Source organism: Centruroides vittatus, unplaced genomic scaffold, assembly GCF_030686945.1.
Source record: "Centruroides vittatus isolate TY-2023 unplaced genomic scaffold, ASM3068694v2 scaffold_712, whole genome shotgun sequence".
Classification (NCBI taxonomy): Eukaryota; Metazoa; Arthropoda; class Arachnida; order Scorpiones; family Buthidae; genus Centruroides; species Centruroides vittatus.
The window spans coordinates 2,056,629-2,200,807 of record NW_027122715.1 but is presented as its reverse complement, the minus strand read 5'-3'; the positions used below and the strand labels follow the sequence as shown (position 1 = coordinate 2,200,807).

Below are 144,179 nucleotides of genomic sequence, written 5' to 3'. Positions count from 1 at the left end.
GTTTTTGCTAACTGCTAAAATTTTTTCAACCTTTAACAAATATATTTTCATAGAGATTACATACAGTACGTATGCAAAGTTTCATATCGATAGTAAGTTGAGAAGTGAGCGGAAATTGATTTACAAGAATTTATATGGACAGAGAAATAGACAAGAGACAACGTAAATTAGTAAAAATAAATAAGAAAATAACCAATTGCAATCCGGTGTTGAGATATCATCACAATACCGAACTGCAATTTTAATCATATTTTTATTAAATAAAATTTAATTAATTCAATTTTAAATATAAAATTTAATTTTATTAGTGTCTTTCTCGTGTACACCATATTTTTCAGTCATTTCGATTTTGATCGTATAGCATAATCTATAGGAAGGCTTTGTAGGTGTTATCACTTCACGTAAATGTTGGCTGTGATCACGCTAATGAAACACGACATTTCCAAATTAAGTTGTTTGTTCTCGTGTTGCACGTTAACAATTTACCAAATTGTGATAAATCATAACGATGTTCGAAATTTTATAGTTCAAAGGGTAACGCAAAAGAAGCTCGACCGTTATGACAAAATTAGGTTAAACAGAATGGAGTAAGCATTAAAAATGTCAACGAATTTTACCAGATACGAAGCAACCAACAATGAACTATTTTAAACTTAAAATGTCAGTTTCGTGACTGATAAATTCTTTATAAACATAAAATACTTAAATTTGTAACTTACCAATAAGATTCTGGTTTGCAATTAATCCGAAACCGCTCTGTTATATTCTGCGCTGTATTTATTCGCTCAAGTAGAGTTTCGTAACACAAATGGTTTGTCTGACAATATTCAAGTGCGCAGCAATAAGAAATCGATAAAATACCTTCGCTAAACATAAGAAATAAACAGAATTTTCTAAAATATGAAAACTTTTTAGTAAATAAATAGACACAAGGACACATATTATGTAATCTACTTATATAATATGAAAAATTTTGAAATCGGAAGACCAATCTATTATGAAACACAGGCTCCCTTAGGGTGTCCAGAGCCGTCTTCAGTAAAGCAAACTGCTAAATAAGAGATCTAATTAGTTTGGTAATGGGAACTATGAAGTGTTCTGAATCCTTGATCGTTGTGCCGAGTTAGCAAGTTAGAATAATGGTATGTGAAAATGGTGTATGACAACATTATCATAATTCTATAATTATGAAAACTTCGTTCTGACTGAAATGCAGCGACGGCTTGAACACTCACGTTATGTCATCAGGAGGCGCTAAATTAAGCGATTCATCACACTACATAAATAATCAATTCTTACCTTTGTTCTAAAACTTCTTTCATTATTATGATATGGTAAAAAGATTAATTTTGTGGGTAGTGCTGAGTTTCATTTAAAATTTGTAAATGCTAATAACAAACAAGCATCTTCATTAAGTCCTACCCTCTCGAGATATGATACATGACTCCCTTCTATTTCCCCATCCCCTGACTTTTAACCATTAAAATTTAACAGCATTAATGCCCCGTGTACACAAGTCACCATGCCAAACTTAGTTTCTTAATCATTACTCCGTAATGTGTATGTACACATATCCACGGAATTTTTTCCGCCGTTTTTTTTGCCATTTTTGGTTCTAGAAGGCTCAAAACGTGGAGATTTGTTTAGGAAAAAATTGAGGGTGAAATTTGACACAATTCCAATGTACAAATTGTGACAACGTCTCAATTCTGACCTACAATTTTGATTCATATTTTAAATTAAAAATATGCTTTTTGTATTCGGTTTCGATATTCGTGTATTCGTTTCGTTCTCAAGATTAACCTACAAACGACGGACAAGCAAACAGTGGATATTGTGAATATATCAGTGCAAATTGAAAATTACATCCGGATAATAATGGTTATTAACAATTACAGACAAGAATTGTGTTTAAATAACTTACATTTAACTTATGTTTTCAGTATGCATATCCGCATTCTTCTTTTCAGATCGATTTTTGTTTGTGGAACATTTAAACAAACGTGAAATTTATTTTCAATTTATTATGACCTTTATTCAAAATAGGCATTTGTAGAACGTAGAAATGCTCGGAAAGTTTGCCAACGCAGTAAATTCGTCTGCCGCCATTGAAAAATACAGATTCTGAAATCACAACTTTTTGACCTTGAGAACAGCTGTTGTGTACGTTCGCGAGACGTTTACAAGAACGCCTCAGGGCGAAGTCGGGTTTTAACAGCGTGTGTACTAGTTACCGCAAATACTCAAATATTTTACGAGATTTTCAATCATTTTTGCTATTTATATAGGAGAAAGCCGGAAAAACGGTCCATAACAAACATTTATATTCGCATGAAAAGTTAAATCATTAATCATTAATTATTAATAGTGACTAATTATTCATTAATGATAATGCATTCATAATTTATGTAGAAAATATCCTTGTAGAAATTGAAATCATAAAATCTCTCAACTAATTAGTTCCTAACTTTTTATTTTTAGTTATAGTACACCCAATATCAATTAACATTGGATATCTATCTATCTATCTCCTTCCCAGCACTGTTTAAATCAATTAACATTAGATAGTTGATGAAAATTAGAAGGCATGCAATACGAAATGACAATAAATTATAAATCTTACTGTCCATTACTGTTTTAGGCAATACCAGTGTTCACAAGTCTAGAAAATTGACCTAGATTTAGGGAATTTTATTTGCTTAGATTCTGAGAAATTTAAGCAATTTTTAAAAGCTATGTAATTCATATAGACTTCTATTAAAATTCATTCATAATCAATAAAATATTTTATGCTTTTCCTTGTGTGTGAGCTCTTTGATAGCCATTAATATCGATAACATTAAAACTCATTTAATTATTGCATCGAATGCAGTTATCGTGAATTTCTGGGCTTTAGTTGACTCTGTCATACGTTGTTGGATCAGCGTTAAAATGCCAAAAATCGCAATTTTGTTGGGATTTTGTCAAGATTTCCTGACACTACCTAGTAAAATTTAACACGGGCTATGACGCGATCTTATTTTATCATAAATTTTCCGATTTATGGGAGGAAACGTTTATGTCGTAAAAGTAGGTAAGACGACGGAGTCAGACCTTAAGTGTCTACGACACCAAAACATACTCAAGTTCTTAAATTTATTAATACTAATAACAAAATCCAGTATAATATACAGTACATAACGATTAAACCATTTTCTTAAACTTACTATTCGAATCTCCCTCAACTGAGTTTTCTCGCGTTATTTTATCCTAGTTGGCCCTAGTTATTTTATTTCAATCGTCTAATCATCGGGGACAATTTGGCTCACCCGAGGAGAGAAGCAACAAGGATATTTGTTGTTAAATCTATATCAAAATTAACATCTGTCCTCGTAAACGACAGCAACTTCCCTCAAAAACAAAAGTACTGTTGTGACTCCGTGGAACTCTGACGCAGCCATTACCCCGTAGTGTGTTCTAGGTTGCCATTCGTTTCGAAATAACGAAGGGCAAGCGAAAAGTTGCGGGTTTCTGTTATATATACAATTATAAGAATGTATGAAAATAAGCTAATACACGTAGGAATAACAGAAGTAACAAGCAGTTATCTATTGTGACAACGTTCCAATGTCTTGTCCCTTTACATCGTAGTTTTTCTGTTAACAGTAGAATTAAATTGGATGTTAGTTATCTATATAAATAGATTATCGGCATTCAGAGAGAAATAATTCGATTTCGGTGAAAACTGAAAGTTCGTATAGAGTTAATGGAGATCTTTTTATCGAAGCTTTTCATACCTGCTTTCGACTATTGTGTATATAATTTGGTATTTGAATAGAAATTGTGCAAAATAAATTGCTCGGTCCTAGATTCAACAACGCATCCGTTAGAACAAATTTTCGATTAATAATATATTTTTATGGTAAAAATTTAAAAAATGAGGACGTTGCCGATATTTCTGATCAAGAGCAACAAAAAAGCTGAGAAGACGACGGTACTTTGTAAAAATAAAACGCACTGGTTTAACTAAAATTAATATTAACGCGTAATACAGTACTTTTAATTGTGCTTGTTAATTAATTATTGATTGAAAATAAATTATCGACTGCTTTAATAAACGCATTTCCCTTAGTAATGAAAAAGAATAGTATACTTTTGCAAACTTTCAGAACCTAACCTCATGTTTTGTATTAGTCCTTTATTTCGTGTAGCACGGATTCGCCTAACACGGCACACTTTCGGAAAGTAACTATCGTGATATACGAGAGATAATAGTACTTACGAACAAAAATCCGACTCTGAATTTTTATTCTTCTATCTGAGTCAGATTGATGGAAGAAGACAGCGCAACACTGGCAATCTTCCCAGAGGAATGTGCCCTTTGAGAAGATTTTCCATGAGAAACTAGATCCTATTTGGTTGTTAGATACGTCAAGAAAAGTTTAAAAAACTTCACCACCCTGCCCGTTGGTCAGCCGCCAACCCGCGATCATCGAACAGTGTTCAGTGTTTTTAACCACTCTTCCTCTGGTAGACTTATTCCATCACATTCTAAATACAAGAACAATTATATATCTCAGTCAATAGATTGATTATATTTTCTCACGGTGATCATCCGATACTGTGAGCAAACTGTCTTCATACCAGTCTACATTTTCACAGAAATTTCTAGCATTTTAAATATCCACCATCAAATCATCATCATTGTTTTGTTTTGCTTGTGGTTACAACAAAAAAAGATAGCATAAGCACTGAAATAAGTTAAATCAGTGGTTTCCAACAAGAGTGCCTCAAAATATACTTCCGAACTGCACCATAACACTTCTTAGATGTACTATACTTATATTACTAAGGATGATAAGGCTTCCCTTGTATTTTTTAAAATATAAATACATATCGTGTGGTTATTTTTATATTTTAACGTACTTTAAATTACTTAAAAAATTAATATTTTATTATAAATTTCTATACATATGAAAACATTGATAAGATTGCTGTTGTATATTCGAATACAAATTCGTATATGCATATTCCCAATGGAAGCGCCAAATTTAAAAAGTAGAGAATATTTAATGTTATTTTTATGTACGTTTCTTTACAAAGCTATATTTAATTATAATTATTGTGGCGGCTTGTGATAGCCACGTATTTACTAATTTTTATTCATATAATATACAGGAAGCCATATATACCAGTCATTTTTTTCCAGTCATTTTTATTTTATTTCGTACAAAATTGTACATTTTCCCGGCCCCGCAACAAGTATTACCGGGAAAACTATACATGAATAGTAAAAACGAACAATATATTATAAAGAAAAGGAGTAGGGATATACAAGAGTGGACTCCATGCGAACTTACATGGTAAGAAAGTTTCAACTCGCGACAACTTTGCGCGTGAAGAGAACAGGATGTCAACAAGCGTCCCGAAGCATAGGGAGGTCACTACGCGACATATTTTACGCGTGGAGGATTTTCAACAGTTGTTGAAATACACGGCTGGTTTGTCGCGTGTTGCAAAGTATGTCGATGGTTGTCCAAAAGCCAGCCCTCACAATAAGATTAGTGGTGAGATGTAACCTGGAAGTATGCCTCTATAAATGATTCCCAAAACGTGGTTGTAGTAAACAGTCACAATACAACCCAATGCCAAGCAGAGTGGTGCTGATATTAATTGAAGATATTGCTATGCGTGACATAATTTATTTGTCTTGCTAGGTTTTTGAAAGCCTGGTAGATTTCTTTAGTAAGCCAAATATCAGATGGGGCACATGGCCAAGCAATCCCCTGTTCCTCGAGCAGGAGTTGTAGTTGTAGTCTTTCACGATCGAGTATCATACAGTAGAAGAGGTAATGGGTGGAACCATCTTCCGTGAAGCAAGTTGGGCACATGTTGCAAGTCCTGCCAGTAAATCTCGAGAGGTAGCTCGCGAATTTGCCATGATTCGTCAAGATTTGTGTCATGCAGTAGTCAGGGGTGTGCCACTTGTTACTGACAAAATTCTTCAGGTCTGGGATGAATTGGTACATAAGATGGTGGTTTTGTTGATCCCAAGTATCCTGCCACAGTTGTAATGTATCTTCCCACAGCATCCCGCGAAGTGTGCACTGACTGATCTTACTATATCAGATAGGAAGTGATACATTCATGGCAGCCTCTTTCGCTAGGTGGTCTGCCCTCTCATTGTCCACCATCCCCTGGTGGGCTCTTACCCAAGAGATGTTGAATTTGTTTGTAGAATTCCGTATGGAATTATGAATACGTTGAGCAAGAGAATGGAGTTTATTGTTCATAATTGTGTTGTAGGCTGAGAGGGAGTCAGTATGAATAGAGAGAAAGAATTGTTGTAATTGCTGTTTATGTGATAGATAGCCATGTTTATTGAGAACAGTTCAGCTTGAAGCACTGTGCAATCATTACTGAGTTTGTGGATTTGATGATAGGTCTCGGTGTTTTCAACGTAAATTACATAGCTGCACCCAGTCGAGTCATTAATTCGAGAACCATCAGTATAAACATTTATCTCAGTACTTAAAGTGTTGATAATGCAGAAGTTAGTAGTTTCAGGTGACGGCAGATCCTTGTAGGGAAAGGGCCACTCTATATCATTGTGGTTAACTGTACGCACAGAGGTCTGTATAGTTCCACCCCATTTAAGGTGATAATAACGCTCTCGCTGTTTAATGACAAGGTCCACAGGTGGTTTCCTCGCCACCACCTGAAGGCAGCGGTTGCTAGTGGTGCGAAATGCTTTTGTTATTAGAATGAGAGCGCGTCTTTGGGATGATACAAGCTTCCTGTTGATATGGACTTTGCGTGTGGCCCATCCCCAGGTACCACACACATAGGTAATAACTGGTAGGTATAGCCCATCGTAGATTGTCGACATCGCACCTGCAGAGAGGCCCCAGTCTCTCTTGGCCACCTGGGCGAAAGATTGCAGTACGAGGCCTGTTCGGCTTGCGATGTAGTCTACGTGAGCGTCCCAAGAAAAGCGGAAATCGAGAATCACGCCCAAATACTTCAAGGTTTTCTCCACTTTAATCGTTTTATCTTGCATTTTGAAATGAGGTGGACATAAATACAAGTTGGGTTGACCGGGTCGATTGAACACGATTGCCCTTGTCTTCTGAGGGTTGAAGCGCAACTTGTGCTTGTTACCCCAATTGTGGATAATTTGTAACAAGTTGCTAGCCTTGCTCTCGAGGTCAGCCCTGGACCTACCTCCCAAAAGCATAAAAACGTCGTCGGCGTAAACATAGCACCTGGTTTGGCCAAAATCTTCTCTGAGAAAAAGAGTCAAATGTGACGTTCCATAGTAGGGGTCCTGAGCCATATATACCATCATGTAAAGGTTGGCCAGGTCGAGGAGCATGTGCGATTGTCCGCTCGTCGTAAGGAGCGTAGCCCAGGAAAAACAATGATGGCGGACGAGGCTAAGGTTACAAATATTGGTGGCCAAAATAATTGTGGGTACCTAAGACTTTTTTAAAACTCTTTCTGCCCTGTGGGCACTAAGAGGACCTCTTTAACCGATCCCATTATGGATTCGGCCATAAGGCTCACAATGGGGCAGCCGGGTGGTGAGGGATGAGATCCGTTGTGGCTGTACGCTTTTATTTATGTATAGTTTTGTGGCTGTACGCCTTTATTTATGTATAGTTTTTAGTTTAATTTATATTCTATTTCTATAAATCTATCTTTTCCAATTTTCTTTGTCTCATTGTCTCGAACTTCCGAGAACTCGGACTTACTTGTAGCCCACCAGGAGGTAGGGGAAAACAATAGACGGCGACGAGCCTGGAGGGAAAAGGAACTTCCACTGGACATTCTTTGGCTGGACACGAACGAAGAAAGACGTGTGGCTGCGAACCTCGAGATTGAGAAATTGGCGAGCTCTGTGGAATAGGGCCAAAAGGAATAGATCGAGAAGAGAATCCGATCACTTGAAGAAAACGCTAAGAAACCGTCATTTAAGAGAGAGCATACGAGTATTATAAGTCGAGACAAGGATCTGCGTCCAACAACAGCCAAGAAATTGGGTACCCATCTATCCTATAATCCTTCTTACTTCCCTTTTTTCTTCTATCCCTTTCTATTAGTTTAAGTCCGATTAAATTTCGCGCGCGTTAGTTAAGTAGTATTGTCGGGCGGCATTTGTAACGGAACTGTACTACGCAGATTACGGTTAAGATACGAACACCGAGGAACAGAGGGAATCTATAAAGAATTTGTACCATTTATTTCCAATGCGAAATTAAATTTATTTTAATTGATCAACACGTGTACGTGTTTTTCTTTCGCGTCGTTCTTTTCACACATTCATATCCAAACGGACCATCTCCTGAAAATTTTCTGGGGATTTTTCGACCCGTCCGGATTCGATCCTGGGCCCCCAGAGTGGTAGGCTGCCACCTTGATCTCGCGGTTATCCGGCCGTCCGAGTACAAGGACTGGCACAAGTACGACCACAGCCTACAATAAGAACAGCCTAGTCATTTGCTCTGAACACGTGTGTCGATTCTTGAGGCGGTTTGCACATAGTCCTCACCAGGAGCGCTGATGACCAGACTATTCGATCAAGTAATCAATGCTAATCCTGTTGCAAAGATGTGCTTATGAGAGATTTAAAAAATTAAAATTTCGAAAATACTTTATATCAAGATACTGGTGAATTTTTAAAAGGTTTCCTTTAAAATGGTTCATTGCTCTATGCCATTTTGTACATCAAACAAATCGAAAAAAAGGTGGAACAAGTTTTTACGAATATTCCGTGGAAGAGAATTTACGTTGAAAATGGATAAAAGCTGTCAGCAGAAAAGGTAAGATATATTTAATACTCCATAATTAACCCTACGTGAGTCGAATTGGTCTCATATCCGGCGCGATCTTTAGTTAACATTTTTTAATATTAAATATTTTTTTAAAAATCTGAAAAAATTAATATTCCTCTAACTTCGTAACTCGATCAACATGATGTTAAAACTTTTTGCATAGCAACGCTTCCTTTTATTGAATTTCTCTGATATTTCAAAAACGGTAGAAAGACATTGCTAAAAATCACATGGGTGTATTTGAAAAGCGCTTAATTTCAGCTTTTTAAATACAAATAAAATTAAATACATATACTCTCCCTTAATGAGGACAAGTACGGTTTTTGCACGACCCCTAACTGCAATGAGATTAAAATGCAACTGCAATCTAGCCTAAACTTTTGTACAATTTATCTATTTATGCATACAAATTATTTATAGGTAGCTTATACAGTAAATCTATTAGTTATACTATCTATTTTTAAAATTTACAGATGAAAACAGTTCAAAACTTTGGAAGCCAAGTGACTGGTCAGTTGTCTGCAGTACGCACTTTCTGGAATCAGATTATAAACCAGGATTGAAAAAGAGAACTGTGAACGACACATATATTCGGGAGAATCGTAGACCACAAACTTCAAATAATAAACCTTTTTCACGAAAAATAATAAAAGTGTCACCTCTATAAACATGGGGTGGCCACAACTGGTACAGGCATGGTGAAAACTGGTGATTTTTGTACTATTTTTTAAAAATTTAAATTTTTGTTTATAAAATGTTAAAATTAATAAAAATTAATGTAATAAAGTAAAAGAGAACATGTTTTTGCATTATTTTTACTGTTTCGTTGCTTTAAAAAATGTAAAAATATAAAAATATTTTTTAAAGTTGAAAATTGTCTTAATGTGGCCAGAATAGGTACAGTACATCTACCCTATTAATTATGGCCGAGCGGTCAAAGTGGCAGCCTACCGCTCTGGGGGACCCGGGATCGAATCCGAACGGGTCGAAAAATCCCCAGGAATTTTTCGGGGGTGGTCCGTTTGGATATGTCGGGCCCCGTCCCTCACCACCCGGTCGCCCCATTGTGGGCCTGGCCGAACCCATAATGGGCCTACTAAAAGAGGCCCTCTTAGTGCCCACAGGGCGGAAAGAGTTAAAAAAAACCCCCTATTAATTATTATTGCATTAAACCGTCTAGATAATTATTGCTAACATGTCTATTGTTCTGCAGAAATCCGGGCAAAATCTTAATTAAAAAAATCAATAATTTGCTATATCCTGTTTGAATTACTGTTTTATTTTACGAACATATGACAGCATGTAGCTAGGATAACTTAATCAGTGTGTGTTGTTATGGTCCGTTGTGTGGCTCCATCTAGCGGGAGAAAATATTTTCTCTTGGACACAACTCCTCAATGGGATTTCCCCCATTTGACTAGGCTGTTCTTATTGTAGGCTGTGGTACAACGTACCAGTACATTAATACAGTATCATTCGAAAATTTTCCGGGAAAGAACATCAGACCCTTTTTATCAACCATCCCAGAATTTGCTAGAGCCGCCTATATTATAGTCATTCTAACTAAGCTCTCAATTTAAACACTAATCATTCACTAGTAAACATTGCACACAGAGGTGGATCTAGGTTATTCGGGGCCTAGGGCTTATTGAAGTCCAATGGGGCTCCATTTTTTTAGATTAAGAATCTTTACATTGATTACAATAAAACAAATAATACTATAAATTATTATTAACATTAACTACTTTTTACTATAAGTGCTCATTGTTAGTGAAAAGTATTAAAAATTTATAACAATAATTTCTGTAGGCCCTTGATACTTGGGAAGCCCAAGGCTTAAGCCCACATGCATGCAATGCCTTGGCTGCCGTTTTATCTATCTCACTGCTTATTATTAATATTTTTCTATATTTGTATCTGCTTAATGCTTTTAATAAATAAATTGAAGGCTTTAAAAGTGCTTAACATGGGCCTGTTGATTATGACGTGCAGTGCTGTACCAATTGTATTTGAGAATGTTATTCAATTACCTTAGAATTTCTTTAGTTATCTAATTGAAGTCATGTGATGTGTGCAATTATACTTATTTTGTAGTAGTAATTCTGATTGCTTTGGCATTAATGTGGTGATTTAGCACCGAAAGCATCCCCTTAGATAAACCAGACACCAAATAAAGTTTTGTTGAATTATGTTATGTATATAGCAAAACTTATGAATTAAAACAGACACAATCAATCATCACAATAGAATATTTTAATACACACTAGACAGTTCATAAAATTGTATACATTAAAATATTATTAAAACAGAAGTTAAAATTATTTATAAGAATATATTCAAACAAATCTTAAAATTTTCTTAACTTACAAATCTTTTTTAACTAGAACAATTTATATAATACTAATAAATAACTGTACATGTCAATTAATAATAATTAAATTTTTAAAATTTCAGTTATGAACACCAAGAGAATTAATATTGGAATAATAATAAAAAAATAGTTTTTAAAAGAAGAATTATATTGGAATGACATACTTGATCTTAGATTGTTGATTGTCACAGAAATACAAACATTAAAGAAAAAGTTTATATTTTTATTTAATAAATCTGCTGCCTTATAAGTTTTACATCACACTAAAGAATAAAAAATTCGAAGGCAATTTTTATTATTGTTTTATATTAAATATCATTGTGATTAAGAAATTACTCATCGTTATTCAATATATTTGTGCTTTATGACAATTTTAGATATGTTGCATTTAAAAATAGAATTTATCACAACTCTTGCATACACACCAGAATGAAAAATTGCTTATGTTTTCAAATATAGTGGCTAAGCAATCACACAAGATAGTTTTAATAGCAACCACACAGAACAGTTTTCATTTGAATTTCCAAATTTAATAAGTTAAACTGTTAACAACAATGAAATTAAGTTTTATTTTCAAACTTGTACCTTGTGGTCTTTATAGATGTTACAACAATTAGGATGCAGTATAGCATTTTTCTTTTAATTTTTTAAATTCTCCAGTTCAAAGACTGCTGTAATATTAAGAATTTAAATAATAATCAAAATATTTAATAAGTAATGTTTAGAAACGTAATGAGACATTTATTAGTTTAAATAAGTTTTTATATTTAATGCCTATGTTAATTAAACTTTATGAATAAAATAATCAGTAAGATATGAATAAACTAAAATGCTCAACAAAGTTATGGGATAATTCAATATGTAACAAAAGCAGATGTATGATCCATAAATTTTCCCCAAAAAATAATAAGTATGAAACTGTGATATGAAATACAACAAAAAAAAACACAAGAAATTCTCTATAAAAAATAGTTTAAGGAGCATATCATGATATTAACAAGAGGCATGTATGTAAAAACTGGAGTGTTCTTGTTGATACTTTAATTTTTATTGTAACTTATTTCGTACTTCGTCAATTAAAGATTGCTAATGTAAGATATATTTTCTAGCCTGAAGAAGAAATATTTTAATCCCAAAATGCATTTCAAATAAAAATTTCCTTTGCCAACTGAACTTTGTCTCCTGATTAAAAGAGACTCGGTTATAAGATAAACTTGGGTTTACTATTTGATAGTCTTAATCGGAACACCAGTAGGCTTCCTGTATTTATTAAAAATTTAATTTAAATTTATGTACTGCACACCTGCAAAGCAAAAGATTATCGATAATAAAAAACAATAAAACAATCTCTAATAGGTTGTGTAATCCCTGTGAACTGTTATAACCATAGCTTATCCATGCAGCATTGATAAAATGAAATAATTCAGTTCTAGTGATATTCTTATCCACTACTTATAATGCATTATCCCTCAATTTTGTTGACCAGTTTATATTTGTTAGATGTTTTCATAATTTAAAAATTTTTTCGTAATTCAAAAAGAAAATAATTTTATAAAAAATTTTCAGTATTATAAATACACACATTACTTCTATATCGGAAAGACTATAAATATCTTATATTTAAATTATAATTATAAATTTGTTTAAAAAATGCATATTTTAAAATGTTAAAATTTATAAATTCATCTATATATTTCTGATATACTTATAAATTTTCTTTATGAATCAAATATGAAAGATTTAACAATGAAATTAAAAGTTATTTAATAAATCACATATAAAATTATTTTAAATTTTCACATGAATTTTTATATTTAAAAAACTGAACTACATTAACCTTAAATAACTATACACAATAAATAACATACAATACAAGGCACTTCAGCATTCATAAAATTAAATTATTTTGAACTGGTAATAAGCACATCAAAGCCAAAATGCACAAAATGCGTTTATTTTATGCATGCAGAACATAAACTATTTACAATATAAAGTCTTTTAAATCAGATAACTAAACTATAGAATATTTCAAATGACACCACATTTGAATCTTAAAAAAAGGGGGCTGATCATGCAAAGCATTATTTTTTTTTATCAGTATACTTAGTACCGTTCCCAGTGCTGGGAATCTGACGGTGAAATGACTTGATTGGCAGTAAATGGAGTCCCACTAATTGCTGTCATATTTTTAGTAGGTTCTTGAATATGAACTGTTTTCAATTCAATATTAGAACTAGATTTCCAGCCAGCTGACTCTTCTAAATTTTCTTTTTGTTCTTGATCTTCCTGTTTTTAATAAAAATTTCAGAAATGAAATCAAAACTAATAATTTTATTTGTAAAACAAAATTTATCTAATTTACCAAAAATAATTAAATTCAATAAAATAGCATGTTTAATATATTTTCAAGCATTTAATTAATTATTTAGTACAAAAAATACACATAACAAATTTTACAAAATATAAAAAAAAATTGTATTGTAAATGGTTTAAAGTCTGATAATTCAACCCCTCGATGTGGGTTCCTGTCCGTGGTGAGGGGACCTCCCAGAGATGGTTTAGTATCTCTTCTTTACCATCCCTGGGATCTGAACGCCCACCCATGTGTTTGCCGTGCGTGGTGTCCCATATGCCGGAAAGGGGGATCCTGGTAGTTGAGGGGCAACATATCGTCCCCAACACACTGCTTTGGCCCCTGCTTCGGATAAACGGGAGGCTCAAATCAGGCTCCGTTTGAGTCAATCGGCTGGTCGTTGAGTCATTCTTGACCTCGGCTTGGAGTCAACCGATCGATGCAGACCGGGCGGACACGTCAGACAAGATGTGCTCTTCTCAACTGTATTGTGAGGGTATAGCTCCTGGGAAACCCTGCTGTGACGGTCTATGGGAATCTCCCATGTGACGGCATCCTATTGTTGGGCCCCATGGTGAGTGGGATCACTAGGAGCTGAATATAATTTCTTAAATATGGATTCCAAACACCCAAAACAAGCAGAGACGAAACAAATGACCAAAGAAAAGACCTCCAGACAGCCTGCTTACTTAATAGTGCATGCAACTGGAGAAAAACCTCTTGCTAAGTGTTCTCCTTTTTTGATTCAAAAGCTATTTGAATCAACCATTGGGCATTTAAAAAAAATCCAAAAATTGAGGTCAGGGGACCTACTAGTAGAAACAGCCTCTCCTCAACAAACAACAAAGCTTTTGACAATGACGACTCTTGGAGACATGGGAATATCGGTCACACCACATGGAAGTTTGAACTCATCATGTGGTGTGATATCTGAATTCGACTTAATGTTTGAAGATGAGTCAGACATTCAGATCGGCCTCTTGGACCAAGGTGTCACTTCTGTCCGACGCATTTCGATCCGTCGAGACAGCAAGTTGATACCCACAAAACATTTAATTCTCACATTCAACAACCCAACATTGCCATCCTCTGTTACAGCAGGATATCTGCGCTGTGCAGTTCGTCCGTATATTCCAAATTCGCTGCGTTGCTTTAAATGCCAGCAATTCGGACATTCCCAGATCTCTTGTCGAGGCAAAAGCTTATGTGCACAGTGTGGAACTGAAGGTCACGAGAGTACCGAATGTAAAAGTACCCCCTGCTGTGTGAACTGCAACTTTGGTCATTTGTTTCATCCTGCCTACTCCCGAAAATGCCCTGCTTGGCAGAGAGAGAAAGAGATCCAGCGAGTGAAAACCATTAACAACCTACCATATCCAGAGGCTCGGCGCATGGTCACTTCAAGTGCACCACTTAAACAGAAGACATTTGCAGCTGTTTTGAAATCCACAAAGACATGTGGAGTTCAAACAGATATTTCTGTTTCTCCAAAAGAATCTCTCACTCGCCATGCAAAATGTCTACTGATCCAATCAAAAGAAACATCAGAAAAGGAGAATACAAAACAAAAAATACCCCTACCTAAAACAGGGGTAATAACGAGAAACCTGGGTTCTAAGAACCCATTAAACAAACAGAGAGTGAAAGCAGCTCTCTCTAAATCTAAAAAATCAGAGGCTCAGTCTGTGAGCAAGTTCTCTGATATCTCTGATGAAGAGAATAATGTGGAGGTTACAAAACCAATGTCACCTCCAAAAGAGAGACCCCCTGTTAAATTAAAGAGGGATACCCATGCAAAGAATGTTGCCTCAAGCACATAATGGATTATAAAATAATCCAATGGAACTGTTCTGGTTTCCGCAACAACTTTTCTGACGTTAAACACTTGACATCATCTACCTCATCACTCTGCGTGACACTCCAGGAAACACATCTAAAACCTGGAGAAAAAATTTCTTTAAAAGGATTTCATCTCTATCATAAGGATGATGATAGCCACACCCGCACCAGTGGAGGTGTGGCTATACTGGTTTCAAACCACATCCCTTCCTTACCAGTACAAATAACAACAGTGCTGCAAGCTGTGGCAGTCAGCATTTCAATTGGCGTTACTGTCACAGTTTGTTCCATATACTTGCCACCAGATGTCAGAGTCAATGAGGACGAATTGGATGACTTGGTCAAACAGCTGCCAACTCCATTCCTTTTACTGGGTGATTTCAATGGCCACAATCCAATGTGGGCAGTCACGATATCAATCGTCGAGGCAGAGCCATTGAAAGATTCATAGGTAATCACCAACTATATTTATTTAATACTGGAGAAGTGACGTACTTCCACGCCCCAACAAGAACATTCACTGCCATTGATCTATCCTTAGCAACCCCAAATCTGTTTTCAGCGTTTACATGGGAGGTTGGATCTAATCCACTTTCCAGTGACCACTTCCCAATATTTTTAAAATATTGAGGCAGAGAAAGCTGTGAAACAGCCCGTCCACCACGCTGGAAATTTGAAACGGCAGATTGGCCTGCATTTTCCTCTTTGGCTAACATCACTGAGGAAATGGTCAATACTGCTGACATCGATGATGCAGTCGAAGTTGTCACTTCCAGTATTATTCGGGCAGCCAAAAAAACAATGGGGAAAATGTCAACCAGATATCCAAAACATCTGAAACCACGGTGGGATCACAGGAAAAGCATCAAAAGCAGTCTGGGATAAAATCCATATAATTAATGGGAAATATGCTTCTCATTCTCTGTCCATGTTGGAAAGTAATGGCACAATAATTAGTGATATAAAAGGTATTGCTGATTTGTTGGGTAAAACATTTTCGTTTTCTTCCAGCAATATTATGTATACAACAAATTTTCAGGCTTATAAAGTCCAAACTGAAAAAAAATATTTAAACTTCCACTCTCCATCTAATGAGGAATATAATGTGCCATTCAGCAGAATAGAACTATGTACAGCAATCTCTCGCTCGGGGAATACTGCTGTAGGCCCGGATAAAATCCATTACAGCATGATTAAAAATCTGTCAGACAATTCCCTTAGTAACCTTCTGAATCTGTTAAACAGAATGTGGACAGAACATATTTACCCTGACTCTTGGAGGCTATCAATTATTATTCCCATTCCCAAGCCAGGTAAAGACCGCAAGAATCCCTCTAATTATAAACCAATTTCTCTGACTAGTTGTCTCTGCAAACTTTTCGAGAGAATGGTAAACAGACGCCTGATGTTCCTCCTAGAGGAGAAGAACTACTTTTCACCACATCAGAGTGGATTTCATAGGAACAGAAGTACCACAGACAATCTAGTAAACCTTGAAACATCCATACGCGAAGTGTTTGTTAGGCGACAGCACTTAGTGTCTGTGTTTTTCGATATAGAGAAGGCCTATGATCGCTGCTGGCGATACGGGAATACTCCATGATCTGCACAAATTCAGATTGAGGGGTAATTTGCCAATCTTTATTAAAAACTTCTTGCAGAATCGAAGATTTCAAGTTAGGATTGGCAACACTTTATCTAGGCTTTTCACACAAGAAGAAGGTGTTCCTCAAGGTTGTATTTTGAGTGTGACTCTGTTCCTAATCAAAATTAATAGCATAGCTAAGTGTCTTCCTTCCAGTGTGAAACACTCTCTGTACGTGGATGACTTTCAGATCTCCTGTCAGTCTAGTAACATGAGTTTTATTGAAAGACAACTGCAAACCTCTTTAAATCAGATAGACAATTGGTCCAAGATCAATGGTTTTACTTTTAATGCAGAGAAGACCTTGTGCATCCACTTTTGCCGAAGGCGTGGTTTGCACCTGGACCCTGAAATTCACCTAAATGGGGTTAAAATCCCAATGGTTAACGAAGCGAAATTTTTGGGTGTCGTGTTTGACCATAAATTGACATTCTTGCCACACTTGTGCAATTTGAAGAGTAAATGTTTAAAAGCTCTAAACCTTTTAAAGGTATTATGCTGCTCATTCTAGGGAGCAGACAAATGTTCAATGCTCAGAATATATAGAGCCCTTGTTCGCTCTAAGCTTGATTATGGATGTATTGTGTATGGCTCTGCGCGAGAATCTACTCTTCGGATGCTGGATCCAATCCACCATCAAGCATTGCGTTTGTGCACTGGTGCATTTCGAACTTCTCCTGTTCAAAGTCTGTACGTAGATGCTTATGAGCCTCCACTATCTCTCAGGAGAGAACAGTTGTCTTTGTTCTATTACATTAAACAGAAATCTCTGGCTAAACCTTCAGTTTATTGTAGAGTATCAGATACTCAGCTGAAAAGATTATTTACAGCTCGCCCAAGTTGTGTCCCTACATTTGACATTAGAATGGAGAATGTAAGCAGCACGATTGATTTGGACACAAGCAACATTTCACAGGCCGAGGTCGATAATATATCACCTTGGTCAACTCCTGTGATTAATGTTGACTTTAGCTTAAAGCAGTTTCCTAAAGAATCCACCCCGGACTACATCTATAGGCAGCACTTTGCAGAAATTCAACACCACGACAGGAATTTAATTCCTATTTATACTGATGGATCGAAATCGGTTGATTACATTGGCTCAGCCTTCGTCTGCCAGGATGAGATCGTGGCAGAACAAATTGCATTGAATTCTTCCATCTTTACTGCAGAGTTGCAGGCTATTTATCTAGCCTTAAAATATGTAATTAGGAAAGGTCATTGTCGCTGTGTTATTTACACTGACTCAGTTAGTGCACTTCAGGCTTTGATCTCACATGAACCTAGTTCTCACTCTATAGTGATTAAAATTTGCAAACTGTTTTGCCATCTTATTGCGAGTAATATTTTTGTAAAATTCTGTTGGGTCCCAGGCCATGTAGGTATAAAAGGGAATGAAGCAGCTGACGCAGCTGCAAAGTCAGCAAGTCCTTCTCAGCATACAATGTTTATGGAAGGAGGTGACTTGAAGCTAGTCGTTAAAAAATGACTAGCAGAGAGATGGCAAAATGTGTGGAACAAACAAGTCCACAATAAACTTTACGAGATCAAACCTATAATAGAAAATTGGACACACAACAAACAGTACGATAGGAGATCTGAAGTCATTCTTACTCGTCTGAGGGTCGGACATATTCAGCTGACTCATCAATAACTTTTGAAGGGTGATGAGCAGCCAGTATGCCAGTATTGCAACTGTACTGTAAGTGTTAAACACATACTTTGCAACTGTGTTGCCTTTGACCAGAGTCGTAGACAGCATTTCAGAAATGCAAGTTTGAGAGAGATTTTGGGCCAGAGGCCAAATCTTGATAAGATACTGAACTTTTTGAAAGTTATAAATATTAATAGAGAGATTTAAATTAACTAATTTATTTATTCATTAATATACTTATATTTATCTTGTTGTTCTGTTTATTTGCACTTGTTTATGTTATATATATTTAGTTACGTATAATTTCACTATTTATCATGGCGCAGCATAGCCTATATGGCTCTTGTGCCAAAAAACTCGAACCAACCAACCTGATAATTCAAATTTTCAGTTCAATTAAATTTTATAGAAAAGATTGTCATTTATCCATAGTTATTAACATTATATTACATACATTAAATTTCAAATTGTAAACTTTTTGGCTAATTCAAACAAAAATCATTTGCACTACACATTATAACTAATGCCTACTATGTAAACATGAGAAAGTTGGCTTGATTAAACGGCCTAGTTGATCTTTCTAGCCATACACATCTTATTGTAAATCTTCCTGTTTTTAATCTCAATAGATTTTTCTTAAATGTTAACTATCATTGTCCTAGAGCTCAATTAACATTTTACAACATTTCTATTCAGTTTTAGTACACTTGATATGTTTGGATTGTTCATAATCATAAATCAAATTAGATTTTAAAACAATTCCTTTATATAATTTTAAAAATTATTTGTAATTCAATGCAAAAAATGATGTTATTCATTTTACCTATTATTAACAATGACATATTGATTACTGTATTTACTCTAATATAAGATGACTTGGCATATAGGACGAGGTGAGACTTTAAAAATCAAAATACAGAAAATTAGATTTATTAATACAATTCTAATTTTATTTTGTTTAATCACAAGTAAAATATCAAATGAACATAAATGCACACATTGTCCCACAAAAATTACTAGCATTTTAAAGTTTATGGAAAAATCTTGTAAAATTGACAACACAATTTGTTCACATAAAGCTGGACAATCGGAAACCAGTTTTTTTTTCTAATTCTTAACAGTCTAATCCACTCTCTGTCGATTACACTTATGAGTTTCTCCGAATTCTGATTTCTGAATAAACATCTGTTTTCACGTGAGAATGGACTAAAATTTATATTGTGCTCCCATGTGATTTTGGAATTTCAATCTGGAATTCAATTCAAAAGCTTTACTTTTCCAATTGCTATTCATCTTTATATACAAGAATGATTCAAACGACCCAGATAAAATACTTATGTTTTTAAATACAAGAGAGTAAGCATCTGGTTAAAAAATGCAAATACACAGTTCACAAAAATTATTTGCAAAAACGCAAAAAATCTTTTGCTTGCGCATATAGGATGACCTAGGAATTTGAAGCTGTGATAAATGAACAAAAACCTCGTCTTATATGCGAGTAAATACGATATTTTATAAACATTGATCCAGTCACCAAATGTATTTTTGAACTGTAAGCGAGGATTGAAAACATTGTTGATATCCCTTAAAGAAAGTCAAAAAGATTTGAAAAGCAAACCGATCCAGTCTTTGATTCTTAGCTTCTTTTTAAAAGTTATGATGTTCCTTAACTAATTTAAAAAGTTTAATATTTTTTTCATTTTTTTACAATTTACAAACTTTATGATATAATATATTATGTTTAATGTAAAATTAATTTTATTATAAAATATATATGTGAGGTTACAGACGAGGTCCGTAAATCACGAAATTCTTGCATTTAAATCATGACAATAGATTATATAGGAGAGAGAGAGAAAAAGAAAAAACTCTTGATCTAGACATCGCAACGCAAAATGTAAACAACGAGTATCGGAACACGTGCCAAAACACGTGTTAAAAACGATCCATCTATGTCAAACGGAAGAGTTGAACTCTGACGCGAAAGTCCATAAATAAATGGAATTATGACATAAAGACTCATAAATAGGTGAAAGTCTGACTCGAGTGCTCATAAATAGTCGATCTAAGAAAACAACTTCGGAAGGGGGGGACAGTTTAATAGATAGAAAACCATCGCGCTTGAATCGTAAAGGTTCTTAGATGACAGAAATTGCAATTAACAGACTAAATTATGAGTTCGAGTTATGTAAATCTGTCAACAGTCTCCGAACACAATGGTCAAAAAGACGCCAGATGGACACTCCGAATCGGATCTTTTCCATGACCCGGGTCGTCCCGAGTTTCGCCTAGAAACAAAGGGGAGACCAATCGGAAAACAGGAAAGGGGATGATGGGCCAATCGGAAATTAGAATAGCGAGCGAAGAACTATAAAAACCTGGGATCTCAAAGGTCAAGAGAGTCTCCTCCGCATCCAGCAAAGAGCCGTGATCTGTGTTGTGTTGTGTCACCGCCAACAACGTAGGACGCCTCAGCACCTTTGCGAGCAGCTGTCCAGCGATCTCATCTCGTCCGCCCTGAGGCTTCAACGGAAGGGAAATCCTCGCCTCTCGGAAGGACTGTAGAGAAGTGGACTGTCAATTGTGGATGTAAGTATATATGTTATCCAATAAAAGGGGTTCCTTATGTAAAATAAGGAACCCCGTTTATTGGAAGTCCCTCCGTGGGAGTACGAATGGTACGGAGGAAACGTCCCTCCGCGGTATCAGGGCAGGTGGGGAGCGAAGAGTGACGCTCCCGATTGGGTAGTCCCCACACGAAATGTGTCGGGCCCCTTTCAAATTAGTCAGTCAGGGCAGATACCCTTTTATCAGGCGCGATTCGGGCAATTTGAACCCGGAAGTAGCGGGCATTTTGCACCCTTTCCCTTTTATCCACCGCGTTATGGTCATGGTGGTACAGGAGGTGGCTTCGATACCGAACGAACGCCAACCAACGCGACCCCCTCTAGATTTTTAGCATTACCCGCACCAGAACATGGCTCATCAGAAAATAAGCAGCCACGAGAATTAGATAGAGTCACTTCGGTACAATTTCGAGAAAGAAATCATAATGTAGAACGAATACGAGAAGGCCCTGTTCCAACTCCATTCGCGGGAATAAACGAATCGAAAGGTAGAGACTTGCCTCCCTGTACGATGATTTGCGAGATCGAGGATAGGGAAGTACGGTTGACAATAGACACCGGCGCAGCCGTTACCCTAATATCTCGAACCCTTTTCCCCAACATAGAACTATTACCGCGAGCCGAAACGAGAACGGTAGAATTAGTTAGCGTTACCGGCCACGTCATAGAGACGATCGGGAAGTTTAGATTAAAATTCAGAATCGGACGATTAGTCTTTTATCATGATTGTTATTTGGTAAGACCCGAAATCACCGAGCCGAACGACGGAATTTTTGGTAGAGACATTATCGAACTATATGACGTCACAATTTCGGTTAGGAACGCGACACTTAGCTTTCCCTCAGGCGATATCGTGTCCTTTTGGGGTTTAGCTGAGTTAAAGGAAACTGCCGACCATCCTAGTTTAAAGAGATCTATCGGAAATTGTCAGAAGCAGATTGACGCAAATACACGTGCATCGGCAGGAAACGATTTAGATTTAACTTTAATTAGTGAAAACGAGAATAAAACTAGAAAAAACGCAGAAAAGAAAAAGATCAAACGCGCACAAAAAAATAAGCGAAAAATAGGGAAGAAGCCAAAACAAACAATCGTTAATAGCTTAGAGCAGGGAGAAGACAACTCTCCTAAGGAGGTGACGATAGCGGACGACTACGTCATTCCCCCGCGGTCTGAGGTCATTGTGGAGGGGAAGGTCCACTCTTCGGTGACTCATCAAGTGGGAGTGGTTGAACCAACAATCCCCGACAGTGAGGGAGTGTTTATTGCTTGTACGTTAGTCAAAATACAGAAGCATGGAAAAGTACCCGTTAGGATAATGAACGTAAAGACACAACCCGTTAAAATTAAAAAGGGGAGTAAAATAGGAACATTTCTTTTAGCAGAAGAAGAAACAAAGGAAGATGCAAAGCAGAATAAAACAACGCGATTAAATGAAACAGAGTTAACAAGAGCTCAATTTGCGAATTTATTCGATTTTAGCGAAGTAGGAGAGGATAAGCTGACCCCTTTGTTAGATTTATTATACAGATACAGACAAGTATTCGCGAAAGACGATTACGATCTAGGCTATTGTGATTTAGTAGAGCACAAAATAGACACTGGAAACAGCCCCCCTATTTGTCGTGCCCCATACCGAATTCCATACGCGCAACGGGAAATAATGGATGAGATAGTGGAAAATATGATCAAAAATGGCGTAGTTGAACCGTCCAGCTCCCCCTGGTCGGCACCTGCGTTATTAGTCGCTAAAAAGCCCCAAGGTTACAGATTAGTGGTGGATTATAGACAATTAAATAAACTTACCAAGGTAGACCCATACCCGTTGCCCCATATCCAGGAGTCATTGAGTTTGCTGGGAAAATCGCGATACTTTTCCTCCATGGATACTTTAAGCGGATTTTGGCAGTTGCCTTTGAGCCCCGAATCGAAAGAAAAGACGGGGTTTAGTACTCCCTCGGGGCACTACCAATACAATCGGATGCCAATGGGCGTTACCTGTGCCCCAGCGACATTCCAAAGATGTGCGGATTTAATATTAAGCGGTCTGAAGAACAAAATTTGCCTCGTCTACATGGACGACATTTTGATATTTAGTCCAGACTTCGAAACTCACTTAGAACGGATGGAAATTGTCCTTCGGCGCCTGGCAAAGGCAGGTCTGAAGTTGAAGCCCCGAAAATGCCAGCTGCTGAGGCAGCGAATAAAGTTTTTAGGGCACGAAGTGTCGGAAGATGGTATCCGACCCGACCCGTCTAAGATCGAGTGCGTTAGAAATTTCCCCCAACCTCAGAACGAGCGAGATGTTAGAGCATTCCTGGGACTGACAGGGTACTATAGACGTCACATTTCGCAATATGCAAAAATTTCAAAGCCCCTTTCGGACTTACTTAAGAACGATGTAAAGTTCCGCTGGGCCGAGGAACACAAATCCGCGTTCGAAAAATTAAAGGAAATTTTGATAACTGCACCCCTGTTAAGATCCCCAGATTTTAGCCGTCCTTTTGTGTTAGCAACAGATGCCTCAAACACCGCGATAGGCGCTGTGTTATCACAGGAAGATGAACGGGGAGAACTCCCAGTGGCATATGCTAGCAGACTGTTAAAGGCCTCGGAAAGAAATTACAGTACCACAGAAAAGGAATGCTTGGCCGTGATTTGGTCAATTAAACATTTCAGACCTTATCTTTATGGAAGGAAATTTACAATTATTACAGATCATAGACCTCTTAGATGGCTCATCAACGTTAAGGACGAAAGTTCGAGACTTAGTCGTTGGAATTTAGCACTACAAGAATACCAATTTGAGATAATTCACAAACCAGGAAAAGCCCATACAAATGCAGACGCGTTAAGCCGAATGCCCGTAGCAAAGATCTGCGAAATGCAACCCATATACAGTAAAATGCAAATAAAAGAACAACAGAGGAAGGATCCCTTTTGTAAACAGGTCAGGCAACAATTAACGGGAAACCCATCCTCACAGGAAACAAACCTAGATGCTGCAAATTTTTATTTGGATGCAGATCAAACCCTTTATCATAGGAAAACGATCCCGGAAAGGAATGAGACTTGGGATAGATTAGTAATTCCCCAAATAATGATAGAATACATTTTAAAATTATTTCACGACATTCCTAGTTCAGGACATTTAGGTGCTAAAAAGATGCGGAAGAAATTACAAAAACAGTTTTACTGGCCCGAAATGAACAAACATATCACGCATTACCGTGACAGTTGTCAGGAATGCGCGATGAGGAGAAGGCCCCTGCATGGTCATCAAGCACCTTTGCAGACGTTTCCTAAAATATCGAGACTTTTTGAGCGTACTGCATTAGACATTCAGGGTCCACTCCCTACTACTTATAACGGAAACAAATACCTATTGGTTTTTGTCGACCACTTTTCTAGATGGGCAGAAGCGATCCCTTTGCCCGACGTTACCGCTAAAACCGTGGCAAAGGCGTTCGTAACACAAATTATTCTAAAGCATTCGGTCCCAAAACAGTTACTTACCGATAGAGGATCCAACTTTGTGTCCAAGGTAATGAAGGAAGTCTGCGAATTGTTGCACGTGGAAAGGCTCCTTACGACAGCGTACCATCCCCAATGTAATGGAATGGTCGAGCGCCTTAATAAAACCCTAATAGATATCCTGACTCATTACGTCGACGCGGATCAGCGCAATTGGGATGAAATGATCCCCTATGCTCTTTTCGCATACAATACTACTACGCATTCGAGTACGAATGAAACCCCCTTCTTCCTTTTGTATGGACGCGATCCGACTTACCCCTTTGACATCGTTACCGAGCCCAATAGACCCCAACATGACGTAAGCGAAAATTATGCGAGCGAACTAAGAGCGAGACTAGCTTTAGCTCATAAAATAGCCCAAGAACACGCGGAAAAAGCCGCGAACGATAGGAACTCCTATCATCAGCGTAAGCATAAGCCGTACAAATTTGCCATAGGTGATAGAGTCTTCGTCAATGAAGTAGCTATCCCAGTAGGATTAAAACGAAAATTAGCCCCGCGATGGCACGGTCCCTATAGAATAATTGCTGAAACAAGTCCTGTAGATTTTATAGTCCAGCACGTTCATTCCGGGAAACGATTACACACACACGCCAATCGAATGAAGCCTGCAATCGCTAGGATGGAATTCGCACCGCCCGATGCAGGAGGAAAGAATACGGACGTAACAGACTCAGATGCAATTCCCCTAACCGCAGAACAACCACAAGTGGAGCCCGTTGACCCCTGGGATGAAATCGTCTTAGAGTCACTTCAGCAGAGTCCGTTAGGCGCAACGGACGCCGCGAGAGGAACAGAGATCGACCGACCCGTGACTACTCCACAACCCTCACACAGATATGCTCTTCGAAGTCAAGGACCTGTGAGCGATTATCCCTGGGTTCTTCCCAAATCCTCGGGAAAAACGCAGACAAACGGGGTGATAGTGCGGGACGCGGATGTCACCGAAACTCCTGGGCAGAATGAGGGCCACCCGCGGCTGCCGCCTCCTACTCCGATCGGATTGTTTGTTAATTGTAAATGGTAGTCTCTCTTTTCCGCCAAAGAGAGGTTATCATATCCAAGTGGAGAGAGGTCGATTGTAAAATACATGCGCGCCTATAAATTGTCGCGAGTCCGTAAATAGTAGTAATGTGAGCTCCCTTTTTGGTAGATAACGATGGGAAATTTCGTAACAATCTGTTTGTCCATGCTGATAAGCTGCCTTGCCTATGAAGTATCAACCATCGTACCCGCATTGACCAAGGGAATCATATTTCTACATCAAGGAAATTTTCTTATGACAACGAGTCAATGGACTATCGCCTTAGAAATATCATTCGATGAATACGACGATTATCTTCGCGATTTGCACCGTCATTTAGCCGCTCTAACTCCCGTTGTCAAAAAGGGAGTGCAGAAAAGGGATGATCCCATGAGACCCCTATGGACATTAGCCGACGTGGAACTAACGAACCTAAATCATTCTCTCGCCGACTTCGAGGCTGAATATAAAGAGTTAAAGTCCACAGTGACAATAAATGGTTCTCCCCGAGCGAAACGAGGATTAATCAACGTTGGAGGTAAAATTTTAAAATTTCTTTTTGGAACGGCCACATCAGAAGAAGTAGAAGCCATAAATAATCGGATAGACGGTTTATCCGAAGATCAGCAGAAGATCCTACATATCTTAGAAGCTCAGACAACCGTCATAAATCAAACCCTTCAAGCGGTTAAGGACAACCGGAAGTATATCGACATGATGATTCGACGACAGGACTATTTAGATCGAGAACTCCAGATGTTCAGCTACTCGTTTGTCGTCAGTACGGCGCTTCGATACGCCGAGAACGCGGTAATGGAATTCCGAATCGGTGTCTCGAATCTACGACAAGCTATCGAAATGTTGGAAAACCATCGACTCAGCTCTTACTTTCTGTCAAGGTCACACTTGTTAGAGACGCTAGAGGAGGTAAACAAACACCTACCCGGAGGAATCTCGTTGATAGAAACGTTGAACGAGGATAACGTCTTCAAATATTACCAGTGGATCACCACTACAGCCGTAGCACTTCCATCTACATTAAGGATTTTCGCAAAATTTCCGTTAGTCACTCCAGAAGGATATTTTGATTTGTATGAAGTAGTGAAATTTCCTGCATATTTCCCTGTCTCTAGAACATTCGCCTATTACCAAGTCGATTTTCCGTATATAGCCCTATCAAGAGACCGACAGCTTTATATGTTATTGGAGGCGCACGACTTACAGAAGTGTAGAACCGGATTAACGACGACTTGCGCACCGGAAGTTGCAGTTTGGAAGCTCCCGTATCAAGCATGTGAATACGCCTTGTTTATGGCGGATGAGCCAACTGTCAATAAATTGTGTAAGAGAAAGGTTACCGTTTACCCCAAACCAATGTTTCGTCGTATCGACGAGGAAGGGACTTGGATATACTCCACCCCCTCGCCTTTAAATCTAGTTATCGAATGCAACCAAATAAGCAGCTCGATGCAACCACAGGTCAAAATGATCAAGTTAAACAACACAGGAATTTTTAAATTGCCAATGGCTTGCGTCGGCCACGTACCCGGTATACGTCTTACGTCTCACTTTCAAGCACGGACCACATTCAAGGTTACCCTTCGAAACCATTATGTAATACCCGCAATAACGGATGTCCTCAATCTTACGGAGGTTGGGATCCTACGAGAATACATCCAGGAAAACGTTACCGCAAGCATAACTAGTGAACGCGGTTGGTCATTAGAATTTTCTGGACGACTACTTCGGGACATAAGTCAGGAAATAAGATCGATAAAGACTGACACCAACGCTTTGAAACCTTCTAACGTATGGACTTCTCCATTCTCCACATGGAATCTGTCACTCATAGTCCCTGTTGTAAGCATTGTAGCTATTCTCGCGATCGTTTGGAGCTGTCGCAAACTATCCAACTGTGTAAGGAGACGAAGACCGGTAATCACATATCCCCCTCTCCGTCAAGAAAACAGAGCGGAATCCGCTCCCCGAGAAATGATCGAGTTGATGCCAGTGGCCGTGGAGACGAGTCCACCTTCGAGGACTCTAGATGAGTTAAAAAATGAGCGGTCGATGTTAATGAGACCCAAACGGGAAGAGTCCGTCGCTTTTCCCGTTGGAGTCGAAACAATTCCTACTCAAATGAGGCGTTTGTAAAATCGCGAGGAAGGACCCGTACCTCCTTAGCGATAATTTTGTGTACAGTTTCACCAGAGAAGAACTAAGACTCAACTATCTTTCTTTTCCTTTATTTAGAAACCACCATGGAAGAATCAACGGCTACTACTCCTACTGAAACGGCGAACACCATGCGAGGACCCGCTCAACGTCCCCTTTTGGATCCCGCACTGGTCGCCCTATTCGAGTGTCCTGTGTGTTACGAACACATGTCGCCTCCGATGTATCAGTGTCCGGCGGGTCATATGATTTGTTCTAGATGCAAGGAGCTAGTACAATGGTGTCCGACTTGCCGTGGGGAAATGGGTAACCATCGAAATCTTGCCTTGGAGAAATTGGCCGAAATCGTGGCTCTACCCTGTAAGTATAGGGACAACGGGTGTACTGAATCCCATATCCTAAGAGAGCGAGAGGCTCACGAAAGAGGATGCTCTTTCAAAACATGTTCATGTCCTACTATGGACGATTTCTGTCCATGGGAAGGGAGCCACCAACAGGTAGTCCCTCATTTAATGGAAGGTCATTCTCTCTCACTCCACCTAAATCATGAGTCTGCGCGAATGCTGATTGTTGGACTAGATTCAATTCAGCCGTTAACTTGGCTCACACGGCTACACTGTTACCAACGAGACTTTCTTATCCAAATTATAAAAACCGAGAACATACAAAATGCCTACCTCCTTTATGTAGTTGTCAGAAACGTCGGAACTCGACAAGACGCGAAAAATTTTAAAGGGAAAATCGAGATTAGAGGAAAGGGCAGACTCGTGGTGTGGGAATCGATCCCGAGAAGTATAACGAGTGATGTCAAAAAAATCACCGGGTCAGGCGATTGCCTAATCCGGCACTCCAGAATGTTAGAAAGAATGCTCGAAAATTTGACCCTGTCGATCACGGTGACTATCCAGCCTGGGAGAAACTGGAGCCCAGCGGAAGGGACAGAGCAGGACGGAGAATAGTAATAGCCCAAATCGGTCAAAAATTCTTCTAGGAATGTTGTGAATGCGGGTATACCTGTCAGAGTAAACGCGGCGAAACTATGGGTCGCTCACATACACCATAAATTCTTGAAGTAGAGTGTGAACTTTTGCTTACTAAATTTCACCTTTCTTTATGTCTTGCCAGACAAACCGATGGCGGAGTCCACTGAACTCAGGGATCTGGATGACGCCGATCTCAAAGAAATATTTTTCCCAAGCTTCTGCCGAGAGGACCCAAAACATAAGGTGGACGAACGTGCTCTTCGACACGCCATCAGACGGGTTCGAGGGGCGGCAACACCCCGATACCCAGAAATAATCATTCTCCCTCAGAAGGCAGAGGTCTCCAATAAATTACAAGCGGAGGTGGATGAAGTCAACGGGCTCGCCGAAATACGAGCGATCCAAAACCAGAGGAGGTCAGGGTTGCAATCGACTACGGTCAGGCCGAACGGGAATCCAAGCAGCGGCTCAGATCCCCCAGAGGTAATCTCCCGAAACACTAACTGACTTCGACCATCCCCGCCAGTTGGAACAGAGATCAATGCACCTCGATCCCGACTGGGTGTGGGCTGGGGACAAGAAATCCTGGAGGTCATGCAGCGCTGTCAAAGACTATACCGAGAACAAAACGAATGCGGACGAGCGCGAAATGGGAACCGCCGACTGTAGGAAGGACCAGCCCCTGAAGCTCAAGGAAAAAAAAATAAGCCAATAAAGAATCAAAAATGTCAAAAGGGAAGAAAAAATCTTCGTATATTGTCCCAAGGTCTTATTTTCTATACTCACATATATATATCACCTAATAACCCCAACATTTATATTCTATGATAATCCACTTAATTTTATATTATATCCTATGATAATCTACATAATATTTCTATTTATATTTATTTATACATATATATGTACTCAAATAAACATGTATTTATTCTAATCGTTCCTTTTCTAATAAACTCATCACTTTACTCGCAAACGTGCATGGCCGCATAAAATTTTGTATTAAGTAAAGTTGGTCATAAAAATTTTGTGAATTGTTTCGTCCATATTTATGCGGGAGAGTAAGAAAAAATGTCGCGTTTCGCCCCTGCAAATGTAAACTTCCAACATTACCTGGAAGGTTGCCGGGGAGGAATGTCTGTCAACCAAATTCATTCTCCCGCATGTCTTGTTAATTGTCGGTCAATAATAATTGTACAAATTAGACGTTGTTTTGTTAAGGGTAAAGTAATGCGGTTGTCACTTCCAGTAAGACGAAGGTGTGGACTGACAGCTTCCCAAGCTACCAGCTAAAATGTTGCTAGTCCGAGCAACATTTTAAAAAGGCAGAGAGCTCTGTGAGGTTACAGACGAGGTCCGTAAATCACGAAATTCTTGCATTTAAATCATAACAATAGATTATATAGAAAAGAGAGAGAGAGAAAAAGAAAAAACTCTTGATCTAGATATCGCAACGCAAAATGTAAACAAGTGTCGGAACACGTGCCAAAACACGTGTTAAAAACGATCCATCTATGTCAAACGAAAGAGTTGAACTCTGACGTGAAAGTCCATAAATAAATGGAATTATGACATAAAGACTCATAAATAGGTGAAAGTCTGACTCGAGTGCTCATAAATAGTCGATCTAAGAAGACAACTTCGGAAGGGGGGGACAGTTTAATAGATAGAAAACCATCGCACTTGAATCGTAAAGGTTCTTAGATGACAGAAATCGCAATTAACAGACTAAATTATGAGTTCGAGTTATGTAAATCTGTCAACAGTCTCCGAACACAATGGTCAAAAAGACGCCAGATGGACACTCCGAATCGGACCTTTTCCATGACCCGGGTCGTCCCGAGTTTCGCCTAGAAACAAAGGGGAGACCAATCGGAAAACGGGAAAGGGGATGATGGGCCAATCGGAAATTAGAATAGCGAGCGAAGAACTATAAAAACCTGGGATCTCGAAGGTCAAGAGTCTCCTCCGCATCCAGCAAAGAGCCGTGATCTGTGTTGTGTTGTGTCGCCGCCAACAACGTAGGACGCCTCAGCACCTCTGCGAGCAGCTGTCCAGCGATCTCATCTCGTCCACCCCGGGGCTTTGACGGAAGGGAAATCCTCGCCTCTCCGAAAGACTGTGGAGAAGTGGACTGTCAATTGTGGATGTAAGCATATATGTTATCCAATAAACGGGGTTCCTTATGTAAAACACTTGTCATCATTTGCCTCCTCCGCCACACCAACATGCAAACGTCCCTTAGGTTCATTCTGACACAGGATTAACTTATCCCCACCAGTCGGCAATCTTACATATATATATTCAATGTCATGATTATCCATCTTCCTATAACTCCTTTCAGTCACAGAACTGCTATTTCAGCAATTGCAGTTTTATCAATTATACAATTTTTGGAATATAATATTGGTTAATAATCCCTCAATTGATGGATGTCTGATGTTAATTGATAAACTATTGAAAATTATTTAATTAAAAGCTCATTAATAAATTATTAAATACTTCTTATCTAAAGACAATAAAATATGAAAAATTATTAAATATTGAAAAAACATTTTAAAATATTTTACCTCTTCAATCATTCTTTTATATTCCTGTAATTCATAATAATATTTTGGGGAAGTGATTCCGAAAAAATATGCAAGATGTTCTCCTAAATAATCACAAACTATAAAAAAAGTTATGTTAATTTCCACTAATTTAAAAATCCATATACAATAATTTTAAAATAAAGAAAAATATTGCAAACTTTTCAAAAATAAGATCATAAAAATGAGAAATTCATTTCTTATATATGTATAAATTCTTATTCTATATACAAATGAAACAATTGGAAAATATCAAATTACATTTTATTATATGAAAACATAATAAAATTTAATATACTGAAGTAAATCATTTTTAAAAAAATTAATTTTAATCAAAATATTATAATTATATTATAGATGATCCTAACTTTTATTTTTATAATATTCTAAACAGATAGTTCAAATAGTTTCTTTGATAACTGTAATAATCTTAATATACAAATTTATTATTATTTTTGTTAGTTCTTAATATAAAGGGCAAGTTTTTTTATCTTGAAACAAAGAAATAACTTAATTGGATCTCATTATTTTGGGAAAAAGATATAGACAAAAGTTGTAGGGTTTCAAAGGGCCAATCAATTGGTGACGTTGGATGTGGCCTTGATCTTCAAGGTCATTTTAGGGTCAAGTCTGTTTTTTTTTTCAATGGGAACACACATTTTTGACCCCGGCAATGGAAAGAGCGGGAAATTTCACAACTGAATATACCTTTGACCTTATGGTCTAGGTCAAAGGTTTAAATTATAAGCTGTTTCTAATGGGAAACCATACTTTTTATTACAGGGAGGTAAAAGTTACATTTTTTCATGACCTCATTACTTTGACCTTTAAAAGCATTCACTACTTTTAGCACTACCCAGGAGTAATGATGTGGACGTAGTAGTTTCCTGCTCCCTTTGAGGTGCTTATTTTCAGTGAGTCCCCTTGCCTCTCACTATCGCAGTGCTTGTTTTCGGTGAGTCACTTTACTTCTCACCATTGCTTGAGATGTTGGTTTCGGGGGAAAATTTTATAACAAATGTTCAAAATGATGCCCTTCCACTTTGATGCATTTGTTGAACCACGCTTAAAATTAACATGCTTGAGATGACCTTCAGAGGTCAAATTCGGGGTACTCGAGGTCATGGCTGATTGTGAAATTTCCTGCTCTTTCCATGTAAATGTAACTTTTACCTCCCTGCCTATTCCAGTAATAAAAAGTATGTTTTCCCATTAGAAACAGCTTATAATTTAAACCTTAAAATAATCTTGACCTTTGACCTAGACCAGGTCTGGCCAACCCACGATCCATCATGTTAAATTGTGTGGCCCGCTAAGCGATATTATATATCTATCACAACTTTTGTTTCCCGTTATGTGTATACCAAAACAATTAAATAAATGAAAATTTGCATGTGTCATTGTTATAATGCGCAAGTGCGAGTATGAACTCTTAGTATAACAATGAAATCTTATTCATTTTGTATTTGTTTTACTTTTTTAATAGCCTGTTTGCCTAAATTGTGGCCCATCGTAATGTCATGTGTGATCAAAGTGGCCCGCAAAACAATTTGGGTTGGCCAGGCCTGACCTAGACCGTAAGGTCAAAGTTATATTCGGTTGTGAAATTTCTCGCTCTTTCCATTGCCAGGGTCAAGAATGTGTTCCCATTTTGAAAAGACTTGACCCTCAAACGATCTTGAAGGTCAAGGTCACATCCAAGGTCACCAATTGATTGGCCCTTCGAAACCCTACATCTTTTGTCTATACCTTTTTCCCAAAATAATGAGATCCAATTAAGTTATTTCATTGTCTCAAGATAAAATACTCACACTATATATATTTTTAAATATAAAAAAATTGAAATTTCTGATGTCCTAGAATATACCTATTTCACATTTTATAAACTATAAAATATGATGTGTAAATTTAAACAGTTAAATAATTGCCTCAAAATAATTTTAAAAACATTACAGTAACTTTATTACAATATACAAAGACTAGCCAAAGCACTTGACATTATTCACAGAACTGCATTGAAGATGCTGTAATTGGACAATATTTTGTTATGGAAAGATAATGGTGTAACGTATAATGCATATAGTCTCTGATAAAAGTTTTAAGAATATTCATATATACAACTGAAACCAAAATTGTTAATCTCAAACATCGATACAGTCACCAAACGTATTTTTGGACTCTAAACAAAGATTGAGAGCATTGTTGATGTCCTACAAAGAAATTCAAAAAGATCTGAGAAGCAAAATGATCCAGTCTTTAGATTCTTAGCTTTTTTTAAGTTATGATGCTCCTCAACTACAGCAGAGCGTCGTTTATCCGAAAGCTTTCCAGTCGACTGTGTCATGCTGAATCGAACTTTTTTAATACTAGATTAGCTTCTAAAGTATAATTTTTTTGTTTTTATATTTTTCAATATATTTATTTTGTTTGTACAAAATAAAGAAATAATTTTTAACAATACAATAGCCTTGATTATTATTATAAAAATTTTCGTTAGGCTTAAAATTGACGAAAATCAACACAAAGTGATGCAACGGAGAAAAATTTCAACATCGCATAGGTTAATATATTTTTTTGTACATAATCGGTTATCCGAAAAATCAGTTATACCAACAACCCCAGTCCCCAATTGATTAGGATAAACGACGCTCTACTGTAGTTTGAAAAAGTTTTAATATTTTTTCATTTTTTTACAATTTACAAACTTTTTGTTATATAATTTTTCAAACTATTATCTAGACAGACTATTGATTCAGGGCAGGAGTTTAAGTCTAATTTCAGGCCAATCATTTTGTATAGAATTTTCTAAATTATTAATATTTAATTAAATTCAAAATTAATTTTTTATTATTAATCTTTACACACATTATTGTATAAAGATTAATACTTAAAAATTAATTAAAGCCACAGAGGTGGTTAAAGTCACATTATTGGCTTTAACCACCTCTATCTAGAACAAATTTAGAAGTTCAATTAATTAAAAACTACGTTAAATATAGCCTGAGTAACAATCCAATATTTTCAGTTTAATTCAAGACAATAAACAAATAGTAAATTCATTGGAATAGAGGTAATCAAAGACAATCAAAAAATGGAATGAATTAATCCATGCTCTATTTTTCACATATTATAAAATATGTCAGGTTTGTTTAATCTTTGTAAAAAATAAATTGACATTTTAAGGATTAAGATTTTCTTATTTGGGAAAAAATAAAATATATTCATGTATGGAGCCTAAAGCCTTTATAATACATACTTCATGACAGTCTTTACCATCCAAGAACTGGATGGCGAAAACTGTACATGTGAAAACCAATCTCACACAGTCATGTGGAAATACAGTTCATAAATATACATTGAATTATAAACATATTTAGAAAATTGTATATTAAATTGATAAATGTATATCTTAAATTATCAAATAACAATAAAGAAATAAAAATCAATTAACTAATGTTCTTAAATTTACCAGCAAGAGTCCTGCTTCCAAGCCACCATGTTAAATACCAAAGATAGGGAAACCATGGTAATGTTTTCTATATACAAAAAAAAATTTATGATTACATAAATCTTTTTACACAATTATTAATTTATACAATTAATTTTAATATCCATTATTTAAAATATATTAAATATATACATAGTGTTAAGTTTAATTATTAATAAATCCACAACCAACCTTTCTCCCATATCTAGCTCTTAATGGCTTTTCTTTATCCAAAAAAAGGGAGAGTTATATATAAGAAGAAAACTGCAAATGTTTAAGATATGAACCTGTCTTTGTGTTTTAGAAGACGTTTAAGATATAAATGAATAAAATCTTGATGGTTATCACATTCCATGTTAATATTCATCTGTTCAGGTGGCACTGCACTCAAGTACTCATGCTGGCATTCACATGCTCGGCTTTCTTATGCTCTGTATACAACTTGCATCATTCAGCATTAGTCAATTTAGGTTTTTCTAATTCCTTTTGAATTTTCCTTTCCACTGATATACATTTCTTACATTTCTGTTTATATTTCCTTTGCAATTTCTTTGACATTATAAAATTTTTCTTCAATTCAGTACACTTATCTGCTTATAACTTTATTTTATTTTATCAATTATTATTGCTAAATAATATTGTAGATCCTATTATTCTCTACAAATCAATACTAATTTCAACATCCTATTTCTTTGCAATTCAAGTTACCCTGCCCAAAACTTATATTGGGCTCCCATGTACTTTTGGAATGCAATTCAAAAGCTTCACTTTTCCTATTGCTATTCATCTTTACTCCTGACAATACACAAGAACAATTCAAATGACCCAGATAAAACACTTTTGTTTTTAAACACCAGAAGGTAAGAATCCAGTAAAAAATGTGAATACACAGTTTACAAAAATTATACAAAAACGAAAAGAATCCTTTGCTCACGTGTATAGGATGACCTAGGTTTTTGAAGCAGTGAAAAATGGATAAAAACCTCATCTTATATGCGAGTAAATACGGTATTTTCACAGACATTCACAGAGATAGAATTTCTTTATTGTTATATTAAATGTTTGAATTAGTAAACAAGAATTAACTCTAAAATTCTTTAGAAGTATAACAATTTTGTAAAATGTACATTCATTTATTTCTAAAGTGATATGAATCGCAAACACAGGTAAAATTGCTTTCATTTATTTTTTAAATATAATTTATCAAAATTTATTGAACAAGTTTCTCAATTTATCCCAAGAATATGATCAAAAAAATATAAACATTTCACATGTGTATTGATGTGTCTTTGCATTATTTATTTTAATAAGTAGCATTCATAAATTTCAAATAAGTCTAAACTATAGTATTTTCCTGAAAAAGACTGGACCAAATGTGCTGGATCTTAATATGTATCACACCATCATTGTAACTAAACAACAAAACTATGACAGTAGTAAGCAATAAAATAGAACAGAATGAAAACTTCAAAAATTAAGCATAATGTCATGTGATGTTTGAATTTTTGAAGTTTTTATTCTGTTCTATTTTATTGCTTACTGCTGTTGTAGCTTTTTGTTTAGTTTCAATGTGGATGTTTTTTGTTTTTTTTTAAAATCTCAAATTTCTTGCAAAAATATCAGAAATTTCAAAAAGAGTATAACAGTTTTAACATATCTTATAATTTTCTAATATATCTTCTAAATATATTATGTTTTCCATTATAAAACAGCTTTATGTTCATTCTTTATAATGATCATGAACTATTTTCCTTCACATATGTAATGTTCCATTCTTATTCGGGTAAGACTATAAAATAAATTATTTAAAGGAAGTTTGATATTTCAAGCTGTTTTTAGTAAATATTAAGGTGAAGAACCTGAAGATGACTTTTTAAAAAGGCTGAAAGTACTTATTAAATTAAACATTGGTGCTGATTAGTAAAGGTTTCTATTATTTTATTCATAAATTTCAATTTCTTAATCATTTTTTAAAAATTTTAGCTCTCTTTAGCTCTACAACCAAAAATAATATTAAATCAAAACATTTTAATAAAAAAAATTGTTAGTTCTGAATTAATCTCATCACATTTGATATCATGAATCACTTCATTATGTCAGAATTTCTAAATACTTTTGTCAAAATTCAAACATTTCCAAGTTACTCTTGCAAACGAATAAAGCTTCTGCTTTAATAAATAAACATACACATTGCAACTCTAATACTTTCAAGTTTTACAACTTATCTTTAGTAATCAACACAATAACACATTAAATCACTGAGAAAGTATTTGTTATCTCAACGAATGTTTTCAACCTGCTCCACAGGTCATCATCAGGTTTTGAAATTCTGGAACATTGAAAACCATTCCTTATCTCATAGAACATATAAGAACATATTTAAATTACAAAGATGTTCAAATACATCATTATTCAAATTCAAAAATCTATGTATAATATAATATTTGTATATGACTTACAGTAACAAAACAATAAAAGAAAATGATAAATAAAAGCCATGAGAAAACACAAAAAAAAAAAATAAAAACAAATAAAATAAATGACAAAAGTAAATTCACAATATCAGTTTCACATTGAATGGGCATTGTGAATTAGATTCTAATGAATTTCTCTCGATGATGTTTCTACCCATGGCATGGAAACAAATACTTTTGTACACAATTCTTAATTCAAATAGATTCAATTTATGAAATTCAAGTTGGTAGGGTTTTATTATACATGTATTTGTTACTAAAAATATATTAACTGAAATGAATAAGGAAAAACAGTTTAATCACAGAAAGAAAAAACAGAAAAACCATAATGCAATGATGTCATCAATAATCAGATTTACACTTTCACTCCATTAGTCAAACAGTCCAAGTTTTATTTTCTCATTGAAAAATAAAAATATTAACCATAGAAAAATATCCTCTTATAAAGGTAAATAGCATGTGTTTAATTAACTACAAAATAAATACAGTCAAACCTGTTTTTATGCGCTCTTTTTTTAATGCGAATTTTTAATTTGTGCAGGTTTTTTTGTGCGATTTTTTATTTGTGCGGTATAGTTGGCGACTAGTCTAGTGCGATTCGTCATGTCTCACGTTGACTTATTATAGCTAAATAAATTTATTATAGCATAAATGCACTTATTATAGTAATATTATTGCATGAATATGCGAAAAATGAAATAATTTACTTTTTAAGTCAACAAAACACCACCTGGACAAAAATATGTAAAACAGACGATAGACCAGACGATGCAGTCAAGTGCTGACATCTGTTGTCAATAAATTCTATTTCATACGGTTTTGAGTTATTTTCTATGTGAGACTTTTTTTATGCGGTCCCTGTTGACCGCATAAAAAAAATATTTTTTTAATTGTGTTGCGAAAACTATTTTTTACAGCCATTCGTGAAGTTTCGTGCGATTTTTTTAATGCGTTTTTTTTAATGCGGTCCCTATCCACCGCATAAAATCAGGTTTGACTGTATAAGTACTAAGTGTTAAACAATTTGAATGTAGCAATGTTCTTCGTGTAAATTCAACATTTTTACCCCTCAAGATGAGTTATAAATCTCAACAGTTGCATACATGTTTATTTATTAGAAGCTCCAATAAAACAGAATGTTTGTTTATTTGATATTATTCATTTTTTATTTTCTTATAACATTTACAATTGCATAAATGAAATTTTTTTAGTACTTGTAGCTTATCCTCCCATGTGTTGCACATTACTATCCATTTTCACATATCTGTCACACTCTCGTGCCATTTAAGAAATAACAAACAAATTTGAATGGGTGACAGAACGAAATAACTAAATTTTGCACAAATGAAAGATTAAATTTGTTTCAATAATATTTAAAAATATTTCTTTGTTTATGAAATCAGAATAACTATTTTTTTTTTTTTTTAAATCAGATTTACCATAAAGTATTTAATATTACATATTAATGTATACATTAGTCTTCACTTTGAAAATTTGCATTGATGGGACAGTTTGTGGAAAATGGATTATTCATTCAATTTTTGGAATTTGTCTACATCTAAAGTTCATGTTGTTCATACTCTAAAGGCATATTAATTTTACAAGCTTTTTTGAAAAATGAAGTTATATTTAGAGAGAAAAAATCTAAAATGTGGGTATAACAAAATGAATGTAGGCACGACGTGTACAGACAAATAAATGGAAATGATATAAATTCAACCTGATATAAAGTTAAAAAAAAAGCATAATATTCAATGTAGGACATAGAGGAAAGCACTAAATTGGTATATTGCCGAATTTGACTGGAGATCATTTCAAATGGAAAGTAAGTTACATGAATAACTGAAAACAATTGGATAAAAAGTGTTCATTCTACTAAACCAAAATTTAGAGACAAATGTAAGTCAAATTTATTATACTTTAACATCAAACAAGTATTGAGAATTAAAAAAATTTACATGCTGTAGTAATAATAAATTTAAATATATCATACTTTATTTACTTAATTATTAAAATGTTTATTTGGTTAATATAAAAAACAAGTAGCTCACAAAATTGACAACATTTAAAATTCTATTTTTGGACTGCAATGTGGTGCAACACACAGAATGATAACCCCCAAAGTACCAAAATGTTTGACACAAAAAAAAATAATTAGTCACTTAACTGGATTTATAAGCGGCTTTTGATCTTTAATAGAATCAAATTCATCATCGTCATCACTGCTGTATTCTTCTAATTGTCCATCGCTAAAATGAAGAATTCTTTTAGGAATTTTTCTTCGTTTCTCTCCGAGAGAAACCTCCGTAAAATTATTTGATCTTGTCATAGATGATATCTAAATAATGTAAGAAGCTTTGTATTTAATACAATGTTCATTGTAAATACATTTCTGCTGATAATACAGTGATAAACCTTCAAAAAGTATAAAATTTCGTCTAATAATGGTACTTTTCCATTAATTTGGTGCCAGTCATTTTTACTACTAATTTTAGCAAATCTATATTTTATTTTGTAGTTCACACATGTTTAATATTACAATGAATATGTTTGTACACATGTTTATACACATGTGTATAAACATATTCATTGTAATATTAAACATGTGTATAAACAATGATGTACAAATGTGTACATATATTTTTTTTAATTAGAATAAGGACACTACTACTATGGAAGTATAACACTAAGAATACATAAACCAAAATACACAATACAAAGTAAACATAAAATTAGTATTCAGCTTTTAGTGAAAGCTAAAATGTAAAACTAAAAATTAGAAATTATAGTTTTTTTTTCATATTTCTTGTACATAATTGTAAAAAGCATCAAACAATGGCTTCTGAACAAGCTTATTGAGTGGACCAGCTGAAACAAAGCATAAGGATTTCTAATTTCAGAATAAGTCTGTCTTGATCGTAAATTGGACAATGATAATCATATGGTCGATGGTGTCTAGATATTCTGTACAGCAAAAGCAAAAGGCAGTTTCTGGCTTTTGCGGTTATACATCGCCAGGTAGCTTCTGAAATTACTATGCTCAGTAAGTAGCTGAGAAGTAGCAAACATTAAGTCTCTAAGTGGTGATGAGAACCTGCATTCAACACTAGAAAAATGAAGTGTTGTTATTCTACCAGTTTTACTGCTCAACCAATGTTGATTCCACTTTTGCATAGCATTGTCATCAATATAATTTTTAAGGCTGCTTTGCGAGAGAGGGATGCAAGTATAGTCCAAGTCAGTGTCCGTTGCAGCTGACTTAGCCTCAAAGTCAGCTGTTTCATTTCCTAGTATGCTAGTATGGCTAGGAACAAATATAAAAGTTATCTTGTTTACAAGATTTTTTATATGGTGCTGGATATATGTGATTTTATTGCTATTGTGGTTAATGTTACCTATGGTAGCGAACATGACAGCTTGTCTCTGAAACAGTGGGGATGCATGTTCTAACCTAACCTAACCTATTCTAATAAATTACCCCTATTCTAATAATTTGGTTCTTAATAATTATGGTAATTTATTAGACTAGGTTAGGTTAGGTTAGGTTAGAACGTGCATCCCCACTGTTTCAGAGACGAGCCGCCACGTTCGCTACCATAGGTAACATTAACCGCTATTGCAATTGGGATTTAATAGCACTTTTAGGCATAACATGTGTATAAGCAATGCTATACCAGCATATGCATAAACATATTCATTGTAATTATTAATATTCATTATTGTGGCCGTCAGCCATGTTATTGCATATTTGTATATTTTGTTTTGAATAAATATTAGTCTTCCTTCCTGTTTCTTTGTTCTGAATTCCTTCTAGAACCTTCTTTTCTAACCCTTTTGGGTAGGATTACCAATTCCACAAAAATAAGTAGAACAAAAGAGGGAGGATGGCCCCGGGGCCAAAAGGAACAGGAAAAGAGTCAGTCTGGGCAGTGGCACAGCGAGGAGGGTCCCCCATGTCCCGGGTGCCAATCGCAGAGGGGTGCCCAAATTGTCTCCAAAACAAACTACATGTGTTTCTGGAGAAGGAAGAGGGGCACCAATAAAGTATCATGCCCCAGGCGCCAGTTATGTTCGCTACACCAATGAGTCTGGGTGAGGATCCCGAAGAAGTAGGCAGAAAAAAGGTAGTCCTCCAGATCGCAAGAAGAACGATTAGAGGCTGCAAGGTGTCAAGGGATCAAAGAGGACAGACTACGGACAGAAAACTGTTAGGAAAACGACAAAGCCAGATATAGACAAAAGGTCTACAATAAAGAAAAAGGGTCACAAATCAAAGGAGAGATCCAGAGTGGTATCCAACGTAAGAGCACGTCAAACGAAAACCCCTGGTATTTCTATTCCTTTCCTTATCCTTTCCCATCCCTCCTATTTTCTCCATTTTCTGTAACTATAAGCTAGTTATAAGTTAGTTTGGCCCATGTTTGATTGTTGCGCATATGAAAATTAACCATTTGAGTATCTCTCATTACGAACATCACATTGTAATTGAATTGAATGGCGCCCAGTTAATGGAAAAGTGCCCTAATAATTAACAATGAAGAGAAATAAATGGTATTTTAATATTACATGATCTTAGCATTAAATATTCACTGCGTATATTTTTATAATTTAAATATACTTATTTTAAATCTTACTTCGGAATCAAATTCTGTCGCTTGCAATTTAACTTCTTCGGGTGAAGCTTCTATGTAATCGTTTGTCATTTTAAAATTAAACTCAAATAAGACAATCCCGGAATGTTTGTTTACTACTAATGATCTTCAATGGCGAAAACCGAACATCCAAGCGTAGTGTTACCAATTCAAATTTAGCTTTCGATTTCTTCGAACTTCTTATGGTCCTAAATTCTGAAAAATTTACTAATAAAATTCATAAAAATCTTCCAATATTAATAATTTAATCAATTTTTATTTTTTATTGCTCAACGTCATGTTTTCGACTGTTGAGGGAAAAAAATCGAAACGTTTCAAAGTTATGAATGTTAAAAAAGAAGCTGGAAATTTGAAATTTTCAAATATTTTTTTGTGGGAATAGACTAACATAAATTTCTATTAAATCTATTTACTGTATATTCACATTTGATGGTCGAGCGGCCAAAGTGGCGGCCCACCGCTCTGCGGAACTCGGGCTCGAATCCGGACGGGTCCGGATTCGAGCCCGAGTTCGGATTCGATTACTGTATTATTTTTAACATACTCGAGTTTGTAGCAAAATTCGATGCATTCCAGTGGCGCAGCGTGGGTGTCAGACGCCCCGGGCAGAAGAAAATTTTGCCGCTCCCCCTTATTTAGGTATCTCAATTTAAAAGACTAAAATATACAGTAATTCTAAAGAACTTTTCGGCAAGAACAATCATCATTATTGTGTATTGCACATGTTACAAATAAAAAAATCATGTATATATGTTTTACAACATAATAATCACATTTATTACAAAAATTTTTACAAGATATTATTATTATTTATTGTGAAATTTTGCCGCCCCCTAAAAGTGCCGCCCGGGGCGGGCCGTTCCTGCCGCCCCCACTACGCTACGCCACTGATGCATTCCAATCCATAAAAAATACGTGATATAAATTGAAAATTAAAAAGAAATCGGATTCAGATTGGTTAGATCAGTTTTCCCATGATAACACATTTGATTTGCATATTAAAGGGAAACGTGAATTTGTAGTTTAAAAAATAAATAAATAAAATAACAACGATTTCAATTGTAGATCTACATGTTCCAGTGTTCAATTGTAGATCTACATGTACAGTACATGTGAGGAAATGTGAGAGGAACTACTCTCTCGTGGTGGTGAGTGCAATGTATTCATAAGCATGAACAAGATTTACAAAGGCTGAATATAGTTCTTTGTGTTTAAAGAGGTCTAGCTGTTGGCATGGCCAGGAAATGTTGAGTTTTGCTGCAGTGAGCTCGATTTCAAGTCTTTCTTTTTGTAGACAGATACATCTGTAAAGATAATGATCGGGGCCATCCACCTCCTTACAGATGGCACAAAGAGGATTCCGTTTTCCCGTAAACCGGTTTAGATAGCAGGAGAACCTCCCGTGACCGGTAATAAACTGCGTGAGTAGAGAATTGTTGTTAATCCAGGTATAGCTGCGGTGCTCGATGATGTTGGGAATGAAGTGGCAGGTTTGGTTGCTATGATTGAATTGCCAGGAGTTTTGCCAGTGGTGAAGAACATCATTATACAGAAGACTAATGATTTTGTGGTGGCTGATTTTGTTGTAAATGGGCTGCAGCGCACTGTTGTTAGCGGCTGCCTTCGCCAGCTGGTCTGCTCTCTTATTTCCAGCGGTACCTTGATGCCCGCGGACCCAGCTGATGCTGTAACTGTTGGATGAGTTATGGGTGAGATTTTTGATCGCAACAGTGAGAGGATGAAGCTGCCTGCTGTTGATCAGGTTAATGGCAGACTGGGAATCAGTGAGGATGGCAATCTGTTTATTAGTGGAGTTCTGTTCAGACCAGCTTATTGCCATATGAATGGCCTTAAGTTCAGTCTGAAAAACACTGCAAAGATTATCAAGCCTGTACATTTGGTGATGGATCTCGTATTTTTCTTGGAGTACAACGAAGGCGCAGCCAATGTTTCCATTAATTCCTGAGCCGTCCGTGTAGATTTCCAAGTCAGGGTTGGTAGGCATGTCAGTGCTGATGTAGTTGTGGATGTACAGGGGAGTAAGGTCGGTGACTGGTTCATTCTCTCATAATTAGCGGCAGGAATGTTGCATGTGGTAGTACAAATATCATGACCGGTTTTGAGCTTCCAAAGCTCATGCCTGGTTAGGATAATGTTGGTGATAGGCGGTTTACGAGTAATGATTTGTAGACTCCTGTTGGGCGTGGTTCTGTAGGCCCCAGAGATAAGGATCAAGGCTTTACGTTGAGACGATATTAATTTCCTGCTTGGGTGTACCTTTTTGGCAGCCCAGCCCCAGCTGCCACTTGTATAGGTAATGATGGGAATAAAAATATGTTCGTAAATGATGCTAACAGCATCAAATTTTAGGCCCCATTTCTTGAGTGCAACTTGAGAAAATGCTTGGAAAATCATGTTGGTCTTGTTAGTTATATGTTTTATATGTTCGTCTCAGTTCAAGCGGTGGTCAAGCCAGACGCCGAGATACTTGATTGTTTTTTTCCACTCTGATGGACTGATTATTCATTCGGATTGTTGGTGTGCGGAGGTAGAGGTTCGGTTGTCCAAGCTTATTGAAAACAACACAGGTGGTCTTAGCAGGATTAAAGTTAAGCTTATGCCCAAAGCCTCAGTTATGGATTTTATCGAGTGTTTCCTTGCCTCTTTTCTCCAGCATTGCCCGGGAATTGCCGCTGATCAAAATGAGGACATCATCTGCATAGGCAGTAATGGTGTCATGGCCAACGCCGGATGGCCGAGCGGTCAAGGTGACAGCCTACCGCTCTGGGGACCCGGGTTCGAATCCGAACGGGTCGAGAAATCCCCAGGAATTTTTTGGGGGGTGGTCCGTTCGGATATGTCGGGCCCCGTCTCTCACCACCCGGTCGCCCAATTGTGGGCCTGGCCAAACCCATAATGGGCCTACTATAAGAGGCCCTCTTAGTGCCCACAGGGCGGAAAGAGTTTTAAAAAAGTGGTGTCATGGCCAAAGTCCTCTGTTAGAAAGGAATTGAAGGTGAGATTCCACAGGAGTGGTCTGCAGACCGACCCCTGTGGGCACCCACGGACGATGTTTCTTTCCACGTGAGCAATAATATACAAGATGAATTGATAAATTTGATGGAAAATGTAATTTTAAGCAAAATTGTCGAAATAACAAAAATCGCTAAATATTTTTCGATAATCGCCGATTGTACCCCAGACGTAAGTCACATTGAACAGCTCTCATTAACAATAAGAGTTGTCGCTTTTAATTCCATTCAAAAAAAATTTGAAATCAAATAATTTTTATTGGTTTTTTGAAGCTTGTGATTCAACTGGAGAGGGTTTGACAGAACTTGTTATGACACATTTGGAAAAGTTAGGTTTTCAGTTAAAGTGGCTTAGAGGACAAGGCTGTGACAACGGAGTTAATATGAAAAGAGTAAGAAAGGGTGTACAAAATACAATACTTGAAAAATATCCAAGGGCGTTTTATGTGCCCTGCGCATGTCATTCTTTAAACCTAGTTATGAATGATGCAGCGTCTTCTACAGAAACAACAACTTTTTTTCTATTGTACAAGAACGTTACACTTTTTTCCTGGTTCTACAAAGCGTTGGGAAGTACTTAAAAAATATGTTTCACAATTAACTTTAAAATCATTGAGTGCTACTAGGTCGTCAAGCAGAATAGATGTGTTAAAACCTTTACGATTTTAACTTTGCGAAATCTATGATGCATTATTCCAAATAATAGAAGACGTCAACAGAAATGCAGAAACTAAAGTTAAAGCAAGAAAGTTAGCAAAAAAATATAAAAAATTGCAAGTTTATATGCGGTGTAATTCTCTGGCACGATATTTTATTTGAAATAAATTCAGTCTCGAAGCTATTGCAATCTGTAACTATAAATTTGTCAGATTGTGTAAGGATGTTATCAGAAACCATACAAAAAGTGACACAAAAGTTATAGACAATCTGGATACAATCGGATTGAAATTGCTGCTAATGAGATTGCAGAGAAGTTCGAATGCAGTACAGAATTTCCTGCCGAAACTGGAGCCAGAAGGAAAACAGCATCAATTTCACTATGAAGAAGCTGTCGATGAACCCTTAACAGAAGAGAGTAAATTTAAAATAAACTTCTTCAATTATATTCTGGACCCTTATATTCTATTACCCTTAATTCTCTGAATGAACGATTCACGCTTCTGGAAACCCATAGCAAAAATTTTCAGTTTTTATATGACATTTTAAAACACAAGGATTTAGATGAGAAAACTCTAGAAAATTATTGTACCAGTCTCCATCAATACTTTCGGTCGAAAATGAATCAGATATAAATGCAAATGATCTTCAAAAAGAATTACGTGATATATTTCGAATGCTACCATATTCTATGAAACCTTTGGATGTTTTAAATAATTTGTGCCAAAATAACTTAATCACTTTGTATCCAAATACTATTGTAGCTCTGAGAATTTTGTTAACACTCCTTGTCTATGTAGCTAGTGGGGAAAGAAGTTTATCCAAATTAAGATTAATAAAACAGTACTTAAGAAGTTCAATAAGCCAAAAAAAACTTAGAAATCTATCATTAATTTCTATTGAATCTACATTGACTACCACTTTAGATTACACATCCCTAATTAACGAATTTCTTAAAGTCAGAAGGATAAAACTGAAGTAGATTGTTGTAGTTGGTTGATACTTAATATCATTATTTTAAAGTAGTTTATATTTTTAAAATAAAAATAGTATTCGTACAATTTGTGCAGTTTTTTTAAATCACAATCGAAGGTTATTTTAAAGAAAAACATTTAAGATGGCGGCATTTCGAAGACTTGCATCACACTGAGAAAATCTACGGCACGGCCCTAGGGACGGGGCACGACGTATCCGGAACAGACCACCCATAAAAACTTCCAGGGGTCCGCCATCTACTTCAATCCTGGATCCCTCGGAGAGGCAGGCTTAGGCTTTACTGCCATGGCTATTCATCTGGCAGAAAAATATTTCGCAAAAAAGAAGTTGCGAACTTCCTTTTTGCGAAATATTTTTTCGCCAACTTCCTTTCTGCTTCAACCAACTTTCTTTCTTTCTTTCGACCGGCCATTCGACCATTTCTACCGACGCGATGCTTTGGTAGAATGGGTATTTTCAACAATGTGTGAGGTTTCCGACTGGGGGCCGACTATGTCAAGAGGGTCGAGCGGTCGCGAAGGGTCGTATGTGGGCGATCGGCACTGAGACAGACTCTACGGTTACAAGAAACCGTTTATTTGACACGAAAGAAGCTTACAAGATTTCCGCGATCTTGGAAGTTCTAGGTCGGCAGCAGTCTCTGGGTCTTCCTCTCCTTTCGAATATAGTCTCATTTTGAAGGAGTGTCCCTAGGTCGCGAATGGCCAGTTCCCTCGACGACTCCTCGACTCCAGGACGATGCGGTCGACTTCCGTTGATGGAAAGATGTCGATTCGAGGTCGGGAGACGGAGACGAAGATGGGCACCAGACTCACACACAACAATAGATCCGTCACTTGGAACTTTCGGGAGAAGAAGCCCTCTTTCCTTTCCTTTCCTTTCGCTTGTTTGATATAGAGGAAGAAGCCCTCGCGTCCTTGAATTCTCAGGTTTTATCTGTTTTCCTCCGATTCCGCTTTCCAATTGGTCTCTTCTCGTCACCTGATGACAATTCGAAACCTTTCGGGGGTGCGGGAGAGGTCAAAATCGAAGTTGAATTCGATTCCCACTCGGAGATAGACGATCTACGTTTCCCCATTGTTCTATTGTTTAAAAGTTCGCGTCGTTTTCTTTAAGAAAAACTATTTCTACCTTCTATTTTTTTTCCTCTAAAAAAATAATCTTTTTCTAAAAAGAAATGATTTTAACGCGAATTTCAGTGAGGTTCGGACCTATCCAGAGCCTCACAAATATCTTTCACAGCAAGAAACGGACTAAGTAATCAAACAGTTATTTTTAGAGGTTTTTTTTCCTAAAAGTTATAGGCGTAGTCGACGACCTGATGGAGGAGCTGTTAGGATGCTGAGGGACTCGGGATGGCGTCCGAACGAGTCGAAAAATTCCCAGGAAATTTTTTGAGAGTGATTCGTCCTGATATATCGGGTTTCGTTTCTTATCACCCAGCCGCCCAATGTGGGCTTGGTTGAACCCATAATGGGCCTTTTTTAAAACTCTTTTCGCCCTGTGGGCACTAAGAGGGCCTCTTTTAGTAGGCCCATTATGAGTTCGGCCAGGCCCACAATGGGGCGACCGGGTGATGAGGGACGGGACCCGACATATCCGAACAGACCACCCCCGAAAAATTCCTGGGGATTTCAATCCCGTTCGGATTCGATCCCGGGTCCCCCAGAGCGGTAGGCTGCCACCTTGACCGCTCGGCCATCCGGCCGTCACCCATAATAGACTTTTTTTTTTTTTTTTTTTTTTTTTTAACTCTTTCCGCCCTGTGGGCACTAAGAGGGCCTCTTTTAGTAGGCCCATTATGGGTTCGGCCAGGCCCACAATGGGGCGACCGGGTGGTGAGGGACGGGGCCCGACATATCCGAACGGACCACCCCCCCGAAAAATTCCTGGGGATTATTCGACCCGTTCGGATTCGATCCCGGGTCCCCCAGAGCGGTAGGCTGCCACCTTTACCGCTCGGCCATCCGGCCGTCACCCATAATAGACTGGCTGAGAATACTGTACAAAAAAAAATTCTTGTATCTGCAGTTCCGTTTACGTAAAAATATCGTAAATAAATTTATTTAGAATAAGCAAACATCTGTGGAAGGTTTTAAAAGTAATCAGCAATACTTAATTTTAAATCTTATTATTAAAATTAGTATATAAATTACATTTGAAGAAAAAGTGCACCAGAGGTCACTGTTAATTGGAACATGACGTGTCGGAAAGTAAACATGGAGTTTCGCGAGAGAAGTGCGAATAAGTTATTTATAAAATTATTAATATTTTGTATGTATACACATTTCGTTGCAACTGCAAAATTATTATGTGCAGACACAGAATGCAAAGGCAAGTCTTATGAAGGGTTATATACATAAAGATATTTTAATATTTGTAATATTGTTTGAAATATGTAAGTAATATATAACGTGCAGACATTTATATTGAATTATTGAAGGTTAATTCAGTTCAAAAAACCTTTATAGGAATATGCCAATACATATTTATAACAATCTTTCTATCCAACAAATTGAATTATATACAATACACTGACGATATTGAATTAAATACAATAAAAAACTAGAATTTGGTGCATATATTTGTTAAATGTAACATCTGTCCGTTGAAAATAATTGAAAATTCTCTCTCTCTCTCTCCTCAACCAATGGTTGGTGGGCAAAGATGGATGTGTACAGTATTATAGCTTCTCTCATTGCTTAGCTAGCTGTTTTATCTGTTAGTAAGGCCTATTCCGTAATAACTTCTTGAGACATTTCACTCTAGGTCTTCTACGTTCCCTTTTGCCCTCTATCTTTCCTTTTGATAAAACATTGTCCTTTCCATGTGTCAAATTAGGTGGCCAATCGTGTCTCTTCTCTGTTACTTCTTTTAAAACATCCTCGTTCCTCTTTCTCGCCATCCACGACGCTTGCATCATCCTTCGTCTCAAAGGCTTCCGGTTTTCTTTTCTCTGCCGTTCGGAGTGTCTGTGTTTCCAAACTATATAATGCCGAAAGCGCGATACGCTTAAATTTAAATTTAGTAAATTGCATTATTGTTGCTCATAGATTATTTGCATTATTTCAAAATTTTAAGACACTTTCAGAAAATTCGAATAAAAATGCACACATTTAATGCATGGTTTAGTTTAAAATAAATTTCATTACATTATAAGCATTACAAATATGCTTTAGATAAGTAGGAGAAAGACAATGGTTTGACAAAATAATTTTGCTGATTTTACTATATACATCTTACTGTACATCATTTCTTTTTTAATCTACAATGAAAGTTTTTCTTGAATATCAATTGTCATTGTTTTATAGTTCTAATATCATTTTATAACATTTTCACTCAGTTTTAATCAACTTAGAAAAGTACATTTAAATTTTGTTTTTGATCAATTTGGTTAATGTTACCTTAGATAGCCAAGATGACGGCTCGTCTCAAATTCCAGCACAGAAACAGTGGGATGCACGTTCTAACCTAACCTAACCTATTCTAATAAATTACCATAATTATTAGCAACCAAACTATTAGAATAGGTTAGGTTAGAATGTGCGTCCCACTGTTTTCTTGCTGGAATTAGAGATGAGCCTCCATCTTGGCTACCTACGGTAACATTAACCATTGATTTTTATGATTGAATAAATATGATATTTTTTCCTTTGTATATTTGTAAAAAGTTGTGTTGTGTCCTAAATGTTTATCTTTTCTTTAGACATTCTTGGTAACTTGAATATTGGGTAATTTGAATTTTTTTCTAGATTTTTTCAAATTTTCATTACATGTAGATGCAAAAGAGTATTTATAAGCAGAGAGTCATAAAATTATGCTCTGTATTTTTGATATTAATATGAACTGACTTGAGATAAACACATACAGCATAAACCTTTACCATCATGCTTGAAATTAACATATTTTTACTAACATTTTCATTCGTTTATAACACATCTTCGAAGATAGGGTAATTTAAACATATTTTTTTAAGTTTAATTACATATTTAGTTTAAAAATAATTTTAAACTAAATACGTAATTTATTCAGGAAATAATTTAAATTCGTTTTGTAACGCATACAAAAAATAATTTTAAACTAAATATGTAATTTGTTCAAGAAATAATTTTAAATTGAATTTGTAAGTTGTTTGTAAATGCTTGTTCAATTTTAATGTGTCTGCTTTGTTCTGCATTATATACCTGAAGATGTCTGTTATAAATGGATGAGAACATTAGTAAAAATATCTTAATTTTAAGTATGCTGGTGTAGATATCTTGTATATGTTTATTATATCCCAGTATTGGAAAGTTATTGACTGATTCGAGATTATATATGGATTAAAAAGTCTAAATAATATACTTTTATAGGATTTAGATTGCAGATATATAGGTATATATTGTTTTACAATCGTTAATTAGAGAAAATAAAATAAATTATTAAAATTTAATAAATAAATTTTTTGTTAGTGTTACTTATGGTTCCAAGATGGCGGCTCATTTGATTGCAGCAAGGAAACAGTGGGACACACGTTCTAACCTAACCTAACCTAACCTATTCTAATAATTTTGTTGGTAATAATTATGGTAATTTATTAGAATAGATTAGGTTAGGTTAGAACGTGTGTCCCCACTGTTTCCCTTCTTCTATTTGCTGGAATCAGAGATGGGCTGCCATCTTGGAACCATAGGTAACATTAACCAATTTTTTTTATTCATATATTCCCCATATAACATAGCAGTTAGGTTCTGAAAAAGTGCCATGTTATGTGAATCTGTGCTACACAAAACAAAGGGTTAGGTTTCAAAAGTTAGCAAAAGGATACTAATTTTTCTCAGAATTAAAAGATATTAATTGTTTCTTCACTGCTAAACACTGTTAAATGAGGATGTTTTCTTTTTGGAAAAATATCATCATCATCATCTGAGCTTTCCTCTTGAACTTAATCTGAAATATCAGCAACATCTCAATTTTTCTGTACTGTTTTTCATAAAATTTGATATTTTCATTTGCCTGCATTTGCCTAAAAGATATATTTTATTTTATTATTTTATTTAGTAACTTTTAATTTAATATATAAAAACAAAACACAGTGACAATCTTTCGGGTTCATTTAGAGCACTATCACTAATAGCAGCAATATCTGGTTTATAGGAAAGATAGAATAGGAAGCCAGAATGAAGAAGAAGAATTATATAATCAGTTATTAAAGAAAACTGGGTGAAAAGCACAAAACAGTTTTTAAAGTATTCAATATTCTAGAATTTATGTGCAAATATGAGATAATACTCATTCTTGTTTGGATTAAAACACATCAAATGACAGTGTTTACACTTAAAAATTGTGACATTTTGTACAGGAATGTCTCCAATTTTCAAACTGTGTTTCTAACAGTACAAAATCATGATGTAGGAATGTCATGTTGTACAGGGTGTTTCACAATGTTTTGACGATTTCAAAGTTGAATAACTCGCGTTAAAATTGAGATACAGCGACAGTGACACCCTCTATTAGTAGTGTGGACTGTCAACTTCCATCTCCTATAGGTTACTACATAGTGTCATGGCACACTGGTCGAAGCAACATCGTGCGTTTGTGGTAGAATACTATTTTCGCATCAGCAAATCTGTCATGTGCATGCAACGTGAATTCCGTAAACATTTTAAGATTCAGCTGCAATATCTAATTCCTGCTTGTGGAACAATATTGAATTCGGTAATAAACTTCTGTGCAACTGCCAGTGCATCATTGAAGTTCTCTGTGAAGCTTTTGGCAACTGCATAATTTCCAAACACAATCATTTCGAATGGCCACCTCACTCAACTGATTTAACCCTGCCAGACTTTTACCTATGGGTTATTTGAAGGCGAGTGTGTACTCCGACTGGCCAAGAAGCTTAGAACAATTAATAGATTGAATTTGAGATGAAATTTCCAGAATTCCTCCAGCAGTTACAAAAAATGTGTTCAAAAGCTGGGTGAAACGCCTCGAGTCTTGTGTAGCCACGAATGGTCGTCATTTGTCCGATGTAGTATTTCATAAGTAAAATTGAATAAATTTTGTACCTTGTGTAAAATTTTCAACTTTTTTTTGTGATTAGTTTGTGAGTTATTCAACTTTGAAATCGCCAAAACATTGTGAAACACCCTGTACAAAACTATGACTTAATTTTAAATTAACATCACAGCCATTATCACTGCTAAATATCTAATACTGAAACAGTTATATATGAAAAAAAAAGTTTTTTTAAATGAATAGGTTAGAATTATTATTCAAATGTTAATGTTTATAGCAATATTTTGTCTACCAGACACTATTGGAACTCTGAAAGGACTGTAGACTATTCCTACACAAACAAAAATTCAAGTGAAGCTATAAATTCAAAAGTTATTCTTATTCTTCTTGATAGATTCTGTTCTCCAAAGTTTTATTCTATCTCATTAGGCCTCAGTCATATCAAAAAAGAGAGATACAGTAGTTTGTGTGGAATCATATCTGGTCATATCTGGCTTTCTAGTTCATATACTGTTCATATGTATAAAATATGAAATTCTAACAATTGATATTACTCTTATTCATCAAATTATTTGTTACTATAAATTTGATACAAATATAACATGTCAGCAATATTATTTGGCATTGTATAATCATGTTTATTTGCCATTTAGATCTACTATTCTACGCTGTATGGGTCTAGCTCTCATTATACAATAGCTATACCTTGTGGAATGTTTATAGTCTTTTTTACAGTGTATTATTTTAAACATAATTTTTAACATTTATAAATACATAAATTTTACAAGATTATAATATAATAATGATTTATAAAGGATATACAGCAGTCTCTCTAATCTGTCATATATCAGATCAATGGATCTCGGATTACTGGATTTTGTACATATGTATGTACTGTACAGTAAAAATTACACTTGGTTAACTGGTTAATCATCATATTAATCACAATTATAAACGTTTGCCAACTACAAGTGCAACAAATAAATAGCAACTGACAATACACATGTATATTTGTTTCTCTCTGTTATGTACGTTGACAAGTAATAACACCAAAATTTCATATGCTCCACTTGCAGTGTCAGATTATTTGACATATTGGACTGGTAAGTGACAGACTAGAGAAACTAGAGTCTGCAACCTAATTTATTTTATTTTTTTTTATGCATGAAAACCTAGAATTTTCATGATCTTTACTAAATCAATATATTTATTTTTATCTATCTGTTAACTATTTTGTTATTCAAATGTGTATTTCTTAGTTGTGAAATTTTTCTGTCATTATATATAAACAACAAATGATTATTCAACATCTTAACTTTTTAGTAAGATTGATAGTTGATAATTCATTGACATTAATGAAATATTATTACAACTTAGTAGAAATACAAAATATCTACAGTTTTTCTATGCATTTAAGAATTTAATACATTGCATTTTAGAAATAATGACATTAATATGAGTTTATTAGAATATATATTTTATAATTCAAAAAACAATATAAGTTTGTTAATACATTATTTAAATTGTATGTTACAGGAATAATTGCAGAAGGTAGAACAGTAAATATGTATCCTAGTCCAAGGCCTGAAATCTTATCATTATCACCTAACAAGAATTTAAAAATTTATGGAAGATTAATAGATGATGAAAAGTACTATTTAACAGCGGTAATGATATTGGAAAATGATCTTCATAGAAATTTATTAAATTAAACTGTATAATTTACTTTTCAGGTTTCAATACATCAATTTAAATCATTTTTACAATAAAAAATTTTTTCTCAAGCATTCAAAGGAAGTTTTTACAAAACTGTTTTTTAATGCTTGAAATATCCAATGAATTGATTTTAAAAAAAACTTGATTCTAATTAAGATAAATTGGTCTCAATTATTTCAACTCTACTTTTTAAACAGGGTTTTTTTCACATTCTTTCTGTGTTGGTTCCTTGCTTACAATTCTATGAATATTACTACAATAGTAAAATTCTATATACGTCACAGAAACACTAATAATGTGTATTTTGAAAATTTAAATTAAGATTATTTGTTTAAATTGATTATTTAAATCTCAAACAATTCATATTATATACATCAGGAGTGGCCAACTTTTGTGCACATAAGATCTACTTTTTATCGTAAAAACGTGTCGCGATCGACTTGTTGTCATAGGCATAGTCTAAGTGGGGAGGGGGAAGTGTGAAATACATACTATGTTTATACATAGTTTCAGTACGAAGTGCACTCACTGCTTATGAGTCGAGTCATAACTGCATGCATACAGTTGTGTTCGGTTACAAATATAATACATTAAGTCAAGACATTGCTAGCAATCGACCAAAATTGGCTTGGCGATCGACCGGTCGATTGCGATCGACTTGTTGGCCACCCCTGATATACATAATATAGAAATAAGAATAACTTATTTGTGCTTTACTCACAGGTGTACATAGTGAACATTTATAAAAAATAATAATATGCAGAAAAAAAATATCTATGAGAAAACAGCTCTTGGGCAATAATATAGTAACTGAGCTGGAGTTAATGAAGAAGCATAAGCTTGTTTTTCCAGAGATTGCAATACTTGATGAAATGTAAGAATGAGTCCAAGAATAACTTCTACAGTAATAGTTCATGTAGACAGAGGAATGTAGATTGAAGGCAAATCATCTCTAGATTCAGATGTAGACATAAGAATAAATTGGACAATTGTAAAGTACATGCTTGACAGTTTCAATTTGTCTTGTGTCACATAAGCAAAAGGTATGTGTGCCATGTTTTATAACACTAGGTATACCTTCAGAAGTTTCCATGGCTGGTCAAAATTTGTGATGGAAAAGCAGAAAGAGTTTAAAAGTGACTGTAGATGTTTGCAAATAGAAAGGTCACTTTCACTTTTTAGATGTTTTCCAACAGAGATGCTTATGACAAATCCTAAAGATATTACAATATTTAGGTCATATCACCAATGAAGAGGTCCTCCGAAGGAGTGAGATGTGTAAACTTCATAACATTGTCGCCTATAGAAGAGTCTGATTAGCTGTCCACGTTTTTCGTATACAGAATAATAGGATTCCTAAGATAGCCATGAAATGGGTTCCCCCTGCCGCCAAACAATCACATGGACACCCCAGGAATACTTGGTGTAGAACTTTTCTCCAAGATCTGAAGATGTTCAATGTGACATGGAAAGAAGCTGAAGCCCTCACCCAGGATCGAAATCGATGGATGATAATTGCTGCTCAGTATGCTATTTAGCATTGGAGGAACTACTACTACTATTTTTAGATATGAGGAGGAGATGGTCCCATTTGTCTAGAAGGTGGAGATTTATAATGTTATTCAGAGCATTTTTCACATAAGATTGTACTGTACATTGATGGGTAAGCAAAGATCTGAGACAGCCTGTTTGGCAGCAGTGTGTACTATTTCATTCCCCACAATGTCTCTGACCTGGGACTTGAAAGAAATATATATTATTAGGGACTGCACTCAACATGTTTTGCTGACTATGTATTTTTTGTGTTGAGGTTAAGAAGAGATGACAGGACAGATATAGAGTCACTGAAAATGTTTATTGTCCTGATTTTGTTTTCTAGATTCAGAGCCCATTTAACATCTGTATATACAGCAGCAATTTCAGTGTCATAAATGGTAAACTGTAGATCTTGATGAAACATCAAAGTGTATTTTGGGATGAACTTTAAAGGGATGTAAGATGTAAATACTCATTTTGATGCCACCAGCTGATTTTGAACTATCAATATGGATGCTGATATCAGGATCAGCTTGTGATGCAGATGAATCCAGAGTCATAGAAGGAAAAGTAAGAGCAAGGTTAGGGTCATCCATCATAATAGATAGATATAGGAATACAAATTAAGTGCTGTACTCCACAAATGATGCTCATGTTCTGGATTGATTGTATTACTCCTTACATAATAATTCAGCACATTGTTTTAGATTACTAGTGAATAGAGCAGCTACAGAAATTTTATAGCATTTGATGAAAAAATAAATATGAATTGAGATTTTTAATCCATATAAATTATATTTGTTCATTTTACCCATGTTGTTAAATTATAAATTTTCACCATATGAATTCATATCAATAAAGAGAAATTGAGAAATTAGTTATTTTTCAAAATTAAAGAAAAATAAAGAATTATATGCTTTATTACTGTAGTATTAAATAGATGAATAAAATATTTTGAAAAAGAATGATTTGATTCATTCCACAAATATTTTTAATGCACATGTGAAGTTAGTAGATTTTGTGTAAAAAGCAGATTTATATTTATTATAAAAAATGATTTATTTTTTTGAAATTAAAAATAATCATTAATATCATAATGATAAAGATCTATAAAATTTAATTTTGTGCTAAGACATAAAATTTTATAATACAGTATATTGTATATTGTGTTACGTTTTATTGATCATTAGAATAAAAATTGTTGAAAATCAAAGATGGGAGTTAGACAATAACCAAACATCTTTATCGTTGCCGAGAAAGTTTATTTAAAACAAACGTTTTCCACCTATTCCGTAGGCCATCGTCAGGTTGAAAACGGACAAATAGCTTCCAATTGTCCGTTTTCAACCTGACGATGGCCTACAGAATAGGTGGAAAATGTTTGTTTTAAATAAACTTTCTCGGCAACGATAAAGGTGTTTGGTTATTGTATAATCTTTTGCTGAGCACGTTCTATTTGATGTGAGTTAATATTATGAATTTTATTATTATTATTTAATAGTATGTGTTAAGTATTAGTAATAATATGTATGAGTTAATATTACAAACTGTTTTTCTGCCCCTTTGATTTTTAGAATTGATAGATTTAAATAATTGTAATAAATAAATAAAAACACTGCTTATTTCAGCAAGCCAAGACTTTTTATTAAGCATTATTATTATTTTATATTGAAGTGCCAAAAACTGGGATAGTCAAATCTTTCAGACACTTTAAGCAGAATTCCCTTTCTAATAACTGTTTTTGTTTGTATGCAAAGTATACATAACATAATAACAGACATTTGTGCAAGTATAAAGAGTGATTGTGCAGAGAGAATGACAAGTTATCATGATTTAGAGAATTTCAGTATGGTATGATAGCAAGTGCTTGTGAAATGGATCATAGCTTTTCAGATATACAAAGTTTGGATTTTCAAGTTCAACCATTTCAAGGGTATACCTTGAATACAAGAATTCTGGTAAAAAATAATCAATATTGAACTAATAGAATAGCACTGAATTTTGAGTGTAAAATAATATGAATCAATGAACAGTAATATATGAATTAATAACTATTTACCAAGTTCAGCATTAATTTCAGATTTATTATATGATGACTGTTAAATATTGTATGATTTTTATATTATCATTGAAGTTTTAGTCATACTTCATAAATAATTTTGCTTATTACTACATTGGGTATATATTATAAATGAAACTAAATAAGTTTATATGTATGCATTTTTTTAATTATTAAATTTTTTTAGTTCTTATAGTATAGTACTGTGATTCTTTATATCTTACTCTGAAGATGAAATATTGTATTCCTGTAACATGACTATTTATTAATTTGTTAGTAACAAGTTTTTATTACTTTTTTGAAAAGATCTATAAATTTCAAATGCAAATATGTTTGAAACAGCCATTTTTTAATGTTTAAGTTCTAATAAAATTTTATTTAGAATTTAAATATTGTATTTCCAATATCTTGTTTAATTGCTCTTAGTAATTAAATTATAAAGTAGTTCTTATATTTAATTTCTTTATAAAATATATATAAAATGTACATTAAATTGCTGATATTAATAATTAAAACATACTTTATGAATATAGTTAATTACAGATATCGTATTATATCAATTGCTTTAAATTGTAAAAATTAACTTAACTTTTAACTGACGCATTACAATTTTTGATCCGTAAGATACTAGTTCAAAAAATTTTGCAGAATTTGAAGTAGTCTGTCCTGACTGTTGTCAATAAAGTGTGGCATTTATGTAAGAGAATTTTGATTACAACAGAGAAAAATTTACCTTTTTTTTTTTTTTTAATCATTCAATATTAAACAATTACCATTTTCTTTTCATATTTTTAAGAGCAATAAATTCGTTATTTTATTAATTAATTTGACTAAATTGATCTATGATGATTATTTTAAAATATTTTTCATAAAATTTAACTTATTAACAGTTACTGTTCTGATAAACTGATTTTACTTTTCTCATTTTATTTACATAGAATATTTATATAGACTTGCTATTATTATTCAAAATTTTAAGATTAAAATAATCAAAGACAGAAAGTTTTAATAATAAAATTATATCCATATATCTTCTTTATCATAAGAAAAGGATTTATCTGAAAAATATATTCTTTTAATTTAATTTTTGAAGAAATTATTTTTATAAATTGTGTCATCATTTAGTTTTCTAGAATAGATAAATAGATCATTATGATTGAAATGCTTCATTGTGAAACAAACTAAATAAATAAAAATAGTTATAATCAATTAATTTGTTTGATAAAAATTATCTTTGGGATTTATCAATTAACAGGACTTATTATACTGGATTTATGGATGCAGAAATTAAGTCCTGTTAATTGATAAAGTACAGTAGACAACATAAGTTTAAATTAAGATAAAGGACACAAAGGCATGATAATTAATCATCTCTGGGAGTTTAATTGTGAACAAATAAATGAAGAAATTTAAAGAAAAAAATTATTTGTGATTTATGTTGAGAGAAATGAAATTAAATAATAAAAACAGTATTTTCTCTCTGAAGTTTATAAAATGAAAAAGTTAACTCACATTACATATTATATTATCATAAAGTTTACACTAAATAGACCAATGAAAAATTATATTAAAATATAATATCTATATATATATAAAATTACATGTCCTGACTGACTGACTAATTGATTCATCATCGCCCAGAGCAAACTGCTGAACCTAAAGAGGTGAAATTTGGTACACAGTTAGGATATGTCACGAGAATGCACGCTAATTTTTGGAAATTTTCCTGTGGGAGGGAGAGGTAGAAGATTAAGGCTTAACCTGAAGACTGGTTTCTACTGTACTATTTTAGATGCAATTTTTTGTTTTTGGTAGTAATAACTTAATTTCCAAGCATACAATATTTACCAAATCATCCAAATCATTTGCCCGAGCAATGCCGGGCTCATTTGCTAGTTATATTATATATATTGTACTAAACTTTAGAAAGAGAACTTAATTTTAAAAAAATATATAGTGTATTATTTTTATGGACATGTTTTAATAAATGGGATTATTGCAAAATTAATTAAAATACATCATTTCAGATACTTTAATAATGTTATGATGAAAAGTACAAGTAATTGGTGAGACAACTAACTGTAGTACTAAATTTTCCAGTCATTAAATTATTAAGGCAGATTATTAAGTATTTAATTTGTTTACTTATGAAATTAAATTTATAATATTTATCAATAACATAATTTTTGGTTTTACTGTTTCTACTTTATGGGCACTAAGAAGGTCTTTTAATCATATCGGTTGTGAATTTAGCCAGGTCTGTAATGGAGGCAGCCAGGTGGCAAGGAATGTGACTTAGTGTTTTTGGGACAAGACTACTCATGAAAAATTCCTAGGCATTCCTTCCCTGATTTTATCCTTACCTCCAGAATGACTGGCTGATAACTTTTACTATTTCAGCCAACACAAATTTTTATGAAATAGTTTTAAAATGTCTGATCCTAAATATTGCAGTTAAAAGATTAAAAATCAGAAGTATTGGATTATGTTATTAAAAACCTAGAATTTTTTAAAACAATTTGTATAAACATACTTCTTAGTAAGTATCAATCTTTAGGAATTGTGTGTTTAAAATCTATTCTAAATTTTTTTCCTCCCTCTAAATATTTCTAAAATTAATTACTTAAATTTAGTGTAAATAACAACTGTACCTACTCCAGTAATCCAGTTATTTAAATTATTACTTGTCCAGCCAAAATATAGCATGCACAAAGAATCTAATATTAATATTTGATTCTTTATGCATGCTATTACTATTTAACATATATAAATTATATTAGTATCTACTTTTATTGCAGCTAATTCTAGATATTTACATTTGCATGAAAGTATCTGTTTTTATCTTGAAAGAAAATTTATTGATAATTCTAAACAGTTAATTATTGATGGATTAATTTTATCTTGATTTATTTATACTATATAATTTTAATAATTAATTTATGTACTATTTTTAAAAAGTTCTTTGAAAATTTTTCAAATAATTTTAGAAATTTTGCTATTACATTATATTTATAAAATGTTATTTTACTGTGTACTAATGTAAATTTCATTATATCAGATTGGTGGAAGGAGAGGTTTTGCACCAACAAGATTTATAGAAGAAACAAAAATACTAAACAGAAACTTGGTTGAAGTTCCTTCAGAGGTTTAAGTTTATTTATTTAAAAATTGTTTTGTTTATATACAGTAGAGCGTCAATTATCCCGAACACCGATCAACCGAAACGTTGGTTAACTGAAAGCGTTCCAGTCGGACTGTGTCGGGACGTGTGTCATGCTAAATCGAACGTTTTTGATACTAGATTAACTTCTAAAGTATAATTTTTTTTTGTTTTTATATTTTTCAATATATTTATTTTGTTTGTACGAAATAAAGAAATAATTTTTAATGATATAATAACCACGATTATTATTATAAAAAGTTTTGTAAGGCTTAACTTTGACAAAAATTCAATGCGAAGCGACACGCAACGGAGAAAAATTTTAACATGAGGTATATTAATATACTATTATTGGGATATACTAATATACTAATGTAGTATATTAATAATGTATTTTTTTGTACATAATCAGTTATCCGAAAAATCAATTTTCCGAACAACTCCAGTACCCAATTGATTCGGATAATCGATGCTCTGCTGTAGTTATTATAAAAATATATTTTATAAATGAAATAATTATTATTTATAAGGTTTCTATTTAGAAAGTAACATAGCTTTTATCTTCAATGTGATCTTTATTTTAATCTTTTTGAAACCATATTAATGTAGCTGACTATATATATAGATATTCTGTCTTTTATAACAGATAGAAGATAAAGATAAATCTAAAAATAATAATAAATTTTAAATGTTAAATTTAACAACTATTATTTCATTCTATTATCATTTTTTTCAGAAATTTGGTTGGAAAACAATTTCAAATAAAGCAAAAGATAAGTATGAAACAATTCCAGAAGAAAAAACACCAATTTCATCTGATCCTAAAAACGATGATATTGTATTACAAGGATCTACTGTGAGTAGTAGTACATTATTTTCAAAAAGTAATATTCCTGATGATGCATTATCGAAAAGTCCAGAAGCTACAGCAAAAGAAGAAGAAAATTTTAAAGAATCATTATCAGATGAAACAATTACTGTCGAGGGTATGTGTGTGTGTAATTCATAAAATACATTTTAAATAATCTTTTTTTACTTCAAATTTTATATAACTTTAAAAAATTCTAATGTATTAATAATTCATTATATTTTTTTTATGGATAAATATAATGCTGCTTTCTTGCATGACACACTAAATGAAATTTATGTAGTTACGAATTTATCAATTTTTTAAGTTTAATGCAATCTTGATACTTATAAAAACATATCAAAACTATAATTGTCATTTCTTTTTTAAATTTCTTTTGTAATAATAAAAGTTCACAAAACTTGGTGCTATCTTTATAAATAAATAAATCCACTTCTGCTTATTTAAAGAAGTCCAACTTTTTTTTTCTTTTTATTAAAAGAAGTATTTTCAGTAAAAATCTGACCATCCTCAGCTTAAAGTAAGTTAATAAATAGTTTAATGACAGCTTACAAGCTGACAACATGGTGCAACATCAGAACAGAACACTCAATATGCTGCAACATGCAGAGGTACAAAGGAAAAGTGCTAGAATATTAAACAAAATAATTTTATTTACTAGAATAAGTTAAATAATCTAATTGCAAGAAAAACTCAAGTCAGTTATTTCTAATTTGGATACATAACAGATATATAATATCTTCAAGTAATTGAAGTTAAATAATTAAGCTGAGTAAGAAATGTCAAAATGCTAATTTCAAGATTGTTTAGTTTTTTAATCAATCAACATAATTGTTTAAGTCACAACAAAATTTACACCTAAATGCTAATTCCAGCAGTAAATGAACAAGAAACGTTAATTCAAATTTAATTTGTATACTAGTACTTTTTATATATTAACAGGACCTGTTAATATATAAAAAGTACTAGTATACAAATTAAATTTAAATTAAGATAGAAAGGACACAAAGGCATAATAATTAAGAAACATTAATGTTTGAACGTTTTCGGCTTCTTTTAGAGGCCCTCCTCAGGAATGTACAAAAAACAGTTCTATCATTTGAAAATTCTTTCTTTAACTGTCGAATACAGCCATGTTCCAATGTTTTAAAATATTTAACAATGTACCGTACAATACAAAAATCGTTACATTTAAACAAAATTACTTGTTTATCTATTCCTATATTTGAATTCTTTCTTTTTTTATAAAATGCAAAAATAATATGTTTGTTTATATTTTAATATATGGATTTTTTTTAAATAGATTTAAATAGATACAGTATCGTCAATAATAAGATTTCAGAAATACAGAATGAAATACCAAGTAACTCGGAACAAAAGACAAGTACTTCAGACAACGGACCACAAATAAATAATGCTCATCAAGAACTAAATATACATTCATCGACAGTTGCTGGTAATGCAGAATCTTTTCATTCTCATATTTCGCCATCACCTAGTATTTCTGATCTTAATTCAGGTACAAACTCAGTAATAAATGCAAAACAAAATTTTGATTCAAATACGATAACAGAATCCTTAATTGTAGGCAGATCATTGTTGTCTACAAAAGAAGTTCAAGAAAGCTGTACACTGATAGAAGGAACTCATATTTGTGAAGAAAATCCTACATCGCCATCTGAATCAAATTCCATAAATGAACAAACACCATCTATTGTGGATGCATACAACTCTCCACATTTACATCCTTCCACACTTACTTCAGAATTAAGTACTATTTCTAACGACGCACAAACACCTCATTCATCTGATAGTCATATAATTGAAACTGAAATATCTGAAATGCATCCTTCTTTAAATAATCCAGTTTTATCATCAGATATTCTGGATCAAAGCAAACTAGTTCAGCAAGATTCAATTGAAAAAAATTTATATGCTACTCCTAGCATTTCTGTTGAAAACAAACAAGAATCAACTCTCATTGATAATGCAGTATCCAGTGTTTTTGTTGAAAACAAACAAGAGTCAACAGTAGCTAATGATCATAATTCACAAGAAATACTTGAAAGCAATAAAGAATCTGTTTCTTCTACTAATCTTGATGAAGTAAATATTGAAAAAGAAACAGAAGAAGTTTCTATTACTGATTCCAATGATATAAAAAATAAAATGGTATCAGATTCACTTAAACCTTCTGAAAATACTGATTCCAGCAATAATTTAGAATCTGATACACTTGTTAATACAAATTCAAAAAGTTTAGACATTGAAGATACGAATATCAATTTTGTAACTAATAATTCAAATAATCAATCTATCTTTTCAAAAGTTGTAACATTTGCTAAAAATGTTTTCTCCACAATTGGTAGTGAAAAACCTAAAAGTGAGCTGGATATGGATAATGAGGAAAATAATTTTGAAAATGAAAACAAACATGATATTGATGATACTGATAATGAAGAGGAGGAAGAAGAGGATGAGGATTTGGAGGAAGAAGAAAATTTAATTGATAATGGTGATGATGATGATGAAACTAATGAGAATATACAAGCATTAAATGATTTAAATATGTTAAAACCTGAAATAAAGCAAGTAGATGAAAATGGTATTAAAGAAATCAATCCTTCAGAAAATGCTATAGACAAAACAAATGAACAGATCAGATCTAATGTCGATATAAAAGAAATAAAAAGTGATGGTAAAGATATTCTTGCTGATGTTCATAAGACTAATTTAAATAGTAATTCTAATCAAGATAATGTATTTCAAAAAGATGAAGATGATACTGTGACTAACAAAGATTCAGTTTTACACAAAGAATCTATTGAAATAAGTCACGTTAAAAAAATTGAAAATTCTAAAACTGCACTTTCAGAAGAAATTAGTGATACAGCTACAATAGCAAATGTCAATGAAGATTCATCTAAAATAGCAACTAACATAAACAATGACTTGGAAAGTAATAAAAAATTGGAGCTTGATTCAAATATGAATAAAAAGACAATAGATGAAAAAAATATGAAAGAAATAAAAGAGAAAGATGTAAAAATTCATTCTAAACCTGAACTTGAACAGAATGTTACAAATGATGAAAATTTAATAGCTGATAAAAAAGAAATTAATAGTAAAATTATTGATTCTTTAGAAGAGCCTTCGATTCCTGCTAAAAACAATGATCTTTCTGACATAAAAGTAAATATTCCTGTTGAAAATAGTGAGTCAGCTTCAAATGAAGACCTAAATCAAAACATACCTGTTGAAACAGAAGATAAACAAAATATTATTATGAAAGAATCTACAGTGTCTGAATCTAAACCTTCGTTAGAATCTAGTTTGAATTTAAATGATGTAGACAATAAACTTGACTCTAAAATTTCTAATTCCGTTCCAAGTGATCAAGAAAATAGCAAATTATTGAAAGAAAGTGACGAAATAAAATTTCTTTCCAAAAATACGGATGATGAAAATTTAAATGATAAGTTCCAGGATACGGTATTTATCTCAGAATCACCACTTACTTCTAGTACAGAAATGATTGGCAACTCTGATGAATCTGCTTTAAACAAAGATATAAACTTTAATTTAGATGCAGGCAATGAATCTCAGGACCTGTTAGCAAAATCAATTGAATTATCAAATAACCCAAAAATTACAGATGATTATTCTTTAAAAAATGATTATAATCAGTTATCTGTAAAAGATGAAAGTATTCAGTCTGATACAAAAGAGCATTTGCATAATGTTGATATAGACATGAAAAAAAATATTGAAACAGTTAAAGACGAAATTTTACCTTATGATGAAGACGGCATGATAACTGCTTCAAGAATAGAAACAACAACTCGTTCAATTTTAAATTATAATGAAGAGGTTGATTATGAAAATGTAGAAGATGCAACACAAAGTGCCTTTGATGTTATAAATGAAGAAGCAAAAGAATATATTGGATTCCTTCCATTCTTCTTACAAGTTATTATTGACATGGTGAGTTGAAATGATTTATTAATTTTTTACTTACTGTTGTATTTTAAAATAAATATATAATTTTCTAATAAATAATTTTTTAAATTAATTTTTCAATATTTTTAAAAATTTTTGAATATGGAAGTAGATATATAGTAGATGAAGTTACCTTAATGATGATATGATACTTATAAATTTCATTTAAATAGTTGCTTTGTGGTTATTTTTAAAAGATTATTATTTCTTTTTCATGTTTCAATGGATTTTTATTTTTTCTATATTTTTAAAACATTGATGATGATAATGTCATTGCCTTTTAAGTTTGGTTTTGTAAAAAATATTAGAAATTAAAAACAGTGCTTTATTCTTATATTAATTTAACTTTTTGACAAGACTATGTCTCGTATCTAAAATCACACTGCTGTTAATGGCTGCACACCTTAGAGGTGTGAAGGAGTACAGTACATGTCATGAGTTGCAATTTGGCATACAGTATTTGGTGCCCAAATCACGCGCACATAAAATAAACCAGACTTGTAGGTAGTCATGGGACTGAGAACCGGGTCAAAATAAAATACAAAATGCTGAGACTGTTTCTACAAACAGGCACGAGTGCGAGATTTGCGCATGTGTTGCTCGTGCTCTCCAAGACACAGTCTCGTCCCAAGAATGGCTTTGCCATTTTACTTGTTTTTTTTTAATTTGAAATTATATGTAGATAAGATTTACAATTGTAATAATTTTGTTTTGTTAGTTACCTGGACAAATTCAGAAACAGTTTTCTGAGTGGGAAATTCAAGGCCTTTCTCCAAGAGTTACTGTTATTACCTTTATTACAGGTGTTTTAACAACATTTGTATGTATTTTTACTGTTTATATTCAAGTAAGTTATATTTCAAATTTTTAATTTTTTGATTGTATAATATAATATTTTATGAATCATATAACTTCAATGAGTTATTTTTTTTAAACCAATTAGATAATTTCTTTATTGTACTAAAATTAGGTTATGAGAATTTTAATACAGTAACAAATTTGACTTTTGTTGATCAAAGAAATTCTAAGTTTATTTATTAAAAACAAAAATACCAGTTTCAAAGTTAGAGAGACATCAGAAATATGTGAAAACACTACTTTATTTTCTAATACATTTTTATATTAAGAAAATGTTTGTAAGAAAAAAGTTATATCATATAGAACAATGTGTTCTTGTAGGTACCAAACACAACTATGCATATGTTTTTGTACAAACGTTTTATTTTTATATGATTATCATTTTTCCAGGTTACAACAAATACTTTTTCAGTATAAATGAAGTTAAATATTTGGATATACATTTTGATGAATATATATGGTCATATGTATTTATTATAATAAACTTTTAAAAAATTGCTTTATCTCTGCAAAAGTAGTTGTGGTATAAGTTGTGGTACAAAGGGATTATAATTATTTTCTGGTGCAATACTTGTTTAATTACAGTATTCTTTAAAATATTTAACACTGTAACATTTAAATTTCTTTGGTTAAAAACTGAAAAGTGAAACATTTACAATAAATGTCTTTATTTAAAGATGGCAAAAATGAGATATCATTATTAATAAAGCTTTTTAATGACTCATCAAACAATTCTTTGGATTATTACTTTTGTAGACCATTAAAAGTTCTCTACAGACTAATGACAAGAAACAATGCTAGAGAATAATCAATAATAAATATGAGTTTATTTTTTAATATTAAAATTAAAGCATAACTGTAAAACTATCTAGAAAGAAATACAGATAAGAAATATAAATGTAGTAATAAAACAATATTAAGAATTATAAAATTATCACAAAAATTCATGTTGATTCACTCATTGATAACTGATATTATAAGAAAAAATATATAATTTAACTTTAGCATATACTTAATTTTGAATTTTTGTGAAGAACTACACTTTTGAAATTTAATGATATACCGTATTTTACGGACTATAAGACGCACTTTTTTTCTTCGAAAAATTGCTTCCAAAATTCAGGTGCGTCTTATAGTCCGTAGCATCTTATAGGTATTTTTTTTAAAAATTGCTTAAAAATTAAGGTGCGTCTTATAGTCTGTAGCGTCTTATAGTCCGTAAAATACGGTAATTCATTTTCACATGAAAGTTATATGAATTATAATTTTATTTAAAGTTTGTATCAGTGCCAGTATTAGTAATAAATATCCTTGATTTATAACTTAATTTTTATCTATTATAATTATTTAAGTTTTTTTTTCATTATATAATGTGCTTGTTAAATAAATTAAAAATTATTGTATATTTTATTTTCAGAGAAAGAGTAAAGAATCTTATCTCATAGGTGAGTTTAAATTTTAATATATTTATATATATGCACATAAAATTACACACACACACACACACACATATACACACACACACACACACACACACACACACACACACAATGTGTGTGTGTGTGTGTATGTGTATGTAATTTTATGTGCATTTGAATTATAATTCTATATGAAAACTTTGCATTTTAAAACTTATATTTGAATTTCAATGAGTGAAATTTGAATGAATTGAAACTCTTGTGTTACTTTATGAGATTACAAAGTGTAAAAGATTAAAGTTGTTTTCTTCTTGTATATAAAGTTAAATAATTTAAGATATTTAAATTAATTTGTCCTTTAATAAAATACTCACAAAATATTGTAATATTGGGTTGTTCGGAAAGTAATTTCATTTCTTTTTTATTAATGAAAAAAAGCAATTTTCTTATAATATTTTATTGAATTATATATTGATCGTTTTGGTCCAATACCTTTTGCCATCTTTCTGGTAGTAGCATGATTCCAGGCTCATAAAAGTTCTGATCTCTGCTTACAAAAAACTGATTCAAGTGATTTTTGACATCCTCATTTGAAGTAAATGTTTTACCATTTAAAAAATTTTCTAAAAATCATAACAAGTAATAATTTAGGGTGCCAGATCTGGCGAATATGGTGGGTATTGTAGCACATCCCGTCCAAGCTGTAACAGCTTCTGGCAAGTTGCCAAACTTGTGTGAGGTCTGGCATTATTATGGTTAACCTACTCCCTGGTATTCCCAACATATCTTGAATCGCAACCTAATGACCTTGACCTGTGGATCCTAGATATCTCGTTTCAGCATCGGAACATTTTTGAAACTAGATGTCGCTAGTCATTATAATTTCTATATTAAAACTAACTTCTGAAATATAATTTTTTTGTTTTTACATTTATTAATATATCTATTTTGTTTGTACAAAATAAAAAAAAAGTAATTTCAAATAATACAATTTTTTTCAAAAATATGTAATTTTCATTAGGCATCAACAAAAATTCAACATGGCGCGACAAGCAACAGAGAAAAATTTCTTACACCTTTTCTGTCCATCAATTCTTGCCTTTTCAGTTTGATGGTATCACTCAGTTTATTCAATTGATGGCAGTTTTTCAAATCAATTATGGCATTGTCTGGTAGAAGCTAAAAAAAAAAAACAATTACCATAAAATCTCACCAAACAGAGAGCATTACTTTTTTTTAATGAATATCAGCTTTCAAAATGCTTTGAGCCACTCATCTCTTCTACTCCATGATTGTTTCCATTCAACATTGTTGTAAACAATCCATTTCATCCATCTCATCCATTATCTCGTTGCCAGTTATGATTTGCTTCAAAAATGGATAATTTTTTTGACATTTGAAAAGCAAATCAAATGTCAGTGCAATGGAACAAATCCCTTTCTTTAAGAACATAAGGAATCCATATATCAAGCTTTGAAACAAAACCAAGTCATTTCATGTGATCATAAATAGTTGAATTTGACAAATTTAAATGATTCTGCATGTTGTTATTCAGCAGTTTGCTTCAATCAATACTTTTATTTTATCTTCATCAGCTTCCTCTGGCCTTCCTGAACATAGTGCATCTTCAGTATTGAAATTGTCGAATGAAATTTTGTGAACCAGTTTTGGCACTTTTGTTTTGTCAACACATCATCTCCATACATGTCATACAATTTATTTCTTGCTTGAACAGCATTCTTACCTTTTCGGTAATAAAAAACCAAATATTCCAAAAATGCTGCTTTTGATTTTCCATATTTGATGGGACACAAAAAAAAAAAAAAAAACACTTGCACACAAATCAAACAAAATTTTTTACAAATAAGCCTTGAAATGTCAGTGTCAAAATATGTAATGACAAAACGGTTTAGCTGATTAAAAATGAAACTAATTCCTCTGGTAGTAAAAATGAATGTGAGAATTATCACATGCATCACAGAGGATTATCTATGTTCAGCCATTGAACATATTTTATCACTTTCAGGTTTACACCTTCAGAATGAGGACCACATTGAATAGTATTTTCTGCATTGATAAGATCTCTGTAAAGTGTGAGTGTTTTATACAAATAAAAGGTTTGTTACTTGCAATACCAAAAGTGCCATACGTAGTGTGTTTTTGTACCAATTTTATGCATGGAAATGTCACCATACCAGATTTGGTTGCATTTGGTCTGCTAAATCTCAATCTAGCCAGTTCTGAATAGGGATACTTTAATTATAATCATCCAGCATAGTAAGAACTAAATTTATAGAGCTGATATTATTATATTGGAAATATAATAATAAATATCATTTATGAAAAACTGATTATTACGAACTAATCAAAAGTAAAGTAAATATCAGCAAATTTGTTATTTAGTTAGTTATTTAGATAATTAATCAGCAAATATTTATTTTCAAAAAAATTGTATGTAATCAAGGTAAAATTAATTTTAATAATTACAATGATAACAATTATATTTCCTTTAACATTTGTAAATTTGTTGGTTTTTATATTATTGTTAGTATTTTTATTTCAATTTTTTATTTTGTGTACATAGTCACTCATGTTTAAAATTAATTTTTATATTATTCTTTAAGTTATTTTTATTGCACTCAATTAAATCATTATAAAATATACTTCTATAATTATTATATTTGAATAAAATTTAAATAATAAATTCTCCTCTTTATAAAGGCAAATTAGGTGCAATTGAGCAAAAAATGTTTACTGTCAAAACTGAAAGAGACATATTAAAAGAAGAACTTGATACTACAAAACATCAAGTAATTTTCAAATAATATAAATTTTAGTTTTTAGTATAATTTTCATTATAAATAACATAAAATTAACAATTTCAGTTTGGAGTGTTACAGAAAAACTTAATAGACCAAAGAAATATAACCACTCCACTCCAAAAAGAACTAGATGAAACTAAAGTAAGTCATTTGATTTTGAAATTAAATTAATTTTTGATATTTTTTCTTTACATTTGAGTAACTGAAGAAAAAATAAAATGATATACAGACTTTTTCATTACAGATCCACATAATATTTATTTACATATTTATAAACATAAAAAAATTGCAGGAAAAAAACTAGATTTGCTGGATTACATGCTTTTTCTTATGAAATAAACAAGTAAAATAAATCTCCTCCTAAAACAATTGTTATAAATATAAATTGAGTTTTTATTTCATATTGCTTTAGTAATAGATCATTTAATTCTGAAAACAATTTAATGAACTTAATGGCAAAATTAGAGAAAACCATGTATGTTTTTTTGATTATAATGAATATTTTATTGAAATATTGTGTAAAATATTTCTCTCAATTTAAAATAATAATTATATTTTAAAAATAAGGAAAGTTGATTGGAGTATAAATTTTGAACTTCAGTTTAATAGTTCTAAACCTGAAATTGCATTGATATTATTTTTTCTACATATCCATTTAAAACACAAGATACTACTAAACTTCTTGGTGTGATATTAGTCTGAGATTTCTAAATAAAAATTTAATAATTTATTTTTCAGTTAATCTTTTTTTCAATTAATTTTTTTATCGATTATTTTAGTTTTTATTATAATGTGTAATCCTCAGTTTTAATGTGTAAGATAAACTGGTATAACATTTAAACAGTTTTGTATTTACATTTTATTCTCCAATACTAGATCTTAATTTTGATCCCTTTTTTAACTACATATAAAGTAAGTTTGATATAATTAATGAATGTATTATATGTTTGATAAACTTGTAGTTATTTTTAAATCTTTAGAGAAAACATTTCCTTTAGAAGTATAATTACTTTTGATGCATTCAGTGCATAATCTGACTGGTCATTGTGATTCAACCAGTCATTGAAAGGTATGTGGAGCATGTTGAATGCTATATGGCTGAGCTGAAAAATGGTTGACATGAGAATTTTGTTATTTGAGGTTATGAATAATGACAACATAGAACTTTTTCAGTGATAATGGATGATTTACCTTCAAAGAGAGTTTGTAAAAGTTTAATTGGTACTCATAGAAAACAAACAAAAAAAAATTTTTCAATCAAATCACATTGAGAATTATATGGAAAATGTAATTGCATGTTATAATTTTTATGAATTTGAAGTTTATTTTCAGATCTAATTACTCTTTTATAATGTGTGATAACTGATCTGGAGAAACTTTAATCATAATTTCCTTATTTCTATCAGAAAATTTTAACATGACTATGCATTACCAAGTACTGCCATCTTTAAAGTATGTCATATTTTCAAGATCTGGATTGTCTTTTTAACTGAGTCAAAACTTGTGGAATTGATCTGTCACTGAATGCTTGTCTTTTATTGTTCAGTGAAACAGATTCAGAAACTTTGTGCATTAGGTTGTATACTGTATGCACCCATTTCTTCATATTATATATAAACTGATTGTTTCAATTCACAAATATATTAAATTTTTAATGAAAAATAGTTTTTTACAATATTAGTTTGTATTTATAAATTAATTTCTGATTGGAGATTCAATTTTATATTTTTCCAAATGTAAAATTACATATTAATTTTTTTTCTACAACTAAATAAAACTTTTGTTGAAATTCATGATAAATTTATATTTGTTTAAGAATGAATTGTGTATTCAAATATTTGTTGTTTTTTTTTATATTATGTGTAAATTTTTGAAATCAAATACATATTTTGGTTAAGTTTTTGAAATTAGAAAATTTGGTTATGATTTGGTTGGCCAAATTTAGTGTTAAAGCTAGATAAAATTACACAGCTTTTAAAAATTATAAATAATCTAAAAAAATATAGAAAAATGGAGCTTAAATTACAAAACACTTCAACTTCAAATGATTGAATTTGCTCATCAGGTTTGCAGAAGCTTTTGGTTAAAGTGCTATTCTAAGCTGACATTTTCTAGATAATTTTTTATTTTAATTTAATTTAATAATTTAAAAATAATTCTTATAAAATATTAATGTTTAATGCTATGTATTACTATAACATATTAAGTAATAGCTTTTATGTCTAATATCAAATTTGTTTAAGAATTCACTTCATTGAAGCTTAAAATAATTTTGTAAAATCTGGCTTTTTTTATTATTTGAATTTATAAATATATATCTCATGATTTACAGTTTGAATTTAATGATTTTTTACTAGCATATAATTGAATGATAAAAGTTTCATAAATTGATTTTCATATACAGTCAAACATGTTTATGCAGTGGATAGGTATGGATAGGTACCGCATAAAAAAAGTCTCACATAGAAAATGACTCGTTTTAAAATCGTAGTCTTAGTTTCTAAGGAAATTACCTTCCTCTTTGCTTTGTTTTTGCCCTTATTCATTTTCAGGGATTATGTCTAAACATAAAATAAAAATCCTAACATTTTATATCTAAATAGAAAAAATAATACAGTACATTTACCTTCAATTTACGCTTTAAAATGAATCTTATCTTAATGGTCCAGGAATGTGAAAGCACTTTGAAGGTTTAATTAACGTAATTAAAACAGACGTAGAATTTATTGACAACAGATGTCAGCACTTGACTGCATCGTCTTGTCTATCATCTGTTTTACATATTTTTGTCCAGGTGGTGTTTTGTTGACTTAAAAAATAAATTATTTCATTTTTCGCATATTCATGCAATAATATTACTATAATAAGGTCATTTATGCTATAATAAGTTTATTTAGCTATGTGAGGACCGGGTTTAACCCGGCCCAAAATTTTTTGTTTTATTGTTCAAATCCCCTCGTGAGAAATTGGAGAAACGGTCGAAATTCGAAGGATGAGCAGCCTTCCGCCGTCCAAACGCACTTCTTTTCCCTCCGGATCCAAACTAAGTCACGGAGATCGAATCATCAGCGATTCACCCACTATCGCGATTGGTGATCGAAGATAACGTGACCTGTAGTATATAAGGGGGAAAAGGCTGAGAATGGGGTCGCTGAAGACGCCGTCCCGAGAATCGAGGCGAAACCCGAAGTCACCGAAGCCCGCCGACGACGAGCCACCCCGACTGATCCTCCTGCTTACCTCCACGACCGGAGAACCGAGATGATTAGTACTTCGATTACAACCGATATATTCTAGGAAGAGGTATGACCCCTAAATTTGTAAACTCTCTCTCTTGCGGTTAGGAACTGGACGTGTTCGATTTTCTGTATTTGTTTATCCGTTTAAATAAATCGTTATTTGTTTTCATCATGGTCTCCGTTATTTCAAATATCGCCTTAAACTTATTGACGAACCCACACACTTCCTCCACTCGATCTGACAATTAATTACCCAATCCCGACGAGTCGGGATATCATAAAAATTTAGCCATCCTTGACAGTGGGGTGGGTCTTGCTGACCTGTTCGCTGAAGAAAAAGGAGGTACGACTCCGTCCTACCTCCCGGCGTTCCCACAGCTATAATAAGTCAACGTGAGACATGATAAAACACATGAGACTAGTCACCGACTATACCGCACAAATAAAAAATCGCACAAAAAAAAACACACAAATAAAAAATCGCACAAAAAAAGACCGCATAAAAACAGGTTTGACTGTATATAATTTTATGAATATGAATAGAGATTTTGAAATAATTTGAAATACTTTTATAACTAAAATTATAATGATTTTAATTTATATACCTATAAATATCTATTCAGATTTGATTACTGATAGATGATTATTATATGAATTAATTTTTTACATTAACTATCTATTTGAAAATTATTAGTTGCTCATTTTAAATATATTAATTTTATTATTATTACACTTTTCCAGAATCAAAATAATGAACTACAGAGTAGTGTTGAAACATTAAGTTATCAGTTAGAGATGTTACAGAAGAATGTAACTAGTTTACAGTCTTTGGCACAAACAAGAGAGGAAAAAGTAAGGAAATATTTATGAATATTAAAAATTTGATGCAATATACTGTGTAATTTTAATTAAACTCAGATTAAAATAAATTCAAGGTTGAAAAGCACAGGAAACATGTTGAAAGTACTGTACTGTATAGAATAATGCAGTTTAGAGTGACCCTTTTTAATGGTGTTTGCATTAAATGCATTATGCATTAATGCAGTTTTTTTAATGCCTGCAAACAATAACAGGTTATTTTTTTTCTAGCCCATCACATGTTCATCCAGGCCCACAATTGGATGGACAGGTAGTGAGGAATGGAGCATGATACATCAGGGATGACTATTACTGAAAAATTCCTGAGGTTTTTTCTGACCCTTTTGTATTTTATTCCCTGACTCCAGAGCAATAGGCTGATATTTTAACCACCCTGACCATTTATCCAAAATGATGAGTTTGAATCATAGGATAGTAGTCAATATTCTGATTCTGACATCATCATCAAAGTTAGACACACTGATAACATAACTGAATTGGGTTAACTACGAAAACAGTATTGATTTCAAATGTTACAGCTATAATCTGTAAATTAAGATAAGGCATTTTTTATCATTTTTACATTCTTGCTCCTGTTGCAAGGTAATAAATCCTGACCTTGAAAAACCTCAGGTCTTCAAATAAACTTTAAATATCTTAGTTATAATAAATTAGATCATAAAAAAACAATTTTTGGTTAATGTTACCTATGGTTCCAAGATGGCGGCTCATCCCTGATTCCAGCAAATAGAAGAAGGGAAACAGTGGGGATGCCCGTTCTATCCCAAGGGTTGGAAAGTGCGGCTTGTGAGCCGCATGCGGCTCTTTGCATAGACGTTTACGGCTCTTATAAGCAGCCTTATAACACCAGTTTATGAGATAGAGCCGCCGAACAAACTTCGACTCGTACGGCATACTCTCTACCACTCTTTAGCCCATCCGCACATGACGACACTCACGTTGATCAATATGAATCCCATGCGAGTGGTAGCATTTGAAGCATATCTATATGTATAATCAGTGGCATAGATACATATTCAGCGCCCTGGAGCAGGTAGAATCAGTGTGCCCCCTTGTTCCTCGGAGGCTCACAAAATTTATTTTGAACATTTAATTTAAAAACATACCTAATTATTTTGATTTAAAACCTTACCTAATAACGATTTATTTGAGATTCAAGACATTTCAACAATAAAATATTCAATTTAATAAATCTTATAATATAATCAAGATGGGTTGATGATAATAATAAGTGCAGAGCCCAAACAGAAGTTGAAAGCTGAAATTTGGTACACAGTTAGGGTACGCCATACCAATGTACACTAAGAAGAAATTTTTCAAAATCGGTTAAGGATTACCCTGAAGAACTTAGCTTCTACTGTACTATTTTAGATGCGGTATTTTGCGTTTTTGCGAGAAATTGAACATATTTTTAGACCTATCTAAAAATGCTCTAAATAGTCTTGGAAGAGGGAGACATAATTCTCACACCCAGTGAAAATGAGTAAGATCGCCTATGATCTAATATTCTTAATCTTTGCTTTCATTAGTTTTTGCCCAAGCAACGTCGGACTTATCTGGTATAAATATAATAATAAATATAATTCTTTAAGTACGGAGTATCTAATAATATTTACTACATATTATATAAACTGTATTGACAAAATGTAAGCAAGTTTAGTTTTATAACAAATACATAAAAATACATAATAAAACTTCAAAATTGTTTTCTCGCTTTTTCTTTTGCGAATCGGTCAATCACTTTCTTCAGATCAAGTTGACAAGCTATTGTTTTTTCAGTTGATATAGTCAGATCTAGGATTTCAGGGGATCTAGATTTTTCGGAGCCTAGGGCTTATTGAAGTCCAATGGGAACCCATTTTTTGTTAATACAAATAATACTATAAATTATCATTATTATATTATTATTATTATTAACTATTTTTTACTGTACGATAAATGTTCATTGTTAATGAAAAAGTATTAAAAATTTATGATGATAATTCAATTTTTGTGGGTCCTTGACACTTGGGGGCCCAGGTCTTAAGCCCCATTAGTCCCTATGTAGATCCGTCCCTGGATATAGTAACCAGAGTTAAGACGGTGTTGTGACATGCTGCTTCTTAAATAAGTTTTGATTAATTTTATTTTTGAGAAACTTCATTTTGCTGTTGTTGTGGTCGCCCGTAAAATTAGAAAAATGAGGCATGCTGCAATAATGTCGGAGAACCTATAATAATGTCGGTGTGAAATAAAAGTAGTTCAGCAATTTCGCTTATAGAAGTAATTTCTTTTACCTGACTATAAAAAAACATTTTAAATCAAAGCAATTGAGATTCAAAACTAGGCGAATGTCAAAGGGATATGCCGATTGTAACAATTCTGATTGTTCCAGAATATTTTTATCAGATGACGCGACAAGATATGCAGGCGAAAAGCACTTGAAAAGTGTACATAATTGTCAAACGGATTCAAATCTAATCGTTAATTGATTAATTATTATTAAATCCAAAATTTTTTACAAATGTTTTTACAAGTTTTTATTTCGCCCTTTCTAACTTGGCGCCTTCGTGGTTCGTGCGCCTGGAGAACTTTGCTCCAACTGCTCCACAGTAGCTACGCCTCTGTATATAACCCATTGAATGCGCATCCGTCCGTCCGACGTTTGTCCATGTAACAAATGCCAAAAAGGCCACTAGAGGCGCCCCTGTCGTGTGTCATATTTCGCACATTTAAATTAACAATATAAATTATTATTTACATTAACAGTATAAATTATTATTATTCATTTGGTCAATAGCCGATAACAATATAAATAATTCAGTATATTTATAATAGGAATTTATTATTGTCACGGAATGCCTGTAATGCTCACTAGGGGGCGTCTTTCAACACAGTTGGTCGGCGATCGGTCAAGCATTTAAGCCTCGATGCCCCTCTCTGGTACTTTTGTTATCCTGTTTCCATGCCAATTTGGCTCTTCTCACTTGACAAACTGCCGACTTTTGTTCTATCCTAACCTAACCTATTCTAATAAATTACCATAATTATTATCAACAAAATTATTAGAATAGGTTAGGTTATGTTAGAACGTGTTTCCTTGCTGGAATCAGACAATCTTGGAACCATAGGTAACATTAACCCAATTCTTTAATTATTAATTTTTGAAAATATAACTAAAAATATTCATAACTTTTAAAATTAACATTTTTGAAAAAAGAAAATGTTTTAAATAAAATTTTATTATTATTATTCTTTAATCAAGGATCCAAAAGTAAAAAAAATAGAAAGGTACTATTTAAAATTCTAAAGTTACATCCACCCCCTGTAAGGTAGTAGAAATGGCTTAATTTTTATGAAATTGAAAGACCTGAAAATTACCTTGATTAAACCTGGATTAAAATAACATATCCCTGGATGTCTTAGTTACAATAAATGATGATTAGAAAGTGATATATTAGGTTATATCATTTTATATTCTAATATGAGAGTTTGAAACTTATATACAGGTATTATATTGTGTTTTAGTCATATTTTTGGAAGTTGGGAGTTTTGGTTTGACAATGTATTATAATTTTTTCCATTTAAATTAATGCAAAATAGACTCCCTGTAATGCATTTTTGCAGAACACCTTATTTTCAGAAACTGATTACTGAAGTTAAATGGTAGATACCTATATCAAGTAATTAAAATAATTGTGAAAATATGAAATGTAAAATAAACTTTATTTCTTTATATTTAAAATAGTTTTATTGAATTATATTTTCTTTGAATCTACAGTAGTACTTTTCTCTGTATAACAGTTGTTTAAATTCAATTCATGTTAAAGTTTTTTCTTATTTGTATATGTTTGTTTTTAGAATGTAGAGTTGATGCAAAAATTAGAAGAAAATGAAAAATTAAATGCAGAAATGGAACAGAATTTGGAACAGGTTTGTATAATGATACATTGAAAATTTTACTATTATTAAAAATCAGGAGTTTAATGTTTTAACTCATGAATAATATATCATAGAATTTTATTTTTTTGTTTTATGCAAGATTGTTAATTAAATTGAGAAGAACAGATTTCAGTCATTTCATAAATGATATGTATTGAATGTATCAATGATTGATTTTTTAACTTGACAATGAATCTGTAAGACAATATGAAAAATTGTTGATTGTAATATTATTGAAATCATCTTTGATTCTCTAGTCTTTAATTCTATTGAAAATATCTAGAGGTTAATGAAAAATATATAGGAGCTTATTTTAAATTTAAGAGACAAACTGGTAGAAACAATTTACCATGTTTACGAAATAATACACCACCTTTTGAAAGATACCTTATAGCAGGGGTGGCCAACAAACAAGTCGATCGCGATCAACCGGTCGATCGCCAAGCCAATTTTGGTCGATCGCTCGCGATGACTTGATTTAATGTATTATATTTGTAACCGAACACAACAGTATGCATGCAGTTATGACTCAACTCACAAGCAGTGCACCACGTACTGAAACACAGTGTATAAACATAGTATGTATTTCACATCTCCCCCTCCCCACTTACACTATGCCTATGACAACAAGTCGATCGCGACGCATTTTTAAGATAAAAAGTAGATCTTATGTATACAAAAGTTGGCCACCCCTGCCTTATAGAATACAGTTCACTACTTGTTCAAAGGATTGTTTGGCTAAATATTAATATTCAAGTTTTACTATACTATTACTATACTATTAAATTTTTTGTAAATTGTTGCAGAAGAAATAGGCTTTTAATAGAATGTAACAATATCATGTCACTTCATATTCAATTTTATTTCTTTCATTTCTGTTGTGTATTACATGCATAAGAGGTGTTTATATAAATCAAATTTTTCAAACATGATGACAATTGAAAAAATTATATGTATAATATTTGATTAAAATTGCAAAAATTATTTAAAATTACAGTAGAGCATCGATTATCCGACTCAATTGGGAACTGGGGTTGGTCGGATAACTGAAAAAACGGATAAAATCGTTACATTTAAGCAAAATTATATTTTAAATAAAGCTATAAATAAACTCATTATTATTATTATTATAGTGTTGTAAAAAATTTTTTATAATGCTATAATAATAATGAGTTTATTTATAGCTTTATTTAAAATATACAGTAAAGCATTGATTATTCGACTCAATTGGGGACTGGGGTTGGTCGGATAACTGAAAAAACGGATAACCGAAAAGTATGAAAAATACATTATTAGTATAGTATATTAGTATATCCCATGTAATTAGTATATTAGTATATCTCTAGTAACCTACTTCGCGTTGAATTTTCATCGATGTTAAGCCTAACAAAAGTTTTTTTAAAATAATAATCGTCGCTATTGTATCATTAAAAATTATTTCTTTATTTTGCACAAAATAAATACAGTACTGTACTGTTTATTGAAAAATACAAAACAAACAATATATATATATATATTCAGGTTACATATTTTACATAAAGTAGGCCTATACATTAGAAAAAGAAGTCCAAAATTTTATTGTGCTTTACAGCTGACACTCGTTTTTTTGCCGCTAAACGTCACACACGTTTTAAATACAGCAATTGGATAGCGTCGTTAAATAAAATTAAGCCTCGTTTAAATACCGGCCTCCCTTTCATGGTCGAGGCAGTGTTGCCAGCTAAAACATGCAAAAATTTAACAAAAATAATATTAAAGTAGCCAAATATTGTAGCGCCACATCACTAGCAGACATTTGAATTTGCCGACTAGAACGCGGTCGGTTAACTGATAAGTCGGTTAATCGGGGGTCGGATAAGCTACCATTGCATAAAGCTACCATCGTCAGGTGAATATTAAATACAACGGTTTTCGAATTTTTAATTCACATTTGGTAATGCCACAACACGCAAGTGTACATTACTTTTAGAGTATTCGTTTTTAAATTTAACATGTTTACTAAAAATTCTAATTATACATTTCTAAAATATTAATCTTTTATTGCAGAAAATTAATTTACAAAAAATATTAAATAAAAAAGTATAGTACAGCATATATAATTTTTTATGTTAAATTTTGTGTTTCATGTGAACTTTGAATAGTGATGATGATTGAGAAAATACTATATTCTATTAGCATACCAAAATACTAGATACATGTTATTATAATTTTGTAATTTTTTAAAATTAAATTTATATAAGTGTATTAAAATTATAATAATAAGAATTACTTGCCAAACAATTAATTACTTTAGTTTCACTTTGTTATAATTTTCTCTTTTCTTCTTTACTTTTTAAAAGTAATATTTTATTATAAATATTTTTTAAAGCTTCATCTAGAATTATCCAATGAAAAGGAAATAAATGAAAATTTAAAGTTAACAAATGAAGATCTAAGTACTAAGTTAAATCAATTAGAAACAAATTGTAAACAGTTATTACAAGAAGCCCAGGTTTGGAATGAAAGGCAAGAAATAAATTTTTCATTCTATCTATTGTCTATATTCATATTCTTGTGTTGCATTATATCATTGTGGAAAGTTAAGAGTACAGTACAGTCAAACCTCGGTTTTGGAGCATAATTCATTCCTAAAAGTTATTCTAAAAACCAAAAAGATTGTTCCATAAATGATATAAAATGGATTAATTCATTCTTGACCCCAAAATAGTCTTTTTTTTTACTTTTTTATCTGTATTTCATACTAATAATGCCTACAAGTGCAATGTAATAAATATTATATATAATAAATTTTTATTTAATTTGACTTAAGCACCTTTAAACACAAATTGTTGGATGCCATTTATATTAGGTGAATGTCAATTAACGGTTGGTTTTTATAATACGATTTAAATTTAGCTATGGAGCATACCAAAAAATGGAAGTAATATCTTTCCTACATGTGCATTAAAATTTTATTTAAATAACATCATTGATGATTTTTGTTGTGGCATCTAATGATGTGGGCAATCTCAGCTCCACTAACTTCTGAATCACTCTTCCTGTTGCTGATTGATCAGGCCATCAACTTTCTTTAACATAGGAAATATAGGGAGTTGACCGTCTGTCTCTCTAATCTATGGTCAACTCCTTCTGAGTAACTTGTTTGGCAACTGAGTTATTGTATCGCAACTGGGGCAAATATGAAATTGAAATTCATTCATGAACCAATTTGTTCAAAAAGTGAGTTGTTTGAAAACTTGGGTTTAACTGTACATTAAATAGTTAAAAAAAAAACTAACTCAGTTGACTAATCAATATTTACATCAACCAGCCAATACATTATGACTGTATACTTAATGGGATGTTGATCTCCTCTTGTAGCCAAAACAGCCTGCATTCAGTGAGGCATGGATTCTAAAAAGATCTCAGTGGGTTCCAGTGAAAGCTGGAACCAAGATGTTAGCAGAAGAGCCTTCAGTTCTTGTAAATTTTGTGGTTGAGATGATGCAACAAGAACCCATTTCACCACCTCAAACTAAAAATGTTTCATTGGATTCATGTTGAGGGAATTTGGAGGCTATTGTAATAGTTGGAACTCTTTCCGAGAAAACATAACAATGCGGCAAAAGGATTGGCTGCAGAGTAGTGATATACCAAGAATGTTTATTTGTTTTTACATAAAAGGAATGTGAAGGATTTTTTTTAACTAGTGGCCAGAAACTTACGTACTGGCTTCTGTAACATTTTCTGGTGTAATAAACAGAGATTGTATTTTGAAGAGATACATAGCATTTTATTATGATAGCTTACATCCCACATGCTATATATTTGAGTGTAGTTAAATTTTAACTTTTTCTCTCTGATACAGCATAAAAACTTAATCTGACTGGAAACTTTTGCATACACTGTACCTGTTCAAAGATCTTCATATGTGCCATTGTGTATCTGTTTAAAAAGTTGATTGCATTGATGGGCAGTGATCATAATGTTTTAGCTGGTTGTTGTGTTTTATTTTATTTATTTAAAAACATTTAAAGTATTTTTTCCTAAAATATAAAACAAAACAAATATTGAAAATTATTGTAATTTTATGTAGTTTAAAATTTTACTTTAAAGTTTTGATGTATTGTTTTAAACTTTTTAATATTAAATAAGAATATTTTATTAACTAATATAAAATTTGGCTATTTGTTAAGTTGAATTTGATCTAATTAACATAATAATGTTCCAGGTAAATGTATTAAAAAGTAAAGTTTAAATATTAATAAATGTTCAGTAAATATAATGTTTTAAAAGTGAATATATGGAAAGTTTACAAAAAACCAATTTAAAAATTTAAGAAATACTATTCTGCATTTATTGGGATATTGTAATTTTGAAATGTTAAATGAATGATGCTTCTGAGAGAGCTGAAAAAAAATTTTTTTTAAAATGATTTTTGGTTATCTTAAGAAGCAGAATTGGTCTCTTTCTTTGTAGTAACGATGTCAAGTTTTGTTCATTTTAAAGAAGTATTATGACAATAGAAGAATTTTTTATCAAATGCAATGTTCAATCATTGATTAATAAATATTTGCAAAATAATCATAATAATAATAATAATTTTATGAAGAATAAATTTGATGATTTTGGAATTTGAATCTGTGTCATTAAATAATAATTAGGCACATTAAATGACTTCAATATTAGTTTAATAATTAAATAATTGAAAATAATTTCTATATATTAATATGTATTATACAGGGTAAATGAATTAACTAATTTGTTGGAGGTTAGTAAACAAAATTGTGAAGAATTACAAAGTGCAGTTGCATGTAAAGAGACTGAATTAGAGGTGAGAAATTAATTTTTCATGAAGGAATTAAATATGATAAAAAATTAAATTTTGGTTAAAAAGTTTGTTTGTATTTAAAAATTTGTTTTAATTCATTTATAAAACAAAATATTACTAATTTATAAATTCATTAAATATATTCTTGTGCTTACATTAACAGTACATAAAAAAATTAACTAGCAATATAAAGGTTTAGTATTGCAAATGTATTTATTTTTTGAATTATGAACAAAAAGTTATATATTTTAATTTATATTCTGTCATTTATGATTAATATCACATTATTTTTCATGTCAGGGTATAAAAAGTTCAATAAAAGAAATTAAAATATTGGAGGAAACAATTAATGAATCAGATGAAGGTAAATGATATCTTGACTATTATAATAAAATCTTAGAAATGTATGTGCTAATAATTAGAAATATTTATGTATTTATTTTATGTAACTTTTTAAATGTAATAGAAAATAAATTACATAAAGAATTTTATAATTTTACTGGAATAGTTAAATAGTAGTAAGACAATTCAAAAACATGGAAATTTCAATTAATTTTTTAATTTTAACTTTAATTCCTGTAATCATATTTGTATGTTAAGAAAAGTAAATAATTTAAAGTTTTATAAGAGGCAGTTTCAGTTTCAGTTGGGTCATAGACCCCTTTTTTTTCTGATAGCACTAAGAGGTCAATGTAGAAATTAAAACATGCTTTATACATAAAAATTATGAATTATAATATTTCTATATAAATCAAAACTAAATAAATAAATGACATTGTCAATCAAAAAAATATAATTTCATGAATTGTAATTTTCACAAAAAAAAACAAAATTCTACTTTTTCAAAAAATTAAGTTTTTGTTTTATATTAGAAAAATATTTAACGTTATACGATTATCTTATCTGATATATTTTGCTATAAATAATAGTTTTTTGCTTAATGGAAAATTGTATTGGAAAAAATTGTGTGATGTTAAAGTTTAAATATTTATAAGTACCATATTTCTTTGAATTATCACTGAAACTTGAGTAGCCACTTTTCTTGAACAACTATTGTGATCTATGTGATGAATAAGTGCCCAATCATTTGCATAGATTCAGTGTAATCAAGGCTTATTCAAAGATACTTTTACTGGTATTTGCCAGTAGTATTTGCTGTTGTGATTAGTCAGACTATTGAGAAAATCAAACAGTAAGTTGAAGAAAATAATAATTTTTATTTTTAATTTATGGTAATAATAAAATTATTATTATTATTACCTAGCCCTGTATTATTGCCTAGTGAGGGAGGCTGAATGTACTTTTCTTTTAATTTTTGACTAAAAGCTGTATTTCTTTTAACCAAATGCATTGTTATACTGAAACAAAATTAAATACAATAGTCAAAATAATTAACAGTAAACATTAAGCATCAAGCTTTGAATAGCTGCCAGCCTTGAATAAGCACAGGTGACTTTGACTCATATAAATGAATAAGCATCTAGATGGTAATTTAAGAAAATATAGTATTTAGTTTATTAAATTTTCATATATAATGCCTCACAGAGAAAATGTCACACCATGAAGGAATGTTCAAAATGATACAAAGGTCAACACACAGATAGAGAACTAAGTTCTGAACAATCTATTTTAATTTCAGACAATTATGCATCTCCTGTGACCCGATATACATGATGATCAGTAAGTAGTGGAGTCACTACATTGGGCAATACAGTCATTAATGCAATGTAACATCAATTCAATGAGTGTTCGAATACTGTCCTGGGATAGTGTTGACCGAGTGGTAATGACCATGTTTCACAGCTCATCTTCATTATGTGGCTGTGGAAGAGCATTCGATGCCCAATTGTGTCCCACAGATTCTTGACTGGAGAGAGATCTCGGGATTGTGCTGGCTAAGGAATCACCTGGACACTTTGCAAAGGATGTGTGCTGATGTTTTCTGCATGTTATCCTTCTGGAAAATGGTGCTTGGTATGCCTGAAGATACAGTAGTGCAACAGACTGCAGCACTTCAACAATAGATAGGTTGAAGCGCACGTATTCAGCCCAAAACATGAACAGCGGACGGACAAGCACTGCCATCTAACAATTCTATACGGTCGATAATGGCGTTTGCTACGTCTAGAATGGCAAGTAGACGATCAGCTTAAACGCTTTCATTTTTTTGTGTTTATTTTTATAAAATATGTCATAATTTTAACCACAATGATTATTTAAGCATGTACGAATAATATTGTAAAGAAACAGATGATTTTAATCCAGAAATTATTTAATTATTCAATTTTTTAGCAAGTGATGTGAAGTGCCTATAGAATTTACATATATTTGTCTTCATAATAGCTTATCTTAAGCTAGGTTTGTTCTTCCACGGCATCGTCTACTATCAACGGCATAATACGTTTGTAAATTTTCCAAAAATTAATTTTCCGAGCCTCTTTCGAATTTACATAAGCCACTACTTCCCTTGACAAAAGTATGAGGTAGTTCTATCATCCAATCGTACTGTAGGAGACACAACGCTAATTAAAAATAATTATTTAGTGTTGTTAAACATCCCATAAATACTTTTAAACAGTTTAATTTGTGTTATTTACCTTTGCTGGTAACCCTCAATGTTAAATGTATCTGCCATTTTCTCAACAAATTTCCTGTGAGTCAATGCGTAACGTTTACCGAGTCACATGATGTTGTGAACGAGCGCCTCAAGGTCTTTTACTTGGACTTTAAACATCAAACGTGTACTTCTGCTTGCTGTACAAGTCTAATGTTTGTACTTGTGCTTCAACCTCTCTATTATAACAATTTGCCATCAATTTTTCCTTGATGTGTACTAGAGATGATCAGCTATTGATGCTGATGAAATTCCAAATCATGACTAGACAGCTGTATAGAACTCCAGAATGGCAGAAGAATCAGTCTGATTGACAGATTTCCTCCAGATCCTCATTAGCTGATTATCATTGTTGAGATCTTATTCAATGCCGAATGCCACATTACCATACATCTTCCAGGTAGTTCTGGAGTAACACCACTACACTTGTAGTGGAATAACACCAACACAACATCATTTGTTACTCCACTACACTTGTAGTGGAGTAACAAATGATGATGTGTTGTGAGGGCTAGTCTTTGCAATTGTTAGCTTGATGGCAAACCTGTTTCAGCCAATCTATGAGAAACTGTAATTGTTGATATTGGAGCATTCAAATCTGTTTGTACACTATGTGGTATGTCACCAACTAGATTTTGAAGCTGCTACTGCATGATCTGTGTGTTGTGACATTTGTCTCAGTGCTCCAGTCCCACTAGGATGATGTACATTTCATTTCTGCTGACCATTGTTTCCAAGTTCAACTTATGATTGTGGCATCCTGTTTAGTTTCTGTTGCAATATGATACAAAGACCACTTAGCTGTATATAAGCCCTATAACGATATCTTTAGTAAATGTATCTATTTGATGAAATGGCTCTCAACAGCATCTTAGAGGCATCTTCACACTTTAATCTTTATATAGAAACGAAAAGCAATTACACAAAGCATTTCCATGGGTGTGAAAATGTCTCCAGAGTCACCTACAGACTGGTTTTTCCTGTTTATCACATTCCCAGGTTATGTGACTGGTCTGAAACTGCATTAGTTATATAACTTGTTTGTCTGAACATACTTTGAAATTTGCATAATGCTGCTACAAAATCTTTATAGTGTGGTATTTTCTCTATGAGGCAGTCTATTGTAAAGAATTGAGCAGAACAATCTTTTTAAGTGATTAATGTCATTTTATTGATATATCATTATCTGCTGTATATCATTTTGTATATATATATATATATATATACAAAATTTTATAAAATCTTCATGATAATCAAAATAGAAGACAGCAGATAATGATTATATCAATTTGAATTATGTCCTTCATGATTCAGTAATTATTTTATATAACATGTATGTATATACAGGGTGGGCCAGCGAAAACGAAACGGCAGAGTGTTCGTGTTCGTCCAAGCAAATCGCTCGGACAGGTCGATTTTACTCTTGAGGGGACATCTTTTGCAATAAAGTTTTTGGGATTCTGAATATTAACTAAACAAACATTTTTTTCGAAATAAATGTTTGTTTAGATAATACAAAATAAATGAGTTTTTAAAATTTATTGTTGTCTGTTGTATTCAGAATCGCAAAAACTTTATTGCAAAAGATGTCCCCTCGAGAGTAAAATCGACCTGTCCGAGCGCTTTGCTTGGACGAACACGAACACTCTGCCATTTCGTTTTCGCTGGCCCACCCTGTATATATATATGTGTGTGTGTGTGTGTAAAATAATTACTGAATCATGAAGGACATAATTCAAATTCATCAAAATACACATTTTAGAGTAAATTAATCAAAATTAATATATGAAAAGAAATCAAACGCATGTGTTTTTTCATATTCAGAAAGCAAACTTCAACATTAAAAAAAATTTTAAAGTTTTAATCAAATCTGTTGTTTTAATTAAACAACAGGTTTGATTAAAACGATTTTGATTAATTTCCTTTAAAATGTATATTTTGATAATTTTGAACTGCATCCTTCATGATTTAATAATAATTTTATATTTTTATGTAATTAGTGTAAGTAAAATATTTAAAATTACAATTTAGAAAATAACTTTTTCCCCTCAGGAAATGAAAAATTGCAGAAATTATTTGATGTTTCATTGGTACGTATTATCCATTTTTATTATGTATGAAAATAAAAATTTTCAAATACAAAATGATACAAAGTTCAGTTTGAAAAAATAGCATTAGTATATTCTTTAGGATTTGCAAGTATCTCTCTTTAATTTTTAATGTTAGAAGTTTCAGATAAGTTAAAATTTAATTATCAGATGTTTGTTTATATTTCCTAAGTGAGTTCCTAAGAAATTACAGTCTCTATCATATATTCATCATTTCATGTTTTTTTGTAATGTTTCTGTGATAATCTTTATGAGAAGAAATAAATGTAATTTCAATTGCAAAATCGAAAATGTTTCAGTTAAAATTTTCTAGGATTAATGAATATAAAATAAATATTTATTTTATATTCATTAATCCTATTAAATTAAATCCAATTAAAAGTTAATAAATGTAATTAAGAATTTAAGCTCTGAAAACTAACTCTGTCTCTGTTGCTAATGCCGAAATTGTTTTTACCCCTCAGGCTACAAGGGGACCTTGTATAGAAAAACTAGTCTAACAACTTTACAAACAGCTGATTTTGTTTTTAATGGATAAGGCCAATTTTGGACAGTTTCGTGTGTAGCGTTAAAAGTGTAATAAATGTAAAATGAATATTTATTTATTTTACATTTAATTATTTAAAAAAGATAAACTTTTAATTGTATTTAATTAGATAAACTTTTTGCAAAATTAAAAACTGATAAATAACTAAAATCATTAAAATGTAGTTTAAAAAATTAATTGGTATTAATACAGTAGAGAGTCGTAAATCGGAATCAATTGGGGACTGGGGTTGTTCAGATTAGTAATTTGTTCTGATTACCGATTATGTATGAAAAAATATATTAATTTGTCCGATGTTCAAATTTTTTTCCGTTGCGTGTTGCTTTGTGTTGAATTTTTTTCTGTTGCGTGTCACTTCGTGTTGAATTTTTGTTGATTTTAAACCTAACGAAAATTTTTATAATAATAATCGAGGCTATCGTATCGTTAAAAATTATTTCTTCATTTTGTACAAACAAAATAAATATATTGAAGAATATAAAAACATAAAAATTATACTTTAGAAGTAAATCTAGTATCAAAAACGTTCGATTCAGCACGACACAGTCCAACTGAAAATCGTTCCGATTACCGGGGTTCAGATTAACGACTCTCTACTGTACTAGTAATGAATCATAGAGAGAAGAATATTTTGCAATAATTTCAAATCTGTTAAAATTTGATTACCGTTCTTATTCTTGACTCTAGCAAACTTAGAACAATCGAAGCTATAGAAATCTTTACTGAGTCCCTCAAAGGAAACTGCATTAACAGCAGGGATGCAGATTCGCTCTCCCCTGCCTGGCGGTCACTCCTTGATAATCCCCTTAATTAAATAGGCCGGTCCACCCTCTCCTTGTCCGTTTCGTTCTCTCGTGCAGTTTCTAAATTTATCAGGTTTCTTTTTTCCCTTTTTCTTTCTATTTCCTTTCCTTTTTTCCGCTTTTCACAATTCGCATATCTTCGACAATAGTTCACGCAGCTTCGCTAATCTTAAAATATTTTCCAAGGTCAATTTCGTTTAAACCTTCTCTGCTAAGACGTCACTTGTAAGAGGAAACCCCTCATAAACAATGACGTCACGTAAACATTTGCTATCCGACTTTCCAACCGTCCTCAGTGCACCTGAAGAAAGGCCTTTTAAAATGGCCAAAAACGTTTGTGCTCACCAATTTGTTTGCTAGAAACAGCGTGTGAAAGGTTTTTTGTACTTACGATATATTCAACATGTTCAGTAATGATTGATTTTTTTTAAACAATTACTAATTAACTCATTACGGTTTATTAACATAAATTTTATGTTAATTTTTAGGCTCAAGAACAATTTAGAGAAATGAAAGAAGAAAAAAGTGCACTTCTAGAAAAATATACAGTTGTTAATGAAGAATTGCATTGCATAGAAAGTAAGATATGTTAAACAGAGTATAAGATATAAGTATGATAACATTAATTAAACATACTAATTATACAATTCAACACAGTTTTTTAGGTTCAACTAATTGGATTAGAGTTTAATGATCTTTTAATTTTATGTGGATAATGTATTTGATCTAAAAGTCAATGAGTCCAAATCCAGATTATATATGTTAATGATCACAAAAAACAGAGCATTATTAGTAAAAATAGTAGTAAAAATGATTAAATCAGTTTTATTACTAATGTTTATTGTACAAATAAACATCATACTAAACCCGATAACATTAAGCCAATACATCACCAACTGCTGTAAATAATCGGGTTTAGTATGATGTTTATTTGTATATACATATACCTTGCCGGGGTTGTGATGGCAGACTGAGTGCCTTGAGTGGATGTTTCTGGCCGTGGGCATGGAGGTGTCCCCAGTCAGTGCTGTAATAGCCATTGATGGTTATGTCTTTGGCTTATATATACTGGAAGAGATCATCGGACCGAAGGTCCGGGTAGCGTAACTGGCAACGCGACCACACAGTAAGCGGGAGTTGCAGGTTCAAGTCCTGCTTAGGGCCGATTCTTTTCTTCCAGTTTAATCTAAATTATTTAAATTATTATAATTATTAATTTTAATAAGAGATGGTGCCTAACACCTACCTCAAGTGCCAAATTTATTTCTAATCTTTAATTGTATATATCCAAAAATTAGCCCGATTATTTACGGCAGTTGGTGATGTATTGGCTTAATGTTTATTGTTCTACCATTACATACAATATTGAATTTCTATTTAGAAAATATTTCACTATTTTACTTTTTATATTTTAACACATTTACAATTGACAATTTAAAAAATTTTGTTACTCAGACTAACATTCAGTTAATAAAAATTAATTTTATTGATAGTTGAAATCAAAATTAACAAAATTAAGTTGATATTCTGCTATGTGTATCTTTTAAGTTTATTGTTACAGATTAATCTTTTGTAAAATGCATTAATATAGGCAATAGCTTTCTAATAAATTGTTTTCATCATAAATTTCCTTTCTAAGCATTGCTGAAGAATTCAGGTTATGCAACAAATATTTGTGCATTCCCATCGTAGTTTTGGGGATTTGATAACCTGTTTGAGGTTCTTATGCTCATTTTTGATTTTTTTTTTCCAAAGATAAATTAGGATTTAAATTTTTGTGTAGAATTTAAATAAACTGGGAGGTTTTTATTCGTTTTTATAATGAAATATGATTTTAAAAAATGGAATGTAAAATAAAAGAGAGTGAAGTAAATTTTCATTAAAAAAATGTGTGTACAAATGTGAATTATTTGCAAACAGATTTTCAAAAAATAAATTTTTTAGCTTGTTGAATAAAATAATTTTTATAATAAATTTATAAAGAAAATCTTGAGTCTAGCCAAATTCAAACATGTTAAATAATTTATTTAGTATAGTTCAAGTATTTATGTAATGTAAATTTTAAAAAATTCACTTAAGTAATAGAAATATTTTAAATAAAAAAATTAAAACCTACTTTTTAATCAAAATAGTAACTCGTTCATTAATTAATTCTATTATTCAATCATAATCTATTTATTTTAATTTGCAAAGACTGCATGTACTCTTTCTGTATATGAATTGATAAGTATTAATATTTGAAATGTTTAAATTAAGTATTGAAATGTTTAAATGTCTTTTTAGTTATCATTTTAAAAATGTTAAAATCAATGAATATGTTATTTGAAAGCAAATAACTTGTAAATTTTTTAAACTGAAATTAGTTAGTAAAAACATTAGAAAAAAACACTGAAGAGTTATATTATTGTATAAAATAATTATAGTAAAATGATTATAAAATCGCTGAAAAATACTAAAAGAAAAATTTGTTTCAAAAATATTTTATTAATTAAATTTTTAAAATTATCTTTTAGAACAACTTTCAGAATCAAAAGAGGAAATAGAAAAATTGAAAATGAACTATAATCAAGCATTACAAGATAAAATGGAAGCACAGACAAAATTAGATGTTTTATCCAATTATTTTAAGGAAAAAGAATTACAGTTACAAAAGTAAGTATAATTTTTCTTTTATTTTGTGGTTTTATGAACTTCGTTTTTTAAAAGAGAAAATTTTTTAAAATTTTACTAAAGTAACAGTAATATGCATATTATTAAGTAAAAGATTGTCTTTAAGATTGTTCTTAATAAGTATGTTATGTATAGTAGTTCATTATTATTTATTGATCCTAACGAAGCAGATTTACTTGATTATTGTTTGTTAAAGTATACAAATTCTAAAATGTTCATGTATTGCTAAAAGTTTTAATGCTCTGATTCAGTTTGACAAGATGGTAAAAAAGTGAGTATATGTGACATGAATTGAAAAAAACTTTAAAAATTTAAATAAAATGAAGTTTAAGAAAACGTCACTTTCTTTAAATTTTTAAAATATATTATATTTTTTAATGGTTAATTGATTGCGGATAATAATTAAATAAAAAAAATTTCCGAAAATTATTTGGTGTTCTGATACATTGTACGTATGAAAATGATGGAGTATTCAAATGGAAGATATTAATAGTTAGCCTCTCTACGTAATTTTGATAATCTCTACGATCACACAAAAATATAATTTAAAATTAGAGCCATATCAACTGCCAATTTTAGGAATTTTAACATTTTAAGAAAAAAAATTGCTTTATGAAAGTTGTATAAACATGAGCATTCATTTTTAATCATTTTTATTTATGGTGTGTTATTAAATTAGTGATGATGATGATGAATTTCAAATGGAAAATGTAATTTTATTAAACATTCTTAAAATTTTTTTCTTCTTAACTATTTCTTTTAGTAGAATATATCTAATTATTATAATAATATACAGTCAAACCTGTTTTTATGCGCTCTTTTTATGTGCGATTTTTTTTAATGCGAATTTTTAATTTGTGCGGTATAGTTGGCGACTAGTCTCGTGCGATTCGTCATGTCTTACGTTGACTTATTATAGCATAAATGCACTTATTATAGTAATATTATTGCATGAATATGCGAAAAATGAAATAATTTACTTTTTAAGTCAACAAAACACCACCTGGACAAAAATATGTAAAACAGACGATAGACCAGACGATGCAGTCAAGTGCTGACATCTGTTGTCAATAAATTCTATTTCGTACGGTTTTGAGTTATTTTCTATGTGAGACTTTTTTTATGCGGTCCCTGTTGACCGCATAAAAAAAATATTTTTTAATTGTGTCGCGAAAACTATTATTTACAGCCATTCGTGAAGTTTCGTGAGATTTTTTTTTTATGCATTTTTTTTAATGCGGTCCCTATCCCCCGCATAAAAACAGGTTTGACTGTATATGCATACAATATACAGGTACACCTCGTCTTACGTCGGTAATTGGTTCCAGGAGAGGCGACGTAAGTCGAATTTACTCGTGTAGTTACGACGTAAGTCAAAACTACGGTGGAAAACACCAATAATGAGCACTTAAAGACCGGTAAATAAGACAACAACACAGAAACACGGATGTTTTCATGTTTTGTTCTCATAGATTTATGATGATTATATTAACATTTACTGTAAATGTACATATTTTAATATGATTTTATGTGCTTTCAACGCTTTTCTAGTGATATTACGACTTTAATGTTTGTGGTGGACGGATTTAAAGTCAAATAAACTGACTTAAACTTGATATTTTTATTTTTCCATATATTCTTTTGACAAACGACATAGCTTGAAGTATACCTGTATATCTCAGTTAACCAGTGATCTGTTTACAAAGAAGTTTTTTTTTTTAATGCAACATTCTTTGACTACACCATAATTAAGTTTGCTTTGTTGATATTTCTTAACCTTAATTGATTTAGTGTTAAAATATTTTTTATTTTTTTAATTAGTTTCATGTAACAGTTTACTGCATTCATTATATTCAGTGATAATAATGGAAAGAGGCAAAACATAATAACTATTTGTTAATCCAAAAATTAATCTCTGTGATTATGAAAATATTGATAGGTTTTTCTGTAAGCGATCAATTTTTTGTTTTTCTGTATTAAATTATTAAATTTATATTTTCAAAATTAAGAAATAACAATCTCTTTAAATTTATTTATAATTTCAAAATTGCAAAAAATTTTGAAAAATATTTTTTATTAATAAAATGAAATATAAAAACATGAAAAATTTTTTTAAAATACATGTGAAATCTAATTTGACTTATTTAATTTTTAATTATAGAGAACTTGGTGTCCAAGAAGCAATGAGGCAACAAAAAGAAGAAGTTGCATCTTCAGCATCTCAACATATAGCATTAGTTGAACAAGAAAATATTAGTTACAAGTATGTTTTATTGCATTATTTATTTTAAAATACAAAACAACATAGCTATTGCCTTTCTTAAATATCATACAATAAATAATTACTTAAATAGTTAAATTAGATTTTTATTTATGAATTTTCAAAACTGCGTGAATTATTTTTAAAATTATTTTGTCATTGTCTTATGGAAGGAATCAATTAGCAACATTAAAACAAGAGCTTGAAGACACAGAAAGAAATTATAAAAATCAGGTATATTTTCATCACATATATTTGTTATATATTAAATATTTTTTAGAAATTTATATTCTTTCAAAGTAATACAGCAAAAACGTAAAAATTTAAATGAATTTTTATGTTTTTGCTGTATTACTTTAAAAGAATAAAATTTTAAATATAACAAAATGATACTGTTGAAAATTTATATTGTTTTCAATTTATTTAATTTTTAATTTGTGTATAAAGTAATTATTTAGCTTTTTAACTGGCTATATCACTTTATAGAAGACAGTTGACAATTATTAGAATTGTATTTTTCACTTTTCTTAGGTTGCTACGCATGAGAAAAAAGCTCATGAAAATTGGGTAAATATGATTGTTATTATTATTATCAATAAAATTAACCTTTAATCTACTAATAGATATAATTTAAAGTTGTTATAAATATTTTTTTAAAAAAGAATTAACAATCATATTTTTTGTAAATTTGTAATCTCAGTTTATCTAGTTTAAATTTTAATTCAGTAAAATAATAATAATAATACAGACTAATTTAAAGAAGTTAAAATGTTAGGAGTTTGAGGTTTCTGCTATATTAAGCAAAGTTATATATATAAAATGAATGTAGGCAAGTGAAAAACTTTTAAACATTTACCTGACACTTCAAATAAATGATTTCTGTCATAAATTTTATTGTTTTATATTTCTACACGATTTACATCGGAGTAAAAAATACTTTGTCCCATAACCCATGGGAAAAAAGGTACCTGTTTCCACCCCTTTACGGCGTTAGATGCACTTTACATGTAAGTAGTTCCTCTTCTTCTTCCTTTTCCTCTTCTTAAAATGAGCATTATGTACTAGTCTCAACAGTCGTATTGGATAACTTCAGATTAACTGATGAATGATGCGTATCTAATGATTGCTGCGTGTCTGAAGATTGCTGCATATTATGCTTGAGTGGATCTGGTGTGTTGACCACAAAGATAGTATTATCAAGCACTCTACAGAGTATAAGGGCTGTGTGTATGGCTGCCTGTTTGTGAAGAATGCTGATTTCAATGTTGGATTCTAATTAATCTATGTATTTCTTTATGTTTTTTGCTACTATTCCTGTTGCTCCTATTACTATTGGGATGACAGTCGTCTGTGTATTCCATAGACGGCCAACTTCAGATTTCAAAAGATGATATTTACTTAATTTTTCAATTTCTTTAGCACCAATATTGTAATCTGATGGCATAGTTATATCTATTAAGAATTTTTTATTGTGATTTTTATCAACATAAATTAAATCCGGTCTATTGTGAGATACAGTGACATCAGTTTGTACAGGCATTTCCTGTGAGATCTTGGCCGTACCATTTTCTTTAACTTGCAGCTGGATTAATGTTTCCTTCCACCATTGATTATGAACTTCTATTTTATGTTTTCGGACCAGGCACCAGTAGACATACTGGGCAAGGTTATTATGACGTTTTACATAAGTCCCTGCCAGTTTTTTGCATTCTGATATAATGTGCTGCGTGGTCTTGTCTTTGGTCATGCAAAGGTGACATTTCCCATCCAGTGGCTCCTTTAATATGTCACGTTGATGTTGTCGTGTCATTACAGCCTGGTCATGTATAGCAAATATTAATGATTCAACTCTTGGGGCTATTTGTTGCTTTTTAATCCATTCAAACGCAAGCTCTCTGTCTATATTGCCCTGATCCAATACCCTTTTAGGAAATTGACTGTGTAATTGTTTGCTTCTCCATACATCATTATGCCATTTTATTATTGATTTTTTTAATTTCTTCATCTGTATGTGTATTTCCTCACGGTAAATGTAATTCACCTTCTATCAACAAGAGAGAGAATATTTTAGAATACAGTAGAGAGTCGTAAATCGGCACCCTGGTAATCGGAATCGCCGGTAATCGGCATGATTTTCAGTCGGACTGTGTCGTGCTGAATTGAACGTTTTTGATACTAAATTTACTTCTAAAGTATAATTTTCATGTTTTTATATTCTTCAATATATTTATTTTGTTTGTACAAAATAAAGAAATAATTTTTAACGATACGATAGCCTCGATTATTATTATAAAAATTTTCGTTAGGCTTAAAATCGACGAAAATTCAACACGAAGCGACACACAACAGAGAAAAATTCAACACAAAGCAACACGCAACGGAGAAAAATTTGAACATCGGACAGGTTAATATATTTTTTCGTACATAGACCATAATCGGAACAAATCCCTAATCTGAACAACCCCAGTCCCCAATTGATTCCGATCTTCGGTTCTCTACTGTATATTCTTTTATTATTGAGTATTTATCCCTACCTATATCATGCTTTACTATTACTTTAATCAGATGATCACTTTCCTCTTTTAGCTATTGGTTGTATTTAACTATTTGTGCTTTATACATGTACTCTATATTTAATAGTCCTCTCCCTCCCTGATTTACTGGCAAATACAGCCTTTCTACTTCTGCTTTTTGCTGATGTGCTTTTTTAACTGCTAGTAGCTTTCATGTTTTGAAATATATTTTCTTTAGGTCACTATTTTTATAGTTGATTATACCAAATGAGTAAAGTAAGACCAGGATAGCATACGTATTTATACGTTTTATTAGATAATGCAAGTTAAGGTGTGTGTTTAAAAGTTTTTTAATCCTTCTGAAATATTCTTTTGTTATCTGTTCCGTAATAATACTATGCAATAGAGTCGAAAATAACGCTTAAATTCAAACGTTCCAGCAAATAAAAGTATAATTTCAAAATTTGAATGTTTTCAGCCACTAATTTTATTGGCCCTCTTCAGGAAATACAAAACAGAAAAAACCGTTCTATAAATAGAATGTAGCTGCCTTGCAAATTTTTAAAAGATCGAAAACGGCTGTGACTTATCTATCATGTATGATGTATATTTTGAGTCTAGATAGTATTTCCATGCATTTGGTACATGAATGACATCTGTGTTGATGCAGGTTCCACTCTTGCTCGCCCTGTAGATCTCAACCGCTTCTAAAATTCTAATATTTTGCCGGTCGAAGACCTTGTGTAATAATTTGGCATTATTGCTGAGCTGAATGTTTTAACTGATTTTGCACAATTTGAGGCTGCTGATTCCAGATATGCAATCAGAAATTATGTATCATGTCAGTTTTTCAGTATTAACACTTATTCGTTTACACGAATTTCAGCGATATGCTGATAGTTTACAAACTTCACATAATAAAGTACTTATGACTATATTAATAATACAAAAAGTATTTTTGCATTCACAAGAGTAAGCAAAATATGTAAGTACTTAATCAGGCAAGAACTTTTTCTTCTTTGATTTTCTAGTGTGTGGAATCAGTAGTGTTCTGCTGCAAGCACCAACAATAGTTTATCATTTTTGTGTTCTGTCTGCCTTGATATCAGTGCTCAATGACCTTTATATCTGGCTGGAAGCATTTGCCTTGCTTTTCAATTACAGGACCAAGATTTGAGGGAAAGAAGTTTATGTGGCTGTGCAGGAATTGCACCTTGACACTCTTGTTTACTCCAAACCTCTGAAAAGCTGTCAACAAAGTTTCAACCAAAACCTTGTAGTTGTCTTCAGTGAAGTTGCCAAGAAAGTTTGTAACATCAGAAAATGCACAGCAAGCTGCTATTCTTTACACTGTTTATGGTGTTAAAGATAATTCAATGAAACTTGAATGAAAGGTTGCGCCTTCTGGTTTCATTGCTTGACAACACAGTCCTAATTATCACTATTTGTATTTGCAAGGACACTTGAATCTTCATTGCTTAAACTTGCAGATTTGGTGAAAGAGGGATAGTGATTTCATTGCATTCTGGGTCTTCTGGCGGAGGGTAAGTTAGGATATTGTAGGGAATGTTTTGGCTTTTCTTGAATCCTAATACATTCACCATACAAAAATAGGTCATTAATATGGTTTTGTTGCTCTTGCTACACAATTGGGATTCCAAAACTGAGGCTTTTTCTTTGACCAAAACATTAGTAAAGTGACATGTAACATTACTTTCATTTACCTTTCTCACCATTTTGTGGAGAAAGCTGACATGATTGAGAAAAATGGATACGATTTTTAGGTTCAGCACACTCAAATCACTAATAATCAATTGTTAGCCTGAAGTCAGCAAACTTGATATAGACCAGTGTTAGCTTTTAATTTTGAGTATTGGTATATATTTGAATTAAAACAAAAGATGATTTAATTTTTACTTGTAATAGGTAGTGTTATGCAGCATAAATTTGGGCAATAAAATTGTTTTTAGTTATTAACTATGGTAGAACTTTTTTAAGTTTTAATGGAAATATAATTATTTACAAATTATACATTTAATATACTAATTTTAATATTTATATTAAATAGAATTAATTTTAAAAATAACCTTTTATGTGAAAAATTTATGTATTTTCAAACATATTATTGTAGTTAGCAGCCAGATTTGTTGAAAGAAAATTAGAAGAAGCAAAACAGGAATCGGCTCAGTTACGTCAAAGGTAAAAATTATTTAAGAGTTAAATTAATATTGTAAACTGAAATCAAATATTAAATTTTGAATTTTAGCTATATTAAAATTACTTTTTAAAAATAAAACTATAAAAATTGAAAAGAAATTAGAATACATTATAATCTTGGTAATCTGACATATATGGGACTGGAACAATGACAGATTAAGGAGATTGCTTGATTATTGGAAGTAAGATAAATTCAAAGACTTAATCATTTGGGAAGAAAACACTTGTTTATTTGCATATTAGTACATTGTAGTAATCAAAAATATATTTAGAATGGGAAGAAAATATGAAAAGAAAGCAATCACACATTACTGTATTTTAGAGTTTGTAAATTAATTGCTAATCTTTTTAAAATCATTTTCAATTGTCTTCTGCTGTTTTATCATCTGAGCATGTTGCCACATTGATAGATTCCCACAAAATTTAGTGAGAAATTGAAACAATCATGGAAAATTTAGTAGAGGTTCAGTATTTTTATGAGAAATTTTGGGGGCAGATTTTTATTTTTATACAATTGTTATAAAATATTTTACCTTTTTTGATGAGCCTAACAATCTTTAATATTGTTTCATGCTTGAGTGTTCAACCTCAGGCTTAATATCTTGCCACATTTAGTGGAAAAGTAGTGGAAATGGGAGTTAGACATAATGGAAAGCTTGTTTACAACTTGTCAACACCGTCAAAAAATACCCAAGAGTCAACTAGTATTGGATTACTACATGTGTCAAACTAGTGAATAGCCAGATTACCAAGAATGTACTGTATTAACTTTTGTGGTTAAATGAAGAATAGGTACGCCCCAATTTGTAATGATTTTTTTAAAATTCACCTTTACTAAAAATAATGAAAATAAATCTCAGTCAAATATTTTCTGAAATAATATTAGAATGTATTGTGGAAAAAACTATTATTTTTTATTTTATATTAAAAATAGTAGATTTAAAGTGTGTTTTTATTTAAATATTGAATAAAACTTTGATAACCGCATCTATTCTTCTATTTAAATTCTAATAAAAAAAAAACTTATTGCTAATGATTATTAGTTTAAAATTACAAATAAATTGTGAATGTTTACCAAATATAAAATAACAAAATATTACTATAAAAACCAAAAATTTTTTATATTTATTTGTAATTTGCAACACACACGAGGAAATCAAATCTAAAATATTTTGAAGATTCATAGAATAGAAGCTGTAGATTGGTTTCAAATATTATATTTAAAATATAAGTACAGTAGACTCCCCTATAAAACGGGTTCATATAACATAGATTCGTATAACACTGCAAAAAAACTGCGATCGTGTTCTTATAACACGATAAAACATCATCGCCGACTTGTGTTGCAACAGGATTGGTCAAATCTGGACCAATAGCAGATATTGTACAAACCATTGAGTTTAAACAAGCACTGGACCTACTAAAAAACATTTATTATTCAACGGCCATAAAAATTATATTTTTATTAATGATGTCTCCAAAGTTGAGTTATTTTTCTGTGAAAAATTTGCTGATCAGGAAACACGCTCCCGCCATTCGATGAGCTGCTCCACGACAAAAACAAGCTTAAGTAATGGTGTCGTCGAACGCTGCACACTTGGTAAGTAATCCTACAATTTTTTATTTATAGCATAGTTTATATGGATTATTCCCAAAAACTTATACATGATTTGGAAATTTTGAGTCAAATTAGTCTAAAATCGATTAATTTTATGGAAGAAAACCTTTCAAACAGCCGTAGCTTCTAAACTGCACAAGTGCCGGAGTGTGATTGGCTCATGTATTTAAGCTCCTACAACACGGATTCACATAACACGGAACGTATCTACCATGTTATGGGGGGGTCTACTGTACATTAAATATTGACAGATCAGTAATTCAAAAAATTTTGAATATTTGTAGTATCATATAAAAATGAAATGTTTCGAACTGATAATTTTTCAAACTAGATTAATTAATTAATATTCATTTTATTTTTAAAAATACAAACTACATCAATAATTTTCTATTATATGACTTTTTTAATATGTATTTTTATTTTAGATTGACTTTACTGGAAAGAGAACAGGAAAATTGGACAAAATCTCAAATTGATGGTGTAGTTCGACCTGTGCCAAAACGTAATATAAGTATTTTAAAATTAATAATAGTTACTATAAGATCAAGTAATTTAAAAATTTTTTGTATAATTAAATGAAACGTTGTGTAATATACAGTATTACAGTAAACGGTGGTCCTGACTTAGAACCTTGGGCATCCCTTAGTGATAGCAGAGCGATGGAGGACCTTACCCTTTTCCACAGCTAGGGCAGACCTCTCTGTGAGATAACTCTTTAGTAGGTTAAAAGTGTTGACTGGGCAGAGGCACCTGTGGGAGTGGCCAAGATTGCCGGCCACCAGGCATGGTCGAAAGCCCCCTTAAAGTTAATACTGATCATGATTGTGTGTTTACCCATTTTCTTTGCCTTCTGGACATAAGAGATGACATTATCCAGGGCATGGTGAGTGGCCTTTCCTCTCACAAATCCATATTGGTTAGGGTTGAGAAAGTTGTTAACATTTAGGTGGTGGAGGATCCTTTCAGCCATTAAGGCATCCAACACCTACCCAACCACTGAGAGGAGTGAGATGGGTCAGTAGTCAACCGCAGCAGAGGGAGGAGAATCCTTGTCTTTCGGGATTAGCTTTATTGAGGCCTCTTTTCATTTTTTAGGAAAGTATCTACAGTTGTAGCACTTGTTAAATAGGACAAGGAAGGTGGTGGGGATGGCCGCATAAGCATACTGGGCCATCCTCCAGTCTATGAGTCTGAATCTGGCACCTTCTGTTTCTTAATATTGTTGAATTTCCACATAACTTCTTGAGTGGTAAAAGGCCTATCATATTCTGTAGATAGGGTATTTATACTCTGATTCCTGATCTCTCTGTGATATTCTGTGTCAGTAATCTGATAAACAAGAAGATGGATATACAGTATAATAATTTATTAAAATCAACTCTATACAGACGTTTACTGAATTTTAGTAATTTTTACTAAATTGTTTTTATCTTACACTTCTTCCTTTTGAGGAAGAAGTGCCTCTGGCCATGTGTTTTCAAGCTGTGACTATAAAAGAAGCAACATGGACAGTTTATTCTAATATATTCCAAACACATCTTTAACACCAGCATAAATTTATTTATGGTAAGTGATTTCAGCCATATTGAATGGTCTTCAGGCTTTGATGTTATTAAAAAGTAACATCAAAGTTCCAACTGAAAATAGAACAAGAATCATTTAAATTTAAAAATTCAGCAACGAGTTGTGTAACTTTCCTGGCTGTTAAAAAAATAACTTTTATAACTTTTACAGTATATTATTAATTATTATAAAATGGCAAATGGCTTAATTTTGAGTGTATGGATGAGTTTAATAAAAAATTATAAATGCTAATAATGAATAACATCATCTCTTCATTAAGTTTGATTCCTCTCAAGATATGACACGTGACACCTCTTTATCTCCTCACCCCCTTGACCTTTAACTACCAAAATTTAATATCATCAATGTCTCTTATACACAAGCTACCATGCCAAATTTTATTTCTTTATCAGTACCCCCATCCTGAGATATTAAATGAAATAGACGCCAACACACAGAGAGAGAATTTCTCTAATTTTTTTTTACTTTTTGGTTCAAAATGTCTCAAAATATGGAGATTTGCAAAAAACTCAGAGGGTCAAATTTGACATAATTCCAATACTTTTTTGGCTGTTATGTATGCATAACAAGGGAAAGTAAAAATCAACACAACAGATTTAAAATAAATGGAAAATTCTTTACCTATTGGTTACATTTAAAAACTATTCTTCAGAATGATTCATATCACTTTAAAATTACAAAATTGTATAAACAAAACCACAATAAAAAAGATATAACAAAACAAACAAGAGAGGCACTAATAATTGTGGAATTTCATAGTAAGATCTTTGTGTGTAAGAAAATATCTTAATATCCTTAAAGTGTATAGATTTGCTATTCTTCGACAATTTATAAATTTCTAATTCCTCCAATTGTCTAAGATCTGTAGCATCTTGTACCACTCATAATTTTAGCTTCTTGAAGCTGCACCTCTACCAACTGGTCCATAACATATGCTGCTAATACCTTTACAGGCTGTCCTTTCTTTATTGAGGTGTCATGCTTCCAAATCCTTGTTCTAAGGATATGAAAGCATGATTCCTCAATGAGGAGTGTGACATGACTTAATGTTTTCCCGCTACTTACTGATTCTATGATCTTTTACAAGAACAGAATATACACCTGTCAAGTGAATTGGGTCAGATGGATCCTTATCATTCCCAAGCAGCTTGTACACAGTCAGATTCCACCTATAATAGAGACATCTTATTGCTCCATTTGCTCTAGCAATCTCATGTAAGCTATTTAAATACCTCTTATAAACGACAACTCTATCTGTCCTCATATACACCCTTATGCTTCTTGTTAAAGTTGCTATTCTGACATTGCTCACTTACACAATCAATGGTTCTATGGATATAACTGTTCTCTCACAATCTTTGGTTAATGTTACCTATGGTTCCAAAATGGCAGCTCGTCTCTGATTCAAGGAAACAGAAGAAAGAAAACAGTGAGGACTCACGTTCTAACCTAACCTAACCTATTCTAATAATTTGGTTGGTAGTAATTATGGTAATTTATTAGAATAGGTCAGGTTAGGTTAGAACGTGTGTCCTCACTGTTTTCTTTCTTGTGTTTCCTTGAATCAGAGACGAGCCGCCATTTTGGAACCATAGGTAACATTAACCCAATCTTTATATAGAATTTTTTTCCAATCTATCCCAGATATTTGAACACACTTCTAAGAATGTAAATGCCATTAATTTGAGATGATGGGATTGTGACAAGCTTGGAATGAATAAAGGATAGTAGCTTTCTAGGCTTTGTAGATTTGTGCTGGTGTGCTGGTGTATACTTGGAATATATTGTCATAGTATAACTGGTTATTATTTCAGTATCATTCAGCTTAATGCAACGTGTGAATATCCTATGCAATCTCAACAATACAGAAAATTGTTTGGCAAAAAATGGCTTGCCTGTCTGGAGAGTCTAGCAAATTAGATTCCCTCACAGTTATGTACAACATGATAAGAGTTGATAATATATCCTATGTTATCAATTTGGCTATTGTATTTTGTAGGTAAATCTAGCTAAAGTTCTTTTTGATTTGCATTGTTATAAAAAATTGTTTTCTGTTAGTCAAGAAATTTAAAATTACAGTACAATTTTTTAGAAAAATTTGTCTGAGTTATAAGAAGTCCAAGTTGAGGGCGTTTACTGTATATGAATATTTTAAATGATTTTACTAATATTTTATTTAATAATATATGAATAATGTATATTTATTTCAACATAAATTATTAAATAAAATATTTTATTTGTATTCATAAACAAGAAGTTATTATTTGAAAATAAAGGAAAAGTTATTAATTTTTAATTGATTAATCAAAACTATTTTATCTGAAATATAGTTTATTCATAAATTCTTAACATATTAAAAAATAATCAAGAATAGAAAATAAAATAATTAAAAAACAAGAGTTTAATTGTTTTAGTATGTAATACAAATATAAAAAACTTATCTCTAATTAATTAAAAATCATTAATTATTATTTAACATATCATATTGATTCCTTTCTGTAGGGTACCTGGACCCTAATGGGGAGGTACCATTTGCTTCAAAGCCAAATATCTCTCAGCAGTTGGATTCTGTAGAAATGTCCAATAGTTCCGTTCCTCGTTTGCCCTCTCATGATATGCTTGAACTAAATAAAATGCCATCTACCGAAAATCCAATGCTTCTTCCAGTGGATCGTCCATTACCGCCACCACCTCCTATGATGAAGTTTATGGATCCTCGTTTTCCTTTACCACCTTTGCCTCCGTTTTTGCCACATCCACCTCCATTTAATGAACGTTTGCCACCGCCACCGCCAGCTCCACCATCTTATTTAGATCCATGGAGATTTCCACCACCACCTGTACCCCCAATGCATAGACGTATGTCACCACCTGATTTTGATAGATCTCGTTTATCAGCAACACCGCAAGACTCAATGTCACCACCACCTTATGATAGAGAGATGGACAAGCATTCTATAACATCAAGAGACACTGTTGATCGTCATCTTCTTTCGGATAGATCTTCACCTCCAATGCATCGTGATCCTAGTTCTCGAGATTCACATAATTCATCACCTCCTCGTATGTTACCTCGATTTCACGACAATCCACCACCTAATCCATATGGTGGTTATCCTCCTCCACCACCAATTATGTCCTCACGTTTTCCATCATCATCATTACGTAGAAGAGATCCACCAAATTTTCCCCTAAATGTGCCATTAGATCAAAGATCAGGTGAGTAAAATAATATATATTTATTTACATACATGTAGAATGATGCCAAACATGAAGTGTTTTTCATTCATTTCTTTAAAAAAAATCTTAGTTCAATTATCTTCATTTTGTTTCACAGTAACATTAAAATAAATTTTTTAATTATAAAGTATAAATTTAAATTTTGTATTATGAAAAGGATTAATTATTCTATGGAAAAATCAACCTCCAGTGAGCAGTTAGAAAAAATAAGAAAGAAAGAAGAAAATTTTATTATGTATGAAAATTAGCTATATGTTGAGTCTACTTCTCAATGGAATCACGCTGTAAATTCAGGCATTTGTCATAGCATAGGATTAGTTTCTATATTCCTTATCAAAGAAAGTTGCAGCCAGCAGCTGAGTCAGTTATTTACACCATACATCAGTTTCTCATTTGTGTGAAAATGCTGCAATCTTAGATAAACTTTCATCTATGGGAAAAGATGAAAATTGCTGTGGATGAGGTCTGGGCTATACAGTTGGTGTAGGAACAGGCTCCAATGAAACTGCAGTGGAAAGTGTTTTATACAAGTAACTGTGTGTATGTGCATGCATTGTCATGCAGAAACACAACACCCCAATATGAACATTCTGTTTTGTTTGAATGGTTCTACACAACTTTTTCAGTTTCACAGTACATCTGTGAAGTTATCTCCCAGGCAGTAACTTTCTTTGATGATGAGATAGAAACTCATCCCATGTTATGACAAGTGCCTGAATTTACAGTGATTACATCAAGGAGCTTCAACATGTACACAATAAAGTTTTCTTCTTCTTCTCTTATTTTATTATGTAACTGTTCAACAGAGATTGATTTCTGAATTGACCTTGTATTTTAAATACCAAAGACTAGGGTGGTTGTTTCAATTTTCATATAATAAATCTCTATTTTTCCTTTTTAACTGTATTAATAAAAATATTTACCTCAGTATTTTAATAACTTCAGTGAAGTTTATTTGGATTATTTTTCAGATTTTTTAATTATTATTATTAAATGTATATTATAAAAAATTAGAATTGTAATGTTGTTTGATTCAAAATTTCTGCAACAATTCATTGTCATTTTTTGAGTGTGTGCGCATGTTTTACATATGCATATGCTTTCTATGGAACAAGCTTGCATCGATTTTGACAAAATAATAAATTTTAATTGTACTAGCATATGTATTTTGAATAACTTTACTTAAAATTTAAGTTATTATTAATTTCAAATAATCAAACCTTTCAGTAACTGTTTTGAAAGTTAATAAATAATGCAATTAAAATAACATTGTTTATTTTAAATAAATTTTCAATTATAAACATGAAAAATTTATTTCGTTTGTTTTGATTAAAATAAGAACAATCTTTTCTATAAGAAATTATTCAGATTTTTACTTTTAACTAAAATTTGTTTTATTTTATATAATTTTTTTCATCAAATAATATTGATAGATTATTTACTGTTTAGCAAATGATTACAGTTTTATATATAAAACAGATTGTACAAGATATTTTTTACAATATCCTATACAAACAATTTATTTTATGTACAGGGTGAACCAAAAGTAGGTGGAAAGTAAATGATAACATTTATTGAGATTAATATGCAATTACATTGTGTGATCGGTTAACGAACGTAATCCATTCCAAGACTTTGTTTGCTATCCGAATTGTTTGTTAAACCAATTATCGATTTACCATAGGTTTTTATGGGAATTTGATTAATTTGTTCTGGAGACCCCAAAAAATAAAAAAATATATACTTTCTTACTACGTTTATTTATATGTAATAATAAAAATACTTATATATACAGTCTTGCGTTTTTATTAGTTATGTTTTTTTCCGTTTGTGGGGTTAAAGAATCTATCTAATGTCAATTGCTTTTCTCTCTTCTTCAGGATTTTCAGAAGTAATTAATAGCATTGTAATTGTAGAGATCCCCAAGCCTATTAACCTCAACCTGGTTTGTATGCCATTCTAAGACTGTTGATCTGACCTCCCCCACTTCTTCAAAAGACCTTTAATTAAAAGCAGATGTCGGCATTAATCCTCTTTTTCATAATAAAACATATCTTGCCGAGTTTCTTGGTGTCTTCATTCAAGAGTTCTTGGCATTCTTCTGTCGTCAGATCCGTTTCAAGTTCCATTATGAGCTCTTCAATGTTCTTTATTTCTCAGATGTAATTTTTGTTACTCCTTTAGCTGCTTGAGTCTTCTTGATTGTATATTATCTATCTTAGATGAGATTGAACTGCGGCCTACTGTAGACCTGTTCGAGCCATACTACCCAGCAACATCAGGCATCTGCCCACTCTCTACCTTTACTATTATACTCTCACCTTTCAAAAATAAAAACAGATACATAATGTAAAGAGTGCCCACCCAACAGTCTTGCAAATACTATAAAAAAATTGTTTCTGTCAGAAAAATAAAAGGCTGGAATTACAGGGGAGAGTTACAAAGTTCAGAGGAATACTATCCGATCAGTATATACCAGGTTGTCAACATCTCCCGCACTCCGAAAAGTTTCGAATTGTTGCCTGAAAACAAGGGAAGACCAATCGGTATTTATTATTTTATGTCACTTCTTCTTGTGTCTGTTCTGTGAGGTGTTCGTTGTCTGAACATAAAAATCTTTTGCAAAAGTGTTCGTTATCCGATTTGTTCGTTAACCAATCACCCACTGTATATGTACTAATACAATACAATACAATTTTATCAATGCAGGTGCTCAAACTGCTGTCCATTGCAATTTGCACAGCTTTGAAGTCTATATTTCACCATTTCGTGCTTTGACAAACATTTTTGCATGAGTATCTTTGTGTATTAATTTCTTGAAATGTATCTCTGATGTAATTATTCAATCGTAACCATAACCAAGTTAAATATACACCATTGTTATAGTATAATTCTAACACAAACCCTATTCTACCTAATGTCCACCTACTTTTGGTTCACCCTGTATAATGTTTTATACAATATATAAATTAATGATGTGATTATTTACACAATATTATTTTATAACGTCATCTTGCATACTGGAGATAATAGTAATAGTTGTCAGTTTTGTAAGATGAATTTATAAGAAGAGTGAGATAAGTAAATAATGTTTACTTATTCTTTATTCAATTGGTTTTTTTTTAAATGATAAGTTGAGTTACTTGCTTGAAATTATTGAAAAATATTAAAAATTATTTAAAGAATTAAATTGAAAATTATATTGTTATCATTAGAATCATTATGCAATACCAGGATAAGCATCATTAATAGTAAGAACTCAAAACTTCCTCTATCGTAATTAGCAGAAAATAAAATCTGATTAAACTGTAAAAACTATTGAGAGCATTCTGGAATATTATTAAATTTCACATATAATAGATGAGGCTAGACCCATAACACAGAGGCCAGGTGATAAGAGATGAGGCCTGACATATTTAGGACAGATCATCCCTCAAAAATTCTCAAAATTGCTTGCCTGGATTCACTCTTGCATCTCCAGAATGGTTGGATAATGACTTAATCATCTCAGCCATCCAGTTATCTAAATTTAGATGTTAGACATGTTTTGTAACTTATGTAGAAAAATAGAAAATCAAGAATATAACAGACTGAAAAAATTATGATATCGGGTATTCTTTACTAAGTATTAGAGAATGTACTTAATAATGTATTTGTGTTTATTAGTAATTGCAACAAAATTATTTTTGTACAGATAAATTGACATTCTGATAGTTATCTTAGTTGATTTGATTCCGTTCTTCAATGAGATTTGTCTTCTTCGGTTATCATTGATGATGGATTCAAAGTTCTAATGATCAGTCTGACAATTGGTGCTCAAGACAGAACCTACAGCTCATAGCATGCTATTTGAACCATTCTTGAACTAGATGTATTTTGTATGGTAGCATTTACATCTTGAAGTCGACCGACCCTCTTTGTTGCATAATAAATTTACATCAATATTTGTACAATTGGCAATAATGCAGCTGTCAAAGCCATCCAAAATGATAAGTGACATCATACTATGGAGTAGAAAAACAATTCAAAACAATTACACTGCTACTTGTCATATTTGGAAAGATGCAGATAAAATCCTATGCTTGAAAAGATGCCATATTGGCATTTAATCATCAGTCATAGCATAAAATTTGATTCATAAAATTGCATTACATGTTTTCATTGATTATTGGAGTTGTTCTATTGTGTATTATACTACTGAATGTATATATTCTTTACACATAGACAAAAAATTTTCAGATGCAACAGACATTTGTGAACCTGTTAATTGTAGCTCTCTGTATACTTTGACAATTGGGTATGGGTTTTTCTAATACATATTTGAAAATGTTGGTTATTTGCTGTAATGTGGCTTGTCTATTTTTACAATTTACAATCCAAATACAACAGCAGTTTGTCATTCAGCACCTTCATTCCTAACAGCCACAATGATCCTTTGTATTTGTTTTCTTTGCTACAAGTAGTCTTTATTTATGTTTGGCAATGTACAACAATAGTGATTGTTTTGCTGGATAGTAGAAGTTCTTTATTCATACATTTTGCATGTTTACTGTTTAGTTTTTGAAACCATTTTTTATATTTACAAGAGTAAAATTTGCTTATTTATAGAAAGTTAACAGAAATAATGCAACAATACATAAAAAGATATATAAATGATTTTTAATGCTTTTATCTTAAATAAGTTTTACTACAATTCTTGTTATTGCCTGTCAGATAGCACTATAATGCTATTTGTAATTCTTTGAATTATAATTGCTTATGTACTATTGCAGATAGTAAAGATCCTGTTTTATATGAATAGGCATTGTAAATGTCAGTATTATGTTTTAGTTAGCTTTTCTTTTACATTTAAATGCCAACAATGTCACCTTAACAAAAAGACTTTAGTGGAAAAATCTCAAAATTGCAAAAGCAAGTGATGTCCACGGAGACAAAAAATGCTAGATTATTTGAAGGAAAAAGAATCAATAGCAATGGTTGTTTGCATTTTTGTCATAAAAAGATCTATATCAGATAGATAAAGATAAAAAGATTTGAAATGCAATAGAATTTTTTCCCTCCAAGGAGCAAAAATTGTGAAGGTTTTCAGAGATTCAACTATTAAAAAAACTTTAAACATCTGAACTGAAGATCATTCACAGAAGAATGTTTCTTTGAGTTGACCCTATTATTTGTGAAAAGGTAAAGTACCTGTTTGACTGTTTTTAGTACAAATACTACTCAAGATCAGTTATGTTTAAAATCGTTTGATCTACTGGATTTGAAAAGGTTAATAAAAGGAATGTTCTGTATAATGTAAAAATTGTAGTTGAGGAGTTTGTAAATTAAGAATGGAATTAAAGGATGCAAGTTGTGTCTGCACTAGATAACTTGCATTCCAGCATTTCTGAACTTCCAAAGAAAGATAAAACAGACAAATATTAGAATCTTTTGCAAATTATAATGATTATTTTTAACTTTTATTTTGAAATACAATAAATTTTATGAAAATGTGTTTTTGTTTTCTTATCTTGTATTTTTTTAAATTCTCTAATCTATTTTTCAACTTATTTCTCTCTTCTAAATTCATGATTTCCTATTGCGCCAGTATCACAGAACATAACTCCTGTGAATGTAGAGCTTATACTCTAGTCGACACTGAATATTCAGCCATTTAAAAAATATCTCAATGAAACTGCTTGTAATAAGGTTTTTTCCGAATAAGAGTTCATCCCATTTTCAAGATCATTTTATGGTCAGTGGAGACAGTTTCAGAAAAAATGTTTGAGACAAAATTACCTTATATTTTTAAATTTAATCTGAATGTAAATTATAAAATACTGTATTTCATTTTAAAAATTTGACTTCTGCCTGGATAGCCCATTTCTGGCTAGCATCAGAAGTTGAAAAATATCACCATTCCGATAGAGTGTACCTGATTTAGTTATCTAAATTTTTAGGACTTCTGATGAAACTAACTACCCTTTATTTTAAAAGGAGTGTGTGGGTGGTCTGTGTCAACATATATAACTTATTTAATCATTTATTTAATACAGTAGCCCCTCATTATATCGCACTTGTCTGGAGACAGTTCAGAAATAATGAAATCTTTCCCATACACATTTTGCAGTGAATTCGAAATTACACACCTTTACGTGAATTGGCGGTATTGCAATTTTGAATTCACAGAAACTTGTAAATGAGGAGACGGTACTTAAAGCCAATAAATAAGCAACGTTTAATATCGAAAGGAAACATAAATAATATCCATAACAAACTGTACGGTGATTGTATGAATATGGTGATTTATTCATATTTGAATGTATTTTTTTTATCAACATAATATATGTGATCTCTAATCTTGAACACTTTTTAGTATTTGTGGATAGTACTTGTTTGTCTGTACTAAATATATTAAATGCCATAAATATCTTTTGCACAAAAAATTACAGAGGTTTAATGATCATAACAACATAATGAGGATTAAAAATCAATAGTGCAGATTCAGTAGTATCATATTGCTTGAACGGAATATACAGAATAAACGTGTAGGTGCGATGATAATTGTCGATCATATGGAAAAATAACACATTATCATCATTTTTACTAGTACTGCAATGTAAATCAACACCTACATAGTTTCAGTGTTACTTTATTTATCCATTTTGAATTTAATTTTAAAACTACAGGTAATAATAATTAGAACTTGCATCTAAATAAAAAGTTCTTTTGCTAATTGATTTATTTTATAATAAAAATAATAATAATAATAAATTTAATTGACGTGATTTGATAAGGAAGTAAAATTAGGAAATTTGAAAATTGAGAAAATTTTTAAAGTAAAAAATATTTATATTTAGTTAATTAAGTAAACTGAAAAACTGTTGCAGCTACAGATTTAAGTAATTTTATGTAAGTGATGATCCTTAAATTGCCGACGAAATTATGCGAGACACGTATCACAAAATACATTCCTCTGGCATACAGTGTAAATGATATAACTGCTGATTCAGATTGCAATAATAATGTTGAATGATTATTATGTATTTAAAATGCTAATTATTACTTTAAAATTTCATGTTGTAATGAACATATTCACAAATCATAAACTTATATTTAAAATATTATTTAATAAAACTTTTCCACTTTGGATGAAATATTTTCTGTTGTAATTGTTAATATATTGATTAAAATTTATTATGTGTATTCAATAATAAATCAAAATTAATTTATACTTTTCACAAACCATATAAGTTTATCAGATGAATGTAGTAAACAATCAAGAATTTTAGATTTAATGATTAATAAGACTTTGATAAAATAAAAAATAAAATACCGTATTTTACAGACTATAAGACGCACTTTTTTCTTCGAAAAATTGCCTCCAAAATTCAGGTGCGTCTTATAGTCCGTAGCATCTTATAGGTATTTTTTAAAAAAAATTGCTTAAAAATTAAGGTGCGTCTTATAGTCCGTATTTTACGGACTATAAGACGGTAAATGTTCTTAGCCATTATTTAAATATATACAGGCCACTAAAATAATAAGCCTTTTGAAGAAATTAATTACTTTATTCTGTTATATATAGTGTTTTGATAAACGTATGCTCTGTATACTCAACATACACATGTTTATTTGGTTTTCTTCCTGCTTATTATAGGTAATGTCTTATTTCATATATAAAGTAGCACTTTTTTTTAACATGAAAAATTTCTTAGACACCATTTCTTTCTAATTATTTATTATAGCCACTCCTCTCTTAAGCACTTACCTGTTTAACAACTGCTCCAACTTACAACTAGGGGCCGTATTCTGGTCATCAGTCTCTGGTCTCTCGTCTCTCACAAGCCGGTCGCTGATTGGCTAATCCAAATGATTAGCCAATCAGCGACCGGCTTGTAAGAGACGAAAGACCAGAGACGGTGACCAGAATACGGCTCCAGCCCTTCAGCATGGGAAACATGGAAATTTCTTGATCCTTCATTTATTTTATTCAAAATAATTTTGCTAGATTTCTTTCTACAAAATATTTAGGTTTGTCGAAACTTGTTATTATGCTCACAGTTTGTTACATTAGACAATTTCACAGAATTTAATGTTATAAATGATAGAATTCTGCATGTACAGGAAATCCTCGTTAGTTAAAAATTCAAGGGACGAAATAATCATGACTTTGAATTATTAAGATTCAAATTATCTGAGATTCACTTATATTACTGTACAATATATCAAATGCCATGTAACTGGCATAATTTATTAAGCAAATTGGATACAGCTACTGTGTACAGAACACTATTTTTGTTAATTAATAATAATATAAATAAACTGCAGGTGACCAATGAGAACCTTACAAGTTGCCAGTTAGGTTTTATGAAAAAAGTAAAGCAGAATTCTCAAAATGTAGCCAGAAAAGTAATAAGTTGCCCAAATCTAGTAGCCTATAGCCCTACAAATATCTCCTGTGCTACTTGTAGTTCAATCTTGCCCAGCTGTATTTTATGAGATAAGAGAAAAAAAGGCTATTTCATGGGTAAGGTGACACCAGAAAATGTGTTACTGTAAAAACAAAGCCATGTTGACCAGGTTAGAGTTGTTCTTGGTCTATTGTTCTCTTACAGTACGGAAGCACTTTGATTTAATGAATGAGTTAACATACGCATATCACAGTTTTGACAGAATTTTCACTTCAAATTTTGAAGTAGCTTTATTTCAAACTAACCAAATTCCTTAACATGTAAATCTCTATATCCCCGGCCGGGACAAAAGGACAGTTACGAAAAGGATTTCGAACTATCGGAGTTTGAATTAACAAGGATTTCCTGTTTTTACAGTTTGCAGTTGTAATATAAACAGCTTACACGTTAGAAATAAATGGTTATTAAACATGACAAGGACACCTCTATATATCTTGTATATTAATATATGTATAAACTCAAACTGGTTAAATGGGAACGTGTATAGACAACTTAATATAGTAAGAAAACATAATGAAAATATTGTATTCAATGTTGCAACTTTTTTAAAAATTACAAATCATTAAATAAATCTGATCATCATCATAAATCGAATTGCCATTCTATAATATCTTGCTCGTCTTTTCTATTGTATCGAGTTTGTTTTGCTAGACATTTTTATTTGTAGGTAGATGATAATTTTTGTGACGACAACTTAATTTCCTACATAATTTCTTTGTCAAAAAAAAATTATATATAATTTCTTATAAACATAATAAAAAGAAGGTAATTTAAAACAGTGGAACTTAGTAAAACTTCCATATTAATCAATAACTAAGAAGGAAAATTGATTCCTTCTCAGAACTTGCTGTTTAAAAAAAAAAAAACTAAATTCTTTTAAACCGTTAGGTCCATCAGTGTCTTGCAGTTTTCGTAAATAGAAAAAAGTAAGAAGAAAATTAAAAATCAATTAATAAAAATATTTAAATATATAATAATTTTTAAACTCAATTTATAATATAGTACTTCAAATTTTACATTTTAACTAGAATATCAGTTGATGTCTTGTTTCTTAATTAGTTTTTGTTTATGAAAATTGTAAAACCCTGAAGGTGTTCCAATATATTGGAAAAAAGAATAGTGAATTCTATATTTTAACAATATATAATTATTAAAGTAAAAAGGAAAAACACTTCATGAATAGAAAGCTTAATGTTAACTTGAAATAATTTTTGAGAACGTACCGTTAATATTTATTCAGAAAAATCTCAGTTCGCACGGCTACATACGTTTTGGGTGCGAAAATCAGAAGGTTCGGAAAGCACTCCATCTTCTATTGATTTGGAGAATAATGAGGTATCTAATAATCTAAATAGGAACATTGGGTAATTTGTTCTTTTATATCGGAAGAAATCATATATAGTAGATTTAGCAATTTATGTTCCAGATTATGGTAATAACGCATTAATTATTTGATTATAGAAACAGTAGTTATATAAAAATATATTTTGTGATCTAATAAATCTTCTTGAGCAACTAAATTTATAATGTCTTAGATTAAAAAATATATATACATATAAACTGACTATGAAAATTCTGTGTAAAAAAGCTAAATAGAGTATGTATAAAGAAAAGCATAAAATATCTTGTAACTCTTCTGTTTTTTGGATTACAATAATTACTGAGGGTAGGACTAATGATTCCATTGACAGAAAAAGTTACACACATTCAGAATTGTCTGATTACTGCATTTTGTGAAACCAAATGAGATGGCAGTTGCAACATCTGTGGGCAAATGTGCTGCTGGATAGCATGTGATGATGCATGCTGTATCCAGGCAAGAGGCCATACAAAGTAGTAAAGATTCCTTTAAATTATACTATTGTCATTATGTTTGTACTGATAAAGTTTCATTCAATTCTAATGTCTCCTCTTTGGTCGTAACTTTTTTGTCAGTGAACATATTTGTACATTTAAAAGTATTATATAGAAAAAAGAAAAAGTATTTTTAATATTTTTTTCTTTTTTCTATCAGTATATAATACTTTTAACGGTATAACATCTAAACTTCTGCATGGCACTTGCATATATGTATATATCATTTTCCCATATAACTTTGATGCAAGTAGTTTTCTGTAAAATAACTCTGCCGTGTTTATACGAATATATTTTTCGATAATGGTAATGTAATTAATTTAATAATAATCTATATTTGATTTACAAATAACATTCGCTTGCATTATTTTAAGTAATTCTGAACGAAAGCTAATTATTATCTACATCTAATTCTAGATTATTAAACATTATAATTTTTAATGTTTAAGTAAGATTTAAGATATTTGAATTCTTTTTATACATAAATATGATTTTGAAATCAATTCAAATTACGGGATTATTACGTTGAATTAACTGAAGGAAATATTTGGATTACCAGATTATTATTTTTAATGATCTATGATTAAAATTAAATGTTGTTCATTAAAATAATGAACAGCATTTACATGTTTCCAATTCTATATCCTTTGTTAAATTTCATTCGTATTTATTAAAATAGTGTTTTATATGTATATATTATGATAATTGATTTCTTCTCGAGAAGATTCCTTGATCATAAATATATTTTTCCTTTTTTTTTCCTTTAATTCATTAAATTATTACTGTTATTTTGTGCTTCATTGGCATAAAATTTTCGGCACGTTATAAAAGATTTAAATATTGTATTTACCTAAAACTGTAAATTTTATATATTTTAAAATGTTTTAATTTTTTTTAAAATCTTTTAACAGTAGACCATAGAGGCGGAGATCCAGTGACAAGCTCTCCTAGACATTTCCGCGAACGTACTCCTCCCAATACAAAATCCAATACAACTGCCGTATAATAATATGAACATCTAGATTTTTTAATTCTTTGGTGCCTGTTTATATTTTCTCCGATTAAATTTACGTTCAGAAATTCTTCGCATAATAATTTTTAATTAAGTCATCCACGAAAAGTATCTATATGATTTTAAATTCTTACATTTCCCGACTTCTCAAAAGACTCATTATGCAAAGGATGAAAATTGTAATTTAAAAAAAAAAATAATAATAATAAATGGATTGTTTGAAATCTAATTGCAAAGGCAAAGTAACAGGAATGAAGCCAAACAGAATAAAAGGGAACATTGTGATTATTGTTAACTACTGTACAATAAATGAAAAGGTTCCCTTTTATCATTCCTGTTGATTTTCTTAATGTGCATTATTTAAAAATAGTGAAATATGTGCCTGTGATTTTTTTGACAGCAACAAGATTTCATGCAGGGAATATTTTTCACTTCTGCTGTATTTATAAAAACAAAAAAAAAAAATAAATATATAAAGTATAAATGAAATGAAAACTATGCTTTATGTACAAAAATATATTGATGTAGAAAAGGTTTCTTAGAATGTAAAGAAATGTAAATTGTGAATTTAAATATATATAAATATAGATTATAAAACCAATAATACATGGTAAATAATGTGATTTGTAAATATTTAAAATAAAAAAATAAAAACAAATGCAGTTGCGAGTTTAGATTAATTATCAATAATATACATAATTTCCATTATATTTTATCTAATCTAATTTAAAAAAGATGATCAAAATTTAAAAACAAAAACGTGACTTAAAATAATAATAATAATATTCAGTAATTAAATAAATAATTATTTTCAATTTGCTGTGTTTTTAGAAAATTATTAAAATTTACAAGGAAAAAAAAAAAAACAGACTTATATTTTGAAAATATAATAAGATACAGAACAGACAGATCTAATACAATTAATTATATAAATCAGTTTTTTTAAGTAAATTCTGAAGTAGTTTATAAAACGAATACAAGAATTTTGAATTAAAAATTAATGTAATTATTCCACTCATCTCCCACTAGTTCAGTTATAAACATTTTGCAATTATAAAAAAACGGTTTAGAGAAGTGGCAGAACAATTTCCTTATTTTCGGAGAGTATAATTTTTTTTTTTTTTAATGCAAATAAAGCGACGATTTTAATTCATTATTTAAATTGTATTTAGAAGAAAAGTTCCCCCCCCGTTCTTCTTCTTTTTTAAATTCTTCAAGAACTCATTTTAATAGAAAATTCACAAGTTTGATGAGTACAAACAAAGAGACTGCAACACATTCTCTCTCTCTCTCTCTGGTAGAGATTATTTTCGGAGCTAGTCTAATTTATAAGACAGTAAGAAAGATGGAAGAGTTTGAGTGCATCGTTTCCTCGGCAGATCAGGCGAAGATTGAACTCATATTTCTAATAATAACGTCTTAACTTGGTAAATCCACCGAGACGAAGATGGTCTAGATTCACACAAGGTGATTAAGTAGTAAATTAAGTTTCTTACTTTTACATTTGAGTCTCTCTCTTTAAGTCTTCCTGTTATTTTACGCCTCGCTTCGTTGCTGGATATGGTTTGGCGAATAGGAAATCTGCCTTTTTCTCTGTTTTTCGATAATCCTCTTTTCTTTATACTTAATATATATATATATACCTTTCGGTAATCTGCCTTCCTATGCTTTACTGCTTATTCTATCTAAAAAGAGTTTTGCGTGGTAAAGGAATTTTCTTTGATTAAATTAGATGTGGCTACCTCCACAAACTAAAGAAAAGCATGTGGATGTATCGAAGATTTTTTTACTTTTTTTTTCTTAAATTGTTTCGAAAAAGGGTGAAGTTTTAACGAGATAAGTAAAAATGTCTTTTTGTTTAAATGTATTAAAGCAGTTTTAATCCTTAAAGTGTATTAGAGGTGGAAAAAAGAAATTGAAGAAAAATTCCGCCATTTTTTTTTTTTTTCAAGATAGCCTACAAGTTTCTTGTGTTTTTAGAATATAAAACGGATACGTCGAATGGCTTTGTGTACCGTATATATATTTTTTCTGTGTTTAATTATTTTACATTAACAGATATTCAAAGTGAAAGTTAACACACGTACACGTTTCGAATTTCCGTTCTAACATATGTCGCTAATTTGCTATTAATCTGTTCAACGGGAAAATGGAAAATAACTCGACTCGTCCTGTTATTAAATCCGGTGTTAAGTCAAAACTCATTACACAACAATTATCTAGTCGATTAACAGATTATTAACATAACATTTGTATAACAATTAACTCTGACAAAGTTTCATCTACATTCGTGTAATTGTTTTATTTTACCGACTGACTGAACGGTGCACCGCTGGATGGAGCCACCGTTGCGGTTCCCAATGATCAAAAATGTACGAAACTTTGTGGAAAAGAAGAAGAAAAGTATGGAGCATCGATTCTGGCAGGGTTTTTGCATTCCAGCAACGCGTTAATTGCAGTAGTCATCAGTAGGATGCGTTACGCTCCAACAACGGAATCCATAGCTAATGTACGTCTTGGTGATGTTCGCGGAATTCGTTTCTTTACGGATGTGTGTCCTCAATTCGTCGAAATCTTCGACTATTTTTACGTATTGGAAGCTCGACTCGTCTTTTATATAAATACCATAAAATAGTAAGAGATTTCATTCCTCATCCGTTTAATTAAAGTTGGTGAGTATCGAGTTGTTAACGGTTAGCAAATGTCTGCGGATATTGTTCTGTGGTAAATGTTTTTCTTTACGTAATTAAATTAAGAAAATGATGTTGATTCAATTACACAAATAATTTAACCGAAAATGGCTGGAGAGAGAGATGAAGATGTGATGGAAGATTGGTTGATATGGCCACACAAATCGCTATCCGGGATGAAACAGAATGCCTTCTCGAGCTGGAAAAAAGAATCAGATTACCGCTGCACACAAGGAAAAGCCACTCTGTAATAATTCTTTGCTCTTTTAATAGAGTAGCTCTCGCAAAATAATTAAGTTTTTTTTCCTTTACTAAATTCTTAAGATGAAAGAAAGTATCTGTATTTTATCAATCGCACCAATTAATACTTTTTAACTGTGACTACTACTTCAAGGTGGATCTTATTTCTCGTTGGAAGGCCGTAGCCATCGGTGTTTTAAGTGAAACGAGCGAGCGGATTTTCTTGTTTCTGCCAATTGGTATCCCGCGAAGAAAGAGAAATGCCGATATAACTAGTCGCCATTAGACAACAGGGATCATTTGCTGTTGTCAGTACAAAGTTCACTCCTTCTGCCATCGATCTGATATCCGGAGACATTCAATTTTCTCCATTCCTATCCACGCATGCCTAGATTGACGAAGATGTACGGCAGAAAAACCTCTTTTAAGTGGCCAACGCGTGTAATGCGTGTGGTTGCCATGACGACTAGAAAACAGTCCGAAAAGAGGAAGGACAGAAAGGAAAAAAAAAAAAAGTGAGATATATCCACTTTACCTTTTTTCGTTCTTCTCATTGGCTAGAACAAAACCGAAGAGACAGCGATTCGTGTGTAAGTACAAAATCTAAAACTGGCTGCGTGAAGGCATGCGGCAATTACAATTAACATTAAATACAACTGGACTGGCACGGGGCAAAGTCTAAGAAGACAATTGTCGAGTCAGCTGACATTTCTCTTCAATTAAAAAAAAAAAAATCTAAGAGAGAGAGAGAGATGCAAAATGTGGGGGAGAGACAGAAAGTGTGTGTTGCAGATTTATATAAAGGAAGAAACATATCTCTTAACACGTAATTAAACAATGCAGTTAAATTATTAATACACTTAGATTGTTAAATTTAGCGATTCAGTATTAAATTTTGCAGGTGTACGGGAGTAAATCACGCCTATTACATTAGAAGTGAAGTAACTGGTCACGCTTCAAGTTTTAAAGAAAAGAACGAAGTGCAGGGTTTACGGATGTTGACGCCCTTCCAGCATTTGTTTGAACAGTCTTATTGATGATGTCTGATAAATAATTTTTATTATAATTATAAGTAGAGATAACGAAAAATTATTTATATATATATATATATATATATTTTTCACACCTTATCAAAATTCTTCTCGATAAAATAGTGAAAACTTTCCTATCTTAATTTGATCTGTGTTCATTCTAATTTTAAAAAAGACCCCTTTTTTTATGTTGTTTTATTCTTTCATTCGTTGTTTTTATTTATCACGACGTAAACAAAAGAAGGAAAAACACAAAAAAAAATTCTTGAAGAAATTAATTTTTAAACACCGAAAAAATTCTCTCCTCTTAATAAAATTAAACTCTTCTGTTTATGTAAATATTTACCACACAAATTGATTTAGAAAATGTTATTTTTTCAAATTAAATTATTCAAAAAATTGCCAAATAAAATTTTAATTCTATAAACATTTAATTCACTTCTATCCTTTTTTTATTATTATTATTTTCTATTTTAAATCTGGAAAAATATATATAAATTGTTATAGAGAAAATTCTACGAATTTATTAGTATATAAATTACGTTTCTTTTTTTAAAGTGAATTAACATATGATGCGGTTTAAAAAGAAAAAAAAAAGTCTTCCAATTCAACTTTAATGCTATAAATTTTAGATTATTGATTACAGTTAAGTCTCTGTGAATAGTTAATTAAAGGAGGAATATATATATATATATATATTTTCCTTTGAAACATTAATAAAAATCCCGTGATTACAGGTAGTATTATATGAGAAAGTGGAAAAGACATTCGTTAACGTGTCACATGGCGAATATCAGTCTGAAGACTAGTAAACCATCTGGTTTAAGGGAGACTTGACCTCTAACTTATCTGTCATCTTTATTCTGTGTTCTACACCGCCACTTCAAAGCCAAAAAACCGTCCGTTGATAACTGCTCTAGCATCTAGATGCCTCGGGGGCAGGTGAAAACACACGAATAATTCCGAGTTTGTGCTCTTGCCAATGTCGATCGAATATCAAAGAATGCAAAATATTTTTCATAAAATCCAATATAAATTACTCAAAAATTACGAATGCGTGAAAATTTTTGGAATTTTGTACAAAGGAGTTTGTGCTGATAGCCCTTTTAACTGAAAAGTGGGTAGGTGTAGATGCTGAATTTCAAGACTTATCTCTCACTCGATCTTCGTCTTATCTTTAACGTAACTAGTTATAAAAATAATAAATTATAAAAGATTTAAGTTTAAATATGATTAATTATATAAATGAATTCGTTAACAGTGTAAAAATTTGATGAATTCGTAACGTGAAGTGCAAAAACAGAAGTCATTACAATGAGGATAATACGTCGAATAATAATAATCATTATTAAGTGAAGTAGTAGTAAAATAAGTAAATTCTTTTACGTTTTTTTTTTTTTAATCCGGCTTTGTTTATAACGTCTTTATGTTAAATAGTTCCTGTATAATCTTGTCTGCAGTCAAAATGGCGCCCTATCACGACTAGTGGTGGCCGCAACTAGTTTCTCGATTACATCTTTATTCAGGAGGTTGCTCTTCTTAATCGCCGTGACGAGAGTAGTTAAATCACTTATTATTTCACCTACCTACTTTTCTAGAGTTTAATATTCATTTGGACGAGAAACATCCAGCGATTAAATACTTCATCACACTCAACGTCGTGAAGAGGAGGACGTCGAACTCGGTTTGGAAGAAGGGCGATGGCCATCATCATCATCTATGAATTTATTTTTTTTAAAAAAGTTAATTTTAGGAAAATAGATAATGTAGTAGTGTTAAATACCCTTTTAACAATTTTTATATTGTACCTACGACTGCCCAGAAACCTTGTTAAATGCCCTTTTGACTAGTGAGCAATTTCGTTAAGCCTTCTGTGATTATTATAATTTCGAGGGGGTTTTTTTTCCCTGGATAAAATAACTCAGATAATAACTGAAAAGTATTTAGTATATCCGAAATTTTGGCCTTAAACTGACTCACCTGACGAGGGTGTAAAGTGTAGGTTAGGAGACGACAGTGATATCACCTGTCACTCATCACTTCTCCATATACGCTTGATAAAGGTAGCAAAAGCCTCCATTATCTAATCATTCGATGAAAAAGACTAGATATGACGTCAGACAACGATTAACACGCCGTGTGATGTCTTTAATGACAGACGACGAGTGTAGTTGAGGGGTGTCTTTCGTAAGAAGCTTTAATCGCGAAAATTTTGCACTTGAAAGCTTCGTATCTACGAAACACGAGGCTTTGTGTAGAAAGCTTTACAAGTCGAATAAAAATAATAATTGGCCACTGTTATCTGCAGTAATTCCTCCCATCCATTTACAATGGAGTTTTTAAAAAAAAAGGCGAAAAGAAAAAAAAAAGCATAGGAAACACATCTTTTAAAATCTAAATGCATATTTAGACAGGTGTCGTCTAGACTATCGCTTCAACGTCAAAATTCTTTACCACCTTTCAACGTCGGCCACTATGTCAACAAAGATAACAATTTTGATAGAAGGAGCTTTTTGTTCCGATAACACTTATCTTTCGCCATTTTTTGAATTCCGTTCTTATCGTCGGGTGGGAATTAATATAAAAATCTTTCAGCAAATGGCACTAAGAGTTGATAGACTATATTACAACAAGTATGAAAATAAGTAGAAGTGTTTCTAATCCCTAAGATTTCTGCCCACAAACACTTCAAACAAGTTCTCAATCAATCCCTAAAGAAGATAGATTGTTATGGCTAAAAAGACAGTGAAACAGTCGTAAGTCCAAACCCATATCCCACGAGACAGATATATAGAAGGTAAGAAGGCAAAAGACGTGGATGGGAGAGGTAATATGTTGTGGCAATGGGTCTGTTTGTCCCTCGAGATCACCTACCCATCACTATTGAATGATACCGGGGACAGTAGCTTTGACTTTGAATATTCGTCTTTCGATTCAGAATAAATTTTATGGGAAGTTCGTCTTTGATCGATACGTTACTTCCAACAAAATAAAAAACACATTCCTACTTATTATTTTAGTCTCTCACTTTTGCGGAAAATTGTCGGATAACGAAGTTAATTATACTCCTTCTATAAACAATTTCTTTTATGTTAAGAAATCAATATACACAAAACAAATATCTTAGAATTAAATACAAGCAAAGATATAATTTATATAATATATTTTTCTGAGTCCAATTCCATAAAATGACAGGGGGAGGAAACAGAAAAAAAAAAAAAAAATTCAATTTTCAGTTCCAATCGAGTTATCTCCCATCTGCGAGATAGAATTATTAATCTCTATAAGAACGTCATTTACATGGAAATAGCATCCTGCGATAAGAACTGGGGTTGCTTATTTTTCCCTTCAGAAATCGTGTAATTTTTTTTTTTACTAGGCAGAGGGAGGAGAAAATAGAAGTTTTTGTAACAGGAATTAATCGAAGAAAGTCTCTCGCTTGTTTTCTTGTAGAGTAACTTCACCCCAAACTACCTTACAGTATATACTTTAAAATGATTATAATATTTAATTATTATATATATTTTTCTTATATTAGTTTTCTTCTATAGAAGAAACGTAAGGTGAGGTGGTGGAGAGAATCCGTTTGCTTCGGTTCTAAGTCACTTAAGGTTGAAGTGGGCTTAATCCTCGCAGATGTCAGGATGGATCGTATTGCTAGTCATCCAGTAAGCCTAATTTCCGGTACAGAGACGAGTTAGATACCATAGAGAAAGGAAAAATAAGGGGAAGATTCCCAACGGAGCGTAAGTGAAGTTGGGATAAATTAGCGAGAGACCGACTGAGCTAAACTCACTTTGTTTTCTCCTTCCTATTATTGGATCGAAGCCCATATTGTAAGCCTATATCAGTCTTTCCAGTTGACTTATATAAATCTTGAATGATTTCTATAAGAAAATAAACATTCCTTTCGTACATTTTAATATATTTTTAAAATTTAAACCATTTATACAAATTATACATAAATTTCTCCTTTTATTTTTAATATAAACAACAAGAAACCTTTCTTAATTTCTGTGCATCATCGAATACGTTCCAAACCTTTACATCTGAATACAAATTTTAATTATCGATCTACATAAACTTTAATTAAACGTAATTAAAATAACCCTCCCCCCTCATTTCATCAACATCTCCATTAAAAAAATTCAATAAATAAATAAATAATGCTAACATTTTCCATCAAATTTCAATACAGAATTTAATTGATTTTTAAACCCAATTAAAATTTTATGTCTGTTTAATTTTGTTATAATTATAATAACGAAAACGAAAGTTAAACTATTCGTCAGTTAACTTTATAATTAAATTTTCAAATGGAATATTGTTTGAGTAAACTACAGACTAACTCAGGATTAATCATTCTTTTCTTCCTTCCCCCCTCCTCCCCACTCTTTCCTTTTGCTTCTGTTTAAATTGCTAATCCTGTTGGTTAATGAAACCATTCTGCACAATAACAGGTTTTGGGTAATTCATTTTTCCAGTCTGAACAACTAGGTTAATAAAGAACTGCTTTTGCTGTATGTCTGCACGTTTATTTGTTATACGCTCAGACGTATGAGACTATCGATGCGAAATGTTTAATTAATAGCTTTTGTACAGATTTTAATCAGAAACTAAGCGAGTTTTTCTTTCTTAACCTCATCTCTTTTTTTTTCTAGGGGGGAAGGAAAGAAAAAAAAAAGAATTTAAGAGATTTTTAATTAAATAAATTTCCTTAAAATGTAGAAAGCATACGCATTCGAATTATTGAATTTTAACGTGTTTCGTCGAGTGAAAATAAATTGTTTAATAAATAAGAATGTGTTTCTAGAAGAATATTTACCCATTAATATTCTTCTTCTTCTTCTTTTTTTTTTATTTTTATTTTAAATATCATTCATCAATTTCGTGGAAATAAATCTGAATGAAATGTCATTCTTTTGATAGATGGAAACTGGGAAATCGCAACTGGAATATTTGATTATAATTGATGATTTTGTGTGTATTTTAAAGTAAATTTTTATGTAAAAATATAAATAAAACATTCCTTGTTAGTTTATTTACACGTTTTTATTTTTATTGACTTGTTTTTTCGAGTATTTTTAATGAATTTCTGAAGTCTAAAATCTCTTGTTGTTGAATTTGAGAAGCGTAAAGAAATTCTGTTTAAAGTCTATTTGTGGTTAAGTTAGCTCCTGTTTCGGATTTCTGTAGAAATATATATATTTTTCCCTACCGAAAAAAAGTGTTCAAAACAAAGGCTTCTGCATTTCTGCAGGGTTTTTTCCCCTCCTTTTTTTTAAATTTCTCGCCTAGATCAAAGCGTTGAAGAATCGAATGAAGATTTATTTGTACGCGTTTTTTAGGAGGTTTTTTTTTGGAGAGTCCCCTTTCCTCCTCCACTTTTTGGACAGAAGACGACAGATGGTCAGGCTCTCTACCCGCCTATCGCTCCTTCCCCTTCGTCTGCACGAAACGGATTCTCGTTTGGAAGGGGATTTACTGACGTGACCCTAGGACTTGACCCCCAACGTGGGGTTTTCATTTCTTTCAGCAAAAGAAAAAAAAAAAAGCAACCCCTTTTCTCGGATCGTTAAGCGCAGTTTTCTGTATAACCTCTTCTCTTTTGTGTGAAAGCTAGCTGTTGGCCAATTCAACGCACCGTGTCCGGGACCCGATGGGCTCATTCTGTTTTGTATCGAATTAAACATTAGTCCCGAATACAACCGGTTTAAAAGAGCATTAAACAGTAAAAATGGCCTTGTTATAAGAGTATTTTTCGACGAATTTTCTCTTAAGTCAGAATGTCGAAACGAACTCGAATTGGTTAAGTGTGAAGAGGTGTAGACAACTGGAGACACGCCATCCATCGAGATCCGACATCCAGACGCCTCCTTCTTGCTTTTGTCCTTATGCCGTCACGTGCACAACTTGTCAACTACATGGCAACCGTTGTTATGGTTTTGTCACTTACATCTCTAGTCGCCTGCGGTGTTTGGTTGACATTAATATGTCACTAGAAAATCTGTTCTAATGGAGTGAGCTCCACCAGATTATCGTTACATTCAAAAGTAAAGGGATATCGAAAACGTTAACGTTTATCACTAAATATATTAAATCCGGACAGATTTCTAAACGGAATTTTCGATTGGTTCTACACCCACACCCGTCAAAAGTGTAGAGAAACTTTTAATAACTTTTAAAGCGTGTTTAAACCGATAAAAGAACTTCTTTGATCGAAAAGGGTCGTCCGAAAAGCATTTATTTTCCTCCAATCACGCCTCTAGTAATTAAAAATAGGTTTTGGGCCACACCTTTCTACTTGACTTACAATAAGCTACTCAATTTTTACACTTGGGTGGAGGTCAACGAAACAAACGTGGGAAACACACGAAGGGAATTTGTAAGATAGTCGCTCTACATGAAAACTTTGAGGTGTCTTTAAACGACACTTACAATTGATGAGGTGTGGAGACCCGTTTCATATAGAAATTACCATTTTAAAACGAGTTTTTTTTTATTTTAATTTGAGGCCCTTGCGCGTATTGAGATGTTGATATATAACGGGGACAGTATAGGTGAAGGTTATCTCTTCACCCAATCCAGGTAAATCGATTCTTTTTTTACCCGACTTTGAAGAAACTTGCGATGGAAAATGTGTTATAATGGGAATACTTTAATAGTTTTTGATGCTATCTTAAACCATTGGGATGTAAAAAGAGCCATTTAATGTAGAGGATCGAGTTCCAAGATTCGGTTACTTTTCAGTGTGAGTTTTTGTGCATGTGGTATGGATAGGATTTTTGGTCTGCTTTTCCAGGCCGGAAATAGTTCAGGGTCATTCTGTCATTAGTCAACCGTCACATTTCTTGTCATCACCCTGGTGGAATGGACGGTTCGCCCGATCTCCATCCATCATCTGTGTCGCCATTTACTACTTTTCAGCAAGGTTATACAATTTTCCTTAAGACTAAAACACGGTCGGTTCGTATCTTTAGCCTTACAAAAATTGAGAAAATGGTTCTAAATATAGATCCACTATTTAGGATGAAAGATAAACCGTTCACCGAAGCGTAATCTACCGTTTCGTGAATCGAAAACGGTGCGAAATACATTATATCAAGTAGTATTTTGCATTATTTACGCTAGTTTGTAATGTTAAATAATCGAATCCGAACAATTTGACTAAATTTGATGTGTGGGAGGGGAAAAAAAACGTTTTGTTTTAGTTTACTCGACAGTAAATTTAAAGGCAAAACAGTAAGTTGTATTGAGTCTGTATAGGAATCATGGAAACGCCTATATTGCATTCTGATGTCAATTTGTATTGGATCCATATGTTTTATAAAAGATAGGAATAAACAAGACATCGGACTGTAAGTACTTTCCGGTCATGAACATTTAAGTTTGAATAAAGGCCATTCATTCTGTCGACATCGTACTTACGAGCAACGTTCTGGAGAGAGAAGGGAACATCATTGCAGCAACTCGCATTGTTTTAAGTCTTTTTCTTTTGTTATTTATATCGAATCCGTTTTTTTCGCGACCATTTAGAACTATTCCATGTCCAGACGAGTCATTATTCTCCAAATAAAAATGCACTTTCGTGATTTAGTCTGGCTATTCTTTTTATTATATCAAAAAATAAAAATAAGTCCTAAAAATAGAAATGTTATAAGAAAAGAATTTTAAACTTAAGGATTTTATATATATATATATATAAAGATTAAAGTATATTTCATATTTGGATCAAGTTTTAATTGAGGTTTTAACTCAATATATTATTAAATCTTTTCAAAGAGTATAGCATTTTAAAGCTGACTTTTATCGGATTATAAGCATTTATTTCTTTAAAAACTTGTTGTATAGAAAATATTACAAATTACAAAAAGTATTATTCTCTGAAGAATAACGATTCTTATCCAGATGGAACCTATTTAAAGCTTAAGTAAATTGAGATAATCAGAATTTTATAAGACAGATAACATATTTATAGATAGAAAAGCTGGATGTACGGATATTTTGTTAAGAAGAGAAAGATATTTCTTCCCTAGCTGGAAACATCTGAGAAAGAAGAAAACAAAGTCTCTTTTAGAAAAGTAGAATTTATCTTCTGTTATCCCGACATTGCATCTGAATGTCATTCATCTCATATATCTATCCATTTCTTTCCACGTATCCATATATATATATATATATATATATTATGTTGTAATTGTTTTTATATTTGGAAATATTAAAAATTCGAAATTTTATTTTAAAGAGAAATAAATAATACATAAAAATAAAAAAGTGACTCGTATATTTTTAGAGAAAAACGTTCTGTTTTGGGAGTGTGTTAAACCAACAACGATGCTTCCACCCAGTCATGTGATAATGTTTGTAAACCTCATAAATTATGACCGTCGGTCGGTCGACCCGTATATTTTCAAGTTACTCCTAGATAAAAATGATCATACACTGTACTCCAGTATCTTTTCTAAAATTCTATAACCTCCCCGTCTCTTCACTTTTAAATATTAGATTTTTATTTGAGGTAAAGAAGAAGAAATACAATATATTTTTAAAAAAAAGAATTAAAGAAATAACTTACGAAAATTATAATATTATAAAATAAAAGTTTTCTTCTCTTACACTAGATGGCACCGGGTTTAAATTTCGTGTGTCCACATCGCTATAAAAAGTCTTTTAGCGATGGAGCATTATACGACGTTTTAATTGTTTAATCGGTGTTATAACTGTAAAAATTAACAGATATAGATACAAATTAATTTAAAATACATTGATACTTGTTTATATTACTCGGAATTTACCTAGTTAAAGTCATAGATTAAGTCTAAATTTATCGTACGTTGTCTACGTTGTTCGTGTTATCTCGCTAACATTGACATTCTGTGGGTCTTTCAATGGAGACAGAACATTACCATTAAAAGAATTGAGCCAGCCTCTCGCTTCGATACACTTTATAAATTGGACTGCCATTTCGGATGTTCCATTAAAAGTTTAAGGGAAAATTCTGTAAAAAGATAATTAGGCTTTGGGGTTTTATTTTTTATTTTTTCTTCGATTCTTCTGTAAAATTTCAAGAAAAGTAAATAAATCTTGTTTTCTACGGAATTGAAAATATGAATTTCTGATTGAAAACACTACAAAGAAGTTGTTTTTTTTCAATTGATGAATTGTTCTGAGTTCTATTCTCTAACTTTCAGTTCTAGCATTAAAATTTTTGAGGGTTATTTAATTAAGAAAAGTTTTGAAAAGAATATGAAAATATCCGAAATTTTTTTTTTTTAAATTCAATGTTAATTTTAATATATTTTACGTATTTTATCCCTTTTTCACTCTGAAAAATACTCTCTAACTTATACGAAAGTCGTTTTATCTTTTAAGAAGATAGATTCGAAATAAAACTCTTCTGCTAGAAATCCGAGTACTCGAAGACTCCGAGAACTAAATCCTATTTTATTAAACCAGTCAATTATAAAAGTATAACAAAGGAGTATTTCATATTAAATGTTGAATATATATATATATATTTGAGACGAAAATATCGGAATGTTTGTCAACGTTAATCCCTCTTTCATCTCCAAAGGAGACATTATTGCTGGTTGGAATCGTATCTAGAGCAACTTTTAATTGCAATTTTGTCTATTGTTCTGAATGTTTCCATGAATCATCCAATCATGACAAACTTTGTAGTCTTTTGTCAGTTCGACAGCCCAAGTCATTTCACGGTCAGCTGAATTTAAAGCAATTTGCTTTAATTAACATTCTCTTCAGTTTTCAGTCAAATCGGTTTGACGATGGAAGAATTATTACAAATATTTTATGTTATTTTGCTTGTGTGTTTCGTCGTCGAAAACTCCCGTCCGAAATGAAGATCGTGTTAACCTAGTTTACACAGAAATTTACTTCGTCAAGAAAGAATTCTTAATGAAATAATTAAATCGTTTTCTATTAATAAACGAATAGCTTCTAAGTGTATAAATAACATTAAAAAAAAGAAGACCCACACAAAGAATCTAGAGATAAGCCTACACTAAAATCATATAGAAAAATTGCATCTGGTTTCAAGTTCGGTCCTATCGAATTTAAAATTTTTTTACCTAATGCTTACTTTCTTTATGTAACTGTGTATAATATACAAAAGCTAGCACTAAGTATAGCATATGAAATATAAATCCTAGCATATCTATACATTAGGATTTATATTTCAGATGTTTTTTCCTTACTAAAATATACTTTGTATTAGTTATACGATCGCCTAAGAATTTCATTCAATATATATATATATATATAGTCTAATTTAATACATCGAATACTTCAATTATCATTAAATTTATTTATTTATTTATATAATTAAATGAATTATATAAATAAACATGCAAATTAATTGTATAAAAATCAGCAAAGTATACTATAGTTTTATGCATCGAAGCGTACGATCATTGAGTCATGTTCTCCCTTTGGTTTCTTTATCAGAGTTAATGAACATCCGAGTCTTTATAACCTCAGATCTAACAAGCACCAGCTATAAAAGTGGTCCTTTCTCGTGTCATTATTAATTCTTTTTTAAATATTCCACGCCTTATGATACGTGCGATAAATATTTTTATAATTAAATATAAAATTATTATAGATTTTTCTTTTTTTAAATTGTGATTTTAACCGTAATTCAATTGTCCTTTTAAAAAAAGAACGTTTTCAATAAGGATTGAATATAAATGGATAGAACTTTCACTCAAATCTTGTCTTAAATGATCTCATAACGAGCAACATCGCAACTGAAGCGTGAATAACGATGACAAATATGGCGGACAACCGAGTACTTTTTACTCGAACCTAATGATGATAGAAGGCAATCGACGCTCTTCTTAAACAACTTTCCTCTTTTCTTGTATAAATTCCACTTTCCTTCCCCCTTTTTTTTATTATAAATATTCCTATTTATTAGATGGACGTATTTTTTTAATACGGTCCATCTAACAAAAAGTCTCTCCGTTTTAATTAATTTCAGTAAAACGTAATAGCTTATTTTTTTTTTTAAACTATAATATTAAATTTATCTGCGGTTTGCATGCAACACGATATAAATTTATATTTATATGATAATGCAGTAGCGTGGTATCATTAAAGGTTATCAGGATATGGATAGAAATTGTGATAGCTAGAATTAAAATCTTATTAAATCAGTATTATTTAAATACGTGTAAGCTTATGTAGTATACATATTTTAAATTTAATTATCCTTATTACAATTTTATAAATGGCTATAACTTATTGATTTGTTAAACGTTATACAGTGAGAAAAGTGTGCATGACTATTCTTTTCTAAAGAGCCTCGTAGAAAATTTAGATACTAGCTTCATTCGGTTATTCAGTGATTCAACAGCATGGTAAATGACTATATTGTCACTCGTTATGTCATTATAATCTCCGAAGTTCATCTAATGGAATATATTACAGCACATAACCATCATTTATTAAATTCACAATTAACAAGCCGCAAACGTAAGGAAAATGGAGAGGACAAGTAAATCGCTTGTGTATAGGTTACCAATTTTGACAGCATAAATATCTCTCTACGAGTTATTAAAATTAAATAATAAACTTGTATTTCTTTTTTTATTTTTTCTCTCGAGTGACAGGATAATTACGTTAATAGCCATACATTTATAAGGAGAGAGAATATATATATATAACTATTGATATAGAAAATATGAAGACCGCCCAGCACGATACAACTCGAAGAAGGGGTTAATCTACAGTCGTGGGATGGAAAAAGAGTCAAACCACGTGTGTGGCCTTCAAACATGTGCTCGTTCATTAACCAGTATAAGCTTATGGAAGAATCTGAAATGGTAATGCCACACGACAGGATTAACTTCGTTTCACACAGGAAAGATTTATTTTCTAGCAAATTGACAGCCTGATCACGGTCTAATGAACCTGATCAAAGTGTAAACTCTTAATTCGTAATTAGTAATTTCTTCGTTAATATGACGAAGAAGGGGAATTCCCACAGAGGATTTATCTTCTCCACTTATATAATAATGATAACCTTCGTAATATTAAAAGCTAAAACTAAAATTTACACACGAAAGATTTATTTAATCAGCTAAAATTCTTTTAGAAATATTTTAATTTATTATTTTTAAATTGGTAATTAGTTATTTTCTCGACTCGTGATCATTAAGGAAAGACGAGAATCGATAAGAAAAATATTATTAAAAATCAATTTTTATATATGTTATTAATTCTAATATAGAATAATTATTTATTAAAATTGTTTTTGTTTTTTGTTAATTTTATTTTACACGCTCTCTCTCGTTAATAAAATCAAATCGATCTTACTTGTTAGTTCTCTTTCTTACGGATTGAATACCATTTATATTACTCTCTGATTAATATATTTATATATGTATAAGTCTACAGATTTAAGAGAATTGAGAAGAGAAGAGTAAAAAGTCAGTTTTGAAATGGAAATTTGTGAATTGACAAGAAACAGAGTTAGAAAGAGACAAAACACAAATAGGAGAAAAAGTAATCAAGTGATAGAAAATGATGTAATTCGCATGACACTTCTTGTTACCATAGAAACAGGCCACAGCTTTTGCTGAATGCTATTTGACAGCTAGTCCAAAGCTGAGTTTTTTTTTTCCTCTCTTTCTCCCCCCTCCTGCTCTCTCTCTCTCTCTCTCTCTCTGTTGTCTATTTTCACCCAGATGTGCTGGCTTAAAGTATGATGGAGAATGTATACTTGATTCAATTTCTCGCCATTTTTTTCTCTTTTCTTTGCTTCTTCTCCAGAGATTCGTCTGCTTTACCGGTTGTAGAATGAGGGATCAGCACTTCTTTGCCGTGACATTCCTTTGGTGAAAATATTGATTTCTAGATAGCGCACTCCTTACTGCTTTTGTTAGTCCGGGTACCTTCTACGGAAACTTGTGATGTTGGTTGGCTAGGAAAAATGCTTTTGTTGTTTAAGACGTATATTGAAACGAAACTGTTTTCTTTCTTTCTTTCTTTCTTTTTTTCCCCTTCTATATATGATTATTTTTATTATTTTTTCCTTTGATCAACTGTTTGATTTATGCCATAATCAATATCTTCTTTTTATTAAAAAAAAAGAACTGTATTTCGAATGAGTTTCAGATATAAAAATGAATTTTTTGAGTTTATTTTACGTTAAAGTAAATTGAATTTATAAGATTTTTTTTTCTATAAAAAAAATACACGAATATTTATCGTATTATTATAATAATATAATTCCTATTTCTATGATTAAAATATAAATATTTAATTAAATTATATGATTACAACTTTAAATAACATTCTGATATTTCTTTATATTATTAAATTTATTACTTATATAATAATAATAATAATTTATATACGAAAAACTAGAGATAGAGCAAGCATACTCACGTGTAGACATTGATAATTTTTCATGCTTAACTTGAATATTTGTCAGATTAACTGCGTTTAATCTTCAAAGAAACGTATTGTTATCAACACAACCGAAACTTTTAATTTGTTTTTAACATGCAAATTAAATTAACCGACTATAATGATCAGATAATGATAATGAATGAAGTTGTTCCACCACTATAAGTACCACTCCCATAAGTGAATAAAACATTCCAACGTAGTAAAAGTTTGAAATTGTTTTGGCGTTAAAATTAAAAGTTTTAATGCTAAAAATCCATAAAATAATAAAAAAAAAATATATAATATATAGTGAAAAATGTTTTCCACTTTCGAATATTACAATTTCCTTAAAAGATAAGAGTAACTGATATCATCTGAATTTCATATTGTTGATTAGTTTCCATTCTTTACTCTTGGGAAACTAGAAAATGTTTTTATTTTTCTCCTTTTTTGAAAGGAAAAAGTAAAAAAAAGAATATGAAAACAATAAACAATTTTCAAAATTTGATGTTGATATAAATTAAATTAAGTTTATCTCGAGTTAAATTCAGAAGAGACAATTTTAATGTCTCTCAATTATTGATTGAATGTTTATTCGTCTTGTTAACGACAACAACAACAACAACAACTTTTAAATTATTCTTCGTATAATTTGAATAATTCAAATATATTCTTACTTAATAAATTGGGTTAATGTTACCTATGGTTCCAAGATGGCGGCTCGTATCTAATTCCAGCAAGGAAACAGTAGGGACGCACGTTCTAACCTAACCTAACCTATTCTAATAAATGACCATAATAATTACCAACAAAATTATTAGAATAGGTTAGGTTAGGTTAGAACGTGCGTCCCACTGTTTCCTTGCTGGAATCAGAGACGAGCCGCCATCTTGGCTACCTAAGGTAACATTAACAGCAAAAATATATAAAATATTATTAAAAATTGACTAAAACATCACTAAACTTAGAAAATATTATCATTTTTTATATAAGCTTACGAGGTAACAACGTTATAAGTTCCATCTTTTGTTTTTTTGGTTTTTTTTTTATTACTTTCTTTGCTAAAAGATTTGTTAAGAAATATTTCTAAATTTATATTTTTAGAAGAAAATATTGCAATTGATATCTCAGGAGTACCAAAAAACCTATTAGTTCAACATCTTTCCGAACTAAAGAAAAATTTTCTTCATATTTCTAAGCATTTCGATAAGTGAAGGCTTCAAAGCTCTTTCAACAGTGCAGGAACACTATTAGTTTAATATCTTTCAGTCTGGATATGGAAAAGGTAAGGAATATTTTCAATATATATTACAAAAAACGTCTAATTTAAAAAAATATATATATAGGGAGAGAGAGAGAGAGAGAGAGAGAGTTTAGTGATTGATTTAAATATCAGTTTGTATTAAAGAATGGAAAAGTTAGTATAAATATTTTTCGTCACTATACAATAAAATTAATTTGTCAGACTAGTAATAGAAATCATATATTGCTGCAGAGCATAGTTTGACTGATAACTCTGCCAACTGCCACCACACAACGTCGAGATCGACTCATCCATCTTGCATTCTGCCAACAAGCAACTTTTCCTGATGATTGTCTGACTCTAAATTGATTAGGTAAGTTGTCGTAGAAAGTAGAGAAATTTTTCTACAAGAATACTAAGTTTCGATATTACCAGTTTTTTTTTCCTTTTTCCTCTTTCCTTTTAAATAGGAAAAATCGATAGAGTCGACGTATACAATTTACTAGAATGCTGGCTTACATTATACAATAATTGCTTTAATACAATATTACTCTCGATATTCAAAGTATTTATAATAATATCCTGAGGTTTATACAAAGGTAATAACATCAAGAGAATTGTAGTTTGGTAATTCAGATATATTAATCTAATTATTATTTATTATTATTGCTTCGAAAACAATATAGTTTCTATATGTTTAGCAGTTAAACAAATAGATATACATGCGTACGGTGTATATAATTATTGTACATAATTATATTGTATAGTGATTAACGTTAAGGTTGTCTCGCACTACGTGACAGACATTACGACAGCTTCCATATGAATGTGACTTCACCGTAAACTAATTTTAAGCTATTAACTCGATAGAAATATAACTTTTTCTGATAAATATTTTATTGTTACGTACTGAAAACGTTGGGATTTTTAAATTAAGGTTTCTATGAGATGTTCCGTGCCATGTAAAAAGTTACTGCCCAGCAATCAAGCTGTCAAAATTATATCTAAGTGTCAAGTCCTGGTAAGAATTTGTGGCCTAGAAATAATTTTATACTTATAAATTGTAGATTTTTACGCCTGTTTAAACGTTTTTCTCTTTTATTCTTCATTTCTTTAGTTATATTTTCTTAAATAATAATATTAAACCTTGTTAAAATCAATACACAGTCCTATACAGTATATACGAAGAGTATCGTTCTTTAATTAATTAATATTTTATTCTTACGTTAAATATGAAACGATTTAAAAGTAATTAAATAAATTTACGTCCTTTTTATTTATATTTAATGTTTTAAAATTGTATAATTACTCTCCAGAATCCATTTATCTTTAATGCAAATTCAACATCATCCATTGGTGATAATATGGAAAATTTTGATTTTAGTTGTATAATATGTTACAAACACAATTTAAACGTGTCCCCGAAGGATTCCTTTAGCAGAAATTAATATTCAAATCGGTGTATTATAACTAACGGGACATATAAAGAGCCTACTGAATAATATTGCATATAACTGAGATAAGTTTCAAGCATTGATTGATGCAATACATTCATTAGCGATATATTAAATGAATAGAATTTTATGTAATTATAATGGAGAAAATTGAAATATTTTAGAGGATCAGTGGGATGTTTTATTGATTTTTTTTATTATTATTTATTTATTGCGAAGAATCAGTTTTTCTAAAAGAAAAATAATAATAATAAAATCAATTTACAGTAGATTTATTTCTGCAATAAAAGTGTTTTTCTTCCTGTTGGAAGGAATTTATTAGGATAAAGTCAAAGAACTCTTATTTAGAAGAGAAAAAAACTTAGTAATTTGAATCATCTGTATCATGATTAAAACGATTAAAATTTTCCTTATTGAATACATTTATCTTCATAGTTTTTCCTTATTATCTTGTAAATTTTCTTTCGTTATAGTATTAAATATATATCGTGACAACCGGAAATTTATCAAAAATTAATTTATTCTTTAAAAAAAAAAAACACATTTCTTAAGGAAAAAAAAGGTGTTGGAGTGTATAAAAATTTCTATTTTGTATAATATTATTTATTATTTAAGTTCAAATTTTGACTAAATATAAAAGTTTATTGACTGGAAAGATATATCAAGCTACAAAGAAAAAGAAGAGGAAGAAAAAATTTCTCTCATAAACACATTCTTTATATTTTTATAAAGAACAACGTAAAAAAAGATTCTTTGAAGATTCACAAGTTAATTATTTACATATTATTTAGTTGCTGTAGATGAAAAGAAAAAAAAACAATCAACAACAAAGTTAATTTGTATTATCTTTAAAGGAATCAGTTAATTAGTGATGGTTTTTTTCATCCATGTAGTAATAGGCCACATCATCCTTCTTATCCTTTCCATCTTAGGTTTTTCTCTCTGTAATGTGGTTTTATTTAACTTTGTTTTTAAAAAAAATAATAAAATAATTAAATTTTAAGATAAATTTACAAAAATAAAATATATATAAAAAAAAAAAATCTTCTATTTTAATAAGAGAATTTTCTGTTTTAAACGGTTTCATTTAACACTTTGTATTTCGAAAGTTCTTATCAGGGACACAATTAAATAAGATATTATATCAACATAACTTAATTAAAGAAAGGAAATTAGAGTTTATTACAGACTTTAAGTTTTCTTTCCTTAATCTTTTGTTAAATTTATCTTTAAATACTAGGAAAGATAATGTGAGTAATAAATAAAGAAATCTTTTTTCTTTTTTTTTCCTTCGTGTTTTAATGATTTTATTGCGTGTTTATTAATAAAATTTTCCAGATTATTTGTGAAAAAAAAACGTTTTTTTATTCCTTTCTCTTACTAAAAATATCGATTTTTGTATGAAAAAAAACAATGTTTTTTAACATTCACGCAGAAATAAAAATGTGCAATTCATCTAACACACAATTTTATTCTATTACGCTAAAATATGTTCAATCATCACGTTTTATCTTAATTTTAAACCATTAAAATAACTTCAATGTTTGATAAAAGTAGTAATAAATGTAGAAATTATAATAACATCCATGATTTATTTTCTGATTTTTATCGACAGGTTATTACGGCATATAACTTACTTAATGGTAAAGAAACACGTTAATAGAATTAAGAATTATATTTAAAAAAATCTCTTAAATACACCTCATATTTTGTATTTACATCGTTTGTCTGTCCTCGAGATTTTATTGAAAACTAGAAGTAGAGAATTGAAATTTTTCAAGGATGTGGTGAACACGGTTTCTCCCTTCTCAGAATTTCATATCGAATCGTATTTCCTCTTCTTTTTTGCTTCTTTAAAACGTAACTCTACCTTCCCTGGAAACTAAAAAATTTAAAGCATTGAAATTTTGTATTCACTTTGCTCTCTGTTGTCTGTCTTTCTGTCTGCTCTCCACATTTCTCAGAAACTAAAAGAACTAGACTGGTGGGATAGGTGTGTTGTAGTCGTTTGGAGCATTTACCTCATACAATCAAATTTTACTCATATAAAATTTAAAAAAACAGCTGATTTCCATACAATTTTAATCTCTTTTTTTGCATTTGTTTTAGTATCAATAAAAGTTTTGAAGGAAAATATTCGATTTGCTTGATATTTTCTGCATTAGTCTAAGGTTTCTTTCCTTCGTGTTGTAACGTGAGTTGAGTTTCATATAAATGCCAACAAGTAAACATTGAATGAAGTGTATTTAAAACTACACGATCCAGTTACGGTTTAGTGAATTTTACTGCATAAAAATGTATCCATACATTAATTGGTAAGTAGCGGGAGAGAGAGAGGGGGGGAAGAAATCACTTTTTCTCTTATGTAAATTGCATGAAATAAGCGCATTTCGTCTTAAAATCGACCGAGTATTAATGGTTAAATAAAAAAGTTGCTTCAGAAAAACGTAAATGGAATCTTAAAGTTTTATGTATATATATTTTTTTATTTTTATGTAGAAATTGCTGTTAAATCTTTCTACGAAAGGTTCTTAAATTTAGGAATTCAGGAAAGTACTGTAATATGTTATTACTTTTCGTTGTATCGAGTACTACTACTACTACTACTACTACTTCTCTTCATTAAGGGAAGTGTTAAAAGAAATGGGAGGTGTTCATTACAAATTGCTTACAAATAGATATGAGGAGGCTTAGACGTTAAAAAAATATTATAAAAAAAACAAAAATTGCTTTGCTAGATGATCGCGAAATGCCGAAATGTAAAACTGTAGCATGCTCGACATTGTCGATCGATTACCAATAAGAGCGAAGCAGTCAAGAATTGACGAAGATGGATGAGTTAATACTATAGCCCGGTATACGCATCACATGACCCACACGTATTCGTGACGTCATCGGGAAATTGACCGTGAACCAATAATAACAACATATGTGTCGCTAACGGAGCAGTAGAGCATGATGGCGCCCGACTGCCTGACTTTTTGTCTGCTTCTTGTCTACTGACATATTCTTTAAATTCGTAATGGATGCGATCTCCTTCTTCTATTCTCTGTGTTATTTTACCTTTCAACTCCGATTTGCCATTCGAGTCGATTTTTCTATACTGTGTATACATTCGTTTTCTACCAAAAAAAAGAAAATCAAACCGGAGTTGGGCTTCACTGCTTAGCAATTGATACATCCTTACGTGAGCAATTTCAGGCGTTTTTAATTAAGAAATTGTCATAAAAAAAGTGTTTAATTATAATTAATTAATTGTAAAATTTTATCAAAAATGAGAAACTTTTAATTATAAAACATTTTTTTCGTTGTAAAAAACAAGAAAATAGTTTTATAAATCCTAAAGGTGGACAAAATGATAAAGTTTTAAAGCATGAATGTAACCTTTTCTTTCTTCTTCTCTTTCTATTTTTTAGCACTTTTTCTTTGTACGAAAATTGTTCTGAAAAAAAAGAAAAAAAAAAAAAAGAAAAATACTAGAGAAAAAGATAAATTTTTCATTGAGAAAACCCGGAGTTATCCCTGATTAAAAATTAAAGATTTAAGTGTTGTATCATTTCGTTTTGTGCTTATTACATGAAAGATAAAACGATTCATAATAAAACACATTTTTCCAACTGAAACTATTCTATTAATTTAGTTGAGTGTATAGTTGATTCTCCATTTTTAAATAGCCCATATCATTTAAGAATGGAATTATACTTATAAAGGAAAAAAAAAGAACCTCCCTTTATTATTATTATTTTTCTTCTTCTTCAAATATTTACTCAGCAAAGAATATAAACATTTTCTTCCACTTAAGCAAGATAAATCGTTTAATCATTTTTTCTCTTTACCTTATTTCTTAGCAATTAGATGCATCTCTCACATCCCAAATGCTTATCTGTCTAAATTGTATGACGAAACTAACATTAAAGTACCAAATTTATTACGTAGGTGGGTACTAACTTAATAAAGCGATCGCATGTGATAGACGTCACGAAAGAAACTCATTCGACAGTTTGGAAAGTTTATGCTAAACACTGGGCGATGTCCTCACGGTTCATCCCTTTAGTTTAGTTAATCACGTGTTTATGTACGAACGATTTCGCCAACTTTTATAAACCGTCACGTCAATGGATTATATATATTCTTCACTGGAGTGTAATACACATCCTGTCGATGTCACGAAAGTCACGACACAAGTCACCCCCTTTTTTTTCCTATGTGAAGTCGTGTTTTCATTATAACAAATGGCGTTATAGTTTCGAATTTTTACAAATAGATAAACTAATTTTTTTTTTTTTTTTTAAATTTCCTATTTAATAGGAACTTGTCGAGTGACTTGTTATAAAAACTTCATTTAAATAACCTTCCTTATGCCAAACCAGAAACTGTTAGAGATGCTGCTACAGTATTACAAACGAGCTTATCGGTCAGTGCCTTAACCACAAATTCAATTTGAACAGCCATTTGCTGTCAATTAAACAGATTAGCTATAGCTTTATGTACATAAAGCGTAAAGTTTGTTAGGAAAACCAACGGTTACACATCAAAAGAAAGCTTCTGATTTCAAAGATTAGATTGCCAATACTACAGATGAATTGAATTTACTTTCTAAACTTTAAAGTGAGTAAAGAAGATACAATTAAATCTTCTTAAATATTAAAGCTGTTTACTCCAATCATTTTTTGCATCTTTCCATTGATAAATGTTCTTTTTTTTATTAGATCCATTAATTTTTACTGTTATATTATTATTATTATTATTATTATTAACGTCCATTCGGGTGGAATTTAGGTTAATAGATTTGAACAGGAAATTTAGCGATCCTCGACTAAATATTTTCTACTCGGTTGCACATGTTGAAGGGTAAACATGGGATCCTACATTTGTAGACAGACTAAAAGATATATCGAATATATTGATGTAAGATAAACTGTACGCTGTAAAAGATATACATCTTGTAAGTAACATTCTTTCGAGAATACATTAAAAATTACAGTAGGACACATATGATTTCTATGAGGAAAGATGCATTTATAAAGAATAGGTATTTTTTCAAATAGTTGATGCTGATTTTTTATATATTTTCTTCGTGATAATTATTCCTATTTATTTATAATTATTGTTACTATAAATTACTATATCATTTCTATATATATATATATATATTCTAAATGAACATGTTTGTATCTAATGAAGCAGTTATTAGATTCTTAGCTTTGAGGATTTATTACGATTAAATGTGCATTCTACATGAATTAAACAATTGTAAATCCTTTAATTATTATAAATTAATTAGTATTAATTAGGCTTTAAATTTCTGAAAAGAAGAAATAAAATTTCCTACTTATAAGTACGTTTTCACACGCCTACTTTAACGAAGTTGGAGCTTTATAAAATGCTTTCTCGTCGTTAGACAAATATCAAACGAATTGACGGCCATTAAATAAAATCTATACAAAAGAATCCTTTCAATAGTATTTATGCAAAGTGTGCAACCATTCATTTTTTACGCTTGTCATAATTTTACCCGTATGAATACTTGGGAGAGGAAAGTATCATTAACTATCATTTCAGACATGTTCAGCTTACCTAAAAGACTTGTCAGGTGATCCGAAGAAAGGCGACATGAATGTCAATATTGAAGAATCAATATTAAAAGCTTGTATTTCGTAGACACGTTGCATCGGGAGTACCGTAATACCATTTTTCTCACAAGGGCCGTCATCGATCAAGAAGAGCGACATGTAGCACTTGTAAAAATATATAGTATTACTGGCTGCAAAATATGTTTTTTATCTCACGTTATGTAACCTAGGCCTTAGTAGAACGTGATTGCCAACCTTCTACTAAGTATTAAATATTATACACATTTATACAACTCCTCGCTTAAGAATTAGAATCAATAAAATGATGGATAGTGTGTTAAATATTGGATAAAAGTTAACGTTACTTCACTTTAATGTAATATAAGAAAAACGAGTCGAAAATATAAATTTACTTTCACTATTTTTCGTTAACAACATTTTAGAAAACGTCACCCGTAATATAAAAATTCATCAATTGTATACGATTTGATTCGATAGATTAAGATAGGAGAGAAAGAAGTAACGTTACATTTTTAAGACCATACCGGGTATAAGATCGTAAGTATATGATCATAAATATCGTGGCCAAGTTTATGCTACTCCATTTTTACCGATGTGAATCAAAGAAGACATCAGGATGCTTTTATCGAAATTGAATAAAAGTATACCACTTCTATACAATAATCAGTCGATCGGCGACATTCTCAAACCCCCCTCCCCCGAAATAATAAAGTAATCCACTTAGGACACGTTGTACAAAATTTAAATATATATATATATTTATCTATCGTACACGATCGAATATATAAGAAAGATTTTCATTTATAATTCGTGTTTACTTGCCCCGTCTCCTTAA

At 31.5% G+C, this 144,179-nt stretch overlaps 2 protein-coding genes across 4 annotated transcripts; one reads left to right on the top strand and one right to left on the bottom strand.

Annotated features, from left to right (window-relative positions):
- Positions 1-11,047: 11,047 nt before the first annotated feature.
- LOC136989634 (protein FAM177A1) lies at positions 11,048-42,367 on the bottom strand. Of its 2 annotated transcripts, XM_067287861.1 has the most exons (6): positions 42,202-42,366; positions 39,735-39,905; positions 35,076-35,142; positions 31,589-31,686; positions 13,295-13,470; positions 11,048-11,855 (listed from the first exon to the last, which is right to left on the bottom strand). In XM_067287861.1, exons 1-6 carry the CDS (start codon positions 42,268-42,270, stop codon positions 11,846-11,848), a joined length of 591 nt encoding a protein of 196 aa, XP_067143962.1. In that variant the 5' UTR covers positions 42,271-42,366; the 3' UTR covers positions 11,048-11,845. The 2 variants fall into 2 exon arrangements, with proteins under 2 accessions (XP_067143962.1, XP_067143963.1); XM_067287862.1 differs by lacking the exons at positions 11,048-11,855; positions 13,295-13,470 and adding an exon at positions 28,246-28,396 and having other exon boundaries at positions 42,202-42,367.
- Positions 42,368-49,095: 6,728 nt separating this feature from the next.
- Positions 49,096-118,337, top strand: Tango1 (transport and golgi organization 1). 2 transcript variants are annotated; one of them, XM_067287809.1, is made up of 25 exons: positions 49,096-49,238; positions 54,438-54,568; positions 61,271-61,357; positions 62,109-62,358; positions 63,544-63,759; positions 63,829-66,224; positions 66,958-67,086; positions 68,515-68,542; positions 71,237-71,325; positions 71,401-71,478; positions 75,318-75,428; positions 79,296-79,367; positions 81,745-81,881; positions 84,099-84,189; positions 84,487-84,550; positions 88,853-88,890; positions 90,747-90,837; positions 92,772-92,910; positions 95,090-95,191; positions 95,362-95,422; positions 95,720-95,755; positions 99,833-99,900; positions 101,962-102,038; positions 105,623-106,339; positions 117,579-118,337. In XM_067287809.1, exons 1-25 carry the CDS (start codon positions 49,103-49,105, stop codon positions 117,671-117,673), a joined length of 5,439 nt encoding a protein of 1,812 aa, XP_067143910.1. In that variant the 5' UTR covers positions 49,096-49,102; the 3' UTR covers positions 117,674-118,337. The 2 variants fall into 2 exon arrangements, with proteins under 2 accessions (XP_067143910.1, XP_067143909.1); XM_067287808.1 differs by having other exon boundaries at positions 63,544-66,224.
- Positions 118,338-144,179: the final 25,842 nt, after the last annotated feature.

What these genes read in the sequence shown, in the direction of transcription:
- LOC136989634 (XM_067287861.1), bottom strand. Translation starts at nt 42,270, where the DNA reads ATGACAAACGATTACATAGAAGCTTCACCCGAAGAAGTTAAATTGCAA. An exon ending in AAAAGCCGCTTATAAATCCA is followed by an intron (nt 35,143 to 39,734) that starts GTTAAGTGACTA and finishes TTTTGTATATAG; the next exon opens with AAAACATTACCATGGTTTCC. An exon ending in ATAAAAGAATGATTGAAGAG is followed by an intron (nt 13,471 to 31,588) that starts GTAAAATATTTT and finishes TATTAAAAACAG; the next exon opens with GAAGATCAAGAACAAAAAGA.
- Tango1 (XM_067287808.1), top strand. Translation starts at nt 49,103, where the DNA reads ATGACGTGTCGGAAAGTAAACATGGAGTTTCGCGAGAGAAGTGCGAAT. An exon ending in GCCCAGGTTTGGAATGAAAG is followed by an intron (nt 81,882 to 84,098) that starts GCAAGAAATAAA and finishes TGTATTATACAG; the next exon opens with GGTAAATGAATTAACTAATT. An exon ending in GTAAAGAGACTGAATTAGAG is followed by an intron (nt 84,190 to 84,486) that starts GTGAGAAATTAA and finishes TTTTCATGTCAG; the next exon opens with GGTATAAAAAGTTCAATAAA.